Source organism: Oryctolagus cuniculus, chromosome 12 (genome assembly GCF_964237555.1).
Source record: "Oryctolagus cuniculus chromosome 12, mOryCun1.1, whole genome shotgun sequence".
In the NCBI taxonomy this organism is placed as follows: Eukaryota; Metazoa; Chordata; class Mammalia; order Lagomorpha; family Leporidae; genus Oryctolagus; species Oryctolagus cuniculus.
This window is the reverse complement of record NC_091443.1, coordinates 116,043,665-116,187,843: the sequence shown is the minus strand read 5'-3', so window position 1 is coordinate 116,187,843 and position 144,179 is coordinate 116,043,665. Positions and strand designations below refer to the sequence as shown.

The following is a 144,179-nucleotide window of genomic DNA, read 5'->3' as shown; positions in this document are numbered from 1 at the left end:
CTTTGTTCCAGCCCTGGCTGCTGTGGGCATTTGAAGTGTGAATCAGTGGATTAAAGGTCTCTCTCTCTCTCTCTCTCTCTCTCTCTGTCTCTCTGGCATAGTAGGGTAAGACTACACTCATGGTGCCAGCATCCCATATGGGCAACAGTATGTGTTCTTGAATGCTATTCTTCTTCTTTTTAAGATTTATTTATTTATTTGTTTGTTTATTTGAAAGTAGAGTTACAGAGATGGAGAGACAGAAAGAAAGAAAGGTCTTCTATCCACTGGTTCACTCCCCAAATGGTCACAAACAACTGGAGCTAGGCTAATACAAAGCCAGGGAGCCAGAAGCTTCTTCCAAATCTCCATGTGGACGCAGTGGCCTGAAGACTTTGGCCGTCCTCTACTGCTCTCCCAGGTCATAGAAAAGAGCTGGATCATTAGGGGAGCAGCTGGGACTCAAATCACTGCCCACATGGGATGCCAGCATTGCAGGCAGAGGCTTAACCTACTAAGCCACAGCACTGGCCCCAGTTGCTCTTTTTCTGATCCAGCTCTCTGTTTATGGCCTGGGAGACCCAGAGGAAGCTCCTAGCTTTGGATCAGCCCATCTCCAGCAGTTTGGGCCATTTGGAGAGTGAACCAGTGGATGGAAGACTTTTCTGGGAACGGTGCTGCGGCTCAATAGGCTAATCCTCCATCTGCAGCGCTGGCACCCCAAGTTCTAGTCCCGGTTGGGGCACCGGATTCTGTCCTGGTTGCTCCTCTTCCTGCCCAGCTCTCTGCTGTGGCCCGGGAGTGCAGTGGAGAATGGCCCAAGTGCTTGGGCCCTGCACCCACATAGGAGACCAGGAGAAGCACCTGGCTCCTGGCTTTGGATCAGTGTGGTGTGCTGGCCGCAGCCTGCTGGCCACAGCAGCCATTAGGGGGTGAACCAATGGAAAAAAGAAGACCTTCCTCTCTCTCTCCCTCTCACTGTCCACTCTGCCTGTCAAAAAAATTTTAAAAAGACTTTTCTGTCTCTCCTCTCCCTGTAACTCTGCCCCTCAAATAAATAAATAAATAAAAACTTTTTTCAAAAAGGTCTCAATATATTTCCATCTACTTCTTCTCTCTCAAGTATATAAATATTTTAAGATGACAAAATATTCAAGTAAAGCAAAGACTAGAGAATTGTCTCTGGCTCTGACTATAGTTTACGCCATTGACAAATGTTTCAAAAAATGGAATAATTTGGCTGGTGCCGTGGCTCACTAGGCTAATCCTCCACCTGCGGTGCTGGCACACCAGGTTCCAGTCTCGGTTGGGGCACTGGATTCTGTCCCAGTTACACCTCTTCCAGTCCAGCTCTCTGCTGTGGCCAGGGAGGGCAGTGGAGGATGGCCCAAGTGCTTGGGCTCTGCACCCACATGGGAGACCAGGAGAAGCACCTGGCTCCTGGCTTCGGATGGACACAGTGTGCTGGTCATAGCAGCCATTTGGGGGGTGAACCAATGGAAGGAAGACCTTTCTCTCTCTCTCTCTCTCACTGTCTAACGATGCCTGTCAAAAAAATGGAATAATTTGCCTGAAAAGATAACTTTGCGAGTCTGAAATATTCCTAAGTAGTCTCTTAACTATGGAGAGTTATTTAAGGATGTGCAATAGATTCTGTCCTCTACACAATTTCTGATCTGATCCATGAAACAAGCTCAGCCTCCAAAAAGCTTTTGAGGACACCATACATTAACAATTCCAAATATAAACATTTTAATTAATTGTTTCTGAGGTAGCAAATTCTTCTCTAAGTTTCAACTCAAACCATGTAAAAAGTCTTGTAGCTATGGCAATAAAAAAATTGAGACCAATGTACATTCAGCTCAGACGGCTTTAGATCTTGCAGCCATGCTTACTTTATCTTATATAAATCCTGATTCTGAATTATATTTCTTTATGCTTTTCCAATTTATTTAACAAAATCTCAGAAAGCTCTTAAAAATACAATGTGAAAGAAGCTAAGGAACAAATGAACAACTTACTGGCAATATATTTATTTTCATTGGACTTGGCCACATGTAGAGGTCTCTAGAATTTTATCTGCAAGAGGAATTATTTGGAGGGAGGGGTGAGACAGTTTAAATTCTTCCTAGATTCTACTGTGCTAGCAAGATCATGAAAGAAATGCATATAGAAAAATGGGCATATGAGCTGGGCAACAAAAATAAAGCACCCTCCCTATGGAGGAATATAGGCTTTACACATGGGAAGAGCAGAAAAGACCCTGAAAGAGCACACACAACTCGACCAATCACTCAGGTTAAACATAGACTATTGTTAGGTTAATTAAAATATGAATTTGTTACCAATTCTGTAAAAAAAAATCAATGCCAGGGCCATCACTGTGGAGCAGTGGGTGAAGCACCAATTCCAGTACACCTGTTCCACTTCTTATCTAGCTCTCTGCTATGGACTGGGAAAGCAGGGGATGAAGACCCAAGTCCTTGGGCCCCTTGCAGGTACATGGGAGACCTAGAAGAATCTCCAGGCTCTTGGCTTCAGATTGGCCCAGCCCCAGCCAATGAGGCCATTTGGGGAGTGATCAGCAGATGGAAGACCTCTCTCTTTGTGCCTCTGCCTCTCTGTAACTCAGCCTTTCAAATAAATAAATCATAAAAAAACAATGTCAATGCATAGACATAATTGTTCATATAAGTAGCAGTACACATTATGCTTTCACTAGTATCTATATTACACAGAAAATTACTCAGGCAATACTGTTTTCCTTACAGTATTTTATGTATTTAAAATTCCATACAAGTATGCAGCTTTAAAATCAGTTTTTGGCCACAATTATATGTATAGGAAAAATGGACATAATATACTAGTACAGCTTTCTGTAACTGTTTCATGTGACACTCCTCCCTGTATATAAACCTTGATATAATCCTTCACCACAGGGACCCCCTGACATTTTCCAGTTCACTTGTTCTAGCCCATGAGACAACAGTAAATATCATACCAACATAGTTCAAAAAGTATTTTGCCTTTGGAAGTTTGCCTTCTGGCATAGCAATCATGTGGAGAATCCTGAGACTTGCTTGTTGGACACATGGGGCCTAGGTCACAGGCTGCACAAACCAGACATTGGAAGTGTAGGCTTTATGATGCAGTAGGTTAAGCTACTTCTCTGGACATACCACATCACATACCAGAGTGATTGGTGTGTGTCCTGGCTATTTTGCAGCTCCAACCCAACTTCCTGCAAGTTTTTTTTTAAAGATCTATTTATTTATCTAAAATACAGAGTTACACAGAGAAAGGAGAGGCAGAGAGAAAGAGAGGGAGGTCTTCCATCCACTGGTTCACTCCCCAATTGGCTGCAATGGCTGGAACTGAGCCAATCCAAAGCCAGAAGACAGGAGCTTCTTCCAGGTTTCTCACATAGGCACAGGAGCCATAGGATGTGGGTGACCTTCTACTTTCTCAGGCCATAGCCGAGAGCTGGATTAGAAGTGGGCAGCCAAGACTCAAACTGATGCCCATATGGGATTCCAGCACTGCAGATGGTGACTTTACCCACCACACCACAACACAGCTCCCATGAGTGTTCTTTTGAGTCCACAGCCTCATGGCTCAAAAACTTGGTTTCCACCATCTGCATGGGATACCCACATGGCATTCCTACCTCCCTCACTGTTGTGGGCTTTTGTAGAGTTATCCAGCAGAAGAAGGGTCTTTTTCTCTACCTTTCACATGAATAAATTAATAAAACAGCATTCATATGTGATATGGAACCATGGGTTGCTACCACCACTGGTTAAAACCCTGGTTCCTCCAATTCTGATCCAGCTCCCTATTAATACACCTGGGAAAATATCTGAAGGCAGTCCAAGAACTTAGGCCCCTTCTACCCACTTGGGAAACCTGGATGGAGTTCCTGGCTTCCGACTTTGGCCTGGTGCAGTCCTAGCCATTGAAGCCATTTTTTTTTTTTTTTTGACAGGCAGAGTTAGACAGTAAGAGAGAGAGAGAGAGAAAGGTCTTCCTTCCATTGGTTCACCCCCCAAATGGACGCTATGGCCACTGTGCTGCACCGATCCAAAGCCAGGAACCAGTTACTTCCTCCTGGTCTCCCATACGGATGCAGGGCCCAAGCACTTGGGTCATCCTCCACTACCTTCCCAGGCCACAGCAGAGAGCTGGACTGGAAGAGGAGAAACAGGACAGAATCCGGCACCCCGACCAGGACTGGAACCCGGGGTGCCGGTGCCACAGGCGGAGGATTAGCCTAGTGAGCCATGGCACCGGCCATAATAAATATTTTTACAATAAATAAAAAGCAGTGTTTCTACAAATGTATTAGAGAATGAGCTCTGGGTAGCATTCTGCTTAACACGAAGTTCACCAGGGAACCCGTGTAACCATAATAAAGTCATGTTCCTTATCCATTTCAGATTTTTAGCTTAATGCAGACATTTTCTCTTCTGCTTTGTGAACATTTGAATTCAGAATTTTGGGAACACACTGAAAGTTGATTTAGAATGTCAGACTTGGAGCTGGCATTGTGGTGTACCAAGTAAAGCTGCTGCCTTCAGTGCCAGAATCCCATATGGGTGCCAGTTCAAGACCCAGCTGCTCTCCTTTTGATCCAGCTCTCTGCTATGGCCTGGGAAAGCAGTAGAAGATTGTCCAAGGTCTTGGGCCCCTGCACCCACAGGGGAGACCCAGAAGAAGCATCTTGCTCCTGGCTTTGGATGTATAGCCAACCTTGGTGTGCACCAAATGCATTTGCTTGCCAGATCTGGCAACACTTAGCTAAGGTGGATTTCACTTGCCTTTGCAAAAGTTTTGTTCCCTACACAAGGAATCCAGGATCAACCCAGCTAACAAGGAAACTCTTCAGCTGATGCACCTGACAAAATTCAAATTAAAAACCAATGCTTGACTGACACCTTGGGTTTTCCAATAAATCATCAGAACACAAAGCCTGAAAAATCTGCCAAATTATCAATTAACTAGACTCAAATTTTCTAATCTCACTGTAGCTACTCCTTTTCCATTTTTTTACTAGCTTATGGGCAGGAAGAGCACATTTTGGATCTTGAGATCTCTTCCCCCAAGACTATTTAGTCCTTGAAATAAACCTTTATCCTCTAGCCAACTCTAATCTCTGGGGAATTGGTCTAGTAATAAAAATTATTTGATTAATAAAGAAATTACTTAAATATCTTAATAACAAAACTATCTTTTCAACTATTAAATTTAAGTATGGAAACCTAACAAAAGTAGAGAATGAAGGGGCCACTGCCTGAAGTGCCAGCATACCATATGGGCACCGACTCAAGTCCCAGATGCTCTACTTCCAATCCAGCTCTCTGCAGTGGCCTGGGAAAGTAGTAGAAGATGGCTCAAGTCCTTGGACCCCTGCACCCACCTGGGAGACCTGGAGCTCCTGGCTCCTGGCTTTGGATTGGCACAGCTCCGGCCATTGCAGCCAATTGGTGAGTGAACCAGTGGATGGAAGACCTCTCTCTCTCTCTGCCTCTCCTTCTCTCTCTCTGTGTAACACTGACTTTCAAATAAATAAATAAATAAATCTAAAAAATAAAAAAAAGTAGAGAATGAGATTTTGACAAAACATAAAATGTCTTTTCCTCATTTAATAATCAGAAATGTAAAATATTCTCTTATAGTCTGTTTATTTTAACAAGCTGTTCAACCAGATAACTTGGAAATCAAACCTGATGATAAAGTACTAAAATTTAATTAGAAATTAGAATGGTGTTGTTTCTAAAGGCTTGGACTGTCCCAAGTGCCAATTAAAATAATGAAGACATGGTTTTGGGGAGAATAAAACAGAACAGTTAATCCACAAACAAGGACACAGAAGTCTATGAAATCTCAATGATAGTTACCAAATAATCAGGCCCTTGCTGCTTGCTGCTCAGATGGTCAACTCATCAGAGTGTTGGTAAAAGGAAAGGGTTAATTTAAAAAATCCAGTACTCTTGGGGGAAAGAGATCCCCGAATCCAAAATGAGCTCTTTCCCAACAAGCCAACAGGACAGTTGCAGAGTGAGGTTAGAAATAGAATAATGAGTCTATTTGATTAACAATTATGCAGAATTTCATGCTTTTTGGGTTTTTTTCCTTTTTTTTAACTTTTATTTAATGAATATAAATTTCCAAAGTACAGAACATGGATTAGAATGGCTTCCCCCCCATAACGTCCCTCCCACCCGCAACCCTCCCCTTTCCCACTCCCTCTCCCCTTCCATTCACATCAAGATTCATTTTCGATTCTCTTTATATACAGAAGATCAGTTTAGCATACATTAAGCAAAGATTTCAACAGTTTGCTCCCACACAGAAACATAAAGTGAAAAATACTGTTTGAGTGCTAGTTATAACATTAAATCTCAATGTACAGTACACTAAGGACAGAGATCCTACATGAGGAGTAAGTGCACAGTGACTACTGTTATTGACTTAACAAATTGACACTCTTGTTTATGGCATCAGTAATCACCCTAGGCTCTTGTCATGAGCTGCCAAGGCTATGGAAGCCCCCTGGGTTCACCAACTCTAATCATATTTAGACAAGGCTATGGTCAAAGTGGAAGTTCTCTCCTCCCTTCAGAGAAAGGTACCTCCTTCTTTGAGGACCCATTCTTTCCACTGGGATCTCACGTGTGGAGATCTTTCATTTAGGTTTTTTTTTTCCCCAGAGTGTCTTGGCTTTCCATGCCTGAAATACTCTCATGGACTTTTCAGCCAGATCTGCATGCCTTAAGGGCTGATTCTGAGTTCAGAGTGCTGTTTAGGACATCTGCCATTCTATGGGTCTGCTGTGTATCTCACTTCCCATGTTGGATCGTTCTCTACCTTTTTTATTCTATCAGCTAGTATTTCCAGACACTATTCTTGTTTATGTGATCCCTTTGGTTCTTAGTCCTATCATTATGATCAATTGTGAACAGAAATTGATCACTGGTACTAGTGAGATGGCATTGGTACATGCCACCTCGATGGGATTGAATTGGAATCCCCTGTTATGTTTCTAACTCTACCATTTCTGATGAAGGTCCTACCTTGGCAGGGGAGTGTAGCATGGATCCCTCAGCTGGCAGTTTCTTGTTACAGAGCTCAACATCAGTTGGGAGAGCTCAACATCAATTGGGAGGAGATTTCCTTTAGCTGGGTCAAAAGTCTGCCATTCCAAATCATCCCCTTTCAGTGGACTCCTAAAATTCTTATGAAAACAATATTCACAAGACTAGGGTTAGAGTAGATGCCTTCATGAAGGTAAAATGTGGGAAGGGAAGGTGCCTTTATTATGGCTAATAATTCCTCACTGTCAAGTTTTCTGATCCCTATGTATGGAATAGGGGAATTGACTCCATTCTGGCTACTTTCTGCTGAATGAAAGTAATGTAGGGGAATTTTTGGAATGGAAAATTGACATGGTTTTGACCCTTGCTTTCTCCCTTTGAAGAGAGATAAAGGCAAGAACATTTGTTTAGCTTCTGGCTCATATGTTCATTTGTAAAGTTTCTGTAACATAGTGACTTTAAACCCTAAGTAAATTCCCAATAATATTATTAGAATGTTAGTCCTAATTTAAAATTCCTCCTAAAATAGACCTGGTTCCAGATGGTATCCAGGAAATTAAGTAAAGCCATTGACGAGGGCTCAGTTTGTAGGTCAGACATAGTATTAAACTGGATGGACATGTTAGCTAGGAAAATGATCCCAGAGCTATTGGGATTTTATACACAATATCTTGTTTTGATAGAGGCACACATTTCTTCTTTGGATGGCCATGGAGGTGTCTCAAGCCATTTGGCTTTGGGGGATTGCCTTCCTCAGTAGGGAAATTTAAGCTCAATTATCTCTCCTTCACCATCCAATAGGCACCTGCATAATAAGAAAAAGCATAGTTTCCTATCTCTTTCTCTGCAACCCTGCTGTTTAAAGAATATCAATCTTTAAAAAAAAATGAATTCCAGATCCGAATTTCTAAAGGGGATGTCAATCACATACAGGCTTGCTGGACTATAGTGTTCCAAGCATCCATGCACATGTTCCTCAGAAGGCTTTAGAAGAAAGGTGGCTGACACTCATCATTTTTAGATTAATGAGCAGGTCATGTGACTGTGAGCTGGGAACCTCCCTGTTGTTTATGAGGTTGCAATAGTGAGATGGGCTGTCCAAGAGTGAACTGCTCTGCTTCTCCACAGTACATCATCAGTGGCTGTTATTCTTACATGCATTAGGCAGTCTTGGCTAGCAATGTCCAGATTTTTAAATTTTTAAATTTTTAAATTTGAGTCAGTATTCTGAGTCCTATTTCTTGCTTCTTGATTACCAAGAATTCCAAGACCTATCTCAGATCTAGAAACCCCAGTATGGGTGCTGTATATAGATTCTAGCATAATGTGAGTGTGGGGAGCAACTCGGACTAGACTGTTACTGGAATTAAGACTTATTCTATGCATCTGCTCTCCCACAATATGGTGCTGAGAAGGGAGTAACAACTTCTACGCAGCTGCCTCTCGCCAACTTGAGTGATGACCTGCAGGAGTTGATCCTGCTCCTGATTGGAGGAGAGCAGCGTACTCGGCGTGTGGGTGGCAGAGTTGGGATTGGTGGAAGAGGACTATAAAGGAGGAGAGAGACAACATGCACCAGGAACATCTATCTGAAGGAACACCTGTGCAGCCCCCGAGAGGGCCGGCCGGCGGTGTGCCGCTCCCCCGCGGAAGTGGGGAAAGTGGCAGGGGGAACCGCCCTTCCACGGAGGTGGAAGGGATGGTAGCCAACCCAGGAAGAACCAGCAGCAAACCCGGGGAGGGCCGAGCAGACAAAAGAACAGCTCAGGGTCCTGTGTTGTTCCTCCGCTAAGAGGGGGAGCGACATGTGAGAGTATAAGATGAGAGAACTCCAAACATTTTATTTAGTTAGTATACCTTAGAAATAGTGGCAGTCTGTAGAGGTTGCAAATCTACCTACCAGGGTGGTGAGACATTTAAGGGATTTTAATAATTCCCCAAAATTTATTAAAAGAAAAAACAGCAACATAAGAAAGGCTGGCTTCCCATGAGTCCTAACCCTATTCATCTTCCTGCACTATACACCCTCATCCATCCATGATCTGTACCCACCCTGCATAGCTTGTCTGGGCTGCAGCTGAGAGAAATTTGATGGGGAGCTGACAAATGCCCTAAACAGCACATTGACATAGGAATCAGCCCATAAGAACTTTGGATCTAGCTGAAAAGCCCATGACACCATTTCAGGCAAGAAAAGCTAAGACACTGTGGCAAAAAAAAAAAAAAATTATCTACATGAAGAATCTCTGTGAGTTAGACCTCAGTGGAAAGAAGGGGCCATCAAATGAGGTACCTTACTCTGAAGGGAGAAGAGAACTTCCACTTTGCTTATGGCCCTGTCTGAGTACCGACAGAGTTTGTGGATTCAAAATGCTTCCATAGCCTTGGCAGCACATGAGAAGGGCCTCAGGTGATCACTGACTTCATAATTAAGAGTGTCAATTGTTAAATCAACAACAGGAGTCACTGTGCACTTGCTTCCCATGTAGGACCTCTGTCCTTAATGAGTTGTACTATGAGAATTAATGGTAAAACTTCATCTTCAATCTTCATCTTCATCTTCAAAAGTACTTTATACATTGTGTGTCTGTGTACGAGCAAACTGTTGAAATCTTTACTTAGTGTAGAGTTGGTCTTTGGTATACAAAGATAATTAAAAATGAATCTTTATGAAGAATGGGATAGGAGAGGGAGTAGAAGGTGGGACAGGGAGGAGTGGGGGTGGGAGGGTGGGTATGGGGGGGAAGAACTGCTGTATTCCCAAAACTGTATCCATGGAATTTGTATTCATTAAGTAAATGCTTTATAAAAGGAAAGGAAAGGAAGGGAAGGGAAGGGAAGGGAAGGGAAGGGAAGGGAAGGGAAGGGAAGGGAAGGGAAGGGAAGGGAAGGGAAGGGAAGGGAAGGGAAGGGAAGGGAAGGGAAGGGAAGGGAAGGGAAGAGGAGGGGAGGGGAGGGGAGGGGAGGGGAGGGGAGGGGAAATGGAGAGGAGGGGAAAGAGAGGGAAGGGGAGGGAAGGAGAGGGGAGGGGAAGGGAAGGGAAGGGAAGGGAGGGAGGGGAAGAGAGGGGAGGGGAAGAGAGGGAAAGGGAAGGGGAGGGGAGGGAAGGGGAGGGGAAAGGGAGGGGAGGGAAGGGGAGGGGAAGGGAGGGGAGGAGAGGGAAGGGAAGGGGAAAGGGAGGGGAGGGAAGGGGAGGGGAAGGGAGGGGAGGGGAGGGGAGGGGAGGGGAGGGGAAATGGAGAGGAGGGGAAAGAGAGGGAAGGGGAGGGAAGGAGAGGGGAGGGGAAGGGAAGGGAAGGGAAGGGAGGGAGGGGAAGAGAGGGGAGGGGAAGAGAGGGAAAGGGAAGGGGAGGGGAGGGAAGGGGAGGGGAAGGGAGGGGAGGAGAGGGAAGGGAAGGGGAAAGGGAGGGGAGGGAAGGGGAGGGGAAGGGAGGGGAGGGGAGGGGAAGGGAGGGAAGGGGAGGGGAGGGGAGAGGAGGGGAAGGGGAGGGAAGAGAAGGGAAAAAAAAAGAGCCAAGAATGGGACAAATATCCCTGAAGCTCCTGCATTTTTTTTTTCAGGCAGAGTGGACAGTGAGAGAGAGAGACAGAGAGAAAGGTCCTCCTTTGCCGTTGGTTCACCCTCCAATGGCCACTGTGGCTGGCACATTGCGGCCGGCGCACTGCGCTGATCTGATGGCAGGAGCCAGGTATTTATCCTGGTCTCCCATGGGGTGCAGGGCCCAAGGACTTGGGCCATCCTCCACTGCACTCCCTGGCCACAGCAGAGAGCTGGCCTGGAAGAGGGGCAACCAGGACAGAATCCGGCACCCCGACCGGGACTAGAACCCGGTGTGCCGGTACCGCAAGGTGGAGGATTAGCCTAGTGAGCCGCGGCGCCGGCTGCTCCTGCATTTTCTAAATTAACAAGGACTCCTAACTGTCTCCTTGGGCATCAACAGCCACAGATACAGTTGCTGGATGGTTTAAGGGATTTAAATATTTACTCCATCCCATTTACCAGATCTCTCACAAAACCTCTACTATAGGAAATCCACTTAACAGGGGCTGATGCTGTGCATATTGGGTAAAGTAGCCACCTGCAGTGCCAGCATCACATTTGGGTGCCAGTTAGGGCCACCCCCTACTGCTTCAGTTGTGATCCAGCTCTCTGCTGTGGCCTGGGAGAACAGTGGAGGATGGCTCAGGTGCTTGGGCCTGCATCCAGGGTGGAGGGAGTCTGGGAGGAATCTCCTGACTCCTAGATTCAGATCAGCCCAGCTCTGGCCATTGCAGCTACCTAGGAAGTGAACCAGTGGACGGAGGACCTCTCTCTCTCTCTCTCTGCCTCTGCTTCTCTGTAACTCTGCCTTTCAAATAAAATAAACATTTAAAAAATCCACTTAACAGCCAACTTCTCTTAAATTTAACACACATACAGGACATGCAGTATTACAATAGAACACCACTTTCTTCTTAGTAATAGGAGTGTAACTATAAGCTGCTCAATCAGCCACAATGCAACTCAAGGTGCTTTTGGATGGAAATTAAATTGAACCACTCGTATTTCACCAAATGAGTACTCTTCCAAATTGGTGTGTGTGAACCTCTGGATCTCCTTACATCCGGAGCTGAAGAGGCAGCCTGCTACTCTGCATGGAGCAGGTAGCGGCACAAGCCAACCTTCAGAGCTGTCCCTGAGCTGTAACCCCACTGTCTGTGTGAGTGTGTGTGTGTGTGTGTGTGTGTGCATGGGCCCAGTGCATGCGAACCTCTGGATCTCCTCGCACGTGGAGCTGAAGTGCCAGCTCACTAGCCCCCTTGCTAAGTGACACAAGTTGACTACGAGATGCTCAAGCCGAGATGCTGCCTCACCACCTTGCCTGGAGTCCATATCAGCCTACTGCCAGAGTTGACCACAGAGGCAGACCAGGCCTCTGAGCAGGGGACCTCTCCAACTTCTCTTCACCTTCCACTGCAGTTTAGTTCACAGGTTCCAGAGCAAAGAAACAACCTGATATGTGTTAAATATCCTCCAGGAACAAATCTGAGCAAAACCCACATTTGTTCTCAGGAAAATAGACTTTGCTTCACCTTCTACTGCAGTTTAGTTCACAGGTTCCAGTGCAAATATGGAATAGGAAATAATCATCAAGAACATGAACATAAAACTCACTTGCTGGGACTGGCATTGTGGTACAGCACATTAAACTATCACTTATGATGCCTGCATCTCCTATCAGAGTGCCAACTTGAATCCTAGCTGTGTTCTTTCTGATCCAATCTCCTAACCTGTGCCTAGGAATTAGCAGATAATGGCTTGATTACTTGACTCCTTGCCACCCACATGCAATACTCAGATGGGGTTCCTGACTCCTGGCTTCAGTCTGGCCCAGGCCCAACTGTTGAAGCCATTTAGGGGAGGGAACCAGTGAATGGAAATCTCTCTCTCTCTTTATTCCTCTCCTATGTATGTGTATCTCCTTCCCTCTCACTCTGCCTTTCAGCAAAATAAATAAATCTCTAAAAAATCTCCCTTCAGGATCAAGCATCTGGGGGATACTGCACTTTAGGAGGAAATGGATTGATTTGTTCAGAGTGCTCAAAGCAGCTTCTTTATATCCCAGTTCTTTCTCTGTCCACACTTACATGTTTATAGCACTTATGACAGCATCAGTGTGAGTTTTCATTCATTTTCTCATATCTAGTGTGTGACCTATTAAAAAGCAACCTTCCTGATTGTATGTCTTTTGCTTCTCCATCCCAAATACTTAGAATAATGTCTAGTGCCTGACATGTGAAGATCATTTGTTGAATGAACAAACTGAACTATTTACTAAATGTTAATGAAGGAGCTTATGTTCAATCAGTCCATTTATAAAATAAAGCTCAGCTGACTATGAAATGTTTATATTGTACATAAAATATATATGAATTTGCAATCTGCCTTTGAACTCAGACATAAGCATCAGTATCCTTGTCTCCTTAATTGTTGTGGGCAGTAAGAAGACTTCTGTCTTCTCTGTTTAAAGATCCCCATGGTTCTCAGTGTTCAGAGAGCTTTTCTGCTGGTGACCTTCCATGTCCACCTGGTTCTCTTTGTACCAAGCCTGGACTTGAGGATTGTGATTGTGGCTATGGATCCCAGCTCAAAACTCAAAATGTACCCACTGAAATATTTTCTGATTTCCTCTTCAAACCAATGGCTGTTTGACACTGTGTGGATTGACATCCACATACATGTGACTTTTCCCATTTTTTTCGGGATTGATTTCTATTTTAATTCCATTGGAGTTATGAAAGCAATGATATGACTCCAATTTCCTAAAAATTGTTGACACATATTTTCTGAATTAACAGATGATCACACCTGGAGAATTTTTGACAGCTGTTGAGAAGAACACATGTTCTGCTGCTGTCAGGTAGAATGCTCTCTGTGTAACTGTTAGGAAAAGTTGATTTATAATATTGTTCAAATCTACCACTCTTGAAAGTGGAGTAGTAATACATTCTGTTTGTTCCCTTGCTGTTTATCCCTTCAGAGTTGTCAACATTTGCTTATATATTCTGGTGTTCTGAGGTTGGGTATGCATGTTGTTCAACCTAGAAAAGTACACAGAGGAACACTCAAGAATATCAATAATAATATAAGAACAAAATGAGGAATTCAAAAAACACATAGAACAATGAAGAAGAATCAATCAAATTTCAAGATGTAGAAAATGGTGAATAAAAAGAAATAGAAATAAATAGAAAACTTCTACTCCAAAGACACACAATAGAAAAAACATTTTGTTATGTAGAAATGGGATTGGACTTGCATGATCCTCAAACTCTGATGCTTTTCTCTGGCACAAGTCCATGTCTTCTACTGAGAGCATCATCCAGTGATTTCTTCAGAGTGATCCATCCCACCTGTCAGTGCAAGTGGTAAGTGAGGATAGAACTAGCTCTGCTGCAGGGGCAAGGGTCATGCTTGTTCTTCCTGCTGTGGCAATGTTGGTGCATGAGGAGTTGGGGCTCAGGTGTGCACATTTTATGAGGGAATGCACAGGCCCCAGGATTTAGCCCTGGCTGTGGACACAACATCTCTCTGTTCAGCACAAGGTACACCTGCTTCCACCTAAGTGTAAGATGCCCAGGGATGACCAAATTATGTCTCCCTCAAACACAGCCAGGAGGGAGGGAACCCAGGCCACACCCACCTTGAACATGGCTTCTGTACTCTGTCATCAGTGTCTTTAGTGAGAGAGGATGGCATCGGATTCCTATTTCAAAAAAAATTAATGACATAAAACTCAACAAAATGGAATCAGGAATATTATTGTGAAAATGGGCAAATATAAGAGATTGCACAAAATTAGTAAGTATTAACTGCACTTCTGAGAAAATATGTTAATTTTTATGAGATGTGTATTTGGCTACTTTTTTCATATCAACTTTTTTTTTTTTTAAAGATCTGTGTTATTTATTTGAAAGGCAGAGTTAGAGAAAGACAGGTAGAGACAGAGAGAAATTTTCATTGGCTTGGTCACTCCCCAAATGTCCACAATGGGCCAAGCTGGGCCAATCTGAATTCAGGAGCCAGGAGTTTCTTCCAGGTCCCCCATGTGGGTGCAGGGACCCAAGTATTTGGGCCATCTTCTACTGCTTTTCCAGGCACATTTGCAGAGAGTTGAATGGGAAGTGGAGCACCCAGGACTTGAACCGGCACCCTTGTTGGATGCTGACATTACAGGCCAGGGTTTTAACCTGCTGTGCCACAGGTCTAGCTCCTATTTGACCATTTTTAAAATGTACTATTATTGTGGTCCTGACAAAACAAAATATAGCTGATGAATTTTATCATCTTAAGCATTTCTAAGTGTATGGTTGAGTAGTGTTGAGGATATGCACATTGTTGTGGGACCAATATTCAGAACTGTTTCTCCTTATGAGACTGAAACTCTCTACCCATTGAAGGAAAGTTTTTACAATTCCACCACCACCAACTTCCAGTAACTGCCATTCTACTTGCCATTGCCCAGACTTTGGAGTCTTTAGGAGATACAGTGATATTTCAGGGTCACATAACTGAGAGGGTAGAGGGAACCCTCTTGGAACTCAGTTTGTCTGCAAAGCTGGGTCCTGATTGTACCCAGGCACTCCCTGGGGTTTTCAGTTGAGCTATGTGTCATAAATGTGTGTGATTATTGACATGGCATGAGGCAGATGGAGGATGAGTCTTTGGAGAGGTCTTTTCTGCTGAGGAATCCCATGAAAGAGAATCCCAAGAAATGAAATCAATTTCTTGATGAAAGTCTACAATAGAACCTGGAACTCAGGGTGTCTAAGCTTTCTTTGCTGAAGCCCCACTGGGGAAAGCCATCTGTTCTGTTCTGTCCTGACTTTCTAGGGGCCCAGACTCAAGAAATCTAGGATGTGAATACTTTATAACTTTGCAGATATTGACTCCGCTCTTGCTATTGATACCTCAGGCATTTGGGCAGGAAGGACTCCATGGTGACATGGGTTGTCCCAAAGAAGGAAACTCTAGTCAAGGTCACCACGCTGATCCCACTTGGGCATTGCAACACTACTTCTCCTTTTGTGGGTACTTTTTGGAGCCTCATGTAGGCTGTCCTGTCCCATCTAGGAACAATTTATTGGAAGAGTTAAAATCTGGGTCAGCCTGTTAGGTCTACACTCTAGGTCATGGCAGGCAGAATGGGTAGAGGAATGTTGTGCTGGCACTTACCTTTTATGTGAATCCCAAGCTAGAGAAATGTTCAGATGGAAATCTGTGCTTGACCTTGCTAACAGAAAGTTACCTGGAACAGAAACAGTATTGAAAGCCAGATGGGGTTATGATACCTCCAGACCTAGCTTTAGAACCACTGCAGGAAGTTGAAAATGTACTTAACAGTCATACACTTCTCCCTGGGTGATGGGCAATTTCACCACACTGACAATGAGACCCAATGCTGATTCACCTTGAGTGCAAGTACAGAGGGATCTTCATAACTGTGCAGAGGGATCTTCATAACCATGGCCAGTGATGGCCAATGTGACCTCCTGCTCCTGTTCTTTAAAAACAAACAAAAAACCCAGGTACATAATTTGATGAAGATATATATTTTCAGCTACATGTACAGTGTCAGTGGTAATGTAAAATGATGCAACCACCACAGAAAACAGTATGAATATTCTTCATTACATTGAAAATAACATTTTTATATTATCTGATAAACTCAGTTCTTATTAAATATCTAAAAGCATTGAAAGTTCAATATAAATAAAGTATTAGCACTGTTTGCCACAGCATAATTCACTGTAGCCAAGACTTTTAGTGTGGCCTGCACTCACAGTGGAAAGTTATGCAGGCACAGAGAAAAGATGAACAGTGAGGTTATTTTCCCAAGTGAAATTAACCACAAATATCAGTCCCCCAAGGGCAAATACTGTAAGATTCCAACATATGAAGTATTTAAAGTAGTCAGAGAGGCCAGTGCTGTAGTGCAGTGGTTTAAAGCCCCACCTGCAGTGTCGGCAATCCATATGGGTGCCTCTTCAATTCCTAGCTACTCCACTTCTGACCCAGCTTTCTGTTATGGCCTGGAAAAGCAGTAGAAGATGGCCCAAGTCTTAAGGCTCCTGCACCTCTGTGGGAGATCTGGAAGAAGCTCGTGGCTCCTGGCTTCAGATTGGCTCAGCTCTGGCCGCTGTGGTCATTTGGGGAGTGAACCGGTGGATGGAAGATCTTTCTCTGGCTCTACCTATCTCTGTAACTCTTTCAATTAAATAAATCTTTTTTGAAAAATAGAATACAAGGGGCCAGCAGGTTAATGCCCTGGCCTGAAGTGTTGGCATCCCATATGGGCATCAGTTCTAGTCCCAGCTGCTCCTCTTTCAATACAGCTCTCTGCTATGGCCTGGAAAAGCAGTAGAAGATGGCCCAAGCCCTTGTGCCACTGTACCCATGTGGGAGACTCAGAGTAAGCTCCTGGCTTTTGGCTTTGGGCTGGCGCAGTTCCGGCCATTGCAGCCAATTGGGGGGTGAACCATCAGATGGAAGACCTCTCTCTTCCTCTCCTCTCTCTGCATAACTCTGACTTTCAAATAAAATAAATAAATCTTTAAAAAAATAGAATATGAGAAGGGGACAGAGGCAAGATGGCGGAATAGGAAGGGAGCACACTGATAGTCCGGGGAGAGATAGTTTAATAAAAGTGGAGATACTGCAGGTTCAAGGAAGAGTAGGGGAGGAAACAGCAGAAAAAACTCTTCCAGAACACGTGATTCACAGCGGACCTGCGTGGAGAGCGTGGGAGCCCACAGTTCGGGACACCAGCGGCAGACTCAACACACCAGCGCTGGAACGCGAGGTGAGCTGAACCTCAATAGCCTGAGACACCGGCAGGCAAGCGGAGAGAGGAGACTAGAGGGAATGACCCCTGGGGGGGAAAAGTTCACCAGGCTAACTGGAAGAGAGAGAGAGAGAGGAAAAAAAAAGGTGACTGGTACGGACATGGGTTTCTCTCTCTCCGCTCACCTCTCAAGGGCGAGCAAGACAAAGAGCAGGCGCCATCTTGGACATACATCATAAGCAGAGCAACTTCAGGTCTGCACCAGTCCTGAGCCTAGCAGAAAAACCTGACTCTGGGCAGGGTGAATTAACAGGAGATTAGGACCTAGTAAATTTGTGGTGCTACTGAACTGAGACTGTGAAAAAAGAGACGGTGGGGGAGAGAACTCACGGAATTCACCTGAGTACTCTCCAGAGACGCTACAATTCCGTCACTTTGGCAACCCAGTGGGAGACTGAAGGAGAATTTGAGCCCACTCTGAGGGCAGAACAGATTCCCTGTGTGGTCCTTGGGAAAGAGCTTCCAATCTCTGGCTCCTGTGGGTATATCATTTGCCTGCTAACTAACTCCAACTTCGTTCAGCTGTGCAGAATTACTTCCCTTTTGAATCAAAAAAAGAAAGAGAGAGAGAGATTTACCAGGCCTAACCTGGGAGTGTCACCTTTGGCACACCAAACAGAGCTCTCAGGCCACACCCATCTCAAGCCCTAAGGCTCCATCAAAAACAGATAGTCCACTTAATCTAGAGTCATAGTATAACAAGAAAAAGCACCACAGTGAAGAAACCAAATATCTCCAATATGCCAAATAACAAACGCAAAAACCGAGGTAATAAAAACAAGGAAATCACCATGACGCCCTCAAATGAAAAAGACACCCCAATTCAAGATTATGAAGATGATGACATAGAAGAAATGCAAGAAGCAGATCTCAAAAAATTGATAAGAACATTAAGAAGTTCTCAAAAACAAATTCTTGAACTACACAAATCCTTAATGGACAAGATAGAAAATCTCTCTCAGGCCGGCGCCGTGGCTCAATAGGCTAATCCTCCACCTTGCGGCGCCGGCACACCGGGTTCTAGTACTGGTCGGGGCGCCGGATTCTATCCCGGTTGCCCCTCTTCCAGGCCAGCTCTCTGCTATGGCCAGGGAGTGCAGTGGAGGATGGCCCAGGTGCTTGGGCCCTGCACCCCATGGGAGACCAGGAAAAGCACCTGGCTCCTGGCTCCTGCCATCGGATCAGTGCGGTGCGCCGGCTGCAGCGGCGGCCATTGGAGGGTGAACCAACGGCAAAGGAAGACCTTTCTCTCTCTGTCTCTCTCTCTCACTGTCCACTCTGCCTGTCAAAAAATAAATAAATTAATTAATTAATTAAAAAAAGAAAATCTCTCTCGTGAAAATGAAATATTAAGGAGGAATCAAAATGAAACGAAACAATTAGTACAACAGGAAACTGTGATAGTGACAGAAGTGAAGAATTCAATATATCAAATGAAAAACACAATAGAGAGCCTTACAAACAGAATGGGTGAAGCAGAAGAGAGAATATCGGACTTAGAAGACAGAGAACAGGAAAGGATACAGTCAGATCAAAGAAAAGAAGAGGAAATTAGAAATCTAAAACATATTGTCAGGAATCTTCAGGATACTATTAAAAAACCCAACATTCGGGTTCTAGGAGTTTCTGAAGGCATGGAGAGGGAGAAAGGATTAGAAGGCCTTTTTAGTGAGATATTAGCAGAAAATTTCCCAGGTTTGGAGAAGGACAGAGAAATCCTAGTAGAGGAAGCTCACAGAACCCCTAATAAACACGACCAAAAGAGATCCTCACCACGACACGTTGTAATTAAACTCTCCACAGTGAAACAGAAAGAAAAGATCCTAAAATGTGCAAGAGAGAAACGTCAGATTACTCTCAGAGGATCTCCAATCAGACTCACAGCTGACTTCTCATCAGAAACCCTACAAGCTAGGAGGGAATGGCTAGATATAGCCCAGGTACTAACACAAAAAAAACTGCCAGCCCAGAATATTATATCCTGCAAAGCTATCATTTGTGAATGAAGGTGAAATAAAGACTTTTCATAGCAAACATAAATTGAAAGAATTTGTCGCCACTCGTCCAGCCCTGCAAAAGATGCTTAAAGATGTGTTACACACAGAAACACAGAAACACGGTCATCAGTATGAAAGAAGATAAAGGAAGGAAACCTCACAGCAAAAGATCACAGGGAATTCAAAGCATATATTAGAACTTATCTTTGGCAAATGGCAGGGCAAAGTTACCACTTTTCATTAGTCACATTGAACGTTAATGGCCTGAACTGTCCAGTTAAAAGACACCGATTGGGATTTGCTTCTTAACCTGATGCAATTTTAAATGATGCTTAATTTTGTTTTTAAATTTCAAATCCTAGCTCTTACCCATACATGGAACAACAATGAAATGTACATGTAATTTGCCACTTTGCTACACTAACATTGTTCCAGGGGTACTTATGATGTACTTTTGAATTTTCTATACATGCAATAATGACATTTGCTAGCAGTTTTATGTCTTCCTTCCCAATATGTATGCATTTTGTATCCTTTCTTTGTGTTACTGCACTGTCTAGTAATTCCACCATAATATTGAAAAGTAGTGGTGAGAAAAAGACACTTCCCCCTTTCTCCACCTTAAGGGAAAACTGTCCAATTTCACTATTAAAGCTGGTTTTGGTAGATATTCTTTATCTAGATGAGGAATTTCTCTTCTGTTCCTTGTTTGCTCAGTTTTTTTATGCCAAATATCTTCTACAAAAGTTGATGTAATCATTTAACATTTTTGCAGTTTGTGTAGTATGTCCAATTTATTGATTTTTTTAAATGCTGACAGCCTTGCTTACGTGGGATAAATACCACTTGCTTGTACTACATAAAATTGTTGGATTTTACCTATTATTATTTTGCTTTCTATTTTTATTTTGCATCTTTGTTCATGTGAAATGTTTTTCTATAGTTTTCCTTTCTTAGAAGTTTAACAAGTTTTTTATTAAGGTAATGCTGATTTCACCAATTGAGTTATAAATTATTATCTACACTTCAGATCTCAAGAGGAAATGGTAGAGACTTGTCCTTTTTTGTACTTGGAATGTATGGTAGAATTCAACTATGAGTTACCCTTGCCTGATATTTTCATTCCTTTTTTTTTAGTGGTGGTGGGAAGAAGTATGCATCTTGATTCAATTCTTTTAAAGGAAATGGGCCTTGACTGATTATATTTCTTTTTGTGTAAGTATTGGCAATTTGTGTTTCAAGCAATTGTTCTGTTCATTTAAGTTATCAAATTTTTGTGCATAGTGATTTTAGTAGCCCCTAATTATCCTTAAGTTTCCATGGGACATTAATGTTCATTTCCAATGATGGCCACTCTTTGATTTCTGATACTGGTAATTTCTGTCTTTCTCTTTTCTTAATGAGCATGGAGAGAGGTTTATGAATTTGTTATTTCACTGAAGTATCTTTTGGTTTTGCTGATTTTCATATATTATTTTCCTATTTTTCAATATTATTCATTTATACTTCAATTTTCATTCCTTTTCTTTTTCATGCTTCAATTGTTCTTCTTGCTACAGTTTCCTAAAATTTATTATCTGGGAACATTCTTCATGTGTTTTGTGAACATTTACAGTTTCAGGTGTATTTTGTTGTCCAGACTGTGGTCCATCCATGGAAGCTTGATCTTGTTGGACAAAGAATTCTGTAAATATTATTAGACCAAAGTAATTGATAAGGCTATTAAAGCCAAATTTATGCTTCTGGTTTTTTGCATTTTTGAACAGCCAATTAATGGAAGATTGATGTTCCCAAATATAATAGTGGAACTTTCTCTCTCTCCTTGAAATTTTGTCAATTTTTAAAAAATATTTATTTATTTGAAAGTTAGGGTGTCTGGGTAGAGCAGGAGTGGGGAGAGACAGAGAGAGCACATGCGCGTGTGTGTGTGAGAGAGAGAGAAACAGAGAGAGATCTTCCATTCACTGTTTCACACTTGAAATGGCTGCAATACCTGGAGCTGGGCAGGCTTAAGTCAGGAATTCCATCCTGGTCAACCATGCAGCAGAAAGACAGAGAGACGGATTGAGAGGGGAGCATCTAGAATTCCAAACAGCACTCCAAAATGGAATACAGGTGTCCCAAGCAGTGGCATACCCTGCTTTGCCAGAATGCCCACCCTCATTCTGTAGGTTTTTGAAGTGTATTTTGCAGTTCTGAATTTAGGTGTATACACAAATTTGCTAGGTTTTAAAGCAATGGCTGCCTAATCATTAAGTAATCTTCCTGTTTGTCTCTGATAATTTTCCTTGTTCTGAATTCCATTTATCTGAAATTAGTGTAGTACCTCCAGCTTTCTTTCAATTAGTTTTAACATATCTTTTGCTATCGCTTTATTTGAACTTGTCTGAATCAGTATATTTAGTGAATGTCCAAAAGACAAGATGTAGCCGAATATTGTTATTATACTCACTTTGTCAATCTTTATCTTTTAATGAATATATTTAAACGATTCACATTTAAGCCTTTAAATAAGAAGATGGTTTTCATCCTATTTCACAATGGTTACTGTTCCTCTTCCCTGTCATAGCTAATAAATGATGTTTCTAAGCCCTCTACTGTGAAAAGTTGGTGGGATTCCTCAAGATAAAGCAAAGTATTGGATCCCTAAGTCCATGTTGCCTGGGAGTTTCCTATTCATGGTAGGAATGGCCTCCAGCCACTGGGTAAAATTGCCTTCACACAAAGTTACCCTCTAAGTGCTTCAACCAGGGCTCTGTTCCAGATAAGCAGGTCCCAGCTGTGATTCCAGCTTTACGACCTCTGATGACTCCTGGGTGCTCATTGCATTGTAACTGCAACTCCTTAGTGTGCCCAGAGAAGCTGTTGATATTTGTTTTGTTTAGCTTATTATTGTTGTAATGAGGAGAGTAATGACTTTCAAGTCTTTTCATTTCGGAAATGATACTTGAAAGAACTTCCACTTTGACTATGACATTGTCTAAATAAGATCGGCGTTGGAGCCTCGGGTGATTACTGACGCCATAAACAAGAGTGTCAATTGTTAAATAAACAACAGGAGTCACTGTGCATCTACTCCCCCTGTAGGATCTCTGTCCTTAATGTGTTGTACTATGTGAATTAGCGGTATAACTAATACTCAAACAGTACTTTACACTTTGTGTTTCTGTGTGGGTGCAAACTGTTGAAAACCTTACTTAGTATATACTAAATTGATCTTATGTATATAAAGATAATTAAAAATGAATTTTGATGTGAATGGGATGGGAGAGGGAGCGGGAGATGGGATGGTTGCAGGTGGGAGGGAGGTTATGGGGAGAAAAAGCTGCTATAATCCAAAAGCTGTACTTTGGAAATTTATATTTATTAAATAAAAGTTTAAAAAATAATAAATAAATAAATAAATAAATAAATAAAAAATAGAATATGAGAAGCATAAATTAGAAGGGTAGTTATGGATGGTAGAAAAGGTATGCTATTCAGTAGAAATAGAATTTTTAGATGAAAACAATCTTAGAAATCTGGTGTGTGTGTGTGTAGACACATGTATACATCACTTACCTTACAGTGACGACTGCCCTTGTGAGATACAGTACTCAAGCCCTCTTCTACCTGACCTTGTATAAGAAAAGGGCTCCCTCTGTTAGTCTTTGGTCACTCTTTAGGTGTTTGTGAGTAGGGCTAGTGGCAGGCTATTCCCAAGTGAGTAGAGAGTCATGACTGGTGTCATCTAGGAATGTTGGGAAAGACTGCAATGCCATATCTCTTTTCTCTCCCCAGCTTGGTCTCCTTAGTTACCACACTGTATTTGGGTGACAATGCAGGAAGATACACCAGTCTCTGCTGAATTTATGACAATGCAATTGCAACTGAATCCTATGAATGGATCTTCCTTTATAAGAAAATGGGCAGCCTCTCATCTTGGCCTGAGACTTCTAAACGCATCCAACAATATTAGTTCCAGTTTTATTTGTTTTATTTTATTTTTTAAATATTTATTGAATTATTTGAAAGTCAGAGTTACACAGAGAAAGGAGAGGCAGAGAGAGAGAGAGAGAGAGAGAGAAAGAGAGAGGTCTTCCATCTGATGGTTCACATCCAATTGGCTGCAATGGCCAGAATTGTGCCGATCCAAAGCCAGGAGCCAAGAACTTTCTCTGGGTCTCCCACATGGGTACAGGGGCACAAGGACTTGGGCCATCTTCTACTGCTTTCCCAGGCCATAGCAGAGAGCTGAATCAGAAGTGGAGCAGCCAGGTCTTGAACTGGCACCCATATGGAATGCCGGTGCTTCAGGCCAGGGCATTAACCCCCTGTGCCACAGTGCCGGTCCCTCCAGTTTTATTTTGGTAGGACCCTTGTCCAGGTATATCAGGCCAGAGAATAATCAATAATGTCTTTCTTGCCGGCGCTGTGGCTCACTAGGTTAATCCTCCACCTGTGGTGCTGGTACTCTGGGTTCTAGTCCCAGTTCGGGCACGGGATTCTGTCCCAGTTGCTCCTCTTCCAGTCCAGCTCTCTGCTGTGGCCCGGGAAGGCAGTGGAGGATGGCCCAAGTGCTTGGGCTCTGAACATGCATGGGAGACCAGGAGGAAGCACCTGGCGCCTGGCTTCAGATCGCCGCAGTGCGCTGGCCGTAGCGTCCATTTGGGGGGGTGAACCAATGGAAGGAAGACCTTTCTATCTCTCTCTCTCTCTCTCTCTCTCTCTCACTGTCTATAACTCTCTCTAACTCTGGCAAAAAAAAATAATAAAATAAAAATAAAAACAAATAAATAAAATGATGTCTTTCCAACATTTACATTAACATTTCTTTCTCCATGAAAGATTTTCCTACAGAGAAGCAACATGAAAGACTTGATTTTTCTCTTCTATATCATGGAGTTGCTAAGGAAATAATTCCCTCATTAACCATTGGAGTGATCAAAGTGAATTTACGTGAGTGGTGAACACAGGAGATAGAGCTGAGTGAAGGCAGAAGTTCACAGTGCAGTGGGGAGACAGACACTCCTGCAGTGAGCTCAATCAGTACTAGAGGTACTGGGAGAGGTTGAGCAGCATTGAGTGAGAGATAAATGAGAGGATTGGATAGAAGAACAAGAGGGAGTTATTCATTTGTGGTCACCATTTTATACTTAAAAAATTTTCTGGGATACATTAGAATATTTGGATAAATTCTTTTTTCTCTTTCAATATTTTGTTTATATTTTCAGTTTCCATTCAATGATAATCAATTCCATAAAAAGTCGAGTTACTATGAATCAAAGCACAGCTACAAAACACATATATAATCCAAAATAGAAGAACAGTATTTAGATATAAAGCAAAGTCACGTTCATTCACATACACAGTGGACTCAGATCTGGTCAACCTGGTTGCTCATAGGAAGGTTTGTAAAGATAGTCAAATGTGACTGTGGAGAATAAGATTTCTGCCAAAGCAAAGACATTTTCTTCCTAGTACACAGCGTGTGGCTGCAGGGACTAAGTATAGTTTATGGTCCACTAACAAGAAGAGCACTGAGCCTTGTGGGAAGGTTGGCTTCCCAAAGACATGCAGCAGCTTCCCTAGACTTGTTTATCTAATATGCCTTGCTAAACATGTTCCAGAGAAACCTTGGAGTTAGATGAGCACATGCATGAGCTGTACAATACGCTGTTGTAATCATTATCAATAAAGAAAACACCCCGGGTTAGTTTGGCAGCACTTTGCAGAGGAACTGTTTCCATGTCCTGTCTCTCCTGTCTCTCCTTTCACTTGCACACTCATCTCTTCAAGATCCTGGTGAGTCATATAGATGGGGAATTCCATACCTGGTGTAATGGAAACATAAAGTTGGGCTGCTTTATCTCCTTTAGAAAGAGGGACACTTTTTTTTTTTAATTTCACAGGTAGAGTTATAGACAGTGAGAGAGAGAGAAATGTCTTCCTTCCATTGGTTCACTCCCCAGATGGCCACTACGGCTGGCACTGCACCAATCCATAGCCAAGAGCCAGGTGCTTCCGCCTAGTCTCCCATGTGGGTGCAGGGGCCCAAGCACTTGGGCCATCCTCCACTGCCTTCCCTGGCAACAGCAGAGAGCTGGACTGGAAGAGAGGCACCTGGGACTAGCTCCTGGTGCTCATATTGGATGCCACTGCTGCAGGCAGAGGAGTAGCCAAGTGAGCCACGGTGCTGGCCCGAAGAGGGACACTCTTTACCAAAAAGTAATTGGATGCTTGCTGTAAAAAATTAATAGTTGCTATCCTTGGAATCCTGATGAAGGCACTTTAAAAATAACTGATTGTTGGGTCAGCACTGTGGTCTAATGGGTAAAAGCCACCACCTGCAGTGGTGGGCACTGGTTGAAGTCCTGGTTGCTCCACTTCTGATCCAGCTCTCTGCTATGGCCTGCTATGGCAGTAAGAAGATGGCCCAAGTCCTTGGGCCCCTGCACCCATGTGGGAGACAAGGAAGAAGTTCCTAGCTCCTGGCTTCAAATTGGTACAGCACTGGCCATTGCAGCCATTTGAGGAGTCAACCAGTGGATGGAAGACCTTTTTCTCTTTCTCACCTCTCCTCTCTCTGTGTAACTCTAACTTTGAAATAAATAAATAAATCTAAAAAAAACAGTAACTGATTGAGAGAAAGTTGGTCAAAAATAACATCAGGAGCCTTGAGCTCCTATTCTGTTTTTGCATGTGTGATATCTCTGCTGGGATGCCATTAGTAAGGTTACAATTCCCTTGGCCACTGTCCCTGGCCAGGAAGGTTGGTCAATGGGCTTGTCCCCACTGCCTCACAGAGACCTCTGCACTCTCAGCATCTGCTGTTGTGGTGGTGATATCTGAGTCCCCTTCAGGTGTGTCAGTGGTACTAGGTACGCTTCCACAAGCCAGGGAACAAGGGGAATCACCAGTGTTAACTGTTTGTCCTGTAGCTTGACCCGAAAATGCAGCTCCCTGGCATGAACATATTCCTTATAATGTTTACAGAGGGCTAAAAAAGGGCTTAATGGAGTACAAGATACAGAGTTCTGGTACAGTGGGCATACTGGAGGGAATTGGAGAAGGATGTGAGATGGTGCCATGGAACTGGAAAACTTTAGTTAAAATCTTGGTTACTCCAGCCCAGTACACTGTTTGGGCTCAGGAATAGAGATTGGGCTTCTGTACAAGCCATAGATTAACTAAGTAACAATGTCCCTACCACTTTTGAGCAGTTGCTGAGAGAGGGAGTGTATTCAGATCTTGGTCGACAAGTTGCTTATCCTTGGACGAAGGCTTATGTAACAATTTCTAACATTCATTAAAAGTATGGAAAAAGATTCTTGATGTTAAAGACCTGTCCACTTCCTTTTCTTTAGTCCATCAGGGGCTGACTGAGGGCAATATGTCCTTTGTGGATAGGCTAGAAAAAGCTATTGGACATCAGGTAGATAATCAGGAAGTGGCAAAATATTACTAAAACAAATGGCTTATGAAAAGGCAAATCAGGATTAAAAAATGTTTTAAAAGCTGTTGTCTCCAAAACCTGAAACTACGATGGCAGAAATGAACAAATTTCTTCAAACAGTACAGACTGAGCTTTACAAAACTAATTTACTGGCTGCTGCCCTTAAACATCCTGATAACATAAAATACTTTAGCTGTGGGAAGCAAGGTCATTTTATTATTTCTTTTTCTTTCACTTTTTTAAAAAGATTTAGTTATTTACTTGAAAGGCAGAGTTAGAGAGGCAGCAGCAGAGAGAGAGAGGGGAGAGGGCTTCCATTGGCTGGTTCACTTCCTAGATGGCTGCAATGGCTGCAGCTGTGCTGATCCAAATCAAGGAGCCAGGAGCTTCTTCTGAGTCTCCCAAGTGGGTGCAGGGGCCCAAGGACTTGGGCCATCCTCTACTTCTTTCCCAGGCCATAGCAGAGAGCTGGATTGGAAGTGGGGCAGCTGACACTTGAACCAGCACCCTTATGGGATGCTGGCACTCCAGGCAGCAGCTTTAACTGTTATGCTACAGCACCAGCCCCATCAAAGTCATTGTAAAAGAAACTTTCTGTCATTGCCAAAATTACTCAACCTTCAAAAAAGTGTCCAGGGTCTGGACCTGTGGCGTAGAAATCAGCTCTTTACTATGGCCTACTATGGCAGTAAGAAGATGGCCCAAGTCCTTGGGCCCCTGCACCTGTGTGGGAGACCCAGAAGAAGCTCCTGGATCCTGGCTTCAGATTGGTACAGCGCTGGCCATTGCAGCCATTTGAGGAGTCAACCAGTGGATGGAAGAACTCTTTCTCTCTCATCTCTCCTCTCTCTGTGTAACTCTGACTTTCAAATAAATAAATAAATAAATCTTTAAAAAAAAGTGTCCAAAACCCAAAAAGCATATCACTGTACTAATCAGAGCTGCTCTGTTCTCTCAGTTTAAACTGAACAATGGTTCTGCTGAGGAACTAATATAATAATAATAAGGAAAGGGAGAGGATGTCCAGCTTTGCATTCTGTGAATATATACAAGGTAGGGTGAGTGCACTGGTTTGAATTGATGCAGGGACTAGCATGTGATTCAATAGGTCAAGCTGCTCTTCTGACATTGGCATCTCATACTGGAGTGCAGCTTTGAGTCCTGGCAACTCCTCTTCCATTCTAGATTTTTGCTAGTGTGGAGAAGGCAGTGAATAATGGCCCAACCATTTCTGTCAACCATATGGAAGACCTGGATGAAGCTCCTGGCTCCTGTCTTTCATCTAATTCAGTCCTGATGTGGTGGGCATTGTGTAGTAAGCCAACAGATGAGTGATTTCTGCTGCTTGTCTTTCTCAGTCTCCTTCAAATAAAAATAATTAATTTAAAAATGAAGGAGTGGCCATTTGACATAGTGGTGTGACCACTGCTTGGGATGCCTGCATCCCATGTCAGAGAGCCTGGGCAAAGTCCCAGCTCTGCTTCTGATTCCAGCTTCATGTTGGTGTGCATTCTGAGAGACAGTGGTGAGGGTTAAAGGAGTTGAGTCCGTGCCACCCTTGTAGAGACCCAGATTGTGTTTCAGGTTGCTGGTTTGGGCTTGGTCCTGCCCCAGTTGTGGCATAAAGTTGGGGAGTGAACCAACAGATTTGAGACATATCCACATATTTTCTTTTCAGTACAAAAATAAAATAATTATTTTTAAAGATCAAGAGAGTTCTCAAAAGCTTTAAAATAAAAAGATCAAGCTGTTTCAAAACTATCACAAATGTATTCAGAACAGGAAACACATTGTGAATATTATTGTATTATTTCTGCAGTCTCCATACAGGCATGTAGATGCTTAGAGGGGGTCCAGTTTTATAACGTTGGCCTAATGGGAATTGGGTAAGGTTTAGCCTTTATAGTATTTGATGCTGTCCCTGTTTTACTAACATGATGTGGATATTGTCATCTTACAATTTGGTCATTTTAAGAGTAGTTAATTTTGAAATTATTTCAAACGTACAGAAATACCATGAGTGAATCCCATTCATTGAGAATGCTCAGTTAGTATCCTTCTAGCACTTTTGCCCCTGACCCAAGATGTTTCTGCTAACTATAGGGTGGTCCCCTGATAAATAGCATATGAACCCCAATTTAAGAAACCAACATTAATCCAACACAACCCAATCCACAGAACTATCACATCTTTTTCCAACCATGTTAAAATATCTTTTTTTTTTTTTTTTGACAGGCAGAGTGGACAGTGAGAGAGAGAGACAGAGAGAAAAGTCTTCCTTTGCCATTGGTTCACCCTCCAGTGGCCGCCGTGGCTGGCACACTGCGGCCGGCGCACCGCACTGATCCGATGACAGGAGCCAGGAGCCAGGTGCTTTTCCTTGTCTCCCATGGGGTGCAGTGCCCAAGCACCTGGGCCATCCTCCACTGCATTCCTAGGCCACAGCAGAGAGCTGGCCTGAAAGAGGGGCAACCGGGACAGAATCCGGCACCCCAACCGGGACTAGACCCCGGTGTGCCGGCACCGCTAGGCGGAGGATTAGCCTAGTGAGCCGTGGCGCCAGCCAAAATATCATTTCTCCCACTGTGATTCCATGTTATATTTCTGGAATTCTAATATGAAATTCTAATATGAAAACCCTTAATAGATATCAAGAGCAGAGATGACTCAAGCTGGGTCCTTCCAGTGTTCCTTTCTGAGAAAATGTGGGCCCTGTATTCTCATCAGAAGCACCATGGTTCGATGCTGGGCTCTGCTCAGTCTCCCACCTGTGCTATGATGGATGCTATCAACTTGGTACTTAGTGAATTTCTGCCAGATTGATTCACATGCAACCTTTTAAGTATTTATTTATCCATTTTGAATGCAGAATTACAATGAGTGATCTATATCTATATCTATGTCTACATCTATATCTTTTAAAAGGATTTATTTATTTATTTGAGAGAAAGAGAGGCAGTGAGAGAGAGAGACAGGTCTCCCATCTACTGGTTAACTCCCCAATTGGCCGCAACAACCAGAGCTGCATCAATCCACAGCCAGGAGCCAAGAGCTTCTTCTGGGTCTCCCATGCAGGTGCAGAGGTCCAAGCACTTGGGCCATCTTCTACTGCTTTCCCAGGCCATAGCAGAGAGCTGGATCTCTCTCTCTCTCTCTCTCTCCCTCTCCCTCTCCCTCTCTCTGTCTCTGCTGGTTCATTTCCAAAGAGTTGCAATGTTTAGTTCTTTGTCAAGCTGAAGCTAGGATGAATGACTATTTCCTGGTCTTCCACATGGGTGGCAGGGCCCAAGGACTTGGGCCATGTTCTGAAGTCTTCCCAGGTGCATTCACATTGTGCTTGATCAAAAGCAGGGAAGCTGGAACTTGAGGCAGCACCACAGCACTCTGATGTGGAATGCTGGTGTGGCAGGCAGTGGTGAAACTTCCTGCACCACAGCATTCATATACATTTTTATTCCTTTTTGGAATGTGTGGACTTTTATTAAAAATTATTCCAATATTATACCAGTATCCTACTTCCTATCAAATTTTTATCCACTACCTTTAATAGTATTTTTAATCATCAATACTATATGAAATGCTGGTGTTTTAATTCCCAATATTGTTTCTTCATTTATATTTTGATCTAGCATCAAAGCTAAGGGCTCACTCTTCTGTCCTCGTTAGTGTGTCATTATGTACTATATCATTATGAGTTCATAGATTCTTATCTTGTTAAAGGTATTATAGTCTGAAATTATGTGTTCTGATGCTCAAGTTATTCCAGATCCTAGTGGAATCCTCTTCAACACACCAAATTAGGGCCCCAATATCTACAGTTGGTGTAAGTACCATCTTAGGAGAAAAGATTCACTAATTCTTATCTCCCTTCCCTGAATTACATTTCCCTTAAAGGTGCCATTTCTTTCATCAAGTCTTGTTACTATTAATGAAGATTTACCATTCAGCAGTACTCTTCTATGTTTTCTCTGGAGATGTTCTTTAATACTAAGGCCATTTTACAAACCAAAATCTCATCAAGTCACACTCCTCTTTCAACTGTGTGGATGGTTTCCCATGACCTTTGAACAGGGACCATAGGACTTACTGTGGTCTTCAGAAAGACAATGCTATGTATGGGTTGTACCCTGTTAGGTCTTGTCTACCAGCTGTCTGCTCGCTATTATCTTCTTACATGCTAGGACTCGGAAGGCTCTCAGTTGTATCATAGACTTTACAAATTTCCTCTCAACCCATCAAAATTACTAGAAGTTCCAAAGGTGAGGCTAAACTCTGTTTTTAATAAAAAAAATTATTGTTTTATTTGAGAGGTAGAGTTACAGACAAAGGGAGAGACAGAGAGAAAAATCTTCTGTCCACTGGTTTACTTCCCAGTAGACACAACAGACTGAGTTGGGTTGATCTGAAGCCAGGGGCCAGAAGCCTGGAGCTTCACTCTTCTCTCCCATATGGGTGCAGGAGCCCAAGCATTTGGGCCATCTTTGACTGCTTTTCCAGGCCAAAGCAGAGAGCTGGATTGGAAGAAGAACAGCTGGAACTCAAACTGGCACCACAGGCAGAGGCTAAGCCCACTACGCCACAGTGCTGGACCCTAAACTCTTTTAAAATAAGATTTACAGTATTTGTTTGAAAGGCAGAGATACAGAGAGAGAAGGTTGCAGTGGAGACAGAGATCTTCATCTGCTGGTTCATTCCCCAAATAGATGCAGTAACAGGGAGATGGATCATAATGGAGCAGCTGGGACTCAAACCAGTGCTCACATGAGATGCTGGCATTACAGGCAGTGGCTCCATGTGTCAGCTACTTCATTTCTTCTTTCAAAGGAGTTCTCATCTCTAAGTGATTCAGAAAGATGTACCAAAGGACCTCTGAGGTGGTTATGATAAATTATCTCTTAAATTTTACATTCCACAGGACACACAGTATAACTAAATTATTTACCAACACAACCTCATTCCTTGATACTTGCCTAACTCAGATGAGATATGTAATGAATGCTAATCTAATGAATGCTAATCTCTGGATAAAAAGTGATGATCATATCCATAAAGAAGATTGCAGTATAGCTCAGCTGAACAAAGGATAACATGATACTGTGAGTTAGTCAATAGCAACACAAAAATATGGTGATCATTTAAAATGCATATTAAAATAATTTCACCATGACAGCCTCCATTTTGGATACACCTTCAGCACTCTAAGTTTCTACAGCACAAGCACCAGTGTGGGCAATGAAAGAATCTTGCTGGGAGAGATAAGAGGAATCTTTTAGCATCACTGACTCACACATTAGCAAGACAGATTTTCTGCAAATAATTGAAATCCATAATCAGCAGCTTTGTTCAAAATTTCATTTTCTGTAACTGTGAAAGTGAAATTAAGGGACGAGATTTGGGACAGAATTCTTAAAGATACATGAAGAAGGTTATTGAGTGGTACATAACTTGGCAAACCCACAGCAGCAGGTTTTATATAAGAAACAGACCACCATAAACAGCTCACTCACACCATCAGAGTGCCCAATTTTGTCTTCTACCTCTTTAACTTCATCTCCATTATCAGCAATTTTATTTATGTTTTAGAATTTAGTTCAAATTGAAGGTATAACCAGAGGATATCACTACTCCTAATCTAGGTAATACCAGTGAGCAAAAATACAGTGTCTTCAATGGCAAACATCCAACTTTCAGTATTATGCCAAACTTATTGAAGAACATGATACTGGGATTTTTTACAATGATGGAATAATAAAAATCATTAAAGCAATTTATCAGGTTTATTATGCACATCAAGTGAAAGTGTTGGCAGTGTGTGCAAATGTAGAGCACAGTGTGTAAATTGTTGAGTATTGTCAGGCAGAAGTGATAAAATTAATCATGCTGGGTAAAAATATATGGGAATAAGAATTCAGCAGACAATGTTAAGCAGAGAAGCACCACATGGAAGTATGGAATCATTGTTTCATCAATGGATACCCTATTCTGGGTTCACAGCTGGGAGGTAGAAATACACTTGGAGATGCAGAAGTCCCTGATCCTCTTCATGATGACTTTTACCCAACCCAACCAAGACAGTATTCTTAGTCATTCTTACATGGAAGCAAGTGTCTTTAGGCCTTTATCTCAGCTGTGGGCTCTTTCAATTATCCTTCTTCCAGTGCTGGACTTAAGTATCCTGTAAGTGGAGCAGATTTTCTTCCCCAGAAGAGCAGCTGGAGACAACAGTGGAGAATCAGGTGTCAATGATTGTGAAAATGTAATTGACCCTACAGAGCCCTCTAGTGGTGAAGTCACATTCAAATGATTCATGACCCATTATTATATCCCAATGAGGACCCCAGCAACACTCAGGCCTCCCAGAGTTAATTCAACCAAAGATACTCTCCAGTTAGCACACCTTCTCTCGCTTGTTATTGAGAGAGGCGCTTGAGGACTTAATCTAGGAGAGCTTCCTTGTCAGATGCTTTGACCCCCAAGAGGAGAGTTCTTGCACACAGTAATCATAAGCCTCTCTCCCTGGTCTATGTCCTTGGATGCAATGTGCAAGCTTCATGACACAGAAAAATAAGGAAGGAAGGAAGGAAGGAAGGAAGGAAGGAAGGAAGGAAGGAAGGAAGGAAGGAAGGGAGGGAGGGAGGAAGGAAGGAAGAGAGAAAGAAAGGAAGGAAGGAAGAGAGAAAGAAAGAAAGGAAGAGAGAAAGAAAGGAAGGAAGGAAGAGAGAAAGAAAGAAAGGAAGGAAGAGAGAAAGAAAGAAAGGAAGGAAGAGAGAAAGAAAGAAAGGAAGGAAGAGAGAAAGAAAGAAAGGAAGGAAGAGAGAAAGAAAGGAAGGAAGGAAGGAAGGAAGGAAAAGAAAATAGCATTGTGGTGCAACTCATGGGTTTACCATAAATTTAGATAAAGCGGGGGCTGGTGCTGTGCCATAATCATTAAGCCTCTGCCTGTGGCACTGGTATCCCATACAGGTGCTGGTTCATGTCTCGGCTGTTCCACTTCCAATCCAGCTTTGTGCTAATGACCTGGGAAAGCAGTGGATGGTGGCCCAAGTGCTTGGACCCCCGTACCCATGTGTGAAGAAGCTCATGGTTCCTGGCTTTGAGTTGGTCCAGCTCTGGCCATTGTGTCCATTTGGGGAGTGAACTAGCAAATGGAAGACCTCTCTCTTGGTCTTTCCCCTTGTCTATCTATGACTGCTTGTCAAATAAATAAGTAAATATTTTTAAAAATAAGACAAAGTAACATTTATCTGTGTAATTTCTGTTCTATAAGTAAATCAGAAATTAGAGACTAAGCATAATTGGTTTTCAAATTTCCTATAAATCAAAAATTTACCTCTTGCAGTGGCATGCAGTAAAATTTACTTTTTCAAAGAGGAAGAAGTTTACTAAGAGTCTTCAAAGAACTTTCTATGATGAGCCAAATTCACTGTTGCCAGAAAAAAATTTGTAAATTTTAGGAAGGCTGATAAGAAAAAAATCAGATATGTCTTCTCCTAGCCACATGACTTTGTGAGATTAAGAAAGTGCTTTGGCTGACACCGTGGCTCAATAGGCTAATCCTCCACCTGTGGCGCCGGCACACCAGATTGTAGTCCTGGATGGAGTGCCAGATTCTGTCCCGATTGCAGGTGCAGTGGCCATTGGGGGTTGAACCAATGGAAAAGGAAGACCTTTCTCTCTCTGTCTCTCTCTCACTGTCTACTCTGCCTGTAGGAAAAAAAAAAAAAAAGAGAGTGCTTTGTTTCAACTTTTTCCTATTGATGAATACTGTCACTTGAAATTTTTTCTTTAAAACTAAATACTAATTACCAGTAATCAATCATCCAAATAAGTACAGGATAATATACATTAATTATTTTTTATTCAGCACATCATAGTGACAAGTGTAGAGTAGTAGCACATTTATAGTCTGTTCTGGACTCTATTAAAATATTTATTTATGAGAGAGAGAGAGATCTTCCACCTGCTGGTTCATTCCCCAAATGACTACCATTGCTGGGGCTGGGCCAGGCAAAAACCAGGAGCATGGAACTCCAACGGTTCTTCCATAAAAGTGGAAAGTGCCAAAGTATTTCAGTAATGTTCTGCTGCTTTCCTACACACATTAGTAGTGAACTGGGTCAGAACTGGGACTGGAACCTGAGTTCATCTGGGATGCCAGCATTGTGAGCAGCTGCTTAATCTGCACCAAATGCTGGCCCCTGTTCTTGATTCTTAAAGGAAGGACACAGTAATGTCTAGCTGAAGAGAGATATGTACCAGACTTGAGTTTTACTATGGACAGATGACAGACACTGTAGATTTAGCTGAGTTTATGCCCAAGGGGTAGGACTCATTTAAGTTTCTTTTTTTAAAGATGTATTTTATTTACTTGAAAGACAGAGTTACAGAGAGAGCCAGAGCCAGAGTGAGAGCAAGAGCGAGAGTGAGAGTGAGAGAGAGAGAGAGAGAGAGAGATGTCTTCCATTCCACTGGTTCTCTCCCCAGTGACTGCAATGCCCAGAGCTGAACTGATCCAAGCCAGGAGCCAGGAGCTTCTTCCAGGTGTCCCATGTAGGTTAGGGACCCAAGGACCTGGGACATCTTCCACTGCTTTCCCAGGCATAGCAGAGAGCTGGATCAGAAAAGGAGCAGGCAAGACTTGAACTGGTGCCCATAAAGGATGCTGGTGCTGCAGGCTAGGGCTTTAACCCACTGCACCATAGCACTGCCCCCATTTGGATCTTCTAACAAATCCTGGTGTTAGCTTGACTTGTAAATAGAGACAATTAATAAATTGCACAATAACCTTGGTAAATCATAGAGATATCTTTTGTTTATTTAGAAGGAGACTTTTAAAAGTAACTTTATAAAGAATATAAGGAGGGACTAGCATTTAAGCCACCATTTGTGAGAATGAAATCCTATATGGGTGCCAGTTCAAGTTCTGGCTGCTACACTTCTGCTACAGCTCCTTGATGATGGCCTGAGGAAACATTAGAGAATTGGGCAAGTGCTTGGGCTCTTTCACCATGTGGCAGGCATGGACGAAGTTCCTGGCTTTGGCCTAACCCAACCCCTGTCTTTGTAGCCATTTGGGGAATGAACCAGATGATGGAAGATCTGTCTTTCTCTCTTCTCCGTAACTTTGACTTTCAAATAAACAAATAAGTCTTTTATAAAATAGGTGATATTATCCAATGTTAAAATGAATTCTTCAATGTTTCTTCAAAGGTCCTTTATTCTTCTGTATTGTAGGAAATAGCTGAAAATATTTAAACCCATTTTGATAGAGATTTTTAAAATTTATTTGAAAGAATTATAGAGATAGCTATAGAGATATATAGAGAAATATAGAGAAAGAGAGGGAGAGAGAGATAGAGAGAGAAAGAGAGAGATGTTGGTTCCATTTGTTGGTTCACATCCCAAATGGCCACAATGGCCAGGACTGGGCTGATCCAAATCCAGAAGCCATGAGCTCCTTCTGGGCTGCCCACATAGGTGCAGGACCCCAAATACTTCGACCATCTGAGACTTGAATTGGTGGCCATATGGGATGCCAGCACCATAGTCACTGGCTTTACCCACTATTTTCACAGTGCTGGGCCTCAATTTTATTTTAAAAATAATAAAAAAGTAAGTTGCATATTTTACTTACAATCAAATAGATTAAAAATAGGTACATTTGTTTTGGGAATCTCTAACATTTTCAATCATTATACCAATTTAAAAGTCTTAGTACATCAGCTTGAACAGATACAGAGGTCCAGGTTGGGTAGATTTTTTTCTTCTGTGGAATTTACATACATTCTATCATCCTAATGATTTTTAGTTCTTTAGCAATGCTTTATATAAAAGCACTCAACATTTCATGTTTATAAAATTAAATGATAATGTGTATTGTCCATGAACCTTTTGAAATACCTTCTTATAAAATATAGGGGCTGGCACTGTGGCATAGCGAGTAAAGCCACCGCCTGCAGTGCCAGCACCCCATATGGGCACTGGTTTGAGACTGGGCTGCTCCACTTCTGATCCAGTTCTCTGCTATGGCCTGGGAAAGCAGTAGAAGATGGCCCAGGTCCTTGGGCCCCTGTACCCATGGGGAAACCCAGAGGAAAATCCTGGCTCCTGGCTTCAGATCAGCTCAGCTCTGGCCATTGCAGACATTTGAGGAGTGAAGCAGTAAATGGAAGACCTCTTTCTCTCTCTCTCTGCCTCTCTTTCTCTCTCTGTGTAACTCTTTCAAATTAAATCTTGAAAGGGACAAAGGAAGGAAGGAAGGAAGGAAGGAAGGAAGGAAGGAAGGAAGGAAGGAAGGAAGGAAGGAAGGAAACAGAAGAATCTGAAATGAATGAATGAATGAATGAAGGGAAGGAAGGAAGGAAGGGAGGGAGGGAGGGAGGGAGGGAGGGAGGGAGGAAGGAAGGAAGGAAGGAAGGAAGGAAGGAAGGAAGGAAGGAAGGAAGACAGAAAAGGAAAGAAAGAAAACAGAAGGGGTAACAAGAACCTGAAATGACTGAGGCTTATGTCCTTGTTCCATCAGTCCCAACTCTGAGTATAGATAAGGACATGGGGTGCCAGTTTCTTTCTGGCTACTTCTTGCTGATATGAACCATTGACATGGAGTGAGTATCTGTACTCTGGATTGGATTGATTGAAGAGCAGTCTTGGGTTTTTCCTGCATAATTGCTGGGGATTTAGTAGTCATATGCTTTTGAAATATGTTAATTATACATGGTAATAATGGAAGCATTATGACTATGAGGATAAAAGGAGAAATTAGAAACATTGCCCATGGTGGGAAAGATGGCCAAAATGAGGAGAACAAAGAGGGATATAGGAGAGCAAAAGAGTCCTGCCAGTTAATGTGAAGACAGATGTACGCCTGAGTGCTCCTGTTTTGTTTAGTGTGTACGTGCAGTCAAGGAGCTGTGGGGTAGTTAGTCTGGCCTGCTTCTGGTCCTGAGGCCCCTCATTTCCTAGCTGGCCTGGGAGGAGAGCTGGCCTGAATAGATTAGTTTTAATAGGTGACATCTCTAAAAGAAATTTAGAACTCTGCCTGCAATGTTACTGATGCTAGGTCATCCCTTCAACCATGCTGGTTACTTTGGAAGTTGGGAAGAGTGAAGGGCTTTTTCAGTTTAGGGAGGGCCAACAGGGTCTGCAGCTCTGACCCAGGAGTCCTTCAACCTCCAGGGCAGTTCCATTTCCAGTAGTGTCGCTCTTGGTAGAGTTGTCAGGCCCCTTCAGGAGCCATCTTCTAGCATGACTGCTGCTTGCCCAATGCCCAGATTGCTCATATTGCCAATCAGTGCCATTTGAGGTAGACAGGCTTTGTTGGGTCTCCTTGGTGGAAGACTCCTATGTAAGGCAACCATTAATTGGCCTGCCATCTATCCTTACATTGCTCTTGTACATTGGCTGCCTAAATAACTCCTCTTCCTCCTAGTCTCTGTTAAAGTGGACTACAGAGGCAGCCTTTGGGAAGGTCAGCCAAGGGGGTGCTCAATCCCATCCCTAATCCTTGGTGGCCAGAGCTACAAATCTATAGTCACAGGCATGTTATCACAGTGTTTTTCAGGGCTGGTACTGTGGCACAACAGGTTAAAGCCCCAGCATGCAGTGCTGGCTCACCATACGGATGCCAGTTCAAGTCCCAGATGCTTCACTTTTGATCCAGCTCCCTGCTAATGCACCTAGGAAAACAGCAGAGGATGGCACAATTCCTTGGGCCCCTGAATCCATGTGGGAGAACTAGGAAGAAGCTCCTGGTTCCTGACTTTGGAATAGTTCTGCTCATGTGGCCATTTGCAGAGTGAACCAGAAGATGGGAGACTTCTCTTTCTCTTTGTAATTCTTTCAGATAAATAAAATAAAAATAAACCTTTAGAATAAATAAAAATAAAAAAAAAAGAAAGATAAGATTATGCCCATAAGGAAAAGTATGTCCCTCTAGGTAAGATCAAACATTAAGACCATCTTATCTAAATTGTCATGCATTTTGAAGTAATTATTAAGACCCTCTCTCCCTTAGTTTGGTTTGAAAAGGAAGGCTTCAAATGTTTACTGTACAAAAAGTCTTTCAGAACCTTGAAGAGGACACATTTTAAACATAGAGCCCACAATGTTTCAATTTCCATGAGCAGTAAATTTGATTTTTAGTACAAAATGTGAATGATGAAAGACTTTAAATAGGTAAAATTGTAAATGGTTAAATTTATAAACTCATTAAATAAAAAGAAGAGGTGATTGCCTACTCCAGACAGTATTTTCAAAAGCATCTGCAAGATTTTATAAAACATTTATCTCTTTTAGGCCTCTAGGACCTTTTTATGAAGATAACCATCATGACTGATAGCAACACAACAAGATGATAGGACTTTTGTAGCATTTGGACATTTGTATTGATAGCATTTTACATCATCATAACATTTAGTACCATTTCACATCTTGATACTACCTTTAATATAACCCAATTAGCCTAATTAGTTGATGTCTCTACAAGATGAAAGAAATATCCTTTAACATTTCCAGGGTCCCAACTGGAAATATCAAAGTCCAAAGAATTTGGAACTTTATTTTTTGAATGCCTGCAAAGATGCCAAGAAGGCTTAAAATGTCTGGTAGAAATAGGATCCCTTAACATCTTAATGTAATATAGGCCAGACTTGATCATTGTTCAAAAGTGATCCCTCAAATGCTTTAAAATGAGCATATAATCAAACCACAACTCTTATTAATAAAGACTCAGGTGTTTTTAAACAATTGATCTCTTTGGTCTTTCTCTAAAATGGATAAGTAAAACCTTAAATGAGTTAGCACACAGAATCATCTCATAATTTGAAGCAATTTTAACAGAGAAATAGAGAAGAAAAGAGAGCTTACTGGAGTTGGTAGAAAACTGACAGAGTCACCAATTAAACAAAAAACTATTAAAAGGAGATGCTTTTAATCTATTTCAGAATTAGCAATTAAGACTATCACCAAATAGTTTTGCTGATTTCCTTGAGTTACATTTTGAATCGATCCTTTAAAAAATCTCCAAATTAAGAGATTTTCTAAATAAAAGAATATAGCAAATTTCAATCTTAATCTCAAGTGGTCTTGAATAATTTTTCATATATGAACATTTGTAAAAATATATTTGTTAACAAATTTAAATTATTTTATAGACTGTAAATCAGAGATTACAAAATAGGGGCCAGCACTGTGGTGCAGTGGGTTAAAGTCCCAGCCTGTGGCACCAGCATCCCATATGGGCGATGGTTCAAGTCCCAGCTGCTCCACTTCTGATCTAGCTCTCTGTTATGGCCTGGGAAAGCAGTAGAAGATGGCCCATGTCCTTGGGCCCCTGCACCCATGGAGACCTGTAAAAAGCTCCTGGTTCCTGGCTTGGGATCAGATCAGATCAGCTCTGGCCATTGTGGTCATTTGGGGAGTAAACCAGTGGAATGGGCAATCTCTCTCTCTGGCTGTACCTCTCTCTGTAACTCTTCCAACTAAATAAAATAATTCTTTAAATAATCTTCCTAGATTCAAGACAGAAATTCCTTCAAACCCAATATCCAGTTGAATTTTACAACTGAACCAAAATTTCATGCACGAGATCATTATTTACCAAAGACATCTTTTTGGATTTTAAACTGAATTTGAGCCTAGTTTTTTATCCAGAAAACACCTTGGGCTAATAATGTCTGGTCAACCATCAGCTACTTGGAACTGTCTGAAGCAACTACATCTTCAGGCAGCTCCACGACCCCAAGGTTGACTGTGCCCAGTGTGGCCAGGGTGCTACAGATGAGTTACTCACTAGTGATTGTTCAACATCACATTCAATTTCATGAAGGAGGACATTCATCAGAGCAGATGGGCACCTTCTTGTTGAAGAGATTCCCAATGAGGACAATGTAATAGGTGACAAAATGAAGTGCTACTGTGGAGAGAGAGTTATGCCTGGAAATAGTAATGAACCCAGTGAGCCAGTTGGTTCGAGCATTATTCCACATAGGTTAGGAGAGCTATCTCCCAAGGTAATGTTTCCATGGGAGGGGCCCTTTATTTCCTTTCCACCCCTTGTGTGGAATATTGCTGGATAGAGGGCTTCATGGGTGTGGAATTCCTGAAATCCTACCAGGACTTTACAAAGGACTTGGTGGCCCACTTGGTGGAGGTCATGAGAAATTCCAATGTGGCCAGGTTAAAATAACAGGCAAGACTTTGTCTCCATGAAATATTAGCGAAGAGATTTTGGCTGCCGCTAGACAAGGCAAGGGAAAAGATAGAAGGCGGCTAGGCATGGGGCATTCTTTCAAGTGAAGTTGCTCAGGACTTGCCACAGTTCTTGAGATTTCTTTGCCAGCACTGCCAAATATATTACTGGAGATGGCTGGAACAGAGATTTTTGTCTTCATGTGAGAGAGAATCTAGATGTGATATAGAGTAGCAGTGCAAGATGTGGCTGCATTATGTTAGTTTTAGGATTTTAGGACTCATAGAAGGATAGGAAGTAGCTAGTTAAAGAAGTCTTTATGGGCCACTGCTGTGGCATAGGGAATAAAGCCTCCACCTGCAGTGCCAGCATCCCATGTGGGTACTGGTTCGTGTCCTGGCTGCTTCACTTCCAATCCAGCTGTCTGCTACGGCCTGGGAAAGGAGCAGAAGATGGCCCAAGTCCTTGGATCCCTGAATCCATGTGGGAGACCAGGAAGAGGTTCCTGGCTTCTGGCTTCTGATCAGCAGAGCTCTGGCCATTGCAGCCATTTGGGGAGTGAACCAATGGAAGGAAGACCTTTCTCTGTCTCTCCCTCTCTCTGTCTGTAATTATAACTCTCATGTTGGGGTCTCAAGCCCGATGCTAGCCCCTGACCAGCAGGGGCAGCACAAGCCCTCCCCAAAAAGGTGAACGGGAAAGGTAAGGTTGACAGGTGAACATACCACAAGCACCCATGAGTTCTGTCGAAGCAGGAACCACTTTATTGAGGAAGTGTGCAGGCTTATAAAGCTTACAAAAGACATGCAAAGTAGGGGAGCCAATCAGTGAAAATGTCATGTAGGCATGGGTGGACCACACACAGGGGCACCTTAAGCAAAGTATAGAGATCATGCACTGTCCACGTGTCTGGAACTAAAGCAGACCTATCCCTGCCGGTGGTCTGATGATGTAGCTTAATGGCAGCAGCCACAGACACACCCCTCAAACATCCACCAGGCACCATATTGTGATGGGCATTTTAGGCAATGCCCAATACTCTCAAATAAAATAAGTAAAATCTTTTTTTTCTTTTTTGAGAGGCAGAGTTAGACAGTGAAAGAGAAAGACACAGAGAAAGGTCTTCCTTCCGTTGGTTCACCCCCCTAAATGGCCACTACAGCTGGTGCGCTGTGCTGATCTGAAGCCATGAGCCAGGTGCTTCCTCCTGGACTCCCATGCAGTTGCAGGGCCCAAGCACTTGGGCCATCCTCCACTGCCTTCCTGGGCCACAGCAGAGAGCTGGACTGGAAGAGGAGCAACTGGGACAGAACGGATGCCCCATCAGGGACTAGAAACCCGGGGTGCCAGCGCTGTAGGCAGAGGATTAGCCAAGTGAGCCATGGCACTGGCCAATAAATAAAATCTTGAAAAAAAAAAAAAGAACTCATGAATTAAGCAAAATATGGCCTGAGGGAAGAAGGTCCTTTCACAGGAAAGAGTCATCCCAACTGAGAACCTAAGTTCTGAGTTCTCTAAGAGGAGACCACGAGAATCCCCAAGCTCAGACCAGTGTCCCAGTTTTAAGCTGTTACAGATAAGCATTTCCCCCAAGAGCAGGAAACTGACTAAACATGCCAGGCCCTAAGAGGGGCATGAACTGGCCCAATCAAATACCCAGGCCCTAAAGGGAGGAAGAAACCTCATGAGCATTGCCCCAATATGCTTGAGGTGGCAGAGACCTCTCTTACCAATCCAGTGGGTTGAGAATTAGGTTCACTGTGGCCTGCAGTGATGAGATCTGGCAAAAGCTCTGTGAATGCATTGAGAAATGAGAAAGTGCAAGCAGATGAGAAAGTGATCTGGAGAGCATCTCTCAGGGCCATCTGAGTCAGAAGGGAAAAGGACATGGTGGGAAAGAGAAGGTAGGTAGAGACAGTAAAAAGGGAAAAGAGTTCAGAAAGGAGAAGAAAGTCTGGAGAAAATTAACATGCACAGCTCTTACCAAAAGGATACGGGAGTGGCTGATTGAGGCCAGTTGCCATTCCCTCACTCCCCCCTCACATGGCACACCACACGTAAGGTGATGATATGAACACACAGTCAGACTGAATTTATTCAAAGAAAATGAACTTGCAGAAGTTGACCAGCTGCCAGTGTGCACAAAGACCAAACATGTGGCTGAAGTCCCAGACACCAGCAACCAGGGCCTTATTATATCTTAGGTGGGTTAGGGTAAAGGTGGGGAATAGTAGGTGGAGATGAGCTTCTCCATATAGGTTTTCCAAGTTTTTCAAGGGCTTCCAAACCTGGAGAAGAATGTATGGGGTGAGGTGGGAACAATATAGGATGTGAGACTGAACTGGTCTCTTGAAAGAAGGCAGGGGTAACAAGAACCTAAAATGACTGACGCTTATGTTCTTGTCCCATCATAAGCCAAAGCCAAGAGCCTGGAACTCCATCTGAGTTCCCACATGGATGGCAGAGACACAAGCACTTGGGCTGCTTTCCCAGGTGCATTAGTGCTGTGGGCTAGCTTAGCCTCAAACTTCAATTTCATGCTCTTGCCTTTTACTTAAAGAAGAATTCTAAGTTCAGGCACAAATACAACATGCAGCATGATGAGGCTTATTTATAGTGAGAATACATAGGAATAGTCTTTATTAAAGCAGAGTGTGGCAGGAAGGGGAAAGACAGACTCCCATACCAGGCTCTTCTGTGTCCATGAGGGGAGAGAGAGCAAGCATGCATTCCCCTTCACCAAGCTTCTTATGAGCTTCCAAAAGGGCAGTATTTACATAGTCTGCTTGACATGTGGGTGATAGGATTACCTGGGGGTGGAGGAGGTATGGCTTTCAGCTCATGAACTATCTATCTGTCGCTCCCCCTCTTCGTGGAGGAATGACACAGGACCCTGCGCTGTTCTTCTGTCTGCTCGGCCCTCCCCGGGTTTGCTGCTGGTTCTTCCCGGGTTGGCTACCGACCCTTCCACCTCCGTGGAAGGGCAGTTCCCCCTGCCACCTTCCCCACTTCCGCGGGGGAGCAGCACACCGCCGGCTGGCTCTCTCGGGGGCTGCACAGGTGTTCCCTTAGGTGTTCCCTTAGATGTTCCCCTTAGATGTTCCCTGGTGCATGTTGTCTCTCTCCTCCTTTATAGTCCTCTTCCACCAATCCCAACTCTGCTACCCACACGCCGAGTACGCTGCTCTCCTCCAATCAGGAGCAAGATCAGCTCCTGCAGCTCAGTCAATCAAATTGGCGAGAGGCAGCTGCATAGAAGTTGTTACTCCCTTCTCAGCACCATATTGTGGGAGAGCAGATGCATAGAATAAGTCTTAATTCCAGTAACTTAGTCTAGTCCGAGTTGCTCCCAGTTGCTCTCCACACTATCTACCTTAGTTTTTCCACATCATGAGCAGGGAGCTGGATTGGAAGTGGAGCAGCTGAGACTGCAACCAACATGCAGGTGGGATTGCTTGCATGTAGAGGTGGCTTAACCCATAGTGCCACAACACTGGCCCTGATATTGACATATCATTAACTAAAGTCTTTTTCATTTTCAATTCCTCAGTTATTACATAATATACTTTTTCTGTCTTCGTAACCACAAATTATCATTTTAAAATCAAAATCTAGGCATTTTAATTATAAAAATAATACATGGGGTGGCATTGTGATTCTGCAGGTTGAGCTGTTGCTTAGAATACCAGTATCCCATAACAGAAAGCCTGATATGAGTCCTGCCTGCTCTTCTGTTCCAGCTCCCTGATAATCCAGTTTCCTGGTAATGCACCTGGAAGGACAGACAGTGACCCAAGTGCCTAGATCCCTGTTGCTGTGGATTCGTTTCTGAGAGGAAGAGGGTGGTGGGGGAAAGAGGTGCAGAGTCACCACACAGACCCCAGGAGTCGGGTGAAAGCAGGCCTGAGGCAAGCAGTTGCTACAGCTGCTTATATAGTAAGGCAGCCAATCCAGTCAAGGGGCGGTCTATGCCCTAACCAATCACAGCCTGTTGCCAGGCAGTTTCCAAAGCCATCCTTTCACAGACTGTTGCCAGCCAGGCTCTGTTGCCAGGCAGTTTCTGAAACCATCCAATCACAGCCTGTTGTCAGTCAGGCTCTGTTCTCATGTGGTTTCCGAAGCCATCCAATCACGGCTTGTTGCCAGGCAGTTTCTGTTGCCAGTGGCCATCTTGGCATGACCTTCTTGTTCCACCACATTGATCCCTATCACCTATGTGGGAGACCCAGATGGGGTTCCTGGTCTCTGGCTTTATCCTAGCCCACCCTAGATATTGAAGCCATTTCTGGAAGAAAACAGTAGATGGAAGCTCTCTCTCTCCCTCACTCCCTCAACTTCTCCCTCTCTCTCTCTCTACTTTTAAAAGTACTTCTTCATAACAACACACATATTAGCTATTAAAGACTGCAGAAGAGTATAAAATGAAAGCATGACTCCCTGCATTCTATACTAGTCATATTTCCCAGAACAAACTACTCTTAACTATTTCCTACATTATCTTCTGAGATTTCTATATGCATATATACAAGAGTACTTTAAAGTATCATGAAAATGTAATCAAATGATTAAGTCTAATTTGCTGTAATTAATTTCTTTTTAAATTTTTATTTTTATTTATTTGAAAAGCAGAGTTACAGAGAGGCAGAGACAGAGAGAGTGAGAGTGAAAGCAAGGTCTTCCATTTGTTGGTTCACTCCCCAGATGGCCACAATGGCTGGAGCTGAGCAGATCCAAAGCCAGGAGCTTCTTCAGGTCTCCCATATGGGCACAGGGGTCCAAGGACTTGGGCCATCTTCCACTGCTTTCCCGGGTCATAGCAGAGAGCTGGATCAGAAGTGGAGCAGCTGGGACTTAAGTGCCCAATGGGCACAGCAGGTGACAGCTTTACCTGCTGCACCACAATGTCGGCCCTTGTAACTAATTCCAAAGTCCATGCATATAAGAAGGTTTCAAAACCATTTGTGTAGTGTGTATTATGAAAAGAGGTAAATGAATTACAAGTTTTGCACCAAAATAATGTCATCTTTAATTCTATTTCTCATGAACTTTTTGAAATGCCTTCATAAAGATATTTGTGCAGAGGGCTGGCATTGTGGCATAAATGGGTTAAACCACCACCTTTAATGCTGACATCACTTATGGGCACTAGTTTGTGTCCCAGCTGCTCCACTTCTGATCCAAATCCCTGTTTATGTGCCTGGGAAAGCAGTGAAAGATGACCTGGTGGAAACTCTTGGCTCCTGGCCCCTGGCCCCTGGCTCCTGGCTCTTGGATTTGGCCTGGCCCAGCCCCAGCCATTGCAGCCACTTGGGAAGCAAATCAGCAGATTCACAGGAAGATATGGAACAGCTCTCCTTGCCTGTCTCTCTGCCTTCTAAATGAAATGACAATAGTAAATAGCACTTTATAAAGAGATACATATGCATGTGTCCTTTTTTTTACAAAGGGGCATTTTTTCTGTACCTTGTTTTACATAAGTACTCTGTCCCTACACCATTTTTCAGACCTATTACATATTTAGTATTTGACTGTACAGATATAGCATAATGCATTTTACCACTTCTCTGTCAATATACATTTAGGTTGCTTCTGATTTATTCCCATCTTCAACAATACTACAAAGACCTGACTTGGTCTTTATGTATTTGACCAAATATATGTTAGATAAATTTGCAGTTGAATCCTAGCAAAGGACATTTACATTTAAAGAACTTTGATCTGCTAAATTATCCTTCAAAGAGAGTACTGTGTTATTCTCCTGCCAATATGAGTGCAAGGGCCTGTTTCCCCACACCTTCCAAAAGTGTGTGTGATCAGAGTCAAAATTCCTTCCGATGCTTCCAATTTCCCATTTCTTCTGCTCTCTGTCTTTAACTTTCCTTTCCCTCTTTTTAGGTCTCTGTTCACACTTGGCTTTTGCCAAACTAATCTGTGAATATGTTCTGCAATTATTTCCTCTCTACTTACCTTCTACACTGCCTTCTCTCACCCTCCAACCTCACTTTTCCTGCTCACAAACTTCCCTGATAGTTTCCCTGCTGCTCAGCCCAACTGAACAGAAAACAGGTGCTCGCTCTTTCCCTGGTCTCCCAACCTGCCATCCTCTTCAACCAACAGAGAATGTTAATCAGGAAACATGGGAATAATTTCATAGGAAATAACACTGCCTGTGTTGCTGGCATCTAATACAAATTTCTTATATAGGAGTATGGTTTTGCATTTAATTACGCCCATTCTCTACTGCTTATAAACATTATCATATGAAAAAACTGAAATGAGAGTTAACTATATCAGAAATTATGTCAGAAATTAACTTTGAATTTTAAAAAGCTATAATATACATGGTTAATTTTGGCAATCTGCACTAATGACCTGTGTCCTATTACTTTTTGCTTTTGAGTACTTCCCAACCTCTCTACTGACCTCCACCTCCTCCCTCCTCCTTCACTCCTACTCCCTTTCTACATCACTGCCCCCTTTGCCCCTGAAGCTCTCTTCCTGTGGAAGCAGTCTTGTAGACTGACATTCAATCATGTGAGAAATGTTACTTATTTCAAAATGGTTCTGTAGGACAGGGCTGAATGGCATCTGATGGCAATCAACTGGCCTTCTAATAACCCTTAAATATGTTTCCAGCATACATGGGGCCAATATTGAGGCATAATATGTAAAGCCACTGCCTGTGACACTGACATCCCACATGGGCTGTGGTTCATGTCCCAGCTACCCTACTTCTAATCCAGCTCCCTGGTAATGTGCCTGAGAAAGTATCAGAGGATAGCCCAAGTGCTTGTATCCCTGCTTCTTCATGGGAGACATGGTTGAATCTCCTGGCTCCTGCTTTGATCCAGTCCAGCGCTGGCTGTTGTAGCCACTGAGGATGTGAACCAGTGGATGGAAGATTGATATCTGTGTGTGTGTGTGTGTGTGTGTTTATCTTTTCCTCTAACTCTGCCTATCAAATAAATTTCTTTTTTTATTTTTTTTTGGACAGAGTGGACAGTGAGAGAGAGAGACAGACAGAGAGAAGGGTCTTCCTTTTGCCATTGGTTCACCCTCCAATGGCTGCTGTGGCCGGCGTGCTGAGGTCGGTGCACCACACTGATCTGAAGGCAGAAGCCAGGTGCTTCTCCTGGTCTCCCATGGGGTGCAGGGCCCAAGCACCTGGACCATCCTCCACTGCACTCCCTGGCCACAGCAGAGAGCTGGCCTGGAAGAGGGGCAACCAGGACAGAATCTGGCACCCCGACCAGGACTAGAACCCAGTGTGCTGGTGCTGCTAGGTGGAGGATTAGCCTGTTGAGCCATGGCGCCAGCCACAAATAAATAAATTTCTTTTAAAAAGTTTTAGAAAGGGGTCCACACTATGGTGCAGCTAGTTGAAAACATCCCTTGTAACACTGGCATCCCATATAGGTACCAGTCCTGGTGGCTCCATTTCACATCCAGCTCCCTGCCAATGGTCTGGGATCAAGTACTTGGGCCCCTACACCCAAGTAGGAGATCTGACTCCTGGCTCCTGGCCTCAGTCTAGCACAGCAGAGGCTGTTGTGGCTATTTGGGGAGTGAACCAGAAGATGATGATCTCTCTCTTAGAATAAAAAAAAGAGGGGTCAGCACTGTGGCGCAGTAGGTTAATCCTCCACCTTCTGCACTGGCATCACATATGGGCACCAGTTCTAGTCCCGGTTGCTCCTCTTCCAATCCAGCTCTCTGCTGTGGCCTGGGAAAGTAGTAGAAGATAGCCCAAGTCCTTGGGCCCATGCACCCATGTGGGAGATCCAGGAGAAGCTCCTGGCCCCTGGCTTCAGATCAGCAAAGCTCCGGCCATTGCAGCCAACTGGGGAGTGAACCAGCAGATGGAAGACCTTTCTCTCTATCTCTCTCTCTGCTGATAACTCTACCTCTCAAATAAATAAAAAAATCTTTTAAAAAAATATAAAAAAGATTAAAATTAAGGAGAACAAATAAAAAAAGCCCCTCTCTCATTCTGCCTTTCTATTTAAAGAAAACTGACCACAAATATTCTGACTCAATTTGACATACGATGGAGCCAAGAAAGCTACTGCTGACTTTGTCTAGTGCCTCCTCAATCCCTTTCTGCAGAAAAAAACAATTTCTCTTGCTTTCTAAGCACCCAAAGAAAAAATGACCAGTGCTACCCAGTTTAACTCTGTTAAGGCTGCTCCAGCATTGAAGGAAAGAAGGAGGAAGGGACACAAATGCATGGTGCTTTAGATGATAGTTTCAGACCAGAATCTCATGGTTGGGGGTGGGTGCTTTCTCAAGATGGAGTCCCTACTGTCCAGGTGTTACTTCGTTACCAGCTTATGTATCTCATACAAAATATTTCTCTCTTACACATTTTATAAAACTTGCCAGAAACCTATAGCCATGAGGGGAAGGATGTGCCAAGGACAGCCAGTTAGCCTGATGAGTCTAAGCATCCTGTTCTCAGCTTTTTCCAAGTTGTATTAACAGGTAAACAACATAGTTGCTCAGAAAGTGGTCTTACAGTTGTTACAAGAGCTGCTTCCCACCAGAAGCACAAAAATGCTGGTCCATTCACAAGCACTGTGATAGGGAGGGCACTGGAGAAAAGGTCAAAAACAACACACTGGGGCTGAGAAGAGAAATGCTGTCACTCTAACACCCTCTATCCAGAAATCACTTTCTGTATTCACTTCCTAGATGGCCTCATTATGCTAAGTGAGTTTCATAAACTGGTAATCTGGTGGCAATGACATTCTATCAGGACACTGGAATCACTCAGTTATTCATGTGAAAACTGCATTACACTGAAACTCACTCAGCAATAGTTTTCAAGGTCACATCTACTCTACATCTCTGTGGGGGGAGAGGTGAACTTTTTTTCTTTCCCCTCTTCTTTTTGACCCCTCCTCCCATTAACAACTTGTATAGGTGCTTCCACAGACCACAGTCTTTGTGAAAATGTAGAATTAATATCGTCCTATGCCAAAAAATGTCATGAGTTAAACACAGAACCCAAAATAAGACAAGTATCTGGACTTCTTAGTTAATTCAGTGTGGGGTCCAGGGCTGTGGCAGAATGAGTAAAGCTGCCCCCTTCAGTGCCCACATCCCATATGGGCCATGCCAGGTGGATTGTTTTCAAAGGGAGGGGTGAATTTTTTCTAAGTCCCAGCTACCCCACTTCAATCTAGCTCTCTGCTATGGCCTGGGAAAGCAGTAGATGATGGCCTAGGTCCTTGGGCCCTGTACCCAGTGGGAGACCCAGAAGAAGCTCCTGGCTCCTGGCTCCTGGCTCCTGGCTTCAGGTCAGCCCAGCTCTGACCATTGCAGGCATTTGGGGAATGAACCAGCAGATGGAAGACCTCTCCCTCTCTCTCTGCCTCTGCCCCTCTGTATCTCTGACTTTCAGATAAATAAATAAATCTTTTTTAAAAAAAGTATGGACTGTAAGATAATCAGCCTGGTGGAGCACTGGGTGACTGAAGAACTGGGCAGAGAAAGTGCTACCTTTCTGTATTTGTGTTTATAGTTCTCCACTTCATGCAAATCCAGACTAAAATAGCTGCAGTTGTTGACCGCACAGTTCGCTCTCACTTTGTAAAGGGGTCAGCGGCAGGCAATAGCAGTTGACATCCTTCCTAACAGGAGAAGGAAGAAGGGCTGACCACAGAAATTGAAAAGCAGCAATTAAGTCATCAGCTAAGATTCTGTGGCCTCAAACTCCAGATTGAAAAGTCTGTTAACTAAACTCGGAAGAAGGATCAACCCGCAAAGTTACTGCTCACCCTTCATGCTGGTCCCTCTGGCGAAAAGCTCAGCAGCTGCTGAGTGCCACCGCTGCCAGGTGTGTCCATGGGGAATCCAACGCCCGATGAGGTGCAGAATAGGGGCCACGGAGCAGCTCCTATTCTGACCCTCCTTCCCACCCCTGCAGCCTCCCGCACTCCTCTGAAGGCCACTGAGCCCCACCCCACAGAAGCAGCAGCCAGAAGGCATTCTGTGACCTACCCTAAGTGGGAGCCCAGCTTATTTAAATAGAGCGAACTGGCAGCCTCATGGCCTTCCTTCCCTGCCCTCTCATCCACCCTGCTTGTGCAGTTGTCCTGACCGGTGCTCTCTGTTTCGTAACCACCACATTAAAGCACATTGAGGAAAATTTGAGCAAGGTAACACGCGGGCCAGCCAGGCACTGGGAAGCTGGGCAGTGGTGGTGGGAGACAGGAGAGCCAAGGTCCCAGACCTGACCACGCCCCGGGAAGCCACCAGGATCACTGAGAAGCAAGTGAGCCACGTGGTGGAGCCGCCACCCGCCCTCTCGCCCATCCCTCTCCCACACACACATCTGTGCCCCCTTCTGTTCTCCATACTTGCCTGAAAGTCCCGGAAGCCCGTCCCCCTGCTTCAGGACACTCAGGGAGCAAAGCGGAGAGTGTGGGGCAGAAAAAGTCCCCGGCATGTGGGACCCACAGGCGGCAGCTGAAGAGGCACAGAAGCAGCGGGTGGCGGCTCAGGGTGTCTCCACAGACTTCCTGGGATTGTATATGCAGAGCAAGAGCCACAGTCAATGTGGGAGAAGGAGCAGCGTGGCCTCTCAGGCTGACTCCCCATGAATGAACTTCCTCCGTTCTCAACTCTGCACCAGAGAGCAGGAACCGACATGCACGTACGCAGGTGCAGGTACTACCACGTCCACACGCACAGGCAATCGGAACACAGAATACGTCAGAGCACCTGGAGACTCTGGGAAATGGAGTCCAGGCCACGCATTTCTAGAGACCAGTGGGCGATCCCCAGGGGCTTCAGTGTGGAGTGGATGGAGAAATACTGGCCAGAAGGGGGCATCCGCTCTGTTCACATCCCCTCTTCTTTTCCTTCCCACCCCAAAATCTCAAGGATCAGTTGGTATTTTTCCTGAATCAAATCTTAAAGCATGGCACTCTCTTTTGTAACTGATCCCAAATCCTGGCTCCTTCATAACTTCTGTCTTCTTCCAGAAACATCTTATGGGTTGCATTGTTCCTGGAAACTTCTCTCACATAATAAATGATTATGAAAGCAATATACCTTTTAGCAGAGGTGTAGAGGGTAGAGTTTAACATGCAGATTTGATAATACAATTTTATTTGTGTCTTATTGATGTTTATAGTTCTTCTCAAATCATTTTACACCATCTTTTAATTCCTCAAGCATAGAAACAAAGAAGGGAACTGGATAATGAACTAACATTGCTAAGTATCTTCTAGGAGCAAGATTAAGGGACTAAATGCCTTACCTCATAGCATTTATACCTTGGATTAATTCTGGAGACAGTATAATCAGGAGTTCACTAAGGGGAAACTGAGGTGAAAAAAGTTTAGAACTTGCCCATGGCAATATCATTAAAATGTCTAGGTTAAAGGCTAACTAAAATATAATACTGGTTTAAGAAATTCTTTTGTCTTGGGGCTCAGTTTCTAAAACCCCAGATTTGTCATCTGGGAAAAAAAGTGAGAGAGAGGGAGGCTGGTACCGTGGTGAAGCAAGTAAAGCTGCCTCCTGCAGTGCTGGCATCCCATGTGGGTGCTGGTTTGAGTCCCAGCTGCTCCACTTTGGACCCAGCTCTCTGCTATGATCTGAGAAAACAGTAGAAGATGGCCCAAGTCCTTGGCTCCCTGCACCCATGTGGGAGACCTGGAAGAAACTCCTGGCTCCTGACTTCAGATGGGCACAGCTCCAGTCATTACAGCCAGTTGGGGAGTGAACCAGCAGATAAAAGATCTCTCTCTCTCTCCTTCTTTCTGTGTAGCTCTGACTTTCAAATAAATAAATAAATCTTTTTTAAAAAAAAGTGAGGGAGCAAGAGTACCTACAACAATAATCTACACTGTAGAGAACATAGGATTCTAACTTGTCTAAAAAGGAAGACAATTCAAAATTGCTATTATTCCATTGTAATTTTCATTTTTTCTTATGTTTAATATCAAGATAGCATATATATTATGCAATCTTAGGTATACATATGATTTTTAAAATGTTTAAGTAGAAATGCAAATGGATAACTGGATGACATGGAGGTCTATGTTTATGATTGCTTCTGTCAATTCTAGTTCATGGGATTAGAGTTGTTGCTGGATTAGGAATGCTTAAATATTTATCCATTGGTTTCACACTATTTACTGTCAGGCAATATTCTTTGGGTAGACTGCTCTTTCTTGCCAAACTGAAAATGTCATGGGGACAAGAAACATGTTTGCCTTGAAATTAACTCAGCATCTGGACAGAGTAAGACTCTTAGTTCAATGAATAAATGAGGATATAGAAACAAGCAAATAAGAGTTGTGACCCCCAAGAACTGCCTAGTAGAGGAGACAAGGAAATAGAAATCTATTTGGAGACTGTCACAATTAGGGTTGAAGTGTACAAACAGGAACCATCCAGGCCAACAGGTCAAATGTTCACCCTTTCTATGGAAGGCATTCCATTCATTTATTTAATAAGTGTTTATTGAGCAATCTTCTGTATTGTGTGTGGAAAGAACTACCAGCCACTTAGTTTCCCTAGGAATTGAAGTAAGAGACACTGAACAACCAGATAGAAGCAGGGAGACTGGACTGAATCACAAAAGGCTTTGCACACAAAGGTAAGGAAAATAAAAGACAGGGGGTAAAGTAGTCTATTAAAGATAATTTAGTAGGATCCACACAGAGGTACTGTGGCAGTGAGAATGAAGAAAAGGCAAATATTACATTGAGATCTACATGTAGAATCAATGGGAGTTCAATGCTTTAATATGGTGGATGAAGGCAGATGGAAACTCATGTGTAAATCTTAATTTGGATTTTATTTTTAAAGGACAAGATGTTCTTACTACATTAATGTTCATCAGTAACAAAAGGCTACCTCCAATCAACTTACAAAGTTTGCATAAATCTAGAACACAATCTCATGGGTAAATGTTATGAATAAGCCCTATGTAAATCATCAAGCCTATTATGTAAACTGCTACCATATACAATGGTCCTCACTATGATGCAGTTATTTAGAAATTAGAAGACATGGGGTCAGTGCTGTGCTGTAGTGGGTTGTGGGGAGCAACTGGGAGCAACTCGGACTAGACTAAGTTACTGGAATTAAGACTTATTCTATGCATCTGCTCTCCCACAATATGGTGCTGGGAGAGGAGGAACCAGCTTCTACACAGCTGCCTCCAGTTCAACCAATAAACAGCAGGACCTGCTCCTGATTGGAGGAGAGCAGCGTACTCAGCGTGTGGGTAGCAGAGTTGGGATTGGTGGAAGAGGACTATAAAGGAGGAGAGAGACAACATGCACCAGGAACATCTATCTGAAGGAACATCTGTGCAGCCCCCGAGAGAGCCGGCCGGCGGTGTGCCGCTCCCCTGCGGAAGTGGGGAAAGTGGCAGGGGGAACCGCCCTTCCATGGAGGTGGAAGGGTCGGTAGCCAACCCGGGAAGAACCAGCAGCAAACCCGGGAAGGGCCAAGCAGATAAAAGAACAGTGCAGGGTCCTGTGTCGTCCTCCATGAAGAGGGGGAGCGACAGTGGGTAAAGTTTCTGCCTGCAGTGCCAGCATCCCATATGGGAACCAATTTAAGTCCCAGCTTCTCCACTTCTGATCCAGCTCTCTGCTGTGACCTGGGAAAGCAGAAGATGGCCCAAGTCCTTGAGCCCCTGCACCCATATTGGAGATCCAGAAGAAGCTCCTGACTCCTGGCTTCTTAGCTTAGCTCTAGCCATTGCAGCCATCTGGGGAGTGAACCAACACATCAAAGATTTTCTCTCTCTCTCTCTCTCTCTCTCTCTCTCTCTCTCTCTCCCTCTGCCTCTCTGAAGTTCTGCTTTTCAAATAAATAAATAAAATCTAAAAAAATGCTGATGAGAAACTATTTTTAAAGAAAAGAAACTAGAAGACATAATCAGTGGCTATACGAACAACCTAAATAAAAATGAAATTCAAAATTATATAATTCATAGCTGAATTTGGAACACCTCACTAAGTCACAGTTCATGTGTCCAGCAATCTCAGGTACTCAAAGTACAATGAGCAGGACATAAGTAAAAACATTCCCAGAATAGTCAAAATATGCATTATAAAGTCCAAGTGAGGTGTCCTGTCACTGGCTCTGCATCATGGCTCTTAAACTGGTTCATAAACTGGCTCCTCTGGCAGGCATGAGTGGGCACAAAGAGAAGAAGAAAGCAGTCGGTGTGAACTGTGACTAAGTGGAAAGGGCTCCAAGAACAGTGATGCAGAGCTCTGTGGCCCCTAGCTGGATGTAATATGAAGGCAGGCATTTTGATTTCTGGGAGACTACCATGCTCTGAGTTGTCATGGGGCCATCAGAACTGAGCAGAATCAACACATTCAAGGCCAACATCCACAATTCATCTAGTGATAATGGAGCACAGGAGCTTGGCTTTATGGGTACAACTAAGCCTCACTCCCTTGCTGTATCTTTGTTTGGAGCCACTGGAACTGGAGAGCACATGGGGTCAGAGGGGGTAGAGGAGCATGGTGTGTGGGGGTCTGAATGTGGTAGCAGTGTGCAGAGGGAGGTGTGGAGGAGGAGGAGAGAACCAAGAGCATCTAACACTAGGGGCATAAGGAGCAGAGGAGGAAGGGAGACAGGATGACTTGTCTGCATTATGCCTGGTACCCTCCTGGGTATAACTGATACAACATGAATGATGTGAATATAGTGCTTACTCTAAAGACACTTCAGTCCTGGGGGACAGGTGACAAGGACATAGACAATTACAAAACAGTGTGATAAAAGGTGTAAGTGCACAACAGAATCACCTACATCATTTGTGGATTTCATGTCCATGTCAGGTAAGAACAACTGGGCTAAGGTCAAATCTCAGAGGGATGAGAGCCCAGAAATGACACAGTTGTCTGAAAAGAAAATAGGCAGGTGATAGGCAGATGCTTGGTAACTGAAGCTGGGGCCAGAGCATGGATCCTGACTGACTGGAAGCTGTCAAACTGTCATTAACCTGTACCAGGCTGAGATGTCCTAGCTTCTATCCTGGTGCTCATGTCTGTAGAGAGGCATAACAAGAAAGAGAAACTCACCTCTGGCTGTGGTTGACCAGAGGGACTGTGGGAGGTCCTCCATTTGAGGCCAGAATCGTTTTACCCTGAGGTTTCCTCATTCATGGGAAGGCTCTTTTTCTTTCCTTTTCTTTCCTTTTCTTTTCTTTTCTTTTCTTTTCTTTTCTTTTCTTTTCTTTTCTTTTCTTTTTTTTATTTGACAGGCAGAGTTAGAGAGTGAGAGAGAGAGAGAGAAAGGTCTTCCTTCCATTGGTTCACCCCCTAAATGGCCACTACGGCTGGTGCGCTGTGCCGGTCCGAAGCCAGGAGCCAGGTGCTTCCTCCTGGTCTCCCATGTGGGTGTAGGGCCCAAGCACTTGGGCCATCCTCCACTGCACTCCTGGGCCACAGCAGAGAGCTAGAGTGGAAGAGGAGCAACCAAGACAGAATCCAGTGCCCCAACTGGGACTAGAACTTGGAGTACCGGAGCCGCAGGTGGATATTTTCTTTTTTGCATTAAACTCTCCTGCCACCAGATCTCCCACATACCCACAGAGGGCAGATGATAATGACTTATTGAATGAACAGAATCTTGAGGTGTCAACTAAATAGAAGACTCATGAGTCAATACTCACCTTGTGGGTGTACTGCAATATGAGAAAATTGAGGCAGGGGATTTTGGTCACACTCAACCTAAGAGTCCTTCTTAAAAATCAAAATAAATAGGAGCTGGTGCTGTGGTACAGCAGGTTAAAGCTCTGGGCTGAAGCACCAGCATCTTATATGGGCACTGGTTTGAGTCCCAGCTGCTCCTCTTCTGATCCAGCTCTCTGCTATGGCCTGGGAAAGCAATAGAAGATAGCCCAAGTCCTTGGGCTCCTGCACCCAAGGGGGAGACCTGGAAGAAGCTCTTGGCTCCTGGCTTCAGATCAATGCAGCACCAGCTGGTACAACTCCAGCAATTGAGGCCACCTGGGGAGTGAACCATTGGATGGAAGACCTCTCTCTGTTTCTACCTCTCTCTGTAACTCTGTCTTTCAAATAAATTAAATATTTTTTAAAAAAAAGCAAAATAAATAAATAATCCCTTTCACAACTCAGAAGTGCCCAGCTGCCAACCTCTTGAGTATATGCTCCCAGAAAATGAGAAATCCCCTGAGACTAGAGGTGGGCAAGCACTATCTTGACACTTTCAAAACCATGTGAGGAGAAAAAGCCCCACCCCACTAGAACCCATTCATCCAAGGATACAGCAGAAGCCTCAGAGGATGGCTTCATTGCACATTTGCCAACAGGGTAGGCAGGGCACAGAAGGCGTGAAGATATTTGTGGCCTCATGGTGCTGGCTCCAGCTGTTGACACACAAAGAATGGGTGATAGGCAGGAGTTCAAGCTAGTCCTGCCTCTGCCTGGCCACCACTTCAGTATGCATGGACCAAATCTGCATCTGGAGTGCCTGCTGAGGCCAGGGGATACATGGGGACCTGCAGTCAGAGGAATTTTGAAGCACTAGCTTCAAGGTTGGAGAGTTGCCATAGCAACAACACTTTTAGGGGTTGGTGTGATAGGGACAGCCCCGGGAATATGAACTGGTCTCCTGACCCCATGTCTTTCCCTTTATGCTCCTCTGACTTACAACATGAATGAGGCTCTGACAGAGGGAGAGTGGGGCATGGGATTTGCAAGGCAGACAGGTGAGCAAGTGAAGCAATCTGACTTCTTACCTGGGACAACTAGAGAAGAGGAGAGATTTGCAGGCTAGAAACAGAGCAAAGAGACAGCAAAATAATACATCCCTGTTGCCCCTTCCCCAAGATGCACAATTGACCTCTTCTTAAATCAGAATTGATGGTAGTAGTGATGTTGGAAATTGTGAGTGAAGGGCCCAATGTGGCTAATTTTCTGTTTGTCTTTCCTGTAAAAGGTATAGCAAATGATATCTACTTAAAACATACACATAGCTTGAGGCCTGACTGAGAGTTCTTGCAAAATATAAGTACACCTTGTGAACTTGAAAGATGCTAACTGTGTGGCCTCTCACTGGGGATTTGGAGTTCTGTAATTAGAGCTGGATTTTGTCACCGGTGGTGCACACTGTTGTCTCTACTAGAGTCCATGGCCACTTTTATGGCATTTACCCTGGTTGGACATTTCCTCAGATTCCCAGCTGAAAGGCACCAAACATGAATGCCTTTAGCTAAAGAGTGAAATCTATCTGAACTGCAGCAGATTGTGATTGGATAGATTTTTATTGTAGAATTTCTACCAGAAATCAACTTCATCAAAGCATGCTTTGTTCTGACTTTATCATACACAGTGATGGAGCAAGGACAAAAGCCTTGGATCCATGATGACCTCTTACATAGCAACAAGCAGGCCCCTGTTTTTCAGCCTTGCCAATACAGTGCCACCCTACTTTAACCAGGCCTGTCCTGCCTTGACTTTTGGACACATTACTATCAGAAGACTCCTGCTGTCAGCCCGAGATCTCTCTCACTCCTCCTCTCAAGCTATCTCCCCATATCTCAGCTGCTCAGCCTCAGAGTCCAGTCTCAGCCTGAACCTCTCCCAGCTCACACTGTTATCTCAAAGGACCCTGAAATCTAGCCCAAATTCTCCCTCTTTCTCATCAGCCCAGCATTAGCTCACATCTCCAAACCCATTGCCTACAGTGCTAGCATCCCATTCAGGCACTGGTTCAAGTCTCAGCAGCTCTACTTTTGATCCAGCTCTCTGCTATGGCCTGGGAAAGCAGTGGAAGATGGTCCCTGTGCTTGGGTCCCTGCACCCACAGGGGAGAACTGAAAGGAGCTCCAAGGCTCCTGGCTTTGGACTGGCCCATTTCTAGCTGTTACGATTATTTGGGGAATGAACTAGTGGATGGAAGACTTTCTCTCTGCCTTTGCCTCTATGTAACTTTGCTTTTCAAATAAATAAATAAACCCATTTTAAAAAATGTTTTATGGGGCTTATTAATGTATGATTAATCAACATTTCTAGTTTCCTTATATAATGTCAATTATAGTATAATATTCTGCTATTAACTTTTAACTCTGTTCATTGTTTAGGATGACAACACAATTTGGCTTTGTTACATGTTTTTCTTTTTTTAAAATATTTATTTATTGGTATGTCTGAGTTACATAGAAAGAGAAGGAGAGGCAGAGAGAGTGAGCAAGGTCTTCCATCCACTGGTTCACTCCCCAGTTGGCTGTAATGGCTGGAGCTGTGCCAATCCAAAGCCAGGAACCAGAAGATTCTTCCAGGTCTCCCATGTGGGTGCAGGGTCCCAAGGACGTGGGCCATCTTCTGCATCTTCCCAGGCCATAGCAAAGAACTGGATCAGAAGTGAAGCAGCCAGGACATGAACCAGTGCCTATATGAGATGCCAGCATTGCAGGCAGCACCTTTACCCACTACTCCACAGGGCCAGCATTGTTATATATTTTTCTTTTGAGTTTTATGCCTCTTGCCTGGCAGAATTTTTCAGAAGTATAATTCCCAGCATAATACTCCTGGCCTGGCACTTTGAGATAGTGAATTCTGGCTACATAACAAATATAGCTAAGTTTATTAATGGACTGCAAGTAAAACTAGCCTGAAGACCGCTCCTTCTAAACCCTCATTGTTGCTCAAAGTTGGCTAAAAATGTGCTCACACTGACCCCTTCTCATCAAATGTTTCTTGACATGGGTCTGGATGAAAAACCAAGTCAAATAAAACCTGGAAAAATTGGAACATGATCAGCTGCATTTTCAGAAATGGATTTTGGTCACAAAGAGGAAACAAAAATCAAGATGCAATGAGTCATTAGTGTCAATCCTAAATCAGGTTCGATGAAGCAGGATGGTTATAAAGGAAGGGATTTTTAATGAATTATTATTTGATAGTAACTATAACAGAACATTCTGTCAGAACTATATCCTCTGGAGAGGGCTTCCATTTTGAAGAGGAGATGCTACCTTGATGTGATACTTAGTGTTCTCATACCTAATGCTAGAAATTTTGTACAGCACTCACAGTGAACTTCTGAGGAAGTTCTTTGACATTGTTGTTCCTGAGAAGCTGGGATTAGGATGCAGAGCACTAATTCAAACTTTGGAAAAATAAAATTACCGATGCTGTAAGATTGATCTGGGCATTACCACGTGAGGCTGGCTGATATGTCTCAGAATAACAGTCACTTGTGTACTGCAGGATGCAGAGTAGCTCACTTTTGGCCAACCCAGCACAATACACACAACTCACTGTGTGTGCGTCCACTCCTGGATTAAAGGTTACTGCCTCATTTTGGGCTCTCTGGGAGATATTAAGCCATAGTATTTGATAGCCAAAATGTTACTTTGAAGCTATAATGTTTAATCCAGTCACCTTGCAACGAGACCACTCTGGGACACATATATGTGAATAATTATATGATATTGAACAGCTAGATCTGACCAATGTCCCTTTAGCAGAGGGGGGAACACCCATTCCATGTCATAGAAAGCCCATGGGTCTGACCTTGCTAAGGCAACTGTAAATGGGACTTGAAATTCAATAAACCTGTAGCAGGCTAAATCTTTTTTAAAAAAGATTTATTTATTTACTTATTTATTTGAAAAGGAGAGAGAGGGAGAGAGGGAGAGAGAGAGAGAGAGATCTTCCATCCATTGTTTCACTCCCCTAATGGCCACAATGGCTGGAGCTGGGCCAATCCAAATCAGGAGCCAAGAACTTCTTCTGGGTATCCTGAGCAGGTACAGGGCCCCAGGACTTGGGCCATCTTCTACTGCTTTCCCAGGCCATAGTAGAGAGCTGAATTGGAAGTGGAGCAGTTGGAACCTGAACCAGTGCCCATATGGGATGCTGGCACTGTAGACAATGGCTTTACCTGCTATGCCACAGTGCCAGCATCCCAAATGGGCACTGGTTCAAGTCCTAGCTGCTCCACTTCTAATCCACTCTCTGCTATGGCCTGGGAGAAGAGTGGAAGATGGCCCAAGTACATGGGCTCCTACACCTGTGTGAGAGACCTGGAAAAAGCTCCAAGGCTCCTGGCTTTGAACCAGCTCAGCTTCTGCCATTGAAGCCATCTGGGCAGATAACCAGCAGATGGAAGACTTCTCTCTGCCTCTGCCTCTCTGTAACTCTGCCTTTCAAATAAATAAATAAATCTTAAAAAAAAAAAAAGCTGCACAGAAACTGCCTGTGCAATCCTTCTCATAATGCAGAGGATCTCTACAGCTAAACCCAAGACTAGAAACTTTATCTGAAGCAATGCCTACAGGGGCTGGCGTTGTAGTGTATCAGGTAAAACTGCCAACTTCTACTCAGTATCCCATATGGATGCTGGTTAGAGTCACAGCTGCTCCACTTCTGATCCAGCTCCCTGCTAATGGCCTTGCAAAAGCAGCACAAGGTGACTCAAGTACTTGTTCCCCTACCACTCATGTGGAACACCCTGAAGAAGCTCCTAGCTTCGTCATGATCAATCCCTGGATTATGCAACCATCTGAGAAGTGAACCAGCAATGAAAAAACTCTGTCTCTCTTTCTTTCTCTGTTAACTTCACTATTATGTAAATAAATAACTAATAAAAGAAATACCTAAAACTTTGTCTCCTTTCATTCTTACAATACCCCAGTCAGACAGCCATTGTTCCTTTTCCCTGAGGTTTGAGGAATAACAAGAAATAGGGGCAATTGAAACAAAACTTCCATAATACAAAATCAGGGCTCAGCCTCTTGTCTGTGTCTCTTAGCCCAAAGCTTTCTTGCCTGTATGGTATCGAAAAAATTTGGGACCAATGCTGTGGCATGGTACGCTAAGCCTCTACCTGCAGTGCCAGCATCGCATATGGATGGTTCTAGTCCCAGCTGCTCCACTTTTGATCCAGCTCCCTGCTAATGGCTTTGGAAAGCAGCAGAAGATGGCCCATGTCTTTAGGCCTCTACATCCATGTGGAAAGAATTTCCTGGCACCTGGCTTCAGATCAGCTCAGCTCTGTCCATTGTGGCCATTTGGGGAGTGAATCAACTGGTGGAAGACTCTCTCTCTCTCTCTTTTTCTCTATCTCTATCTCTCTCCCTCCCTGTCTGTAAACTCTGCCTCTGAAGTAAATAAATAAATAAATCTTTTTTTAAAAAAAGGGAGTGATACAGCTGGCCTGACAAGCTAGTAATCACTTGACAAAAGAAGTCATTTGTTTCTGCAATAGACAAAACCCTGTTAGCCAAAATTGTCTGGAAAGGTTTATTTAGGGGAGTTTCAGATCAGGTAAGAAAAATCCAAGTCTGGGAAGTAAATAACTACCATTTACACATAAACCCCAGACAAATTAAGTTCACCTGTACATCATAAAATTCACTAAAGAACATGTCATCGCCACCAATAAAAGGAAGATCACAAGCACCACTGAACAATCGGGAACTTGGACAAAGCTCAACATGCACCTGTCAGCCCCAATTTTAATCTATAAAAACATTTACCTCTAACTTCTTGGGGAGCCCTGAAATTAAGCGAAAAGTTCTCATCTCCTTACTTTGGACTTTGCCATAAACACCTCAAGCTACCATCACTCAGTGTCAGTGATTGGCTTACTGTGTGTTGTGCAAGCACATATAGGTTAGGAAGTTCTTTTTGTTTTATTTTTTGTTTCTGTTTTAAAGATTTATTTATTTATTTGAGACTCAGGATTACACAGAGAGAGAAGGAGAGGCAGAGAGGGAGAGGGAGAGAGTAAGAGAGAGAGAGAGAGAGAGGTCTTCCATCTGCTGGTTCACTCTCTAATTGGCTGCAATGGCTGAAGCTGCACTGATCTGAAACCAGGAGCTTCTTCTGGGTCTCCCATGTGGGTGCAGGGGCCCAATGACCTAGGGCATTTTCCACTGCTTTCCCAGGCCAAAGCAGAGAGCTGGATCAGAAGTGGAGCAGCTGGGACTCAAAGTGGTGCCCATATAGTATGCCAGCACTGCAGGCAGTGATTTTTATCCGCTATGCCATGGGGCAGGTCCTGGTTAGGGGGTTCTATAACAACATTGCCAATGAGTTTGAGGGGATTATTCTGCATAGGAGCAGAGATGGTACTTGAAACCCAGGCATGCTGACATAGAATGTAGGCATCTCAAGCAGTGTTCCAATCACTATGCTAAATCCCATTTCCTTAGTTTGTTAAATTAACTTTCTACTTGAATGCCAGAGAGACTGAGAAGACAGCAGAGATGATCCATCTGATGGCTCACTCCCCAAATGCCCAGAATGGCTGGGGCTGAGTGAGGCCAAAGCCAGGATCCAAGAACTCATTCCAGGTCTCCCTCATGGCTGGCATGGATCTGAGTGGCTTAGCCTCCAAGGGTACCCATTAGCAAGATGATGGGATTAGAAGAGCCAGGACTCTGTCCTAGGCATTCTCATAGCTAAATGTGGGTGTCCCAAGTGACAGCTTAATTGTTGTGCCAAATTCCGGCCCAGCTAACTTTGTTGAGATATTTTCCCTCACAAGTCTCTTTCTCTACTTAGAAGAGGGAAAACTGATTTTCTTTGAAAAAATTGTCAAATAAACAGGGAGATTCTCACAAACATAAATGAGATACACTCAGTATTATTTTAAATATATTATTTGAAAGTTTGCTTTTAATAAATTCAGGAAAGTTAGAAAATAATAGATTATGGTTTGGGTACAAATAATATATCTAAACCGAACATAACATGAGTTTTAACACCTCTGCTTTAGAAGACATTTACAACTACATTGAAGTTGTGTAGAAGAGAATGATATAGAATTAATGAAAGCATGAATGCAGGAGGTCAGATTCTTCTTTTCCCCTCAGGCTTCAATGCAGGACCACCAAGTCCGTATTGCAATGTTTGGATACACTATGTATATTTTCACACTGTTTTTGTCTGCCATTCTCTGAATCTATGTTGGGATTTTTTCCCCAAGCCTTCTTGAATCTGTAGAAATATCACAGCATGATATAGCTTCATCCCATTAAAACACTCAATAATGGATACATGACTCTTCCTTAAACTTTATATGAAGAAACACAGAATAACTCACCTGGAAGCATTTCAGAAAATGAGATAAACATTCAGGGAAAAAGCATTTGGCATGGTAGTGAAAAGACCCACATTCCATGTTATGGTACCTGGATTCAAGTCCCAGTACTGATTCTGATCCAGCTTCCTGTTCATACACAAGCAGGTGAGCAGCAAGCTCAATCGTTATCTCTCTGTTGCCAGCATGGTGGATTCAGAATAAGATTCTGGCTTCTGACTGCCCTGGCCGGTCCCAGCAGGTGCAAAGACAATCTCTCTCTCTCTCTCTCTCTCTCTCTCTCTCTCTGAGTGTGTGTATCCCTCTGTCTCTTAATCAGTGTCTCTGTTTTCAAATGAAATTTTTTTTAAAGATTTGTTTATTTGAAAGGGAGAGTTACAGAGAGGAGGCAGAGAGAGTTTGAGAGAGAGGTCTTCCATCCACTGGTTCGCTTCCCAGATGACTGCAACAGCTGGAGCCACACCAATCTGAAGCCAGAAGCCAGAACCTATTCCAGGTCTCCCACACAGTCGCAGGGACCTAAGGACTTGGGCCATGTTCTACTGCCTTCCCAGGCCATAGCAGAAAGCTGAATTGAAACTTGAGCAGCCAGAACACAAACCGATGCCTATACTGGATGCCGGCACTGCAAGTGGTGGCTTTACCGGTAACACTATGCCACAGTGTTGCCCCATGAAATGTTTTCTAAAAATGAAAAACATCATGGACAAGAAAAATATTTTTTCTTAAGCCATCAGGGTCATGTTCAGCATCTTTACCTACATGTGGGAACTGCCCAAGTCTTCCAGAAGCTGCAATCATATCTTAGCTCAGTCTTGAGGGAAAAATGCTCTTGCTTTCCTGTAGGTGCTGTGCGTACATCACTGGTAGTAGCAAGCCTGTGCTTGACTCCTCCAGGGTGAGTTTTGGTGCAAAGCTTACTGTTTAGCGGTGGCTTGCTGCCCCCTGCTGGCCCTCTGGTGGAACTAATAAAGTGTTTGGCAGATACTGACAAATTGTTTACAAACTTTCAAGACCCTACATAATGATGAATAGCAAAGTTAAAGTGGTCACAACTTCCCATTTTATAAAGCTATAGGAATGGAGACTGAGTCTCCTCTAATCTCAGCTTCAACTGTATCCCATTACCTTTTTTATATGCATTTCATTTCCAATCATTTCACAATGTTTGCTATTGTCCTTTGTGATTTGTTTCTGTAGCTCCTAGGAGTGTGTTCTTATTTTCCACATATTGTGCACTTCTCAAATGTTCTTGTTACTGATATTCCAGGTGAATCTATTGTGGTCATAGGATGTCCTTTCTTATTTTTATTCTTTTAATTTTGTTGAAGTTCTTTTGTGATCTAGCAAAAGGTCTTCTGCAGACCATGTTCTGTGAGTACTTGAACAGAATGTGTATTCTTTTGTTCAAGTACATGGTCAAGTTGCTTTATCATTTCCAATATATTGCAAACCTGTTCTGTCCATTATTAAGTGACATATTTCTGTCTCCTAATATTAATTTTTTAAGAATTATTATATCTAATGCTGGACTAGAGAGAGAGAGAGAGAGGCATTCCTCTGCTGATTTTCTTTCAAAATTGCTACAAAGCTGGCCAGTGTTGTGGCACAGTAGGCAAAACCACTGCCTACAGTGCCAGCATCCCATATGGGTCCTTGTTTGAGTCCTGGCTGTTTCAATTCTGATCCAGCTCTCTGCTATGGCTTGGGAAAACAGTGGAAGATGGCCCAAGTCCTTGGGCCCCTGCACCCAACTCCAGCCATTTTGGCAATCTGGGGAGTGAACCAGTGGATGGATGACCTCTCTCTCTCTGTTTGACTCTCTGTAACTCTTTCACATAAATAAATCTTTTGAAAAGGTGAGCTAGCCAGGAGCTGGATCACTAGAACTGCCAGAACTAGAACGAGTGCCACAATTGGTGGCTTTACTCCCTATGCCACAGTGCCCCTTCCTAATACTAGTCTTGACCAGTCTTTTCTCTATGATTTTTGTCATTTTCTTTCATTTAATGTTGGGCTTATTTGTTAGATACATGCATATCTAGAATTAATCTTATCCAGGTTGATTGACCCTTTTATTACTCTAAAATGTCATTTATCTGTAGTACCTTTATTTTAGAGTTTATTCTCTTATTGGAATGGTCAGCAAGTATATACATCTCTTTTATAATTACCTTACATGGCATATCCAGATTTCATGCTTTAACCGCTAATACTTTTGTATTAGAAGCACCACTGTTCTGGTGCTTAAGGTTCATTTGCTCCATGATTCTGGCTTTTTCAATTTATCTTAAAGATTTATTTTATTTTATTTCATTTTGAAAGACAGATACAGCAATCATGAAGGGAGCACAGTCCAGAGTAGGCAAAGCAGCCCCTGGTACAAATCACCCCTGTGAGCTGTCTTGCTGCTTCCTGAATATTTCTTTGAATCAGAAATAACCTGAGCAACTAGTTGTTGACCTGGTGTCATTGGCCTAAGGAGTTTCAGACTGGCAGAAACCAGATTAAAATTCCAACTGAAATCTAGGGAAACGTATTTGGTAAGTATCAAACTTGTACATGGTGCTACCAGGTAATATCTCTTTTAATATTTTGTTCAGCTGTTAGTGGACATTGGTTTTTTTGTTTTGTTTTCAAAAGATGTAATTGATTTGAATGACAGAGGTACAGAGAGAGAGGGAGACAGAGAAAGAATTTCCATCCATGGGTTATTCCCCAGTTGGCCATAATGACCAGGATTGGGTTGGTCTAAAACCAGGTATCAGGAGCTTCTTTTTCCAAGTCTCCCACATGAGTTCAGGGGCCCAAATTACTGGATCATTTTCTGCTGCTTTCCCAAGCACAATAGCATGGAGCTGGATTGGAAGTGGAGTAGCTGACAACATAGGAGGTGACTTTACCCATTATGCTACAATGCTGACCCCTGAACATTGCATTTAAGAGAGCTCTCCCTGGGGCCAGTGCTGTGGTGTGGTGCCAGTTTGAGTCCTGGCTGCTCCACTTCCAATCCATGTCTCTGCTCTGGCCTGGGAAAGCCAGTAGAAGATTAGCCAAGTCCTTGGGCCCCTGCACCTGTGTGGAAGACCCAGAAGAAGCTCCTGGATCCTGGCTTCAGATCACCACAGCTCTGGCTGTTATGGCCAATTGGGGAGTGAACCAGCAGATGGAAGACCTGTCTCTCTCCCTCTGCCTCTCCTTCTCTCTGTGTGTAACTCTGATTTGCAAAAAATTAAATAAAATAGAAAGAGAGCTCTCCCTTTTGTAGTCAGATATCTCTTCCCTGAGAAATAGCTTTCTTATTTTTTTTAAAGATTTATTTTATTTATTTGAAAGATAGAGTTACACAGAGAGCTAGAGACAGAGAGAGAAGTCTTCCATCTGCTGGTTCACTCTCCAGATGGCCGCAACAACCAGAGCTGCTCCAATCCAAAGTCAGGAGCCACAAGATTCTTCTGGGTCTCCCACATGGGTTCAGGGGCCCATAGACTTGGGTAATTTTCTATTGTTATCCCAGGCCATAGCAGAGAGCTGGATTGGAAGAGGAGCAGCCAGGACTAGAACCAGCACCCATATGGGATGCCGGCACTTCAGGAAAGGGCGTTAACCCACTGCACCACAGTGCCAGCCCAAGAAATTGTTTTCTAACTTGGTTCTTTTACAGGTCTGGACTAAACAGCAATTGTGATCAAAGCTCTATTCTTATTGCCCCTTAGCACTTATTTTCTAAAATAAATAAATTGTATTTGGAAACTACAAAAGAAAAAGCTGTTTTACTATAATGCTGCTTGACCTCCTTAAGACTGAATAAGAAATGGCCACTTAAAAGATCTCTGAATGGGGCTGGGGCTGTGATGTAGTGGGCTAAGCTGCCACCGCAGGTGCCTGCATCCCATCTGGGCATGATTTCTAGTCCTGGCTGCTCCTCTTCTCATCCAGCTCTATGCTGCGACCTGGAAAAGCAGTAGAGATTTGCCAAGTGCTTGGGCCTCTGCACCCATGTGGGATACCCAGAAGGAACTCTTGTTCCTGATTAGGATTGGCCCAGCAATGGCCATTGTGGCCATTTGAGGAGTGAACCAGATGGAAGACCTTTCTCTCTGTCTCTCCTTTCCTCTGTAACTCTACAGATGGTCTGGGAGGAGGCTTCTTGGAAATAGAATTCAGTTGTTCACAGTCGATGGTTACATGTTTTCTCATGAGCTGTCAGTGAGGTCTGCCTTCTGTCATTTCCTTTCAGTGGGCTCCTGAAACTCCCATGCAAACACCATTATTCATAGGTCATTCAAAACACCAGCAGCCAGTGAGTGTCAGCCAAAATATGAAAATTTTAACTAAGGTTAAAATTATGCTCTGTGTATTAAGTACAATGAATCAGAATCAGCCTTTTGAGTTTTCTTTCATAGGAAAAATTTTCAAAATCATAGCTTTAAGGAGCTGGCACTGAGTCATAGCTGGTAAAACCACTGCCTGCTGTGCCATTATCTCATATGGGCACTGGTTTGAGTCTCGACTGCTCCACTTCTAACCCAGCTCTCTGCTGTGGCCTGGGAAGTCAATAGAAGGGGGCCCAAGTCCTTGGGACCCTGCACCCATGAGGAGACCCCGAAGAAGCTCCTGTCTCCTGGCTTTGGATTGGCCCTGTTCCAGCAGTTGCGACCATTTCAGGGAGGTGAACCAGCCAATTGAAGACCTCTCTCTCTCTTTGCCTCTGCCTCTTTATAACTCTTCCTTTCAAAAAAATAAATAAATATTTAAAAAAAAATGTTGCTGCTGAAAACTCCCAAAACTGCCAGGAGGAATTGCTACAGCAACTTCAAATGGGTTCATTTGCCTGAGACATAGCAAGTCATTCACTGGCTCTGGGGTAGTGAAAAGAAATTATAACTTTAGTTATATACTATCTCAGTTTCTTAAGACATCTAGGTATTGTTATATACTGTCTCAGTTTCTTAAGACATCTAGGTATTGCTGTTAAGCATAAACTGGGTAAAGCAAATGACATAAATGTTTCTAAATATAAACTTAAGTAGTCTTTTTTTGTTTGCTGATAGATCAGGATTTCTCTCATTTGTCAGTTGAAAATGCCTAATCAGAATAAAAAATGAAAGGGACTCTGTGAAGAGGCTGGAGTCTCCCCTATTTAGAGATTAGAACCCAGGTATCTCCTCTACCCAGCACCATTCTAAGGTGGGCTGAGGGGTAACCCCCAGGGGACATCTGGAGGGGCCTAGGCCTGCCACTCCTTTCCTCTGTCCTGTTTTTGGCATGTGATGAAAAATATTGCATTTTGGATTTTTCTCTTCTGTCCTTGCACTTTAAAATCACCTTAACTGTAGCCTAGGGGAAGCTCTGAGGGGCTCACTTAAGAAAGCCACCCAACCCCTCTCTCCCAAGAAAGGGGGGATTTTCTAATAGTGTTTTGAATTAGGCCAGATGCTTTTCCTGATCCCCCTCCTACCACCACCACCAATGTCATGGAGCTCTGACCCCTTTCCTGGGAAGCTAAATGCCAATAAGCCTAGAAAACTAACTTTCCACAAGTCCTTTCCTCTTCTAACCAAGAGCTCAGACTCCTCTCTCCCCAGGTTTCTTTCCTGATCACTTAGCAGCAACAGGGGGTTCTACTACTTCCTTAGTTGGTAACAGACAAGAGAGGGACCATGGGGGGAAAGGAAGACTCTGGTGTCTCCCCTCTTTTCCTGCTGGTCTGAGGACCAGGAAAAGTAAGACCCTCTTTCTTTTACATATCCCTCCCTCATTTTCCCATCCCAAGATAGATATATAATTTCTTTGATATTTATACACACACCTGGTAACACAGAAGATTAAAAAATAGGATCTGTAACAATAATAAAAAAATTATTTCTGGTTTAAAAATGATCTGGTTCTCTCCAGGGCAAGCAATTGCACAAATGTCCACTGAGTCTGGTCCAGGGATTAGGGAAGGAAGGTCTTAAAAGGTAAAAGGGGGGAGCTACTACCCCAGCCTCACAGCCCCAACTCTCCAACTCCCCAACTCGGTTGCATTTTATAAAACACTCATCCTCTGGGAATCAGGGTTTTGAAAAATGTCCATGCAGGGGAAGGGAGCCCCTTGAGGGAAGGAAGGTGGCCACCTGGGGCCCTTTGGTGTAGACACAGTGGTGTGGGGAAGGGGAGGCACTGACAGCTCACACCATATCTCAGGTGGTACCACCCACTCATGACAGTTTCTTGACTCCTCCCCTTGTGGGGCCAGGGGAGGCTGAGCTGATGCTCTTGGGTTGCTGTTGGATTTGCTGTGGGCAGTATTGAGCTGTACTTCATCTTCAGGCATCAGCAGTGGCTGCAAGGCCACTTCCTCTATCTCAGGGACACCAGGTGGGGATTTTTGGCTGCTGTAAGATGTTTAACAGCCAGATATGGGGTGGTTGGACCTGGTTCAGGGGACCCTATTCCCTGGCCCCTTAGCCTTTCTGCCTTCCCCAAATGGGGGACAGCTGGGCGTCCAAGTGGAGTCTTGCTCGGTGGTAATCTCTTCAGATCAGCTAAGGAGGAAGCCCTCTGAGGGCATGCCTGAGCCAGGTGTTGACTGAATGCCTGAGTCTCCCAAGCCTGGCTCTTCCTCATGGACTGGGAGTTGGGTGACTGGTGCAGCAGCTTCTCTCATCCCTGGAGAGAGGCCACAGATTGTCATAACGGACTGGTGAGGGCTCTCATGTTGGACCTGTTGGCACCAAATGTGGATGCCTCTCGGCTTCCTGTTGCTGGGCCAGGAATACTGACAGGAAGGGAGAGGTGTAGCTGAAAGCTGGGTCTGGCTCAGGCTTCCGTTGCATGTCTGATTGGCCAGGCTCTTACAGGAGGTGGAAGTGGTGCCTTCTGAACGCATGGACTGCAACTCGTCCAGTACAAAACCTGTTCTCTGTGCCGACTTGAGGCTGGAGGAACGAGAGCCACTGGAAAGTGGATCGAAGTGAAAGCTTTTGCCAAAGGTGGGAGAACAGAAGCTCTCGGGTTCCAAGCTGGGCTCTGAGTGGTAACTGGGATGATGGCTGCTCTCTGCAGTTGAGGTTGGCTTCCTCAAACTGTCCCCATGACTAACTTGGTGCTGGAGGAATGAGGTAGGGCAGCTGATGTACTGCTGCTACTATAACCCGGCCGACACTTGTACATGGTTGGTGTGGGGGACTGTCCTTGCCCCAAAAGCTGCTATCTCCATTAGTAGCCAGGCAAAGGTGTGTTCGCAGTCCCATGCAGCTGCTCAGGTCTGGCATAGGAGGAGGCCGGGGTTTGGCATTTGTGGACTGGCTCTCTGTTGTTTCCAAGCTTCCCTTAGACTTAGTTCCCCTAAGCTCTCCCTGGATGCCATTATCCATGATCTTCACAGTAATCTGACACTTCTGGCTGAAGGAAGGGAGGTCTGATTACAATTGTCTTCTCTTTCTTTGGTCTTCCCAAATATCTGGGTGCTGGGGAATTGCAAAGTGCATTGTTACAGCAGCCATTGGTGAAGGGGCTCATGCCTCCCCAGAATTTACCCATAACCTGTTCATTGGCTGTGCGTCCCCAGGCCACCAGCACCACATGAAACCCTGTGAGGCCAGCTACAGGGATGAAGAATAAGCCAGCAACACACATCACTGCCATTGTGACAGTGTGCAGACCCCTGAGAGCTCCTCTATGTGGCAGAGGACATAAAGGAGGCCAAAGCCAAATATACCCATAGAGTGGGCTGTCAAGGAAAGGAGGAAGAGGAAGAAATAATACTAGTTCTGGCGGCCAATACAGTTGTTCACCCAGGGGCAGGGATGATCAAATTCCTCCACACAATTATCACAGACACTGTGTGGGAACGCTGAGGAGGACAGTAGCAGCGGCAGGTGGCACATCCTTTCATGCACACCTGGATGCCATTGATCTCCACTGTTTTGTCAAGGGAGCTTGAAAATCTTCCTTGTCCTCATCTTCCTCAGCTTGAGGGAAAATGCCTGGGTCCATGAAGGTGGCCCTAATGAAATTGGCCAGAACAAAGAGAAACAAAGGCATTGTAGATGGGCACTGCAGGTGACATATTCAGGCTTAGTTCTGGACACGTACAAGCAAAGAAGAGTGTTGTAGCTCCCACTAAGAAGATAGCGGCTGCTGAGGTCAGGATGTGTTTCTGGGTCTGAATCTCTGTCCAGACTCTGCGGGCATGTTGGAGCTCTGAAGGGACATCTAACCTGCTGCATAGCCCAGGCCCACACAGAGGCAGAACGGATAAGACAATGGGATAAGGGAACCAACAGAGAAGAGTACAGAAAAACAAACAAACAAACAAAAAAATCAGGGAAACCAAAAATTTAGAATTATCATCCTTCCACATCGCCAAACAAAACTGAAGGTCAAAATATCTCAAACGAAGGAAAGCATATGGGAGGGGGAAAGGTGATTGCAAGTGATAAATAACCACTTCCCCAGAACAAAGCAGAAGAGGAGGTTAAGAAACACAACTTGGGGGCTGGCGCTGTGGTGTAGCAAGTAAAGCCGCTGCTTGCAGTGCCGGCCTCCTATATGGACACCAGTTCGAGTCCTGGTGGCTCCACTTTTGATCCAGCTCTCTGCTATGGCCTGGGAAAGCAGTAGAAGATGGCCCAAGTCCTTGGGCCCCTGCACCCACGTGGGAGACCCATAAGAAGCTCCTGGCTCCTGGCTTCGGGTTGGCACAGCTCCAGCCATTGCAGCCAATTGGGGAGTGAACCAGCAGATGGAAGACTTCTCTCTCTCTGCCTCTCCTCTGTGTAACTTTCAAATAAATATTAAAAAAAAAAACCCACAAGTTTAACAGCTTAGAAATGGGAGACAAACAGTAGGTTGTACACATACAAATGGCTGCAGGTAGAGAACATGGACAGTCAGACAGATCAAGGTACTGCTCATGGACAGAGGCAGGTCTTCAAAAAAAAGAAAGGGAAATATCAAGGCAGGGCAGGAAATTCTGAGCAAGGAAAATTCCTGAGGAGATACTCTAGTACCTCCACAACTACCACACTCCCACAAAATGTAAGCAGCACCTAGAAGAGGTGTGTACTGTGCATTTTTATCCACGAAGGAACCTGCAGCCCCTTCCAGCATGGAAGAAGAGCTGTTTTTACTGCAGCCCTTGTCAGTTCTAGGCAGCCTTCTCAATGCCACCACTCCCACACCTTGACTTCACCAGGGTTTGTAGTCTGCAATGGCTCTCTAATATTATTTATTTCTCTCTTGGTGGCTAATGCTGGACTACAGCTGTTACAAGTTGAGTTGTAAATACTTTCCTTTAAGAAGAGAGAAAACAGAGAGAGAGCAAGCTGCTCTGTCTTCAATCTCTTCTTGCTATTCCCAAGCCCTTCAAGGGCCCCATTTCCTATAGAGTTCATCCAAAACTGAAGGAAAACTTAAAATCCTTGAAGCCTTTTCTTCCAATAAGCAGAATAAGACGAAGACATTGATACCATGTGATACTTTAAAAAATAACTCGGGATGAAGGCACAGTTCCAAAGATGTCCCAGTTTCCAGGTTAGTCACTGTGTCTGGTCTTTCTTCTTCAATCTTGGGCTTTCCAGACACAGAGTTCAACTGGGTTATGGTGCCTCCCTTGGAGCAGTGCCCATCACCGCCACCGTCGTTGTCACCACAGCCTCCCGGCAGTGCTGTCCAGCCTCTGACAGGCAGCACAGAGCCCCCGCACGCTGCACGCCTGCACCACTCCTCCACGAGCCAGCGCACAGCCATGGCTCTCAGGGCAGGGTATCGAGCCCTCCCAGTGTTCCCATTGGCTCCCTGCCCCGGGCACGTGAGACGTTTCTCTCATTCATGAGGGTCACGCAGTTGCACCTGCCCCTACTCACTCTGCCATCCACCCATAGCCCCCACCCCTTCTCCGCTCTCAAAGTTAAGTACTCTTAACATCTTAACATTCTTTAAAAGTAATTCAAGATGGTTTAAAAGTAAGTATGAAATTTTTATCTTGTTTCATTTTGAAAATTATGTTAATTTATAAGTTTTTAAAGAATTATTTTGAGATGGTGATGGGGCTGATGCTGTGGCATAGTAGCTTAATCCTTTGCCTGCAGTGCCGGCATCCCACATGGGTGCCAGTTCTAGTCCCAGCTGCTCCTCTTCCAATCCAGAGAACTTCTGCTATGGCCTGGGAAAGCAGTAGAAGATGGCCCAAGTCCTTGGGCCCCTGTACCCATGTGGGAGACTGGGAGGAAGCTCCTGGCTCCAGGCTTCGGGTTGGCACCCCTCCAGCCATTGCGGCCATTTGGGGGCTGAAGCAAGACGGAAGACCTTTATCACTTTCGCTCCCTCCTTTTCATTGTCTGTAACTGTACCTTTCAACTAAATAAATAGAATCTTTAAAAATAAAAAAAAATTATTTTGGGGCCAAAATAATGGCATAGCAGCTAAAGCAGCCTCCTGTAATTCCATTATTTCATATGGACACCAGTTCAAGTCCTGGCTCCACACTTCTTACCCAGCTCCCTGCTAGTGGGTGGTGAAAAGCAGCAGGTGGCCCAGGTGCTTAGGTCCCTGCACCCATTTGGAAGACTCAGATGAAGCACTCTGACCCAGTGCTGGCTGCTGTGGGCATATGGAGAGTGATCCAGCAGATGGAAATGCACGCTCTCTCTCTGTGTAACTCTGACTTTCAAACATATAAATAAATCTTTAAAAAATGAATTATTTCAAAATGTAAATTTTTGTCATAAGGTGGAAAGGCTGCAATACTCTAGAATGTAAGGACAAAAATAGGACAAAAACTGAAGGTTTAAGTAAGTTGCAGAAAGCATGAGCACATAACAGAAGGTTTGAAGTAGCCAGCACTATGGCGCAGTGAGTTAATGCCTTGGCCTGAAGCACTGGCATCCCATATGGGTGCCAGTTCTAGTCCTGGCTGCTCCTCTTCTGATCCAGCTCTCTGCTATGGCCTGGGATATCAATGGAAGATGGCCCAAGCCCTTAGGTCCCTACACCTGTGTGGGAGACCTGGAGGAGGCTTCTGGCTCTGAATTGACACAGCAATGGTCAATGCAGCCATCTGGGAAGTGAACAAGCAAATGGAAGACCTCTCTGTCTCTACTCCTCTCTAACTCTGACTTTCAAATAAATAAAATAAATCTTTTAAAAAAAGGTTTGAAAAGGAAAAATCTTGTAAGAAAAATTGTGTGTGTGTGTGTGTGTGTGTGAAAGCCAAAAGCTTCATCCAAATCTCCCACATGGGTGAAGGAGCCTAGCACTTGGGCCATCCTCCACTGCTTTCCCAGGCACATTAACAGTGAGCTTCATCAGAAATGGAGCAGGGTCTAGCACTGTGGCAGAGTGCTGAGATGGTGGCAGCCATTTGAGCAGCAGTTCATGTCCCAGCTATTCCATTTCCAATCCAGCTCCCTGCTAATGCACCTGGAAAAGCAACAAAAGATGACCCAAGTGCTTGAGTCCCTACAAGCACATTAGGAGACCTAGAAGAAGCTTCTGACTTTGGCCTGGCCTAGCCACAGATTCTGTGGCCATTTGGGGAGTGAACTACTAGATGAAAATATGTCTGTCTTTTGGAATCTCTCTCTCTCTATAACTCTGCCTTTCAAATAAATAAATAAATAAATAAACTCTTTTTTACACATGTGGAACAGTCATTATTCAAACCAGCACTCTGGGATGAGGCATCCCAGACAGCTGCTTAATCTACTATACCACAATGCCTGCCCAATTATAATTTTAAAAATTTTCATTGTTGTCTAAAATTTTGGAATGAATATCAAAGGTACACTGAAATAAAATTAAAATTTGATGCTTTTTTTAAACAAGCTGTTTAAAATATGTGCATACTGATATGTTAGTAAATATCTGGAAATAGCCTTGGACTTTAATTTTGGAATCTGTTTTTTTTTAAAGATTTATTGATTTATTTCAGAGTTCCAGAGAGGCAGAGGAGAGAGAGAGAGAGAGATCTTCCATCCTCTTGTTCACTCCCCAGATGTCCTCAATTGCCAGAGCTGAGCCAGGAGCCAAGAGGTAGGAGCTTCCTCCAGGTCTCCAACATGCAGGGGCTCAAGGACATGGGCCATCTTCTACTGTTTTCCCAGCCATAGCAAACAGCTGAATCAGAAGTGGAGCAGCTGTGACTCAAATTAGTGACCAAATGAGATGCTGGCACTGCAGTTGGCAGCTTCACGTGCTATGCCATAGTGCTGATCATGATATCTTTTGTTTAAAAAAAAAAACTGCAGCATCTCCTTTTAAGAATTCTTGCTTAGTTTTTAACCATCTGTGAATTTTCTAGTCAGCTTCTTTAATCTTTCTTCTCCTTCCTGGTTGTGACTCTTAAATTTTTCTAAGTAATGGGTTATTTTATATGCTATTTTTCTATTCAAGGTTTTTACTTCCACTTTGGTGACTGACCAAAAACCACAAATGTTGTGCCTCAGCAAACAATCAGAATTGTTTGGAAAAAGCTGAGTCTTAAGAGTTACAAGTTGTATATATACTTGTTTTATAAAATCATCAGATTTATGAGTAAATCTGGTTTAGAACTGGTTGAATCACACTAAGCAGATGGATGCTATTTCAAAATTATAAGTGAGCCTATTTTGACCAAATATTTTAAGCCCTTTTGACATCCTGAGACTTTCTCAGAATCAAGGTTCTAAATTTTTTCACTTTGAGATTTTCAGCAGGAACCCTTGATGGGTCAAAGGATATATGTCTTATCTTTTAGAGGTAATAGTTTATCATGCAACTTGCATTTTAGGAAAGTACTGTCATGAAATTATGCTCAATGTTAAATTATATTTATATAGATATGCCATTGATATAAATGTCCTAGAAGTTATATAAGTTTTAAAATGTGATAGTTCTGTTGTGTTGTTACTAGTCACGATGGTTATCTTCATAAAAAGACCCAGAGTCCTAAAAGGGACAATAGGTGTGTAAAATCCTTCAGTTTCTTTCTTTCCTTTTTAAAGATCTTTCTATTTATTTGAAGGCAGAATTCCAGAAAGGAGGGGAGAGAGAGAGAGAAAGAGATTGGATTTCTTCTGTTGGTTCACACTCCAAAGGGCCACAATGACCAAAGCTAAGCCAGGCTGAAGCCAGGCAATATGGTCATAATTCAAGTTCTCCCAAATGGGTACAGGAGCACACACACTTGGCCATCCTCTGCTGCTTTCCCAAGTGCATTAGCAGGGAGCTGGATCAGAGTGGAGCAACCAGGACTCGAAGTGTAACCCATACAGGATGCCAGCATCATAGGCAGTAGCTTAACCTGCAATGCCACAATGCTGGTCCCTCTTTAGTTGTTTTGTAACATCCTGTACGGAATGAACATAAATGGCTCATGTCAATTAATCAATTTCATAATTTTAACTATGTTTATTTAAAGACTTCTGTCATCCATAGTTTTGTATTCTTCTCTAAAAACACTTGTAATCAATTTCACAGAAAATGTTCTTGAATACAGATTTTTGGCTACTTTAGACAAGAATTTCAAGAACTTTGAGGGAAAGGAAAAAACTAAAAACCCCATCAACTGGTAATGGAGGGGCCAGTGCTATGGCACAGTGGGTTAAAGCCCCAACTTGCAGCTCCAACAAAAACCAAGAAACGGGGGCCAGCCCCATGGCACAGTAGGTTAATCCTCTGCCTGTGGCACTGACATCCCATATGGGTGCCAGTTCTAGTCCCAGCTGCTCCTCTTCCAATCTGCCTCTCTGCTATGGACTGGGAAAGCAGTAGAAGATGACCCAAGTCCTTAGGCCCCTGAACCCATGTGGGAGACTGGGAAGAAGCTTCCGATTGGCACAGCTCCAGCTGTTGCAGCCATTTGGGGAGTGAACCAAAGGAAGGAAGACCTTTCTCCCTGTCTTTTCCTCTCACTGTCTGTAACTCTACCTCTCAAATAAAATAAAATCCTAAAAAACATAAAGGGGCTGATACTGTAAGATGTGGACTTGGTCACCCAAGGCTAGCTGACATGTCTAAGAATTACAGCCACTTGTTCACTGAATTAGACACAACAGTTCACATTTGGGCAGTTTTTTTACCACTGTGCATACTGCTCACTGTGCATACTGGGCTCACTTCTGGAAAAAGGAAGGCTACTGGCTCATTTCTGGCTATTTGGGAGAGTCTAAGCCATACTATTTGATAACTGAAATATTACCAAAAGAAAAAAAGCCTTTTTTTAAATCAAGCCACATTGTCCACGGGCCCCTCTGGAGACAATAAATGTGAATGACTACAAGTATTGAACAAATGTGTCCCAGCAGGCTATTCTAATGGCCCTTTAGCAGGGGTGGAGGACTTCCATACCCTAGCCACATAAAGCCCATAAAATCATTTGGTCTGACCCTGCCAAGGCAACTACAAATGGGATTCGATATTCAATCTATGCAGACTAAATCTTAAGTTGCCAAGGCAACTATAAATGGGACTTGATATTCAATCTATACAAAATAAACCTTAAGCTGATAATTTTGTATGTCATGTGAATGATGTTATAGACACCAAAATGTCCCTTGGAATAAAGGCCCTTTGCTTTAAAGACTACAGGCCTTGAACAATAAAGGCTGGAAACAGCTTCAAAGACAAGAAGATTCAACCATTGAACACACAGCAGTAACTCCTCCAGAATCTATGGAAGCAACAGCACTGTTACCAGGTATCTTAGAACAGAAGGTTAAACTCAAAGTCCTCACCCAGGCCTTATGTCTCAGATGAGGTAAGGGTGAACACTCACACTGACTTGAGTTAGGAAAGAGGGATGTTGATGGTCTGAGTTTTTATTGGGATAAAGATTAAAGACATACTTTGGGACTTCCCTAGGTTCAAGAAACATGGAAGAGATATACAGAAATCTGTGAGTTTCCCAAACTTTCATTGAAGCTAGTCCATATCTCTGTTCTATTTGTATGAACACTGGTTATTCATCTTCGTTCTATACATAGAACTGGAGAATGTGATTTTGCATATAAGGCACTGGCAAATTATATTCAAAGTGTCTTTTTTTTGTCTTAAGGATTCATTCTTTATTTAGTCATTTTTATTAGCTTAAGGGAAGACCGGGGAGCAATGGGACAAGCCTATCATTTTTTTTTTTAGAAACATTTTATTTAGTGAGTATAAATATCATGAGTACATCTTTAAGAATAGAGTGATTTGTCCCACCATATCCACTCTCCCACCCCTACTCCCTCCCTTTTTCCTCCTCCCTTTCCCATTCCCAGTCCCATTCTCCATTAGGATTCCTTTTTTTTTTTTTTTGGACAGGCAGTGGACAGTGAGAGACAGAGACAAAGGTCTTCCTTTGCCATTGGTTCACCCTCCAATGGCCGCCACGGGCAGCACGCTGCAGCCAGCTCACCACGCTGATCTGAAGGCAGGAGCCAGGTGCTTCTCCTGGTCTCCCATGGGGTGCAGGGCCCAAGCACTTGGGCCATCCTCCACTGCACTCCCTGGTCACAGCAGAGAGCTGGCCTGGAAGAGTGGCAACCAGGACAGAATCCGGCACCCCGACCGGGACTAGAACCTGGTGTGCTGGAGCCACTAGGCGGAGGATTAGCCTATTGAGCCACGGCACCGGCTTGAAGGATTCATTTTCAATAAACCTTATACACAGAAGACCAGCTCTGTACTAAGATTTCAACTATTTGCACACAGACACATACATTAAATATTAAAAAAAAAAGGCTTTCTGAGAACAACCTTTATAGGTATATCACATACTACGACTCATTTATGACCGAGGTCTTGCATGCGGAGTAAGTGTACAATGACTCCTGCTGTAATTTAACAATTAAATCTCTTATGTATGATGTCAGTGATCACCCAAGACTCTTGCCATGAGTTGCCCAGGCTAAGGAAGCCTTTTGAGACCACAGTCTTTGTCAGCATTTAGGCAAAGCCAAAGGCAAAATGGAAGTTCTGTCCTCCCTTCAAAGAAAACTACATTCTTTTTGGATGGCTCCTTCTTTCCACTGGGGTATCATTCATGGCAATCCTTCATGTAGGACTTTTTTTATTTTTGCCACAGTGTCTTAGAATTCAATGCCTGAAATGTTTTCATGGGCTTTTCAACCACACAAGAATGCTTTAAGGGCTCATTCTGAGGTCACTATGGTATATAAAATGATTGTCATTCCATGAGTCTGCTGTATGAACTGCTTTCCAACTCAACATGTCTTAAAATGCAATGTCTGGTCTTACTCTAAGTCTCTTTTTTATTGTTTTTTAAATATTCATTTATTTGAAAGACAGAGTTACAAAGAGAGAAAGAGACAGAGAGATCTTCCAGCGGCTGGTTCAGTCCTCAAATGGCTGCAACAGCCAGAGCTGGACCCATCCAATGTCAAAAGCCAGGAGCTTCTTCCAGGTCTCCCAAATGGTTCCAGAGTCCCAGTACTTGGGCCATCCTCTGCTCATTTCCTGGGTGCATTAGCAGCAAGATGGATCAGAAGTAGAGCAGCTGGGACTCAAACCCATGCCCATATAGGATACTGGCAAGGCAAGCAGTGGCTTTACCCTCTACACCAAAGTGCCTGCCACATGCACACAAATCTTAATCAGTGACTATCCCTGGTTTTAAACTGGAAGTTTTCTGGCAGAAAAATCACTAATTTCTCTGGTTTCTCTTGAGATACAGAAATACTACCATGTTCTTGCTTTTATTAATGCTGTAGAATGGTTATATACCTGCAAGGTAAAGCTATGCAGAAACTGGCTGTGTAACCCTTCTATTTATATATCAGATTGCTACAGCAAAACCCAGAACTAGCAAGTTTTTTTTCTTAAAGAAATGCCTATGGTGGCTGCTGTTGTGGTGTAGCAACAATTGCCAACTATGACCCCAGCATCCCATATGAGTACTGCTTTCAGTCTTGGCTGCTCCACTTCCAGTCCAACACCTTGCTAATGGCCTTGTAAAGGCAGAAGATGGCTCAGTACTTGTGCCCCTGGCTGATGCAGCCACCTGGGGAAGTGAACCAGCAGATGGAAGATATCTCTCTCTGTGTTAACTATTAAGTAAGCAAATGAGTAAGTAAAAGAAATGCCTCCAACCTCCTCTCCTTTCATCCTAAAAATACCCCCACATTACCCCACAAATTTCACGAAGCAGTCTAACCAATCACTGTCCCTTTTTCCTAAGGATGGAGAAGTAACAAAAAATAAAAACATCTAAAATGAAACCCCTATAAAACAAAAGCAGGACCAAGCATCTCCTCTGTCTCCCTTAGACCAAGGCGTCCTTATCCATATTGTACCAAAAATAATTCACTGAATTGAGGGAGTGATACAGCTGGCCTGAACACAAGAAGTCACTTTTCTGCAACAGATAGAACCCTGCTGGTCAATATTGTCTGGATGGGTTTATTTAGGGGAGTTCCACATCTAGGTAAGGAAACATCCCAGTCTGGAGCAGCAAATAACTACCAATTGTATGTAAACTCCCAGATTCACTGACGCCCACTTGAACACCATTACACTTCCCTAAAGAATATAGCATCTTCAACTAGGAAAATGAAGGTCAAAAGCATCACGAACCGATCAGGAACCTGGACACAAGCTGAACATGCATCTGTCACCTCTAATTTCAATCTATAAGAATCTTTGCCTCTAACTTCCTGGGGAGCCCTGGAGTTAAGTTCCTTGCTCTGGTCTTTAAAATAAATGCTTCTTTACTCCACCATACCAAAGCCAGTGATTGGCTTACTGTGTCTTGGGCAAGTATATACAGGTTAGGGGTTCTACAGCAACACCACCAACCAGATTGGAGGTATGTCCTGCAATAAGGGCAGAGATGGGACTTGAACCCAGGCATGCTGACATAAAAGATATGCTTCTCAAGGAGTGTTCCAATCATTATGTCAAATCCCATTCCCTTACATTTTTAAACTAATTTTTTCTTTGAATTCCAGATAGACTGAAGGACACAGCAGAGATCACCCATCTGCTGGTTCAGTCCCTAAATGCCCACAATAGTTTGGGCTTAGAGGCCAAAGTGAGGTGCCAAGAACTCATTCTAGGCCTCTCTCATGGATGGCAGTTGGGCCATCTTCTGTTGCTTTTCCAGGTGCATTAACAGGGAGCAGAATTGAAAGTGGAACAGCTGGGATAGGAACCAGCTCCTATATGGGATGCCAGTGCTCCAGGTGGTGGCTTACCCACTATACCACAGCATCAGCCATGATATTTCACACCTCTGCTTTTGAAAATATTTAGAAATATTTTGAAGCTGCAAATTACTGATTTGGGCTTGTGCTGTGGTGCACCAGCCTGTAGCATCTGCATCCCATTTGGGAGCCTGGCTGCTCCACTTCCAATCCAGCTCCCTGGCAATGCACCTTGGAAAGTAGCGGGGGATGGCCAAGTCCTTGTGCCTCTGCACTGATGTAGGAGATCCAGGACAAACTCCTGACTTTGGATTAGCTCAACTCTGGCAATTGTCATTTTGTGAGTGAGCCAGTGCATAAAAGACACAGCTATCTTTCTAGCTATCACTCTCCCTACCTCTTTCTGTACCTATTTCCAATAAAATAAATAGAAAAAAAAATACAGTGTGGCTTTGGGGGGCCACTACTCAACACTCCCTCCCCAGATTTAAAAAGTCGGTGATAGAGAATTAATGAAGGCATTAGTATAGGAGCTCACATCTTTTCCTCTTGCCTCAGACTAAACCAGCAGTGAGTGCTCCCCAAGTCTGTACTGCAAAATCCTGATAAATTTGTTATCACACTTTCATTATCTGCCAATCTCTGAATCTGTGGTGGGATTCCTTCTCCCAAACATTCTGGGATACATATAAAAACAACATAGCCCAATGCAGCTACATCTGATTAAAACACTCAATGATGGATAATTGACTTTACATGAAAAAAATAAATAAGCCACCCAGGAACATCTTAGAAAATGATTGCTTCTCTGTTGCTAGTTAAGAGAAACTCCCAGGGAATAAGCACTTGGCCTGGTAGTTGAAGACCCACATTCCATACTGTGCTGTCTGTCTCAAGTCCCAGTACTGATTCTGTTCCAGCTCCCTGCACATGCACAACCACGGAAGCAGCAAGCTCAATAGTTGTCTCTCTGCCACCAACATGGGAGATCAGATGAGTGACCAGCTTCTGACTTTGGCCTGGCCAGTTCCAGCCCATGCAAAATCACTATCTCTCCCTCTTTCTCTCTTTGTTTATGTGTATGTGTCTGTCTCTCTTTGCCTTTCAAATAAAAATTTTTTAAAAATGAGAAACATCCTGGACTGCAACAAGGCTCATGTGCAGGATCATTTCCTCCATGTGGAAACAGCCCCAAGTCTTCCAGAAGCTGCAATCGTGCTTCCTTAGCACAGTCTTGAAGGAAAAATGTTCTTGTATTTACTGTAGGCACAGCACCTACACCACCTGGTGGATTAAGAATGCACACCATATGAGCCCTCTTGGGTGAGTTCAGGATCAAACTCATTGTTCAGTGGCTTCTTGCTGCCCTCTGCTGGACTTCTGATGCAACTAACGCATTTTTTGTTAGACACTGACAAACTGCTTACAGACCACCCTACACAATGAAGAATAGCAGAGCTGAAGTGATCCCAATTTTCCAGTTTAGCACTTAAAAAGCTATAGAAATTGAGAGAGATCATATTCGTAACCTGTTTTAACTGCATCCTATTTTTATGTTTCATTTTCATTTCCTATCATCTCGTATTTTTTACTTCCACTTGTTATCTATTTTCTATAGCTCTCTATTTAGGAATATGTTGCTATTTTCCATATACATGTGCACTTCTCAAACGTCCTTCTGTTATTGACACTCAAGATAAATCCCTGTGGTCATAGAACATTCATTGTTTTATTTGTATCTTTTCAGTTTATTTAGGCTCTTTTGTGACCTAGCAAAAGTTCTTCTGCAGAGTATTACATGTGCACTTGAACAGCAAGTGTATTCTCTTGTCCAACTATACCGTCAAGTTCTTTCATGATGTTCATATTTCCTATATCCTTTCCAATATATTGCAAGCTACTTTGCAAACTTCTTTCCATTACTGAAAATGGCAAATATATGTGCCCTAATACTAGTTGACAACTCTACTTCTCCCTTTTTGTCTCTCTGTGACTCTGCTTTCAAATAAATCTTAAAAACATCCCTAAAGAATAACATTGAAATTTTCATTGCAAGTGCATTGGTTTGATTTTATCTTCTGTAATTTTTCTGAGTTCTAACATTTTTAATGGACTCATTAGGGTTTTTTGACATTTGAAATTCCAAAAGAGGGGAGGGATGGATGGACAGAGAGCAGCCACATGTTGGTTCATGCCCCGAATGATCACAGTAGCTGGGGATGAGTTAAGTCAAAGCTAGGATCTGAGAGTTCAATCTAAGTTTCTCATGTGAGGGAAAGGGATGACTTGAAGCATCAACCCCCTGCTGTCTCTGTTAATGATACAATGCCATGTAACAGACAACTAATTCCACTACGTTCTTATTTTTATCAGTTTGCTCTCTTTCTTGCCTAATAGCTCTAGTTTCAAGTTCCACTGCTACAAGCAAAAGAAATAATGAGGGCAGGGATCCTTATCTCCTTGATATTAGAGGAGACTACTGAATACCAGGAGCAGTGATCTAGCTATGGCCTGGATCATGCTGATGTGTATTTTTCTATACCCAGTCTGTTTATTATGCCACATCTATTTCTTTGTGTGATGCAAGGCAATGTCTTGTGCTAAGCTCTGTCACATCTCAATTTTCCCCTTGTGGGGAAAATACAGGCATTGACCAATTGACCATGAAGGTTGTGGTGAGGGAAACGTTCCCCAGCTGGAGGCAAGATAGACTAAAATTGCAGTGATGCTTCAGTGATCCCAGCATCCCATATGGTAAGGTCCTGGCTACTCCACTTCTGGTGCTACTCCCTGCTACTGCTCCTAAAAAAGCAGTGGAAGATGGCCCAAGTTCTTGGATCTCTGCCACCCAAGTAGAGAACTGGATGGAGTCCCAGTCTCCTGGCTTTGGTCTGGCCCTACACAGCTGTTTCAGACATTTGGGGAGTTAATTGCTGAAGCTGACATGAGGTGATATTTTGAATGAAATTAGGTCATTGTTAGTCCCTCCTCAGCTTCCAAATAGCCTGCTAAATTATGTTTCACCATTAAGAGACTCATTGTACCATATGCAATTGTGTATTAAAACAGACAGCTTGGCAAATAGCATAAACTTAAACAGAAATACCATTAGTTTTAACAATCCTCTACTAAGGTATATAAATGAAAGACATAGAACCAGTATAATGAAGAGCTGCCTATATTCTCATGTGTATTACACATTACTCAGAATGTTAGATGTAAAAACAGTGGACATATCTACCTACACATGAATAGACTTGAAATGTGCCACATAAACACAATGGGGTTCCACTGAGCCTTCCATAGTGAAATTCTGTCACTTTTGACAATTTATGTGAATATAGAGATTATCATGTGAAGTGACAAACCCAGAAGGACACAAAAGGACAAATATTATCTCACTAAAAATCTGGAATGCATGTTAGAGAGAAGAATGGTGGAGTAAGGATAAAGGGGACACATTGGTAAATATGCACAAAGTTTCCCCTAAACACCATGAATGAAATTATAATGTTGCATTTCATATTTCAAATTTCTTGTAGAGGTTTTTAAATGTTCTCACCATAATATATGAGGTGAAGAATGTGAATAATTCTGGGCCAGTGCCGTGGCTCAATAGGCCAATCCTCCACCTTTTTGGCACTGGCACACCGGGTTCTAGTCCCAGTCGGGGCGCCGGATTCTGTCCCAGTTGCCCCTCTTCCAGGCCAGCTCTCTGCTGTGGCCAGGGAGTGCAGTGGAGGATGGTCCAGGTGCTTGGGCCCTGCACCCCATGGGAGACCAGGAGAAGCACCTGGCTCCTGCCATCGGATCAGTGTGGTGCACCAGCCGCAGCGCGCTGCCTGCGGTGACCATTGGAGGGTGAACCAATGGCAAAAGAAGACCTTTCTGTCTGTCTCTCTCTCTCACTGTCCACTCTGCCTGTCAAAAAAAAAAAAAAAAAAAGAGAGAGAATGTGAATAATTCTCATTTGAAAATCCCAGAATTAACATTCATCAAATGATCACATCATACCCTAAAGTATCTACAACTATTTTTCAGTTGAATATTTATAAAGGCAAATATTATCAGGTTACACTAAAAAAATAAAGAACAATATAATCTGTATAGGATTAAAACTTTTAAAAAAAATTTTTTTGTATTAATACAGAGAAATGTTCCATGCATTCCATAGCAGGATAAAACTTGAGGGGCCAGCACTGTGGCATAGCTATAATTCTAACATTTGAAACTAAAAAAATTTTTCAGAGAAAACTCAAGCCAAAACAAGAAAGCAGAAGAAATAAACAGTAAAATGGAGAAGGTGGAGACAGGAAGGGGTAATTCTCCCCATCTTCATGTAGGAAAGAAGCAGTGCTGTGATGCTAGCATGTGGCAAGGATGCCTCCCCACCAAGACCCTACAATCTCTGAACCTTGCTATCAACCACCATACTCACATATGAATCCTCTTTGGACTCTGCTGATGCCTCTGGGACAGTCATACAACCCCTGCTGTGCATGTAAGCCAAGCCCAGGAAGAGCCAGTTCAGATTTACCACCCACATGCTCTTGTCTGTTGGCTGGCAGGGTGAAAACCCTGCAGGGTTTACTACATATCAATTGTAAGAAGGCGGCATGTTTGAATATCCTGGGGATTTTGTATTTTCACCTGGGTCAGAGACAAAGAATTGTGCTGCTTAATGCTGAACACAGTTGCTCCATCAGCAAAATGATTTCCTTCTTTTGCCTGGAAATGCAGGGGCTACACAAGTGGTACAGATAATATTAAACCTTTTAAAGTGTCCAGGTCCTGCTGCTCCTTCAGGGTGAAGTCCACAGTCCACACCTGTAACAGTGCATTTCTCTAAAAGGTATCAGCTCTGGATCACAAAGAAGGGTGACAGGGAGTTCATTCTTCTCTTTATGTCTATCTTGCCTCTTATATAAGATGAAGCTAATTTTTGTATGCTATAGGCCAACAGAAAGGAAAATGATAATCAAAACATATCAATTTCATATTAACTTTGCAATTATGAAATTTACTATAATAGAGTTTCCCTTATTCAGTAAAAGATCACAGTGTAATCTGTAGACATAAGTGTAATGTGTAACTGAAGGGTGTTAGATCAAGTGAGACGTCCATTCAAAGTAGATCAGGCTAACAATGTTTTAAAAACTTTGGAAGGATGGCCTTGTGGCATAGTGCGTAAAACCACAGGGAACCTGTTTAAGACCCAGTTGCTAACTTCCTTTCCAGCACTCTGCTAATGCACCTGGGAAAGCATAAGATGGCCCATGTCCTTGGGCCCTGCAGCCACCTGGGAGACCTGAGAGAAGTTCCTGGCTCCCATCTGTTCCAGTTCCAGCTGTTGCCACCATCTGGGGAGTGAACTAATGATGGAAGGTCTCTCTCCCTTTCTAAATAAATCTATTAAACAATAAATTTTAGGGGATGGTATAGTGCCACAGCAGATAAAGCTACCATCTGAACCCACAGCATCCCACATGAGTACCAATATGAGCCACACCTACTCCATTTCTTATCCACTCCCTGTGAATAAATGTGGAAAACCAGTGGAAGATGGCCGAAGTACTTAGACTTCTGCCATCCACCTGGGAAACTTGGAAGAAGTTCTGGGCAGGTACTGACCCAACCCCAGCCATTGTAGCAATTTGGGGACAACCAGCAGATGGGACATCTATCTCTTTCTCTCTCTCTGTAACTCTCTTTCAAATAAATAAATAAGTAGTAAATAAAACTTTTTTGGATCATCAGGTTACACTTCACAGAAAAGACATATCTCTTCATCAATGTGTCCTCATGAATATAAAATTGCAAAACACACTGGCAAAAAGGCAAAGAAAAAACTAGACCAAGTGATGGGAACTACAAATGCACCATATCTAGGTGAGTGGTCCTTGACTGTGAGGAGAAAAAAACAGTAAACATGTTCAAAGAAGTGTTAACTGAATGAATCACTGTTTTTGAATATTATTTATAAACAAAGGTATACTTATAAGCTTTTTCATATTTCTTCCAAAAATCAATGTAATTGCTATTGTTTACATAAAAGATATTGCGTATGTCCTCAAACAGGGCACATAAACTTGGAAAGTTATCTTAGAAGATTTGCATTTTTTTAAAGATTTTATTGGAGCTGGCACTGTGGTACAGTGTGTCGCTCCCCCTCTTCGTGGAGGAATGACACTAAACCCTGCCTAGGCTTCATATCCGAGTCACGGCACCATTATGTCACTCCCCCTCTTCGTGGAGGAACGACACTAAACCCTGCCTAGGCTTCATATCCGAGTCACGGCACCATTATGTCGCTCCCCCTCTTCGTGGAGGAACGACACAGGACCCTGCGCTGTTCTTTTGTCTGCTCGGCCCTCCCCGGGTTTGCTGCTGGTTCTTCCCGGGTTGGCTACTGTCCCTTCCACCTCCATGGAAGGGCGGTTCCCCCTGCCACATTCCCCACTTCCGCAGGGGAGCGGCACACCGCCGGCCGGCTCTCTCAGGGGCTGCACAGGTGTTCCCCTTAGATGTTCCCCTTAGATGTTCCTGGTGCATGCCGTCTCTCTCCTCCTTTATAGTCCTCCTCCGCCAATCCTAACTCGGCTGCCCACACGCCGAGTACACTGCTCTCCTCCAATCAGGAGCAAGTCCTACAGTTTATTGGCTGAACTGGAGGCAGCTGTGTAAAAGCTGTTTTCTTCTCTCCCAACGCCATATTGTGGGAGAGCAGATGCATAGAATAAGTCTTAATTCCAGTAACTTAGTCTAGTCCGAGTTGCTCCCCACACAGTGGGTTAAAGCCCCAGCCTGCAGTGCCAGCATCCCATACAGGGAACAGTTTGAGTCCCAGCTGCTCTACTGCCAACCCAGCTTCTGCTGTGGCCTAGGAAAACAGTGGGAGATGGCGCAAGTGCTTGGGCCCCTGCATCCATGTGGGAGACCCAAAAGAAACTCTTGGCTCCTGGCTTTGGTTCAGCTCAACTCTGGCTGTTGCAGACATTTCAGGAGTGAACCAGTGGAAGGAAGACCTCTCTCTCTCTGGCTCTACCTCTATCTGTAACTCTATCTTTCAAATAAATAAAAATAAATATTTAAAAATAACAGATCAAAGGGACAAGATTTTAAACAAGATTTTATTGATTTATTTGAGAGGTACAACTACAGACACAGAGAGGGAGGGATAGAAAATATTTCTTCCATCTGCTGGTTCACTCCCCAAATGGCCTCAATGGCCAGAGTTGAGTCACTCAGAAGCCAGGAGCCAGGAGCTCCTTCAAAGTCTCCCACATGGGTGCCAGAGCCCAAGCACTTGGGCCATCTTACACTATGTTCCCATGTCACAAGCAGAGAGCTGGATCAGAAGGTGAGCAGTCAGGACACAAACGGGTACCCATATTGGATGCTGGTGCAGCATCACCAGCCCCCAGAAGATTTGAATTTGAGAGTCAACGTCTGGAAGGAGAATGAAGAAATAGAGAGGAAGAATTGGAGAAGACATGGTATGATGACCAACCATTAGACATAGAGTAGTCAGAATAGTGAAGAAAAAGACAGGAAGCGTGAACACAATTTGGTACTAATTGGTTACACAGAGGGTTGAAAGTGGAGTTCAATTCCATGATGTGTACATGAAAGACTGTATGGACACTTGCACAGGAAGTAGAAATTGGAAAAAAAATCAACAAGAATATGATGCAAAGAGTGAGACTGGTACCCATATGGGATGCTGGCACTACAGGCCATAGCTTAACTTTTAAGTCTTGAAAAAAAGATTATTTGCACACAATTTATACCTGCAAGACTCAAAGAATCTCCTGAAAACACCTATTTGGTTGGTTCAATAAAAAAAGAATACTGGAGCCAACATTGTGGTGTAGCAGGTTAATCCACTGCTGGCAACACTGGAATCCCATATAGGTGCCAGTACAAAACCTCTCTGTACTACTTCTCATCCAGCTCCCTGCTAAGGTATCAGAAAGCAGAAGATAACCCAAGGGTGTGGTCTCTTCCACCCATGTAGGAGATATGGAAGAAGCTCCAGGATCCTGGCTTCAGACTGTCATAGCAGCAGTCAATGCAGCCATTTGTGTAACAAATCAGCAGACAGAACCTCTCTCTCTCTCCTCTTTCTATGACTCTTCCTTTCAATTTAATAAATAAACCATTAAAAAAAGATGAAACATGACCACTGCTGGACAATAGTGGGGGTCAGAGAGTATTCTTATTTTATATATTATTGTTTAACATTGCCTCCTCCAGTTCTTCTAAAAAGTACAAGCAATCCTTTGGGAAATGATAGCAATCTGTCATCTCCAAAGTAACTGATACCTGAAGGTTATGGCCATGACAACACTGTTAAATATGTGAACAGTTAAATAGACCTCAAATGCTTTCAAATGCTCAAAATTGGCCAAAGGAAAGGAGAATGAAGCATATATAAAACATGTTTAAAAAATCATAAAATGAAAGATTAAAAAATCATCTCAAAAAGTTGACTCCAAGCTGGCACCATGGCTCACTAGGCTAATCCTCCACCTGTGGCGCCGGCACACCGGGTTCTAGTCCCGGTCAGAGTGCTGGATTCTGTCCCGGTTGCTCCTCTTCCAGTCCAGCTCTCTGCTGTGGTCTGGGAGTGCAGTGGAGGATGGCCCAAGTCCTTGGGCCCTGCACCCGCATGGGAGACCAGGAGAAGCACCTGGCTCCTGGCTCCTGCTTCAGATCAGTGTGGTGCACCAGCCGCAGCACACTGGCCACAGTGGCTATTGGATGGTGAACCAACGGAAAAAGGGAGACTTTTCTCCCTGTCTCTCCCTCTCACTGTCCACTCTGTCAAAAAAAAAAAAAAAAAAAAAAAAAGGTTGACTCCATCTAAAACTACAAAAACATATATCTAAGTCCACTTTTTATTGTCAGAAGCAATCCAACTGACAAAAAAGTACTGAGGGTTTAAGCCATAGAGGCCAAGGGTGATAGATAGGAAATACAACACCTAAGCAATCTAACCCCGAGAGTCTTTGCCAAAGGCTGCAATGTGGATTGCAGAGGAAGGATACTGCAGAGGGCAGAGACTTGTGCAGTGAGGATGCATAATCAAGGCCTCAGTAGAGTGTGTGCCATGTGAACTTAGGTCATTCCCTATTTCTGCCTCCATGATAGACAAATTGCTATGATGATCCCCCCCACCCTTCGTGACTCCCTACTTTTTTCAGATCATAAAGGAATCTGAAAACCTGAAGAGTTACTCTGGTTTATCTTACTCATGCTTTCACCCTCTACAATGGGTACACAGAAGGCACATAACTTGTTTCCTCTGTTAACAGGTCTATGTATCAAGGGAGGCTACATCTGGAGATAACACGGGTGCCTGGCATCATTCTAGATTCTGGATTTGAGTGTAAAATGGGACATTGTGGTCTCTGGTTGAGAAAAGTTAAGATACCTGTGGGATGGCCTGCACTGCGGCTCACTTGATTAATCCTCTGCCTGCAGTGCTAGCATCCCATATGGGCACTGGGTTCTACTCCTGGTTGCTCCTCTTCCAGTCCAGCTCTCTGCTGTGGCCTGGGAAGGCAGTGGAGGATGGCGCAAGTGCTTGGGCACCTGCACCTGCATGGGAGACCAGGAAGAAGCACCTGGCCCCTGGCTTCAGATCAGCGTAGTGCCGGCTGTGCCAGCATTTTGGGGGGTGAACCAACTGAAGGAAGACCTTTCTCTGTGACTCTCCCTCTCACTGTATATAACTCTGTCAAATAATTTTTTTTAAAAAAAAGATACCTGTGGGAGAAGAGACATTCCAACATGTGATGACCAGGGACCACTCATCTTCAGTGTTGTTTCTTGTGAGAGGATCTTACACCCCCATTTCTATACTTAAAAATGCAAACAAGGCCACATGACTCTTTCCAGATACAGTGGAAGAAAATTTTGTCACATTTCAGAAAATCACAGAAAATCACTGTTCTTTATCATCCAGCCACAATGACCATCAGTAAACACCATTCTATCAGCCTGAGGTCAAAATGACAGCTGATGCACAGCTTAAATGTGGAAGACTTGAAGAAACTGGGTCATTGGTTACCTGAGAAAGCCATTAAAAGACCATTAGCTGTAGTAGATGGCACTCATAAATAGATGGCACTGCAAGTCCATGGGTTATAGCTATGGAATTTTTAATAAATAGTGCTTAACAAAAATACAGAGAAAAGGGACTGGCGTGTGGCACAGCAGATTAATGCCTTGGCCTGAAGTGCCAGCATCCCATATGGGTGCAGTTTCTAGTCCTGACTTCTCCTCTTCTGATCCAGCTCTCTGCTATGGCCTGGGAAAGCAGTAGAGGATGGCCGAGTCCTTGGGCCCCTGCAGCCACGTGGGATACCCAGAAGAAGCTCCTGGCTCCCAGCTTCAGAATGGTACAGCTCTGGCCATTGCAGCCATCTGGGGAGTGAACCATCGGATGGAAGACCTCTCTCTCTGCCTCTCTTCACTCTGTAACTCTGTCTTTCAAATAAGTAAAATAAATCTTTTTAAAAAAAGAAATTAAAAAAATAAAGTTTTGGATCAAGACACAGAAATAAATAAATCTTAAAAAATACAGAAAAAAGCTAAAATGGAATCCAAAGATCACATCAAATGTACAAAAACTTGACAAGTACATGAGGTATATGATTTATAATTTTGAGTGAGAAAATTCCATAACATTGTACTAAACACTAGATGAATAAAATAACAGAAATTTAGTTTCTCATAGTTTCACACTATGCTGCCTGAAGTTTTGATTTCTTCTGAGGACATTCTCTTGTTTCAAGATCATCAAATTTCCAACATAACCTTTGGGATCTAGTCTGTTTTTCCTCCCATCTCTAGGGACTCTCTTTCAAAATCAGATTGGAGGGGCCAGCACCGTGGCACAGTAGGTTAATCCTCCATGCCTGCGGTGCTGGCATCCCATATGGATGCCGGTTCGAGTCCCAGGTGCTCCTCTTCCAATCCAGCTCTCTGCTATGGCCTGGGAAAGCAGTAGAAGATGGCTGAAATGCTTGGGCTCCTGCACCCACATGGGAGACTGGGAAAAAGCTCCTGGTTCCTGGCTTCAGATTGGCACAGCTTCAGCCATTGTGGCCATTTGGGGAGCGAACCAATGGGAGGAAGACCTTTCTCCGTCTCTCCCTCTCACTGTCTATAACTCTACCTCTCAAGTAAATAAATAAATAATCTTTTATATATCAGATTGGATTAGGTCAGGATATAAGATAACACTCAGACATCAATAGCCTCTGTATACACAGACAATACCACAGCTGACATAGAACTTCTAAAATCAATCCCATTCACAATAGATACAAGAACAATCAACTACCTTGGAGTAAATTTAAGCAATGTCAAAGATCTCTGTGATGAGAAATACAAAATATTAAAGAAAGAAATGAGACAAAAAATGAAAAATTGTTCATGTTCATGGAGTTAGAATCAATATCAAGCTCCAAACTACTGAAAACAATTTAAAGATTCAATACACCAAGATTCAATATACTGATTCAATATACCAAGGACATTCTTCTCAGATATAGAAAAGGATGCTGAAATTCATATGGAAACACAAGAGTCCCTGAATAGCTAAAGCAATCTTAAACAACAAAAACAAAGCTGGAGGCTTATTTGAGATGTAGAGTTGCAGACAGTGAGAGGGAGGGAGAGAGGTCTTCCATCCACTGCTTCACTACCCAATTGTTCACAATGGCCTGAGCTGGGCCAATCCGAAGTCAGGAGCCTGGAGGTTCTTCTAAGTCTCCAATGCAAACACAGGAAGGAGCTCAAGCACTTGGGCCCTCCTCTACTGCACTCCCAGGCTATAGCAGAGAGCTGCATTGGAAGAGGAGCAGCCAGGACTTTAACTGGTGCCTACATGGGATTCCAGCACTGCAGGTGGAGAATCACCCACTGTATCACAGCACCACTCCCAGGTTTCAAGATATACTATAGTGCAGTAATCAAAAGAGCCTAGCACTTGTTCAAAAACAGATGGATAGACCAATGGAACAGAATATAAATGCAGAAATCAATCCTGGAGAAGGATAGTCTCTTAAACACATAGTGCTGGGAAAACTGGATCTCCTCATGCAGAAGTATGAAGCAATACTCCTACTTTACACCTTACAAAAATACACTCAAAATGGATTAAAATGGATAAAAAATTTAAATAACAACCTGATACCAAATTATTAGAGAAAGTTGGGGTGACCCTGCAAGACATTGGCATAGAAAAAGACTACTTGGAAAAGACCGCAGAGGCACAAGCAATCGAAGCCAAAATTGACAAATGGGATCACATCAAATTGAGAAGCTTCTGTACTGCAAAAAGAAAAAAAAAAAGTTATCAAAGTGAAGGGCCAACTGACAAACTGGGAGAAATGATTTGCAAACTATGCAACTGATAAAGAATTAATAACCAGAATTTATAAAGGCTCAAGAAATTCCACAACAGCAAAATGAAAAACCCAGTGCAGAAATGGACAAAGGAGTTAAATAGGTATTTTTAAAAAGAAATCCAAATAGCCAGCAGATACATGAGAAAATGCTCAGGATCACCATTCAACAGAGGAATGTAAATCAAAACCACAAGGAAGTTTTACCTCACCCCGGTTAGAATGGCATTCACATAGAAATCAAACAAACACTGGCAAAGATGTGTGGAAAAGTTAACCCTGATCCACTGTTTGTGGGAATGTAAACTGGTAAAGACACCATGGAAGACAGTATGGAGAAACCTCAAAACATCGTACTTAGTGAATAAGCCAGTCTAAAAAGGAAAAAAAAAAAAAAAACATATATTCTCCCTGATCTGTGATAACTAATAGCGCACCTAAAGGTAAGCTATAGAAATGAAATTGACACTTTGAGAAGCAATGACTTTGAACAGCCCTTGTCTTGACTATTGAGGAACAATTTTTTCACATTATCTGTTGAACTCTTTACTTAGTATAGAGTTACTCATATGTGTATAAAGTTAATTGAAAATAGATCTTAGTAAAAAACAGGAATGAGAATAGGAGAGGAAGAAGAGTGTAGGTGGGAGGGTGGCTATGGTGGGTAGAGTCACTATGTTCTTAAAGTTGTAATTATGAAATGGATGAAGTTTGTCTTCCTTAAATAAAAGGTTTCTAAGGAAAAAAGATATGAAAGGAACATTCCAGAAAAATTTTCATTTTGATGATTTGAGTCAAGGCTACTTGGTAGCAATATTTAAAAGCAAAGAATGAATGATGCATTTTTCATCTTATTTATTTTTAATTGTTTACTTTTTTGTTTTAAAAGACATAGTTTTGGAGAGAGGAGAAGACAGAGAAAGATCTTCCATCTGTTGCTCTACTCCCCAAGTGTCTGTAACAGCCAGAGCTGGGCCAGACTGAAACCAGGAGTGAGAAGCTTCATGTGGGTCTCACACATGGGTGACAGGTGCCCAAGCACTTGGACCATCTTCTGCTGCTTTCACAGGTGCCCTAAGCAGGGAGCTGGATTGGAAGTGGAGCAACCAAGAAACAAACTAGAACCCATAGGGATACTCGAATCCCAGGCAGCTGTTTAACCCAATATACTGCAATGTCACAATTTTTGTAAATTTAGACACTAGAAGTGAGTGTTGACAACTCAAGAAATTAAGCTTCTGCAACTTAAGTGAGAGGCTAGGACTATATTCCTGGCTCTCTGTTATGACCCTGTCTCAGTCCTGGTTGTTGTGGGTGTGAATCAATGGATTGAAGGTGTCTGTCTCTGTCTCTCTCTCTCTCTTTCTGTCTCTCTCCCTTTCTCTCTCATTCCATAACACAGAGTAGGCTAAGCCTCCACCCATGGTGCCAGCATCCCATATGGGCACCAATTTGTGTTCCAGATGCTCTTCTTCTTTTTTAAATATTTATTTGAAAGTAGAGTTGCAGAGAGAGAGCCAGAGACAGAGAAAGGTCTTCCATCTGTTGGTTCACTCCCAAAATGGCTGCAATAGCTGGAGCCTGGAGGATACAAAGCCAGAAGCCAGGAGCATCCTCCAGGTCTCCCACTTGGGTGCAGGGGCCCAAGGAGTTGGGCCATCCTCAACTATGTTCCCAAGCCATAGAAAAGGGCTGGATTGGAAGTGGACCAACTGGGACTCAAATCAGTGCCTATATGGGATGCCGACACCACAGGCAGAGGCTTAACCAACTATGCCACAGCAAGGGCCCCAGATGCTCTTCTTTGGATCCAGCTCTCTGATTTTGTCCTGGGAAAGCAGTGGAAGATAGTCCAAGTCCTTGGGCCCCTAAACCCACCTGAGAAACCCAGAGGAAGCTCCTGGCTCTTAGCTTTGGATCAGCCCATCTCCAACTATTTTGCCATTTGAAGACTGAACCAGTGGAGTGCAGTGGAGGATGGCCCAAGTCCTTCGGCCCTACACCCACATGGGAGACCAGGAGAAGCACCTGGCTCCTGGCTTCAGATCAGCATGGTGTGCCAGCTGTAGCACGCCAGCCGCAGCGGCCATTGGAGGGTGAACCAATCAATGATAAAGGAAGACCTTTCTCTCTGTCTCTCTCTCACTGTCCATTCTGCCTGTCAAAGAAAAAAAAAGATGGCAAAAGACTCAAGTCAAAAACTAGAGAATTGTCTTGGGCTCTGACTATAGTTTATGCCATTGATAAATGGAATAATTTGCCCGAAACATAACTTTGTGGAGTGTAGTAATCCTGCATTTGTACACTCACTGTGATAAAACTATGGAGAGTTATTTAAGGACCTGCAATAGATTCTATCCTCTACACATTTTCTGATCTAATCCATGAAGCAAGTTCAGCCTCCAAAAAGCTTAAGACACTCTATTTTAATAATTAAAAATATTATCTTTTTAATTTTTTCTGATGTAGCAAATTCTTGCCAAAGTTTGAATTCAAACCATATAAAAAGTCTTGTAGCTATGGCAATAAAAAAATTAAGGCCAATGTGAATTCAGCTCAGATGGCTTTAAATCTTGAAACCATTATTACTTTATCTTATATGAATCCTGATTCTGAATTATATTTCTTTATGCTTTTCCAATTTATTTAAAAAATCTCATAAGACTCTTATCATACAATGTGAAAGAAGCTGAGGAATAAATAACCTACCAGCAATATATTTATTTTTGTCGGTCTTGGCCACATGTAGATGTCTCTAGAATCTTATCTGCAAGAGAAATTGCTTAGAAGGAGGGGTCAGACAAAAAGTCTAGATTCTTCCTAGATTCTACTGTGCTAATCAAGAGCATGAAGGAAATGTATATAGAAAAATGGGCATATTGGCTCAGTGACAAAAATGAAGTAGCCTCCCTGTGGGGGAATATGGGGAGCAACCCGGACTGGACTAAGTTACTGGAATTAAGACTTATTCTATGCATCTGCTCTCCCACAATATGGCGTTGGGAGAGAAGAAAACAGCTTCTACGCAGCTGCCTCTTGCCAACTTGAGTGCTGACCTCCCGGAGCTGATCCTGCTCCTGATTGGAGGAGAGCAGCGTACTCGGCGTGTGGGCAGCCGAGTTAGGATTGGCGGAGGAGGACTATAAAGGAGGAGAGAGACGGCATGCACCAGGAACATCTAAGAGGAACATCTAAGGGGAACACCTGTGCAGCCCCCGAGAGAGCCAGCCGGCGGTGTGCCGCTCCCCTGCGGAAGTGGGGAAAGTGGCCAGGGGGAACCGCCCTTCCACGGAGGTGGAAGGGACAGTAGCCAACCCGGGAAGAACCAGCAGCAAACCCGGGGAGGGCTGAGCAGACGAAAGAACAGCGCAGGGTCCTGTGTTGTTCCTCCACGAAGAGGGGGAGCGACAGGGGAATATAATCTTTACACATGGGAAAAACAGAAAAGATGCCAAATGAGCACACACAAGTCTACCAATCACTTTGATTAAACATAAACTATTGTTAGACTAACTAAAATATTAATTTCTTACCAATTCTGTAAAAAAAAATCTTTGTCAGGGGCTATCACTGTGGAGTGGTGGGTAAAGCCACCTCCTACAGTGTGGGCATCCATATGGGCACCAATTTGAGTCCCAGCTACTCTACTTCTGGTCTAGCTCTCTGCTATGGACTGGGAAAGCAGTGGATGAACACCTAAGTCCTTGGGCCCCGTGCACTCACATGTCAGACCTGTAAGAAGCTCCAGGCTACTGGCTTCAGATCAGCCCAGCCCCAGCCATTGAGGACATGTGGGAGTGAACCAGCAGCTGGAAGGACTCTCTCTCTCTTCCTCTGTCTCTGTAACTCAGCCTTTCAAATAAATAAATCGTATAGAAATAATTTATAATGTTCATCACAATTGTTCAAATAAGTAGCAGTACACCAAAAAAAATTATGATTTCACTATAATCTATATTATATAGAAAATTACTCAGGCAGGACTGTTTTCCTTAAAACATCTCTTGCTTTTTTTCTGTATCTCAAATTCCTTAAAAGTATCCAACTACATACATGATAGAATGCATGTGGTGAGGTTTATTTCACTTCTACACACATATTTATCACCACTAATGTGCTAAATTATTCCATTTTTTTCAAGTGAAAATATATAAGTACATTAAGAGTAGGATAAACACAAAGATAGCTTCAGTTCTGATTAGGATTTAGGTCAGAAAAATTTTAAGTGTTACACAATGAAACTGAAGGCAGTTTTCCAAAAGGATAGTACACTGTTTCCTTAGCATCAATCTGTGCAAAGTAAAATCCATACAGCTGAATGGGCATTACAGATACATCAGTGGTAATCAGTACAAATAAATATAAAAGTGGAAATACCAAGTCACTGGAAACTGGTATTTAGTAATGAATAATCAGAGATGCCAGTTACTACTAGATGGAATAAGGAAATAAGGTCATCCCAGTGTTGACAAATCACAAAATACACATCAATGCAAATTTAGATAATCCCTCCACTCTATGAATACTTCATATTAAATTTGAATTTATCCACAACCTGCTGCCTAACAATATTTTTCTCAGATATTTAAAATATTTGCCATGCATTAGCATTGGTGGGGAATTAAAAAAAGTAACAGTCACAGACATCAAATAATAATCTAGAAGAAAGCAACGTTCCATAACCACTGGAACCACTGACGTGAACTGCCTGAACGACAACCTAGAATAGAAACATCTGGGGAGGCCGGCACTATGGCTCAATAGGCTAATCCTCCACCTTGTGGCACCGGCACACCGGGTTCTAGTCCCGGTCGGGGTGCCGGATTCTGTCCCAGTTGCCCCTCTTCCAGGCCAGCTCTCTGCTGTGGCCCAGGAAGGTAGTGGAGGATGGCCCAAGTGCTTGGGCCCTGCACCCACATGGGAGACCAGGAGGAAGCACCTGGCTCCTGCCTTCAGATCAGTGTGGTGCGCCGGCTGCAGCGCACTGGCCACGGCGGCCATTAGAGGGTGAACCAATGGCAAAGGAAGACTTTTCTCTCTGTCTCTCTCTCTCACTATCCACTCTGCCTGTCAAAAATAAAAAAAAAAAAAAAAGAAATATCTGGGGAAAAAACACTCAAGGCAAAAAAGGAAGACATCTTTTTAGTGTAAAATATCAATAGTTAGTATCAGCATCCTGAAAAGTTGAAAAGCCAAGAAACAAACACAAGCAAAATTCTTCTTTGGAAGAAGCAGATCATAAACTACAAAAAGAAACACAAAGAATTAGACCTGGTCACTTCTGAGGGCAGTGGGGGAAGAAATCAGGAAGACACCTGAACTGACAAATGCCCATTCATTCACTTGGGTAAGCATTCTGTGGGTGTTTATACTTTTTATGTAAAGTCAGCACAAAATAAGGCTACTGAACAGTAATCAGGCCCTTGCTTCTCGACAACTGGATTCACCAGAGAGGAAAGCATTTATTTTAAGAAGCTGGCATCTTGGGGAGAAAGAGATCTCTTCATCTAAAATGTGCTCTTTCCACCCAACAAGCCAGCAAGAGCTGTTTCTAAGAACATGGGTCGAGGGGCAGACACTGGTATATGGGGTAAAGGCACAGCCAGCAGTACCACTGTCACATATGGGCACCAGCTGCTCTGCTTCTGATCCAACTCACTGTGAATGCAGCTGGGAAATCAGTGGAAGGTCACCCATGTGCTTGGGCCCTTGCCACCCCCTTGGGAGACCTGGGAGATGCTTCTGACTCCTGGATTTGGTCTGGCCCAGCTCAGGTGATTGCAGCCATGTGGGGAATGAACTAGCTGATGGAAAATCTCTCTCCATCTCTTCCTCTCTCTCTCTGTACCTCTTCCTTTCGAATAAAATAAATAAATCTTTTTTTTAAAAAATGGGTAGCTTCAGATGGAGGTTAGAAATCAAAGTGATTCTATTTAGTTGACAATTTGGCAGCTATTCAGGCTTTGCGCTAATAAGTGCTCATCTGGGGATATCCAAGGCATCAACCAGGTGAAGATGTTTTGATGGGGCTGAAGCTCCTTTGTTCGCTGGGTCAAAGCCTGCTATTCTGGGCTGGTACTGTAGCACAGCAGGATAAAGACCCGGCCTGTGGCACCAGCATCCCATATGAGATGCTCCTTTTCTCATCCAGCTCTCTTCTGTGGCCTCGGAAAGCAGTAGAAGATGGCCCAAGTCCTTGGGCCCCTGAACCCACATGGGAAACCCAGAAGAGGCCCCTGGCTCCTGATCAGCTCAGATCTGGCCATTGCAGTCATTTGGGGAGTGAACCAGTGGATGGAAGACCACATAGGATCCCTAATCATTATAATAATCACTTACATAATATTAAGTCAAATTATGTATAAATATATTAAGTATATTGAATATTTAATTAGTAGACATAGACATTTAAAATATATTAAAAATCTCAACTCTTAAAACTCAGTTTTCTAAACCCAAAGTCAGAGAATACATGAGATAATCTTGACAAAACACAAAATTTCTTTCCCTTCTGTAGTAACCAAAAGGTAAAGAAAATTCTTTTGTGCTGTGTTTCTTCTAATGGGAAGCTCCTCCAGATTACTTAGAAGCTAAACCCAAAGGAAAGGTACCCAAACTTAGACACTGGAGGCTGTGAGCATTCGACATTATAAAAGAATGAAAAAACTTAGAAAAGATTACACCTGTTGCCGGTACTGTGGCTTAGCAAGTAGAGCCACCGCCTGCAATGCTGCGATCCCATATGGGTGTCAGTTCACATCCTGGCTGCTCCACTTCTGATCCAGCTCTCTGCTATGGCCTGGGAAAGCAGCAGAAGATGGCCCAAGTCCTTAGGCCCCTGCATCCCTGTGGGAGACCCAAAAGAAGCTCCTGGCTGCAGCTCAGTGCAGCTTTGGCCATTGTGGTCATCTGGGGAGTGAACTATCAGATGGAAGACCTCTCTCTCTCTCTCTGCCTCTCTGTAATTCTGCATTTCAAATAAATAAATACAACAAAATTAAAGAAAATAATACACCTTAGAAACAAAAGCAGAAAAAAAAATCCCATAGAACAATTTAAATACATCTAGAAAAGTCAGGTGTAGGGGCCAGTGTTGTGGCGTGGAGTGTAAAAGCCACCACCTGTGACACAGGCATTCCACATGCACACTGATTCTAGTCCTGACTATTCCATTTCTGATACAGTTCCCTGATAATGTGCCTAGAAAATCAATGAAAAATGAAAAAGTCCTTGGGCCCCTGACAGCAAGGTGGGAGAACAAGAAGAAGCTCCTGATTCCTGGCTGTTGTGGCTCAAGTTCAGCCATTGTGACCATTTGGGGTGTGAAGCAGTAGACCAAAGATCTCTGTCTCTCCCTCTCTCTGTAAACTCTGCCTTTAAAATAAAAAGAAAGCTTAAAAAATATTAGGTGTAGGGGTTGGTGCTGTGGCGTAGTGGGTCAAGCCACTGCCTGCAGTGCCAGCGTCTCATAAGGGCACTGGTTTGAGTCCTGGCTGCTCCACTTCCTATCCAGCTCTCTGCTATGGCCTGGGAAAGCATCAGAAGATGGCCCAAGTCCTTGGGTTCCTGCACTCATTTGGGAGACCTGGAAGAAGCTCCTGGCTCCTGGCTTCACATCAGCACAGCTCTGGCTGTTTTGGCCATCTGGGGAGTGAACCAGCAGATGGAAGACCTGTCTCTCTCTCTCTCTGCCTCTTCTCTCTCCATGTAACTCTGACTTTCAAATAAATAAATAAAGCTTTTTAAAAAATTAGGTGTAAAGATCAAGTACTCTTATTATCCCTAGTCTCCTAAGATAAATATTTCTTTCAAGATTAATTTATTTCCAAGGTAGAGTTACAGAGAGAGAGAGATCGATCTTCCATTGGCTAGTTCATTAGCCAAATGGCCACTACAACTGAGCCAGGCAGAAGTCACTGCCAGGAGACTCATCCAGGTCTCCCACATGGGTGCAGGGTCCCAAGGACTTGGGCCATCCTCTCCTGCTTTCCCAGGTGCATTAGCTAGGAGATGAATCAGAAGTGGGCCATGAGGAATCAAACCAGTGCCCATATGGGTTGCTGCCATCACAGGCAGCATCTTAACCCGCTGTGCCACAATATCAGCTATAAAGACAAGCATTTCTCATGACAGGCCATAACTAAACAATAAAGGAGGAGAAAACAGCTTATAAGAGATGACTAGCTGTTGGAAAGGAGTCAACCAAATGGAAACTGTAAGAAGCTGCAGTTGAGAAGATGGTTGAAAATGTTATTAGAGGGGCCAGGCACTGGAGCGTAGTAGGCTAATCCTAGGAAAGCAGAGCAAGATGTTCTTGAGAATGGGGGACCCACAAGAAGCTCCTGGCTCCTCTTGGATTGGCTCAGCTCCAGCCATTGCGGTCATTTGGGGAGTGAACCCATGGATGGAAGACATTTCACTCTGCCTCTCCCTTTCCCTCTCTCTCTCAAAATTTTAGGCACTGTGGTATAGAAGGTTAAGCCTCCTCCTCAGTGCCAGCATCTCATGTGGACTCTGGCTCAGTTGAGTCCCAGCTGCTCTACTTCTGATCCAGCTCTCTGCTAATGCACCTGGGAAAAGCAGAGGAAGGTGGCCCAAGTACTTGAGTCCCTGCACCTGTGTGGGAGACTCAGCAGGCACTCCTAGCTCCTGCTTACTGGCTCCTGCCTGACCCAACCCCCACCCATTGAGGCCATTTGGGTAGTAAGTCATTGGATGGAGAGCTCTTTCTTTTCCTCTTTCTCACTTTGTATCTCTGCCTTTCAGATAAATAAATCTTTTTTAGAAAGTTATCATACTTTAAAATCAAATATTAAAAATCTCTAGCAAATATTTATTGTTAATATTTATATTTTCTAAAAAAACTTTACTGATTTAACATAGGGGACTAAATCCTAGTTTTATTTATTTGAAAGACAGAGTTACAGAAAAATAAAGCCAATGAGAAAGAGATTGTCTATCTGGTTCACTCCCCAATCATCTACAACAGCCAGAGCTGGGACAGATTGAAGCCAGAAGCCAGGAAAGTCCATGTGGTTCTCCCACATGTGTGGCAGGGGTCACAGCACTTGGGCCACCTTCTGCTATCCCAGACACATTCGCAGGGTGCTGGATTAGAAGTGGAGCAGTCTGGACTCAAAGAAGTACTCTTATGGGATGCAGGTATGATAGACTGCACTTAACCTATGATGCTGCCCGCACTTTGAAAATTTTTAATGTCATGGCCAGTGTTGTGATGTATGGGTAAGGCCACCACCTGTGATGCTGGCATCCCATATGGGCACTGGTTCATATCACAGCTGCTCTACCTCAGATCAAGCTCCCTGCTAATGGCCTGGGAAAAGCAAAGGAAAATGGCACAAGTGTTTAGGCCCCTGCTACTGATGTAGGAGACCTGAATGGAGCTCCAGGCTCCTGCCTTCAGTCTGGCCCAGTGCTTGATTATTACAGACATCTGGGGATGAACCAGTAGATGGAAGATGTCTATCTCTCTCTCACTCAGCCTTTCAAATACGTAAATAAATATTTCAAAAATTCTAGACTTGGGGATGTTGACTTAGAATTATTTCTTATTGGGGCTGGTGCTGTGGCATAGTAGGTTAAGCCTCCATCCACAGTGCTGGAGTGCTGGCATCCCATAAGGACACTGGTTCAAGTCCTGGTTACTCCACTCTAATCCAGCTCCCTGCTAATGACCTAAGAAAGCAGAGAAGGTGGCCCAGAGTCCTTTAGCCCCTGCACCCATGTGAGAGAGTGGGAGGAGGCTCCAGGCTTCTGGCTTGAGATCTGCAAGGTCCAGCCATTGCAGCCCTCTGGGGAGTGAACCATTGGATGGGGGACCTCTCTCTCTCTCTCTCTCTCTCTCTCCTTCTCCCTCTCCCTCTCTCTGTTATTCTGCTTTGCAAATATTAAATATTTAAATAAATAAATCTTTAAAAATTATTTCTTATCCTTGGTAACTTACTGTTTAGTGAAAACTTAGCAAGTAATTTTGAACAGTTATATGTTAACAACTTATGAAAACATTTACCGGGCCGGTGCCACAGCTCACTAGGCTAATTCTCCACCTTGCGGTGCCAGCACACCGGGTTCTAGTCCCGGTCGGGGCACCGGATTCTGTCCCGGTTGCCCCTCTTCCAGGCCAGCTCTCTGCTGTGGCCCGGGAGTGCAGTGGAGGATGGCCCAAGTCCTTGGGCCCTGCACCCCATGGGAGACCAGGAGCAGCACCTGGCTCCTGCCATTGGATCAGCGTGGTGCACCGGCTGCAGCGCTCCAGCCATGGCGGCCATTGGAGGGTGAGCCAACGGCAAAAGGAAGACCTCTCTCTCTCTCTCTCTCTCTCTCACTGTCCACTCTGCCTGTCAAAAAAAAAAAAATTTACCAAAAGGCCCAATGCCTTCTATATATTTTAAGCCAAGAGTACATGTATTTAGAAAAATCTATCTTTTACATTTAGCAATTCAAAAAGTCATCCTACTGCAGAGTAGCTGTTACACTGCTTTATCTCTCTTCAGCCACTGTAAGTCAGAGATGCTCTTATCCCTGGGCAGGAAAACCTGGTCTATTACCTCATGTCAAATTGCATAGGGTCCCCAACTCAGTAATCCATCCCATGATCACCTTGAGGAGAGGATCTGGGTTGTGCATGGCACAAGCATCATGAGCCATCAGGGGTGGAATTCCCTTTGTACCCAGTCATCCTCCTCACCTTGCACAGCTCGTACTGGGCATTCTCTTCAGTGTGTGTTCAGTTTGTATACCACTTCCAGCTCATGTCTGCCACCACGTGGCTTCTTCTGTGATGTAGTGAACAGCAAGATGGCCCTGTGGTGTCAAAGATTAGGCAGAAATGCTCACCTGTCGGCTTGATGCTGATGTTTGCTCCATCTCACACATATCCATGAATCCAGCAAGGCTTGCAGCATCAGCTTGAACCTTGCTGTGGATTCTGACCCAGCACTGCTACATTATCTTCTCTACCTCCTCTCCAGTCAGTGCATACTTGAGTCTATTTCTCAGTAAGGTGAGGAGAGGGAGACATCCCTTAGGTTACAGGGACCTGATGATGCACAAGGTGCCACAGCAAAGACCACCAATTCATTTTTTAGCAACTATACTTACATTGCCTGAGAAACTAACATATTAGATAAGTATGGTTATTCTCTTAAGTCATGATCTTGCCAAAGAACAACTTTAAATTTGACTTCATAGAAAGCAATGAACACTGCATCATCTTTTCATCTAATGTCTGTGCTTAGGTGAAAATTACGTTGTGATTTTAAATAACACAAATAAGCACAACCAACTTTTACACATACAACAGTACACACATATAATGCATAGCATACATTATGACACAGAAAAATATAGAAATCTCTGCAATTCTTTTTAAATCTTTTAATCAGGCCCTATGGCTCACCATGTGGGTAGCCAATTGCACAGGGATGAATGTTGGTAAGAAAGAGCTTATTTCTAGAAGCTGGCATCTTGGGGAAAGAAATTTCTCTTTTTTTTTAAGATTTTATTTATTCATTTGAGAGACAGAGCCACAGAGAGTGGGAGAGCCAGAGAGAAAGGTTCTCCACCAGCTGGACCACCCCCAAAATGGCCACAATGGCTGAGGCTGGGCTAATCCAAAGCCAGGAGCCAGGGCCTTCCCCATATCTCCCACATGGGTACTGGGTCCCAAGCCCCCCTGGGCATCTCCCACCACATTCCCAGGCCACAAAACAGAGAGTCAGATCAGAAGAGGACCAACAGGGACATGAAACAGTGACCACATGGGATGTCAGTACTACAGGTGGAGGTCCAGCTCTATATGCCACAGTACAGCCCCAAGAGAGAGCTCTTGATATAAAATGTTCTATCTCTGTTAAAGGGTTAATTTTTAAAAATTTATTTATTTATTTGAAAGTCAGAGTTACACAGAGAGAGAAGAAGAGGTAGAGAGAGAGAGAGAGAGAGAGAGGTCTTCCATCCAAAGATTCACTCCCCAATTGGCTGTGATGGCCAGAGCTGTGTCAATCCGAGGCCAAGAGCCTGAGATCATTCTGGGTCTCCCACTTGGGTGCAGCAGCCCAAGGACTTGGGCCATCTTCTACTGCTATCCCAGACCATAACTGCTAAAGGGTTTCTTAAAGGACAAGGGTAGCTTCAGGGGGAGGTAAATAAAACAATGAGTCACCTTAATTGACAATATGTAAATGCCCAAGCTTTTTTCTGATGAGGCCTCTTAACCAGGGGACTCAGCATCAGTTGGGTGAAGGCTTCTTTGTTAGCTGGGGCAAAAGTCCACCATTATACAAATGCTACTATTCACCAGAGTAATTCAGGCAATATACAATATCAGTAATTGGTTTTTGCTATATAAAATGTGAAAAGGAAAAGGGAAGGAGGATGGCTTTAATATGGTTAAAATTCCTTTTTAAAAGCTCCAATCAACTGAATATAATTACTTCCTGCTGTTAGTAACCTCAATTAACCCTATTGTTCCACAGTTGAAACCTGAAAAATTTACTTAGCATTTAACTTGGAAAGCAACGCTAGTCCCAGTGATGGTACTGGACACTAACATACATGAAGATAATTATATCCTCATTTCAGATTCAGTAAGCACTCTGTTGGAAAAACATCTTTTATTGCTTTATTAACTCTTGTTCCTCACAGTCAATTTTATCAGAGGCCTTTGTGGAAATTTACAATAGATTTTTTTTTTAATTTTTTAAATTTATTTGACAGATAGTCAGTGAGAGAGACAGAAAGGTCTTCTTTCCATTGGTTCACCCCCCAAATGGCCACTACAACGGGCGCTGTGCCAATCTGAATGAAGCCAGGAGCCAGGTACTTCTTGTTTCCCATGTGGGTGCAGGGCCCAAGCACTTGGGCCATCCTCCACTGCCTTCCCGGGCCACAGCAGAGAGTTGGACTGAAAGAGGAGCAACCGGGACTAGAACTTGGCACCCATATGGGATGCCAGTGCTGCAGGTGGAGGATTAACCAAGTGAGCCATGGTGCTGGCCCCTATGATAGATTTTTAAGAGATCAGGGAGCCCCAGGGTCTCTGCTCTACCATTGGGCTAAGGCAGAGCTGAAGCTCCTGCTTTTTCTAAATTGACAAGGACTCCTAACCTGTCTCCTTGGGCATCAACAGCCACAGACACAGTTGCTGGAAGGTTTAAGGGATTTAAATGCTTACTCCGTCCCATTTACCAGAACTCTCACAAAACCTCTACTGTTAGAAATCCACTGATGCTGTGGTATATTGGATAAAGCAGCCACCTGCAGTGAGTGCCAGCATCCCATGTGGGTGCCCATTGGGGCTGGTCCTGGGTGCTCCAATTGTGATCCAGGTCTCTGATGTGGCCCTGGGGGAGCAGTGGAGGATGGCTCAGGCCCTTGGGCCCTTGGGCCCTTACATTGGGTGTTGTGTGGGGGGAACCCAGAGAAAGCTCCTGGCTCCTGGATTCAAATCAGCCCAGCTCTGGCCATTGCAGCCATCTGAGAAGTAAACCAGTAGATGAAGGACCTGATGGAACAAGGAACAAGGACATAAGCCTCAGCCATTCTCCTGCATTGAACAAAAGAGATAAACATTGGAATGTACTCTTTGCCCTAGAAACACAATTGGAGGGCCTGCACTGTGGCATAGCAGGTAAAGCCGCTGTCTGCAGTGCAGGAATCTCTTATGGGTGCCGGTTTGAGTCCTGGCTGCCCCATTTCTAATCCAGCTCTCTGCTATGCCTGGGAAAGCAGTGGAAGACAGCCCAAGTCCTTGGGGCCCTGCACCCATGGGAGAGACCCAGAAGAAGCTCCTGGCTCCTGGCTTCAGATCGATGGCCATTGTGGCCATCTGGGGAGTGAACCAGAGGATGGAAGCCTTCTCTCTCCCTCTCTGCCTCTCCTTCTCTCTCTGCTTAACTCTGACTTTCAAGTAAATAAATAAATCTTTAAAAAAAAAAAAACACCTCAATTGGGTCTCACACTCTGCTGTCTTCATACTCCACCCCTTACAGCCACCTGAAAGACCAGTTCCAGGAATTCCCCTCTGCTTGCTGCCCCCTACCTCACCCCCATCCCCAGCCTTCCCTGGGGGTCAGGGCCTTCTGTCAGGTGTTCCATCATGGGCACATTGACAGTGGCAGTTGGTTACCCATCTCTACAGATTTATTTTCCCTGAATAAATTCGGTCCAGCTATAAATTCATACACTACCTCTCTATTCTGTGCCTCTTTTCCTAACAGGACACCCCTCCCCACCTCTGCCTCTCTAACTCTGCTTTTCAAATAAAATAAACATTTAAAAATCCCACTTAACAACCACATTCTCTTAAATTTAACACATATGCAGGCCATGCAATATTACAATAGAACACCATTTTTTTCTTAGTCATAAGATCGTAACTATATCCTGCCCAATCAGCCACGATGCAACTCAAGGTGATTTTGGATGAAAATTAAATTGAACCACTCATATTTCACCCAAGAGGAAGAAATCCTCATACAAACAACCAAATGAGTACTCTTCCAAAAAATATCCAAATTTCCTCACAGGGAGGCTGAAGTAAAAATCTTAGAATCCATCTCCTACACACCAGTATCACAAAAAATGACCTAAACCAGGTCCAAATGCCATGAGCCCAAAGAGCAGAGACAGAAATTGCAGGTATGCCCCTGGTTCAACTTACCCAGTCTCAGAGCTGTTGACTCCGGACACAAAGGGGAGCCATTGACTCCCCGCAAGATAGCTAATGTCCAGCAGGAACAGAAAGGAAAGTCCTGGAGAGAAAGTGCTCTCAGAAGCTGCGGGGATGTCCCCAGAGTCCCAGCCAAAATGTTAGCTCAAAAGCAGCTCTGGGGTGGAGGTACAAGTGACCATTGCTGTCCTTACTAATGTGAAAGGGTTAAGCCACTTGAAAAATACATTCCAGGGGCCAGCACTGTGGCTCAGTGGGTTAATGCCCTGGCCTGAAGTGCCAGCATCCCATATGGCCACTGGTTCTAGTCCCGGCTGCTCCTCTTCCCATCCAGCTCTGTTATGGCTTGGGAAAGCAGTAGAAGATGGCCCAAGTCCTTGGGCCCATAACCTGTGTGGGAGAACCCGGAAGAAGCTCCTGGCTCCTGGCTTCAGATTGGTGCAGCTCCAGCTATTATGGCCAATTGAGGAGTGAATCATCGGATAGAAGGCCTCTCCCTCTCTCTCTCTGCCTCTCCTCTCTGTGTAACTCTGACTTTCCAATAAATAAATAAAATCTTTAAACAACAACAACAACAAAAATACATCGCAGACTTCTGGGCTAGCTCACCAGTGTTGTTTCCAGACACATAATCCGGCTCTGGATGCTCACCGCTTCAATTCGCCATAGCTGAGTGCTGGCCAGAGGAAAGGGTGTATTTCCAGAAGGCAGCTGCAGTCTTGGGAAAGAAAGTCCTCCCAATCCAAAGAAGCCTTTTTCTACCAAACCCCGCAGCACAAAGGGTGTTTAAAGGGACAGGGGTAATTGGAGCACCAGGCTTGAAATAAAACAATGAGTCTATTCAATTGACAATTATGCAGATTTTCAGGCTTTGTTCTGAGGAAGGTCCCACCAGCCAGTCAGGGGAGTCCAGGGTGTCAGGAGGGAGGTGCTTTCTACCTCAGTTGGGGGAGGGTTCTCTGTCAGCTGGGTCAAAAGCCTGCCCTTCCAAATCATCTCCTTTTTTCAGTAGGCTTCCAAAACTCTTCTGCAAATATTACTCACAAGATTAGGGGAAGGTAGGATGCCTTCATTAGGACTACCATGCTGTTGGAGGAGGGTGATCAGGGATTATAAAGAGGTTGTAATGCAGGGGGTGCTGGTGTAAGGACTAGATGACCTAATGGGGAATTCTTGTAAGAGTGGACAAGATGCTTGCTTCTCCCCAGAACCTGTCTATTAGCAAGACAGAAGTGGTGATCCCACTCCCCCAGTTTCTAGTTTCATCATGAGAATAGCAAGGAAGCAATGATCCGCCCTTCTGAGCTTCTAGTTTTATCAGGAGAATAGAAAGAATTTGCCTATCCTACTATTCAGCTGGATTTTTGTTTTAACAAGAGCAAGCTAGACAGGATTATTTATGGGTTTTGTCCCCAGCCTCTGACTAATTGTTAGCTGTTACTATTCTGCTCACCCAAATTATGGTTAAAAAACTCCACTCCATTTTTCAGGTCTCCCTCTCTTGGAGACCCCCTAGTGGCTGCTGTGGCAAGAGGTTTCTCATGTAAATAAATCTTGCTTTGCTCACTGCGTGTCCACATTAAATTCCTTGTGAGACACGCACCCCAGGCACCTTCCTTCATCACCATTTTCCCCCATTACTTTGGTGTGGTGAAGCCATGGAAGAGTTGACAGTCTCTGGTTTCAGATGTCATGGCTTGTTGCTAGATCAATGACAAGGCTTAAGTTCTCTGATTCCTCCTGGTGGTCAGCACCTGAGTCCTTCAGCTCTGCCTCAGCCTAATGGTAGAATAGAGACCTGGGGCTTCCCTGCTCTCTTAAAAACCTACTGTAAATTTCCACAGATGTCCCTATGAAGTTGATTGTGAGGAGCAGAAGTTAACAACAGGATTTCTTTCTTTCTTTCTTTCTTTCTTTCTTTCTTTCTTTCTTTCTTTCTTTCTTTCTTTCTTTCTTTCTTTCTTTTTGACAGGCAGAGTTAGTGAGAGAGACTGAGAGAAAAGTCTTCCCTTTTCCATTGGTTCACCCTCCAAGTGGCCACTCCAGCTAGCACGTGGTGGCCAGTGCGCTGTGCCAATCCTAAGCCAGGAGCCAGATGCTTCCTCCTGGTCTCCCATGTGGGTGCAGGACCCAAACACTTGGGCCATTCTCCACTGCCTTCCCAGGCCACAGCAGAGAGCTGGACTGGAAGAGGAGCAACTGGGACAGAATCTGGTGTCCCGACTGGGACTAGAACCTGGGGTGCTGGTGCCGCAGGTGGAGGATTAGCCTAGTGAGCTGAGGCACTGGTCAATAATGGGATTTCTAAGAGCTGGGTGTCTACTTCTCACTGTTTCTACACACACACACACACACACACACTCCTCTCCTAGACAAAATCTTTCCCAGGTACAAAATTAGGTAATGTTATCAGACTCAGTAGCCTTCTTTGCACCAAGTGAACAGTGTTTTCTGGGTGTGTGTTTATTGGAGGGGAAGACTAGAACCACCTATGAAGTTATTGGGATAAGGCAGGACTTTGTAGTATAAAATATTGGGCTGTTTCCCAAGGCCTGCTTCTGTAGGCAGCCCATAAAGAAGTTATCAACAAGTCAAGGTCCGTCTTGGCTTGTGGAATTCCTGGGATAAAAAAGTCACGTACTCCCATGTTGAAGGAGAATGATCAAACAAGAACATTCTGCTAAAATTAACTATGTTATGACTGTGATGCAGAAAGCCCGATAAGTTGCTTGTGTATGGTGTTATCCTCTGTGTTGCCTTGACCTATAGCTGGTTATGTATAAATGTCGCTGAGACACTGCCTTGTCTTGGCTCCATTCTCTGCACCCTTGTCCCTCTTTTCATTCCCACTGCCCCCTTCAGGTTCTGTTTGACTGGTGCTGCTGGCCTGCACATGCTTCTAAGACTACTGCATAACTTCTGCAGAGCACGTGTTTTGTTTTCCATGGCTGCTTTCACACACATAGGCTGACTTCTATCTTCCTATCTAAAAATATTATTGAAGAACACGAAAGCCTTGGATAGAATACCCTTAGAAACAAAAGCTGAAGGAATTGTCTGATTACATGGGAAAAATTAAACACATTATGGAAATGCCACTGGAGAAGAAGCTAAGGGTCCTTGTATTTGTGCAAGAAAGAACTCAGGTGTGAGACAGAGAGCAGTGGAAAGCAAAGTAGCAAAGTTTATCAGGGTTGGGACGTACGTAAGAACAGATGGGCACCTCTCCAGACAAACCAGAGTGCCTAGTTCACATTTAGGCTGGGGCTTTTAAGGGGCTGGGTCTTGCCTTTCTACCTTTTTGCTGTTTCCTTCTTCTCCAGAACAAAGGACTTCTTGGGTGTAAATACAAAAAATTCCTTTATGAGTTTCCCACTGAAGTCAGACAGGGGAAGCCTGGCTAGCTTTGCCAAGGGGTTTCTCTCTAGGGTGCCTGCCTTAGAGGAAGGATGCTTATCAGGCCAGGTAGAAGGGGCAGGGCCTCCTGGAAGGTTATCAGAGTCTGAGGGCAGGACTTTGAAATGCAGATACTGGACAGCACCTGCAATGTTATTGGGTGACTTTGAAATGCGAATGCTGGACTGCTGTAGATGTCCCTTTCCTTAGGTCTTGTCACACACACAGGTTAATTTCTGACTTCTTACCTAACAAAAAGACAGAAGAATCAAGTTATCCTAGTGAAGTAGGCATAACCTTAGGTTTCTAAATAAAACAGTTTTAATGTCAGGTCACAACAGTCAGAACCAAGGAGGAAGAAATAACTTACAGGAGATGCCTAGAAATTTGACAAAGAAAATCATCAATTAAGTAGAAACTACTAAAAGGGAAATTGCATTAAAAATAGATTTCAAAATGAAACATTAAGACTTATATGTGTATATATATACATATGTATGTATATATAAAGTATATATGACTTATTACAGATATATATACATACATATACACATATATGTATCTTATTACAGATATATACATATATATACCTGTAACTAAATAACTTTATTGCTTTAGCATGTTGCCCAAATCCATAGTTCTGTCTTTGTACTTATATAACATGAGAAACTTATAGAAATAATTTCCTTCTAATCTCAGCCAAAGCAACCTCACACAAAGTTATCTGCTACAAATCTGTAACATTCTTATATTCCCTTATATTCCTTAAGTTATTTGTTCTGCTTTGTTCCTCTCTCTCCTTGCCAAACACCAGTTTTATGTCATGTTAGGACAAAGATCACTTGCATTCTTTGTGCAAGGTGTCCAGTGTGTAAGAAATGTTCCTAGCCAAATGAATCAGTTTACAGGTATTTATTGGGATTCACCTCCTGGGCAAAGTTCACCAGTTCCAACAGAGTGGGGGCCAGGGAAGTCACGCTTCAGAGGTTGGGAGGGCTCCTTTTATAGATACAGGGCATGGGGGTTAAAGGTTTAGGTGCCTCTGATCCTCATTGGTTGACCTTTAGGTGCATGCGGGACCTTGGCAAGGACTTTTTGTTCCTGGAAGTGTGGGCCTTCTCTCTTGTGGATCCCAAAGCTACCACTTTGTTATTTGGAACACATCTTGGGTGCCAAGACACATTATCATTCTCATTTTTTCTCTTCCCTATCTATTGGTTCCTTAATTTGCATTTTGAAATAATCCTAAAAAGCCTCTAAACTAAGAGCAAAGTATTTTAATAAAAGAACATGTAGAATTTCAAATTATTCTAAAGTAGTCTAAAATGGTTTGTCTTATATCAATGATTTATGTAAACAAAAAAGTCCATTGTCTTTTACAATTTTTAAAAAGCAAACAGTACAGGGGCCGGTGCTGTGGCACAGCAGGTTAATGCCCTGGCCTGAAGCACTGGCATCCCATATGAGCACCGGTTTGAGACCTGGCTGCTCCACTTCTAATCTAGCTCTCTGCCCCAGGGTCAGCTCATACCCAGCAACCACAATATGAGAGCCTCACTCCCTTAGGAAGAGCTGTGGCAAGAGGACTGGGTTGTGGATTTAGTGACCTGTTTCCTAACTGAGGGGAATTACATTATCCAGGAGGAAAAACAAGGGACAGGGGATCCCACAAATCATGGGTTCTCCCCCAAATTTCATGCATGAAATCTGGATTCTCCCTGAGAACCTGTGCATCCTAACCACACAATTTGGAAAAATACAGAGCTCTAAGGCTGAGCCAAAGTCACCACATTCAGGAATGAGAAGACATCCAGTGTCCCATGCCAGATACCATCTTGCAAGCAGGAAGCAACTAACCCCACAAACTCACCATATTCCAGATTCCAGGCATCCTTCTGATGGTTTTTGTAGTGAGAGAACTTCACAGATGACAAAGAATGAGCCTCATGGAACCACTATAAGCAGCAGACTGGAGAAGCTGTATTTAGCAGCATGAAGAAAAAGACCCCATGTTGCTTTTCATTGTTGATCCAGTGTGTCTGATTGGACAGTTTGCTAAGCCAATGAGAAGGCATCATGTCAGAGAAGATGCAGCCAATCAGAGTCACACCTACTAGATTTCTGTGACAGTTGGGGAGAAGGGGTGCCATTCATCCAGGCTGTGGCTGGTGCGGGTAGTGAGGGTTGAGTATTGGGCTCAGGTCTGGAGGTGCTCACCCTCCTTGGGCCTCGCTCTCCTAAGAGCAGGAGCTGCTGTCACCTTCATGATGACTCAACCGCATGAGAGTGGGGATCTCTCCCACCCTCCAATGTCTGTGATTCTGCTGGGATCTTATGACCTGGAGCTTTCAATAAACTCCTTTACAAGAGATGAAATTTACTCAAAATTTAATGAATTCTGAGCTTTTCATTTTCTTCATTTTTTTGACTTAATTTTGTTTTAGGTCATTTTGCTTTTTTAATGATTTGAAAAATATTTAAATATACTCTATAGATGTTTTCTAGTCTGTATTTTGTCCTTTAAAATGGCTATTTTTTCCTGCTGCTACATGGAAAGCCACTTGATATATATTGATCTTATACTCACTAATATCACTTAATTCTCTTGTCAGTTTATAGTTTGTTTTGGATTACCTCTGTAGATTGTAGAGTCAACCACATATATTGAAAATTTTGTTTAATTGGGTGTAGAAGGGACATTCCTCAATACAATCAAGGCAATTTATGAAAAACCCACAGGCAGTATCATAGCGAATGGGGAAAGGTTGGAAGCATTTCCACTTGTGAGAGGCCAGAGCCATGCCATGACAGGCTTCTCACAAGACAAAAAAACTGACTAGGCCCAGGATGCCCCTGGTGTGAGAAGATGAAACCTGACACCAGGCAGTCCTTAGTCCTGTCTGCAGGCAGGTGGAGGCAACCAATAAGGTGGGCCGTCCTTGCTCCTGCAAGCCCAGGGGAAGGAAGGAATGCAGATGTAATACTTGTTTGCCTGGAAACTATAAAAGCCGTGAGAACAAAGAGAAGGGGGTCTTGGTCTCCCAGCACTGCATTGCATGGGAGGCTGGGGCCCCAGCATGCTGGACCTACAAATAAAGTCCCTTCATTCTTTGCATTACGGTGAGTCTGACTGGTTCTTTCTATCTGGGCAATCTGGAACACAACACACTGAGATCTGATACCAGACAGCAATGCCCACTCTCACTGCTATTCAATATAGTACTGGAAGAGCCATTTTTGTCAGAGCCATTTGGCAAGAAAAAGAAATTACAGGGATACCAATTGGGAAGGAAGAACTCAAACTATCCCTCTAGCAGACAATATGATTCTTTATTTAGGGGATCCAAAGAACTCTACTAAGAGACTATTGGAACTCATAGAAGAGTTCGGCAAAGTAGCAGGATATAAAATCAGTGCACAAAAATCAACAGCCTTTGTATACACAGGCAATGCCACAGCTGTGAAAGAACTTCTAAGATCAATCCCATTCACAATAGCTACAAAAACAATCAAATACCTTGGAATAAACTTAACCATGGATGTCAAAGATCTCTATGATGAGAATTACAAAACTTTAAAGAAATAAATAGAAGAGGATACCAAAAAATGAAAAAAATATTCCATGTTCATGAATTAGAAGAATCAATATCTTCAAAATGTCCATTCTCCCAAAAGTGATTTATACATTCAATATGATGCCAATCAAAATACCAAAGACATTGTTCTCAGATCTGGAAAAAAATGATGCTGAAATTCATATGGAGGCACAGGAGACCTCAAATAGCTAAAGCAATCTTGTACACAAAAACAAAGCTGGAGGCATCACAATACCAGATTTCATGACATACTACAGGGCAGTTGTAATCAAAACAGCATGGTACTGGTATAGGAACACATGGATAGACCAGTGGAACAGAATAGAAACACCAGAAATCAATCCAAACATGTACAGCCAACTTATATTTGATCAAGGAGCTAAAACCAATTCCTGGAGCAAGGACAGTTTGTTCAACAAATTGTGCTAGGAAAACTGGATTTCCACATGCAGAAGTATGAAGCAAAACCACACCTTACACCTTATACAAAAATCCACTCAACTTAGATTAAAGATCTAACCTTACTACCCGACACCATCAAATTATTAGAGAACATGGGAGAAACCCTGCAAGATATAGGCCCAGGCAGACTTCTTGGGAAAAACCCTAGAGACACAGGCAGTCAATGCTAAAATTAACAATTGGGATTACAGCAAATTGAGAAGTTTCTGTACTGCAAAAGAAACAGTCAGAAAATTAAAGAGGCAACAAACAGAATGGGAAAAAATGTTTGCAAATTATGCAACTGATAAAGGTTTAATAACCAGAATCTATAAAGAGATCAAAAAAACTCCACAAAAACAAAACAAACAACCCACTTAAGAGATGGGCTAAGGACCTAAGCAGACATTTTTCAAAAGAGGAAATCCAATGGCCAACAAACACATGAAAAAATGTTCAGGATCACTAGCCATCAGGGAAATGCAAATCAAAACCACAATGAGGTTTCACCTTGCCCCAGTTAGAAAGGTTTTCATACAGACATCAACGAATAACAGATGCTGGAGAGGATGTGGGGAAAAAGGCACACTAATCTATGGTTGGTGGGAAGGTGAACTGGTTAAGCCATTATGTAAGACAGTTTGGAGATTCCTCAGAAATCTGAATATAGCCCTACCACATGACCCAGCCATCCCACTCCTTGGAATTTACCTAAGGGAAATTAAATTGGTAAATAAAAGAGCTATTTGTACCTCAGTGTTTATTGCAGCTCAATTCACAATAGCTAAGACATGGAATCAACCTAAATGCCCATCAGCAGAAGACTGGATAAATAAATTATGGGATATGCACTCTATAGAATACTGCACAGCAATTTTTTAAAAATCTGATCATTTGCAACAAAATGGAGGAATCTGGAAAACATCATGCTGAGTAAAATAAACCAGTCCCAAAGGGACAAATATCATATGTTCTCCCTGATCTGTGACAACTAACTGAGCACCTAAAAGGAAGCCTGTAGAAGTGAAACTGACATGATGAGAAACAATGACTTGATCAGCCCTTGTCCTGACTGTTGAGGAGTAGCTTACTATTTTATTCTTTTTAGTATTTCCTTTTTCTACTTAATACCATTGGTTGAACTCTTTAATTAACATACAATTATTCTTAGGTGTTTAAATTCAACTGAAAATTGATCCTTGTCAAAAATAAGAGTGGGAATAAGAGAGAGAGGAGAGGTACATTTTGGCACATGCTCACTCGGACTTACCCCTAATGGTAGAGCTAGAAACATGCCATGGGGCTCCAAATCCCATTAAGTTGGCAGGTACCAATGCCATCTTACTAGTTAAAGTGATCAGTTTAAGTTCATAATTGATCATAAAGATAGGATTAATTGTCAAAGGGATCACATAAATAAGATCAGTGCCTGCTAAAAATAATTGAAAAAATTAAAAAAGAGAGAATGATCCAACATGGGAAGCAGGATACACAGCAGACTCATAGAATCACCAATGCCCTAAACAGCACTCTGGCCTCAGAATCAGCCCTTAAGGCATTCAGATCTGGCTAAAAAGCCCATGAGAGTTTCTCAGGCATGGAAAGCCAAGACACTGTGGCAAAAAATGACCTAAATGAATGATCTCTGTGAGTGAGATGCCTGTGGAAAGAGGGGACCATCAAAAAAGGAGGTACCATTCTCTGAAGGGAGGAGGAAAATTCCACTTTGATTATGGCCTTGTCTAAATAAGGTCAGAGTTTGTGAACTTAAGAGATTCCCATAGCCTTGGCAGCTCATGACAAGAGGCTCAGGTGATAACTGACATCATAAATAAGAGTGCCAATTGTTAAATCAACAACAGGAGTCACCCTGCACTTACTTCCCATGTAAGATCTGTGTCCTTGATGTTTTGTACTATGTGAATTAATGGTAAAACTAGTATTCAAACAATACTTTACACTTTGTGTGTCTGTGTGGGTGCAATCTGTTGAAATCTTTCCTTAGTATATACTAAGTTGACCTTCTGTATATAAAGATAATTAAAAATGAATCTTAATGAAGAATGGGATGGGAGAAGGAGTAGGAGATGGGATGTTTTGCAGGTGGGTGGGTGGTGATGGGGAGAAAAACTGCTATAATCCAAAGGTTGTATTTTCAAAATTTGTATTTATTAAATAAAAGTTTTCTAAAAACAAAATAAAATTTTGTTGTTTAAAATTTGATCCATTTATCTAATGCTTCCATTTTGTTGTTTCCTTTTCCTGACTACACTTCTAGTACAATGTTGCAGAAATAGAATGGAAGGAGGTAGCTTTGTCAGGGTAAACTCCCAGGAAAAGAGCTTTCATTGTCTTATCTTAATGATACTGGTTGTTATGGGCTCCTCAGAGACAATTTTGATTATAATAAAAAATTCTGATATTTTACTTCTCTGCTAACAGTTTCTTTAAAGCTTAGATGCTGAATTTAATCAAATGCTTTCTAGCATTAAGCTTAAATATTTATGCATTTTATTCTTTTATTTTTAATGATTTATTTGAAAGGCATATTGATAGAGAACTTTCGTCCATTGGTTCACATCTCACATGATGACAACAACCAAGATGGACTTAGCTGAAGCCATCAGACAGGAATACTAACTGGATCTCACACATTAGTGTCAGAGACTCAAGTATTTGGGCCATTTTCTGCTGCTTTCCCAGCTGGAACAGCAGAGAACTGGGCAAAATGTCAATCATTCAGAATTTAATCTAGCACTCTGATATGGGACTCCAGCATCACAGCTGGTGGGTTAACCCACTGTGCCACAAGGGTAGCCATTGATTTTGAGTGTTTTTCTTTTCTTTTTTTTTTTTTAGGCAGTAGCTTGATGTACTATATATATATATTTACATACATACATATATATATTTGAAAGGCAGAATTACAAACACACACAAACACACACACACAGAATCTATCAGTGATGGCTAGGTCTGGGACAGATTGAAGCAGGAGGCTTGAACTCCATCTGGTCTTCCACAAGGGTGCAGAGGCCCAAAGTTTTGTGTCATCTTTCACTGCATTCTTAGGCCTATTAGCAGGGAACTAGATCAGAAGTGCAGAAGGGGCTGGCGCTGTGGTGTAGCAGGTAAAGCCACCACCTACAGTACCAGCATCCCATATGGATGCCAGTTTGAGTCCTGGCTGCTCTACTTCTGATCCTGCTCTCTGACTGGGAAAACAGTAGAAGATGGCCCAAGTCATCAGGCAGCTACCCTTGAGTGGGAGATCCAGAGAGAGTTCCTAGCTCCTGGCTTCGGGTCAGCTCAGCTCCATCCATTACAGCCATCTGGAGAGTGAATCACTGGATGGAAGACCTCTTTTTCTCTGTTTCTGCTTCTCTGTATTTCTGCCTTTCAAATAAGTAAATAAATCTTAAAAAAAAAAAAAAAGAAAGAAGTGTAGCAGTTAGTACATGAAGCAGTGCCTATATAGGGTGTCATCATTTCAGACAGGACCCAAGATATATTTTTAATAACTGTAATGCTTGATATCTTGGGGATATTTGAATAGGTAAACACACAGGTAAATGACATACATCCCAGGGTTCATCCTTACCTTTTGGGTAGAGCTAAACATCAATGGCTCCTCAGCACTCCAATTCAGAACCACTCTTAGAGGGCTTATACACTGCACTGATGAGTCAACTAGCTTCAAATGTCCCACAGAGAGAAATTACTGAAATGTGTCAACTGGACTCTCTAGGGAGCAATAGTGACATGCAGTAAAACTCCAAATTCAGTGATTGGTTGGCACCTGTCTGTTGGGTCTTGTGCCTACTCATGTGGGTTAAGGGAGCCACAGGAAGACTGCAAAGACTGCAGCTGGCAAACCTGTCATTTGGAGGTTCAGAAAAGGGAGCAGCAGCATCTTTCTGTAACTTGGGGTCCCAGCAGGGAAATCTTGTGATGTTTCCTCCCAGTAGCACAGAGGCTGCTTCTCTCCTCCAGGGTCAGGCCCCAGATTTCAGGTCTCTACAAAATTGAAATGTTCTTTTTCACCCCCAGTCAGTGCTGAAGTGTTCTATGACCCCTTGCTACCTGACAGCTGCTGTCATCTCAGCATCCCTTGTGACCTGGAGGATGGATGGGCTCTTGTGGCACAGTGTCCTGTTCAGAAACTCAGTCTCAGAGGAAACAGGTTTGGAGGAGTGATGACTCGGTTTCTGAATATGAGGGACATTCATAACATGTTGAGGTACTGTAGAGTCTGACACAAACCCCTTGACAAATACTTGCCATCCCAGGAGCACTCTCAAAACATTGGGGGGGGGGGACACTGTTGTGGCATAGTGGCTTAAGCCACTTCCAGTGATTCTAGCATCCCATGTGGGTACCAGTTTGAGACTTGACTGCTCCATTTCTGATCCAGTTCAATACTAGTGTGCCTTGGAAAGCATCAGAAGATAGCCCAGGGGCCAGTGCTGTGGCATAGCAGGTGAAGCCACAGCCTGCAGTGCTGGCATCCCATATAGGCACCAGTTCGAGTCCTGGAAGCTCCACTTCTGATCCAGCTCTCTGCTATGGCCTGGAAAAGCAGTGGAAAATGACCTAAGTCCTTGGGCTCCTGCACCCACATGGGAAGACCTGCAGGAAGCTCCTGGCTCCTGGCTTCAGATGGGTGCAGCTCCGGCCACTGTGGCCAACTGGGGAGTGAACCAGTGGATGGAAGACCTTTCTCTCTCTCTCTCTCTGCCTCTCCTTTTCTCTCTGTGTAACCCTGACTTCCAAATAAGCAAAATAAATCTTAAAAAAAGAAGCTGGCCCAAGGACTTGGGCCCCTGCCTGCCATGTGGGAGGCCTGGATGAAGCTCCTGGCTTCTGGCTTCAGCTCGGCCCATCTCTGGATATTGCAGGCATTTGTGGAATGAACCAGTAGAAGGAAGGTCTCTCTCTCTCTCTCTCTCTGTCTGTCTCTTCTCTCTGTAGCTCTATTTCAAATAAATAGATTTTTAAAAAGACTTAGAAAACAACCTACCAAACATTCTACATGCTGGGCACAGGATCAGTTCCCAGTGTCTGGGTCCCCGTTCATTGTAGTGATGTTATCACACCATTGCATTCATTGGCTAGATGATTTCAGACACAACCAGGGAGATACTCAAAGATTTATTTTTTAAAAATAGATTTATTTATTTATTTGAAAGGCAGAAGGGCTGGCTTTGAGGGGTAATGGGTAAAGTAAGCACCTGTGATGCTGGCATCTTATATGTTTATGTTCTGGCTGCTCCATTTCCAGTCCAGCTCCCTGCTAATGGCCTGGGAAAAGCAACAGAGGATGGCACAAGTGTTTGAGCTCCAGCCACTCGCATGGAGACTGGAAGAATCTCCTGACTCATGGCTTTAGCCTGAACCAACACCAGCCATTGTAGCCATCTGGAGGGAGTGAACAAGCAGATGGAAGATTTCTCCCTCTGTCTCTGTCTCTTCCTCTCTATGTGCAACTCTGACTTTCAAAAGAAACAAATAAATCTTTAAAATATAGAAGGCTGAGTGACAGAGAAGGAGAAAGATAGATAGTTGAAAGAGAGAGAGAGAGATCTTCCATCTATTAGTCTACTCTCCAAATGGCCACAATAGCTGAGGCTGAACCAGAACAAATCCAGGAGCCTGGAACTCCATTCAGGTCTCCCATGTGGGTGTAGGGGCCCAAGTACTTGGGTGATGACTCCACTATTTTACAACATGTATTTATAGGGTGTTGGATTGGAAGAGGAGCAGTAAGGACTCAAATGAATGCTCATACAAGATGCTGGCATTGCAGGTTGAGGCCTAATATTTGCACCATAGTGCTGGCCCTGATTTTCACAGATTTCTATTGGTCACGATAGATGTCACATAGAATGCTTATTTTCTTGGAAACAAGCAGTTAGACAGTCACTCCAAAGACACCATGCTAATCTGTCATACAGATCTGGATGTACTAGAAATCTCACATCAAGTATGCCCACTGTCACAGAATTTCAGACAATAGTAACATTTACTATGACACTACAATGGATGTTAAGCAATTTAGAGTGTAAACCAAGCTTTGAAAAGTTGATGAATGTTGGTGAAGGATAAAGATCTGGATAGTAGAAATTCCTGTAATTTTAGTATTTGTCTAAGAAAGATACATGCTTTCAACAGCTTGAATTAAAGCACCTCCCTTAGTCTTATCTTTCTGTTGAAAGGATTCTGGGATGCAACAGTGACATAACTGCTAAGGGTTTGCAATATACTTAGATTCTTGATCCACAAATCCGCACATCTCAGCTGACTGGTGTGTGACTTGTCTGTGGGCTTTTTTGTTGGGTCAGTCCATGTTGGGCTGTTTTGTGGCACTGGAGCTTACCCATGTCATGCAAAAGCTGGAAGTGATAAGTGATATCACATGGAGGCTGCTAAGGTGGCATGTGTGGCACTTTTCCTGCACCAAGCCAAAAGCCTATGCCCTCATTTACACAGTGAGGAGAGTTAGAGACAGTGGGAGGATGTTAATAGGTGAGGAAACAAGAGCCCTTGGAACAGACAATCCAGAGGGGAGCACAAGGAGACCAATATGTGAAAGACCCTGAGACACTGGAACATCTAGAAGATGTGTTAAATATCCTCCAGGAACAAGTCTGAGTGAAACCTACATTTGTTCTCAGGAAAATAAACTTTTCTCTGCCTTCTACTGCAGTTTAGTTCACAGGTTCCAATGCAAAAATGGAATAAGAAATAATCATCAAGAACATAAACATAAAACTCACTTGCTGGGACTGGCATTGTGGTACAGCACATTAAACTATCACTTATGATGCCTGCATCCCCTATCAGAGTGCCAACTTGAATCCTAGCTGTGTTCTTTCTGATCCAATCCTCTAAACCTGTGCCTAGGAATTAGCAGATAATGGCTCGATTACTTGACTCCTTGCCACCCACATGAAATACTCAGATGGGGTTCCTGACTGCTAGCTTCAGTCTGGCCCAGGCCCAACTGTTGCAGCCATTTAGGGGAGGGAACCAGTGAATGGAAGTCTCTCTCTCTCTCTCTCTCTCTGCACTCCTCCTTCATGTATGTGAATCTCCTTCCCTGTTACTCTGCCTTTCAACAAAATAAAATCACCCATCATGATCAAGCATTTGGGGATACTACACTTTAGGAGGAAATGGATTGATTTGTTCAGAGTGCTCAAAGCAGCTTCTTTATTTCACACACTTATGTTTTTATAGCACTTATTATGGCATCAGTGTGAATTTTCATTCATTTTCTCGTATCTAGTCTGTGTCCTATTAAAAAGCAGCCTTCCTGATTGTGTCTTTTTGCTGCTCCATCCCATATACTTAGAATAGTGTCTAGTGCCTGATGTGTAAAGAACATATGCTGAATGAGCAAACTGAGCTATTTACTAAGTGTTATGGGGGAGCTCATGTATAATCAATCCATTTATAAAATAAAGCTCAGCAGACTATGGAATGTTTATATTTTATATAAAATATATATGACTTTGCAGTCTGCCTTTGAACTTGGTCATAAGCATCAGCATCCTGGTCTCCTAAATTTGTTGTGGGCCGTAAGAAGACTGTCTGCTCTGTTTAAAGATCCCCATGGTTCTCAGTGTTCAAAGAGCTTTTCTACTGGTGACCTTCCATGTCCACCTGGTTTCTCTTTGTACCCAAGCCTGGACTTGAGGATTGTGATTGTTAATATGGATCCCAGCTCAAAACTCAAAATAGGGGCTGGTGCTGTGGTGTAGTGGGTAAAGCCACCACCTACACTGCTAGCTTTCCATATGGGTACCGGTTCAAGTCCCGGCTGCTCCACTTCTGATCTAGCTCTCTACTGTAGCCTGAGAAAGCAGCAGAAATTGGCACAAGTTCTTGGACCCCTGCACCCATGTGGGAAATCTGGAAGAAGCTCCTGGCTCCTGACTCAGGATTGGCTCAGCTCCGGCCACTGTGGCCATCTGGGGAATGACCAGCAGATGGAAGACCTGACTCTCTGCCTCTCCTTCTTTCTCTGTGTAACTCTGCCTTTCAAATAAATAAATAAATAAATCTTTAAAAAAAAAACTCAAAATGTACTCACTGAAATATTTTTTATTTCCTTTTTCATTTCTTCTTCAAGCCAATGGCTCTTTGACAGTGTGGATTGAGATCCACGTATGTGTGACTTTTCCAGTTTTTCTCAAATAGATTCCTATTTTTATTCTATTGGGGTTATGAATGACAGTGGTATGACTTCAATTTTCTAAAAATTGTTGACATATTTTTTTCTGAATTAGATGATCCCACCTGGAGAATTTTTGACAGCTGTGGAGAAGAACACATGTTCTGCAGCTGTCGGGTAGAATGCTCTCTGTGTAACTGTTAGGAAAAGTTGATTTACAGTGTTCAAACCCACCACTCTCTATTGATTTCCCACCTAGATATTCTCTTTTATTTTGAAAGTGGAGTATTGGCCTCTTCTGTTTGTTCCATTGCTGTTTATCCCTTCAGAGCTGTCAACATTTGCTTTACATATTGTAGTGCTCTGTGGTTGAGTATACATGTTGTTCAACCTAGGAAAGTACACAGGTGAACAACTCAATATCAAGAATAATATGGGAACAAAATGAGGAATTCAAAATATACACAGAACCCTGAAGGAGAATCAATAAATTTTCAAGATGTAGAAAATGATGAATAAAAAGAAAAAAATAAAAACTTCTACTCCAAGGAAACACAACAGAAAAAATATTTTGTTATGCAGAAATGGGGTTGGGCTTGTATGATCCTCAAGCTCTGATGCTTTTCCCTGGCACAAATCCATGTCTTCTACTGAGAGCATCATCCCAAGACTTTATCCCACCTGTCAGTGCAAGTGGTAAGTGAGGATAGAACTAGCTCCTGCTACAGGGGCAAGGGTCATGCTTGTTCTTCCTGCTGTGGCATTGTTGGTGCATGAGGAGTTGGGTCTCAAGTGTGCACATCTTATGAGGGAATGCACAGACCCCAGGATTTAGCCCTGGCTGTGAACAAATGGTCTCTATGTTCATAACAAGGCACACCTGCTTCCACCTAGTGTAAGATGCCAGGGGTGACCAAATTATGTTTCCCTCAAACACAGCCAGGAGGGAGGGGATCCAGGCCTCATTCACATTGAACATGGCTTCTGCACTCTGTCATCAGTGACCTTAGTGAGAGAAGATGGCATCTGCTGATTCCTATTTAAAAAAAAAATCAACAGAATCAGAATCAGAAATGTTATTGTGGAAATGGGCAAATATAAGAGATTTTACAAAATTGGTAAGTATTAACAGCACTTCTGAGAAAGCATAACATGTTAACTTTTATGAGATGTGTATTTGCCTTTTTTACATCAAGAGTTCTTTTTTGTTTTAAAGATTTGTTTTGTTTATTTCAAACACAAAGTTAGAGAGGTAGAGACAGAGAGATCTTCCATCCACTGGTTCACTCCCAAAATGGCCACAATGGCCTGAGTTGGGCCAATCTGAAGCCAAGAGGCAGGGGATTCTTCCAGGTACCCCATGTGTGTGCCAGGGCCAAGTACTTGAGACATTTCCCACTGCTTTCCCAGGCACATTAGTGAAGAGTTGGATGGAAAGTGGAGCACCCAAGACTCAAACTGGCATCTATATAGGATGTAGGCATCACAGGCTGGAGCTGTGCCATAGCTCCAGCCCCTATTTGATCACTTTTTAAATGTACTGTTAGTGTGGTACTGACAAAACAAAATATAGCTGATGAATTTTATCATTTAAGCATTTCTCAGTGTATGTTGAGTAGTGTTGAGTATAAGCACATTGCTGTGTTTGTTGAGCAATGTTGAGGATAAGCACATTGCGGTGTGACCAATATTTAGAACTGTTTTTCCTTATGAGACTGAAACTCTACCCAATGAATGAAAATTTCCTATAATTCCACTATCCCTAACTCCCAGTAACTGCCATTCTACTTGCCATTGCCCAGGCTACAGAGTCTTTAGGAGGTACAGTGATTTTTCAGGGTCACATAACTGAGCATTTAGAGGGAACCATGTTGGAACTCAGTTCTGTCTGTGCAAAGCTGGGTCCTGATTGTACCCAGCACTCCCTGGGGTTTTTGGATTCAGCTATGTGATTATGGACATGGCATGAGCCAGAAGGAGGATGAGACTTTGGAGAGGTCTTTTCTGCTGAGGAATCCTATGAAAGTGGATCCCAAGAAATGAAATCAATTTCTTGATGAAAGTCAACAACAGAACCTGGAACTCATTGTGTCAAGCTTTCTTTGCTGAAGACCCACTGGAGAAAGCCATCTGTTCTGCTCTGTCCTGACTTTCCAGGTGCCCAAACTCAAGAAATCCTGCAGATATTGGCTCAGCTCTCACTATTGATACCTCAGACCTTTGGGCAGGAAGGACCCCATGGTGACATGGGTTGTCCCAAAGAAGGAAACTCTAGGCAAGGTCACCACTCTGATCCCACTTGGGCATTGCAACACTACTTCCCCTTTTGTGTGTGTTTTTTGGGAGCCTCATGTAGAGTGTTCTGTCCCATATAGGAACAATTTATTGGAAGAGCTAAAATATGGGTCAGCCTGTTAGGTCTACACTCTAGGTCATGGCAGACAGAATGGGAAAAATGATGTGATGGTGCTCATCTTTTATGTGAATCCTAAGCTAGAGAAATGTTCAGACAGAAATCTGTGTTTGGCCTTACTAACAGAAAGTTACCTGGAACAGAAACAGTATTGATAGCCAGATGGGGTTATGATACCACCAGACCTACCATTAGAACCATTGCACAGGGGCCAGTGCTGTGGCACAGTGGGTTAACACCCTGGCCTGAAGTGCTGGCATCCCATATGGATTCTGGCTCAAGTCCTGGCTGCTCCACTTCCCATCCAGCTCTCTGCTTGGCCTGGGAAAGCAGTAGAAGATGGCCAAAGTCCTTGGGCCCCTGCACCTACATGGGAGACCTGGAAGAAGGTCCTGGTTCATGGCTTTGGATTGGTGCAGCTCCAGCCATTGGGGCCAATTGGGGAGTGAACCATCAGATGGAAGACCTCTCTCTCCCTCTCTGCTTCTCCTTTCTCTGTGTAACTCTGACTTTCAAATAAATAAATAAATCTTTCTTTTTTTAAAGAATCATTGCACGAAGTTGAAAATGTACTTAAGAGTCGTATACTTCTCCCTGGGTGAGGAGCAGTTGCACCACATTGACAATGAAGCCCAATGCTGAATCACTTTGAGTGCACATGCAAAGAGATCTTCATAACCATGGCCTGGAAATGGCCAATAAGATCTCCTGCTCCTGTTCTTTAAAAAAAAATGAAATACCCAATTGTGTTGGTAAAGATACAAAGATTTTCAGCCACATGTGTCTTGTTTGTGGTAATGCAAAATGGCACAACCACCACAGAAAACAGTGTCTCTTAATTAAATTAAAAATAGAATTTTTATGTGATCTAATACTCTCACTTCTGAGTATACATCTAAAAGTATTGAAAGTTCAATATAAGCAACATACAAATATTATTCACCACAGCATAATTCACTGTAGCCAAGATTTCTAGTGTGCCCTGTACTCAGAGTGAAAAGTTATGCACGCACAGAAGAAAAGGAAATCCTGTGACATGGATGAACCTTGAATATATTTTACTAAATGAAATTAGCCACAAGTATCAGTCCCCAAAGGAAAAATACTGCAATATTCTAATCATATGAAATAAATAAGGTAGTCAGAGGGACTGGCACTGTGGGGCAGTGGGTTTAAGCCCCTGCCTACAGTGCCAGCATCCCATATGGGTGCTGCTTCTAGTCCTGGCTGCTCCACTTCTGATCCAGAACTCTGATATGGCCTGGGAAAGCAGGAGAAGATGGCCCAAGACCTTGGGCCCCTGCATCCAAGTGGGAAGCCTGGAAGAAACTCCTGGCTCCTGGCTTCAGATTGGCTCAGCTCTGGTTATCTCGGTGTTTTGGGGAGTGAACCAGTGGATGGAAGACCTCTGTCTCTGGCTCTACCACTCTCTGGAACTCTGTCTTTCAAATAAATAATATAAACCTTTAAATTAAGTAAAATAGAATACTAGAAACAGAAAGTAGAAGAGTGGTTATAAATGGTAGGAAGGGTATGCTATTCAGTGGAAATGGAATTTTTAGATTAAAAAAATCCTAGAGATCTGGCGTGTGTGTGTAGACACATGTATATGTCACTTACCTTAGAATGACACCTGCCCTTGTGAGATACAGTACTCAAGCCCTCTTCTACATGACCCTGGATAAGAAAAGGGCTCCCTGTGTTGGTCATATGTCACTCTTCAGGTGCTTGTGAGTAGGGCTGATGGCAGGCTATTCCCAAAAGAGTGGAGATTCATGACTGGTGCTATCTAGGAATGTTGGGAAGACTGCAATGATGTCTCCTTTCTCTCTCCAGTTTGGTCTCCTTAGTTATCACACTCTCTTTGGGTGAGAATACAGGAAGATACACCAGTCTCTGCTGAGTTTATGATGATGCAAATGCAGTTCAGTCTGTGATTGGATCCTCCTTTGTAAGAAAATGGGCAGCCTCTCATCTTGGCCTGAGACTTTGAAATGCATCCAATAAATAAAGTTCTAGTTTTATTTTTGTAGGACGTTTGTCCAAGTTTATCAGGCAAGAGGATGATCAATAATATCTTTCCAACATTTACATTAGCATTTCTTTCTCCATGAAGAATTTTCCTACAGAGAAAAAACATGAAAGACTGTGATTTTTCTCTTCTATGTCATGGAATTGCTAAGGAAATAATTCCCTCATTAACCATTGGAGTGATCGAAGTGAATTTAAGTGAGTGGTGCACACAGGAGATAGAGCTGAGTGAAGGCAGAAGCTCATAGTGCAGTGGGGAGACAGACACTCCTGCAGGGAGCACAATCAGTGTTAGAGGGACTGGGAGAGGTTGAACAACATTGAGTGAGGGAGAAATGAGAGGGTTAGATAGAAGAGCAAGATGGATTTATTCATTTGTGTTCACAAATTTAAACTTAAAAAATTTATTGGATGTATAGGAACATTTGGATAAATTCCTTTTTTCTCTTTCAACATTTCATTTATTTTATTTGCAGTTTGTATTCAGTGCAAATCAATTCCATAACATGGGGAATTACTATGAATCAAAGCATAAGCCCGCAAACATATATGCAATCCAAAATAGAGGAACAGCATTAGATATGAAGCAAAAAGTCACGTTCAGTCACACACACAGTGGATTCAGATCTGGTCAACCTGGTTGTTTCCAGGCAGGTTTGTAAAGATGATAAAGTGTGACTGTGGAGAATAAGATTTCTGCCAGAGCACTCTTAGTGAAGACATTTTCTTCCTAGTACACAGAGTGTGACCTCAGGTACTGATTAAGGATAGCTTATGACCTACTAACAAGAAGAGCATTGAGCCCTTGTGAGAACGTATGCTTCACAAGAACATGCAACTGCTTTTTCAGACATGCTTGTTAGGGTTTGCAACCATGACTGGGAACTACAACCAAGACCATGCTGAGCAAAGAAAAAGTTTTAGGGCAAAGAACTGCCAGGAGTATCCTCAGAGGGAGAGGTGCTCTGGGCTCAGGTGTAGGGCTGGGGTTTCATAGGGAACTTGTACCAAGGGAGGTGGGAGATAGGTGGGAGATGGATTGGAGCAGCCAAACAAATGGATGTGGCATGTGGGCTGGAGCAGCTGGAGAAGATACCTGATACCAGGAGGCACAGGATGTCTGCCTGATTTATAACTAGGGGCAGTTGTGGGAACAGTGAGGCACAGAAAGTCTCTCAGGCCTGATTTGTGGGAAAGATGAGGCTCTCCATAAGCACAGCACCTCTGTGCTTTTGCTTTCTGATGCCAAGAAAGAGTGGGGGAGATGCCTCAGGCCAGTGTGGATTCAGGACTCTCACAATGTTTATCTACTATATCTTGCTAAACGTGTTTCAGAGAATCCTTAGTTCTATGAACACATGCATGTGCTCTACAATAGGCTGTTGTAATCCTTATCAGTAAAGAAACCACACCTGGTTAGTCTGTGCACACTTTCTGGAGGAAGGGACCCCATGTCCTGTTTTTCCTTTCATTTGCACACCCCAACATGTAACCTTGGTTATCCAGACTACTGTGACCAAATTAGATATTTGAACATCTAAGCATCAGCGTGTGAGCATGCAAACTAAAGATTTCAGGGATGGTCTGGTTTTGAAAAGATTTCTGTGTGTCAAAGTAGTTGTAAAAGATTGGCTGCAGAATAAAATCGACTATTAGGCTTAAACTCCCTGTCACTGGTTCACTCCCCAAATATCTACATTGGTCAAGATTGTGCCAATACTTAAGGTGGTGTCAAGAACTCTATATAGGTTTCCCAAATGGGTGACAGGAACCCAGTTAGTTGAACCATCACCATTGCTTTCCAGGGTCTGCAGTAACAGGAAACTGGAGTATGGTTCTGGATGAAGATATCAAACTTTGCACTGTAATGTAGGATTCAGGCATCTAACTACTAGACCTGCCTGCTTCTCTTATGCATATTTTTAAAATACATATAATATATGAAGAGTAATTTTATTTACTTTTAGCTGTGCATTTAAGATTTTTAAAAATAATTATTTATTTATTTGAAAGAGTTACACAGAGAAAAAAAGAGAGAGAAAGAGAGAGAGAGAAAGAGCAAGAGATCTTCTTTCCACTGTTTCATGCCTCAAATGGCCACAATGCTCTGGCTGGAACCAGGAGTCAGGAGTTTCTTTCAGATCCCTCACATGGGTACAGGGGCCCAAGCATGTGGACCATCCTCCACTGTATTTCTGGGCATATTAGCAGGGAGATGAATTGCAATTGGGGCAGCTATGTCTTGAACCAGCACCCATAAGGGATGATGGTGTCACAGGCAGTTTCTTTACCCACTATGCTACAATGCTGGCCCCCTAGCTGTAGATTTAAAATGCATGTAACAATAAAAAATAATGTTAAATGACAATTTTTCGAATGACTGTTGAGATGACATTAAATTGGAAATATTCTGTTTCCCATTTAGCAGATAGACTGGATTAAGAGACAAGGAGATGGGACAGGCACTATGGTATAGGAAGCTAATCCTCCTCCTGTGGTACTCATATGGGCACTGGTTGGTCTCCTGGTTGCTCCACTTCTAATCCAGCTCCATGATAATGGCCTGTAAAAGCAGTGGAAGATGGCTCAGGTGCATGGGCCCCTGCACTCACATGGGAAACCCAGAAGAGATCCTGGCTCCTGGCTTGGGATTGGCCCAGCTCTGGCCATTGTGGCCATTTGGGTAATGGACCAGATTATGGAAGAGGCCCCTCTCTCTTCTCGCTGTCTAAAACTCTGCCTCTCAAATAAGTAAATAATAATAGTAACAGATAGAAGGAAAATGATAACTGATGATTGGAAACCCCAGAGAAGAGAGAAGTGAGTCCTCACCACAAAAGAAATCAGGCTAAGACCATCATATTGCAGCAATTCAGGAATCTGAGCCTGTCCGGAACTGCTTCTTATTTGTGACAGTGAACACGACGGAGATAGAGGTGAAAGAGCTGCACCTGCTGAACCCCAGGTTTTGTATTTCGACTGTTCAATCTGAATAGTGCTGGTCACTGTTTCATCATCCTCTCCACCTTAACACAAACAGATATAAATCCCATTTATTATTTGCTACATAAGCAACACCATATACTTTAGCTCTTCCAATGTTCAGTCATTTTGTGGAGTAACCTAAGGTTCATATAAGAGAATAGTTCACTCATGGTCATAGTTGATACGTCAGAATTAATTCATGTTTTGCTGCCACATAATGAGTTAGGAGATGCATTTGAAACTGATAAGGAAATAGTTTTGTATTCTTAAGTTCAAAAATTTATAATCATGTATAATTTCCCACTTTACTCAGACATCTACAGGTTATTTCATAGCATAGCTGTGACACTCCCATATATTGAAATTACTGACTGTTCAGATTGTGTACCTATCCCAGTAATTGTGTGGGAAAGACATGTGGAAGGCCAGCACAGGGAAATACTTGAGGGTAATCCCAACCATGGTTTAAATTTTCTATCCATAGAGCCACTCCCTTGGTACAGTTATGACCTTCTCTCCTAGACGTTGGTACAGATGGCCTTGGCTGAGCAAAGATGTCCATATTTTAGGAGTCACATTCAAGGATATGATTATGGATGTCACCAATGAAGTTCAGGCCCTGCTTGAGACATCTGAGGGAAAGCTGTAGAGGATGTGATTCTGAAGAACATCTGCTTCATGAGTACTAAGACATATGGATTCTAATTCAACAAAGACTTTTTAGGAAAAAATGTAGCATTCACTTACCTAACATTTTAACCCTCAGGTATTCACCTGTGGTAGTGAAAATACATAATATAAAACATTTTCCCAAATCTGCCAGTAGGCAAGGAGACAAGACCAGAGAGTCCTGGATTATATAAAGCAAAAGGTCATAAATGAGATTAAAATAAAATCAGAGAGATGTTTTTCAGATACAGAATAGGATTGCAAATTGGGAGACAGATTCAGTTTAAAGTGAACCACGGTTCTTCTGAGGTGGAGCAGGACTGAGGCTTTTATAATAAGAAAAGGGAGGGGATGTCCAGCTTTGCATTCTTTGAATATATACAGGGTAGGGTGAGTGCACTGGTTTGAATTGATGCAGGGACTAGCATGTGATTCAATAAGTTAAGCTGCTCTTCTGACATTGGCATCTTATACTGGAGTGCAGCTTTGAGTCCTGGCAACTCCTCTTCCAATCTAGATTCTTGCTAGTTTGTCTGAGATAGCAGTGGATAATGGCCCAAGCATTTCTGTCAACCATATGGAAGACCTGGATGAAGCTCCTGACTCCTGTCTTTCATCTAACTCAGTCCTGATTGTGGTGGGCATTGTGTAGTAAGCCAACAGATGAGTGATTTCTGCTGCTTGTCTTTCTCAGTCTCCTTCAAATAAAAATAATTAATTTAAAAATGAAGGAGTGGCCATTTGACATAGTGGTGTGACCACTGCTTGGGATGCCTGCATCCCATGTCAGAGAGCCTGGGCAAAGTCCCAGCTCTGCTTCTGATTCCAGCTTCATGTTGGTGTGCATTCTGAGAGACAGTGGTGAGGGTTAAAGGAGTTGAGTCTATGCCACCCTTGTAGAGACCCAGATTGTGTTTAGGTTGCTGGTTTGGGCTTGGTCCTGCCCCAGTTGTGGCATAAAGTTGGGGAGTGAACCAACAGATTTGAGATACACCCCATCTCTACTTTTCAAGTACAAAAATAAAATAATTACTTTTAAAGAGCAACAGGGTTTTCAAACCTTTAAATTAGAAAGATCAATCTGTTTACAAATTATCACAAATATATTCACAAAAAATGTATTGTGAATATTATTCTATTTTTTGTGCAGTCTCCACACATGTAGATGCTTAGAAGGGGACAAGTTTTACAACTTCGGCCTAATAGGAATTGGGTAAGGTTTAGCCTTTATAGTATTTGATGCTGTCCCTGCTTTACTAACATGATATGGATATTGACATCTTATAATTTGGTCATTTTAAGAGTAGTTAATTTTGAAATTATTTCAAACTTACAGAAATACCATGAGTGAGTCCCATTCATTGAGAATGCCCAGTTATACTTTTAGCACTTTTGCCTCTGACCCACCTCAAGCTGGGCCCCTCCAGTGTTCCTTTCTGAGAAAATGTGGGCCCTGTATTCTCATCAGAAGCACTATGGTTCAACGCTGGGCTCTGCTCAGTCTCCCATCCACTCTATGATGGGTGCTATCAACTTGGTACTTAGTGAATTTCTGCCAGATTGATTCACACTCAACCTTTTAAGGATTTATTTAGGTGTGTTCTCATGTGAAGGGAAGGAGTGTTGGGGATCCAGAGTCTCGAGGTTGAGACATTTTTGGTCCCAAAGAGGAAGAATCCCCTTTTGCCACTGCACCGGCCCATGCCAGCCCTTCCTCCCTACATCCAGCCTGGCCTCGCAGCGCCACCTCTTCCTAGTCTCCCTCCTCGGCTCTCCCTGCATGTTGCGGGGTCACCAGGCACCTGGGCTGTGGCAAGGAGCCCACCGGAGGCCGGTCGGGCAGGGCAGGTGGCGCGGGCAGCATCCTGAAGTTTACATTAAACTTCTCTGAGTGGAACCCATGACTTCTGATGAGAACGCTAAAGTTGTGGCTGAACTGCAGGCACAGCGAGGCCAAGAGGGCAAGGACAGCTCTCATCTGATGAATGGTCCTGTATCTCAAACCACTTCTCAAATTCCATCCCAGCTTTGAGTCAGGTACCAACAACTAAGGTTTCAGAGCTAAACCCTAATGCGAAAGTGTGGGGGACTCAGGCCAGGGTGTTAACCCACTGCCTGATATTAAAATAGTGCACTCAGAGAATTTCATCATGACAGCCTCCATTTTGGACTACACCTTCAGCACTGTAAGTTTCTACAGTACCACCAGCAGTGTGGGCCATTAAGGATTCTTGCTGGGAGAGATAAGAGGGAACTTTCAGCATCAGTGATCCATGCATTAGAAAGAAAGAATTTCTGCAAATGATTTAAATCCATAACCATCAGCTTTGTTCAAAACTTTGTTTTCCATAACTGTGAAAGTGAAATTAAGGGAGAGATTTGAGACAGAATTCTTAAAGATACGTGAAAGAAGGTTACTGAGTGGTACATAAAAATTGGCAAACCCACAGCAGCAGGTTTTATATAAGGAACAGATCACCCATAAACAGCTCACTCACACCATCAGAGTACCCAATCTTGTCTTCCTTCTCATCAGCTTCACCTCCACTGTCAGCAATTTTATTCCTGCTTTAGAATTTAGTCTCTCTTTAGTTCAATTTGAAGGTATAATCAGAGGATATCACTACTCCCAATCTAGGTAATACTAGCAAGCAAAAACACAGTGTCTTCAGTGTCAAACACCATCCAGTATTATGCCAAACTTATTAAAGAACATGATACAGGAATTTTTACAATGATGAAATAATAAAAATCATTAGAGCAATTTATCAGATTTATAGTACACACAAAAATTAAGTGTTGTCAGTCTGTTAAATGTAGAGCACAGTGTGCAAATTGTTGAATATTGTCAGGGAGAAGTGAGAAAATTAAGACAAATCATGCTGGGTAAAAGTATATGGGAACAAGATTTCAGCAGGCGGTGTTAAGCAGGGAATCACCACATAGAAGTATGGAATCATTGTATATTCAATGGATGCCCTAGTCTGGGTTCGCAGCTGGGAGGTAGAAATACACTTGGAGATGCAGAGGTCCCTGATCCTCTTCATGATGACTTTTACCCAATCAAGACAGTATTCTTAGTCATTCTCACATGGAAGCAAATGTCTTTTTGCCTTTATCTCAGCTGTGGGCTCTTTCAATTATGCTTCCGCCAGTGCTGGACTTAAGTATCCTGCAAGTGAAGCAGATTTTCTTCCCCAGCAGAGCAGCTGGAGACAACAGTGGGGAATCAGATGTCAATGATCGTGAAAATGTAATTGACCCTACAGAGCCCTCTTGTGGTGAATAGTCACATTCACATGATTCGTGACCCATTATTATATCCCAATGAGGACCCCAGCAACACTCAGACCTCCCAGAGTCAATTAAACCAAAGATTATCTCCAGTTAGCACACTTTCTCTCACTTGTTATTGAGAGAGGCACTTGAGGACTTAATCTAGGAGAGCTTCCTTGTCAGATGCTTTGACCCTCAAGAGGAGAGTTCTTGAACACAGGAATCATAAGCCTCTCTCCCTGGTCCATGTCCTTGGATGCAATGTGCAAGAATCATGACACAGAAAAATTAACAGGAAGAAAAAGAAAAAAAGAAAGAAAAAGAATGAAGAAAACAAAAAGAAATAAATTGGAAGAAGAAAAAAGAAAGAAGAAAAAGAGAGAAAAAAGAGAAAGGAAGGAAGAATGAAAGAAAGAAGACAGAAAAAGGGAGAAAAGGACAGGCAGGAAGGCAGGCAGGCAGACAGGAAGGCAGACAGGAAGGAAGGAAGGCAGGGTGGCAGGCAGGAAGGCAGGCAGGCAGGCAGGCAGGAAGGAAGGCAGGTAGGCAGGCAGGAAGGAAGGCAGGGTGGCAGGCAGGCAGGTAGGCAGGCAGGAAGGAAGGCAGGTAGGCAGGCAGGAAGGAAGGCAGGAAGGAAGGCAGGCAGGAAGGCAGGCAGGTGCTGGGTCTTAGTCCACCCAAAGGAGGATGGACTGGGTCCAAAGAAAGGTAAGTGCGCCGCTCGCCCGTTCCCCAGCCTCCCGATCCTGGAGACAGTCAGACGCAGTGGTGAGTCAAGTCAAGCAAGCAAGAACTCCATTTATTGGCACATGGCAAAGCCTTTTAAAGCACAAGACCACATGATTACTGGGGCAGGGCATAAGGGCCAACCAATTACTTAAAAGGTCATTTTACAGGGCAACTTTTTACAGGACCAGCCATATGTCTGTATACATCATCAGTTGTCACCTCCCCTGATGCTGCGCAGCCAATCAGCTTTGGTGGTAAATGACTTTGGGCACCATCTTTGAGTTGCCACGTGTGCCTAATTTCCCTTCAGCCACCATCTTTGAATTGCCTCCTGTGCCTAATTTCCCCACAGGCAGGAAGGAAGGAAGGCAGGTAGGCAGGCAGGCAGGAAGGAAGGCAGGAAGGCAGGAAGGCAGGGAAGGCAGGCAGGGAAGGCAGGCAGGAAGGCAGGCAGGCAGGTGGGCAGAAGGGCAGGAGGGAAGGAGGGAAGGAAGAAAAAATTGTGTTGTGATGCGACTCATGGGTTTACCATAAATTTAGATAAAGTGGGGGCCGGTGTGTGCCACTGTAATTAAGCCTCTGCCTGTGGCTCTGCTATCCCATACAGGTGCCAGTTCATGTCTTGGCTGCTCCATTTCCAATCCAGCTCTGTGCTAATGACCTGGAAAAGCAGTGGATGGTGGCCCAAGTGCTTGGACCCCTGCACCCATGTGGGAGACCCAGAAAAATCTCCTGGCTCCTGGCTTTGGATTGGCCCAGCTCTGACCATTGTGGCCATTGGGGAGTGAACCAGCAAAGGGAAGACCTCTCTGTCTCTCTCCTGACTTTCTGTCAAATAAGTAAGTAAATATTTAAAAAAAATAGATAAAGTGAAATTTTTTCTATATAAGTTCTGTTCTATAAAGTAAATCAGAAATTAGAGACTAAGCATCATCGGTTTTCCAATGTTCTATAAAACAAAAATTTACCTCTTGTAGATTCATGCAGTAAAATTTACTTTTTCAAAGAGGGACAATTTTAACAAGAGCCTTCAAAGAATTTTCTATGATGAGCCAAATTCACTATTGTCAGAAAATAATTAGTAAATTTTAGGAAGGCCTATTAGAATAAATCAGATATGCCTTCTATTCACATGACTTTGTGAGATTGAGAGTGTTTTGTTTCAACCTTTTTTTTTTTTTTTTTTTTTTTTTGACAGGCAGAGTTAGAGAGAGAGAGACAGAGAGAAACATCTTCCTTCCATTGGTTAACCCCCAAATGGCTGCTATAGCCGGCGTTGCACTGATCCAAACCTGGAGCCAAGTGCTTCTCCTGGTCTCCCATGCAGGTGTAGGGTCCAAGCACTTGGGCCATCCTCCACTGCCTTCCCGGGCCACAGCAGAAAGCTGGACTGGAAGAGGAGCAACTGGGACAGAACCAGTGCCCTAACCAGGACTAGAACCCAGAGTGCCAGCTCCACAGGTGGAGGATTAGCTTAGTGAGCTGTGGCGCTGACCTGTTTCAACCTTTTTCTACTAGGCTGATGAATATTGTCACTTGAAATGTTTTCATTTAAAACTAAATTCTAATTACCAATAATCAATCATTCAAATTAGTACATGATAATACACATTATTTTTCTTTTAGTACATCATAGTGACAAAACTGCAGTAGTACCACATTTATAGCCTGTTCTGGAGTCCTTATTAAAATATTTATTTTTTTTCTTGAATCTGTTCTGCTTTCTTAGTTTTTTTTTTTTTAATTATTGATTTACTTATCTGAAAGACTTTTCAGAAGAGAGAGAGGGAGAAGGAGAGAGAGGGAGTCAGGGAGAGTATAAAGTACTGTTTGAAGATTACTTTTACAGTTAATTCTCATAGTACAACACTTTAAGGACAGAGGTCCTACATGGGGAGCAAGTGCACAATGACTCCTGTTGTTGATTTAACAATTGACATTCTTATTTATGATGTCAGTAATCACCTGAGCCTCTTGTTATGAGCTGCCAAGGCTATGGAAGTCTCTTGAGTTCACAAACTCTGACCTTATTTAGACAAGGCCATAATCAAAGTGGAAGTTCTCTTTTCCCTTCAGAGAAAGGTACCTCCTTCTTTGATGGCCTGTTCTTTCTACCGGGATCTTACTCACAGAGATTTTTCATTTAGGTCATTTTTTTTTCCACAGTGTCTTGGCTTTTCATGCCTGAGAAACTCTCATGGGCTTTTTAGCCAGATCTGAATGTCTTAAGGGCTGATTCTGAGGCCAGAGTGCTGTTTAGGGCATTGGTGATTCTATGAGTCTGCTGTGTATCCTACTTCCCATGTTGGATCATTCTCTGCTTTTTAATTCTATCAATTATTATTAGCAAGGCACGGATCTTTTTTATATAAGCCCTTTGACACTTAATCCTATATTTATGATCAATTATGAACTTAAACTGATCACTTTAACTAGCAAAATGGCATTGGTAAATGTCAACTTAATAGGATTTGGAGTCCCATGACCTATGGCAAGAGAACAAGTTTTTCAAATGCTGTTTAATTAAAAGCATATCCATGGGGTCTTGTATATTTTTTCTTATTTAATCTTTGAAGTACACCTCTACTTATGGATTGAATTCTTAATTCCATGTGAGGAGAAATGTAAGTCAAAGTTTTAGTAACACAACAAAATTGCCTTGCAAAATATAAATGGCAAGAATTTGCATTCATGTGTACTTCTTTTCAAAGCTCAGAATCCTAAACATGTACATCTTTAGGGGTACATATCAGATGCAAATTTTTTTTTACAGGCAGAGTGGACAGTGAGAGAGACAGAGAGAAAGGTCTTCCTTTTCCATTGGTTCACCCCCTAATGGCCACTGCAACTGGCGTGCTATGGCTGGCGCACCACACTGATCCGAAGCCAGGAGCTTGGTGCTTCTCCTCGTCTCCCATGTGGGTGCAGGGCCCAAGCACTTGGGCCATCCTCCATTGCACTCCTGGGCCACAGCGGAGAGCTGGACAGGAAGAGGAGCAACCGGGACAGAATCCGTTGCCCCAACCGGGACTAGAACCCGATGTGCCGGTGCCTCAGGTGGAGGATTAGCCTATTGAGCTATGGTGGCACCCAGATGCAAATTTTATCTGGAATATCACCTTCTAGCTTATTCACACTATTGTTCTATATGACTCATTTGTAGTACTGCAAGGGGATTCCCCCTCTATTGGACCCACTTCCAATAACACCAACCTCTTATTCATATTTTCCAGTTCACTGTAGATATTCATTTAATCATACATTGAAAAAGACTCTAAATTCTCATTCACCATGTCTTCTGGTTAAGGATGTAAACTTGGTAACTCCAAACATTTGCAGATCCTGTGGCTGCATCTGACAGAGCATATGACTAGTGTATTTATATTGGTCTAATTAAACTCATCTTTACAAAATCACTTAATATGTGTATCTGTCTATATCTAAAAGTTACACAATTTTTTGTCCATGAATACTTCATATCATCATGCATAGATTGAATATTTTCACATATTCACATCACCATTCCCTGTTCATGTGGAATGGATAATATGACATAATGTCTCTACTGATGCCATAAGATTTATACATAGGGGCTGGCACTGTGGCATAGTGGGTAAACCCACTGCCTGCAGTGCCAGCATCCCATATGGGAACAAGTTCAAGTCCTGGCTACTCCACTTCCAATTCATTTCAATAATAATTTTATTTTGCACATTGGAATTGAAGGGTGAACCCAACCACCACTCTCTCCATTCATCTTCTCTTCCAGTTATGATCATAAGGGCATCTATATATTTCCAAGATCAAAGAAAATTAATTTTTCTCCAGTAAGGTGATTAGTTAATTATTCTTCAGCTTATTTTCAGTTTTCTCTTATTTTTAATTCAACTTTCTGCAAACTTTTTGAAGTATGCTTCTTATGTTGGTTGCTAAATAATATGAGCCTGGCACTGTGGCATAGTGGGTAAAGCCACTGCCTGCAGTGCTGGAATCCCATATAGATGCTGGTTCAAGTCCTGCCTGCTTCACTTCCCACTCAGCTTTCTGCTATGGCCTTGGAAAGCAGTGGAAGATGGCCCTAGTCCTTGAGACCCTGCAATCACGTGGGAGGCCCAGGAGAAGCTCTGGATCCTGGTTTCAGATTGTCTCAGCTCTGGCTGTTTGTAGCCATTTGGGCAGTGAACAAGTGGATGGAAGACTTCTCTCTCCCTCCCTCTCCTTCTGCTTCTCTGTAAATCTGCCTTTCAAATAAAAAAATAAATATTAAAAAAAATCCTTCCCTATTCTTATTAGAGAACAGACATGAACTAAATTAAAAAAAAAAAATGGAGCCGGTACTGTGGCACAACCGGTAAGCCTGTTGCTGGCAGTGCTGGCATCCATATGGGCACTGGTTCAAGTCCCAGCTTGAACTTCCAATTCAGCTCTCTCTATGGCCTAGGAAAGCAATAGAAGATGGCCCAAGACCTTGAGCTCCTGCACCTGCTTGGGAAACCTGGAAGAAGCTCCTGGCTCCTGGCTTCAAATCAGTGCAGCTCCAGCTGTTGCAGCCAGATGGGGAGTGAACTAGCCTGTAGAAGACCCCTCTCTCTCTGCCACTCCTTCTTTCTCTGTGTAACTCTGACTTTCATATAAATAAATAAATCTTTAAAAATTTTTAAAAATAAAAACTCAATAGTCTCACGGCTTTCTAAAGTTCTGTGCATTTTCCTTCTCTTTTTTTAAATTAACATGATATCCTCCAGAAGCTAGTGTTCTGTTTTGTTTTAAAGATTTATTTATTTAATAGGCAGTATTACAGAGAGAGGGGAAGAGACAAGGAGGGGGGGAATAGAGAGAGAGGGAGAGAGAGAGAGAGAGAGAGAGAGAGAATATTCCATCCATTGGTTCGCTCACCAGTGGCTGCTATGTCCAGGGCTGGGTCAAGCTGAAGCCAGAAGTCAGGATCTTCATCCAATTCTCCACATGAGTACACACTCTCAAGTACTTAGGGCATCTTTTGTTGCTTTTCCAGGCATATTAATAAGGAGTTATCAGAAGTAAAAAGCCAAGCCGGCGCCGCGGCTCACTAGGCTAATCCTCTGCCTAGCTGCGCCGGCACACCGGGTTCTAGTCCCGGTCGGGGCGCTGGATTCTGTCCCGGTTGCCCCTCTTCCAAGCCAGCTCTCTGCTGTGGCCAGGGAGTGCAGTGGAGGATGGCCCAGGTGCTTGGGCCCTGCACCCCATGGGAGACCAGGAAAAGCACCTAGCTCCTGGCTCCTGCCATCGGATCAGCGCGGTGCACCGGCCGCAGCGCGCCGGCCGCGGCAGCCATTGGAGGGTGAACCAACGGCAAAGGAAGACCTTTCTCTCTGTCTCTCTCTCTCACTGTCCACTGTGCCTGTCAAAAAAAAAAAATAAATAAAGCAAGCCAGGACTAGAATCAGTGCCCAAATAGGATGCCAGCACTCCAGGCAGCAGTTTAACCTGCTAAGCCACATGCTGGCTCTCCATTTTCCTTCTCTCTTTCCTAAAGATGAGAAAATATGTATTGATCTATTTTCAGTCTTAGTCTATTTTGTGTTGTTACAAAACCAGTGTAGAATGTGTAATTTATAAAGAAAAAGTGTATCTTACAGTCATATGAGAAGTCCATGATCAAGAGGCCCCATCAGGAGAGGGCCATATTCCTGTAACTTAACATGGCAGAAGTCATTACATGGTGAGAGAGAGTGTAAGAGATAAAACTTATCACCTCAAGGTCCTTTCAAAATTGGTGTCAATCTATTCCTGAGGGTTGAAACTATTGTCTTGGGGACTTTTTTTTAAGATTTTGTTTATTTGAGAGGTAGAGCTACAGACAGAGAGAGGGAAAGACAGAGAGAAAGGTCTTCCATCTGATGGTTCACTCCTCAAATGGCGACAATGGCTGGAGCTTGGCCAGTCTGAACCTAGGAGCTAGGAGCTTCCTCCAGGTCTCCTATATCAAGGTAGGGGTCAAAGCACTTGGGTCATTCTCCACTGCTTTCTCAGGTGGCAGAGAGCTAGATTGGAAGAGGATCAGCCAGGACATGAACTGGTAACATATGGGATGCCAGCACCACAGGCAGAGGCTCAGCCCTCAGTGCCACAGCACCAGTCCCAGGTATTATTAGGTTTTCAATACATCATCTGGGATGATACATGTTAAAGTCAGACCATTTTAAAAATTATATTACATTTTTATTACTATTCCAATTTATTTGGCCTACAAGTAGAATTTTTTATTGTAGTTATTCTATTTCACAGCTATTGAAATGTCAGTTTTTAATTTTTTTAATTTAAGGTAAACAGATTTCATGTATTTCATATATACAGATTTAGGAACATAGTGATACTTCCCACCTTATCCTCTCTCCCACCCACACATCCCCTCTCATCCTTTCTCTCTAATTCCCTGTCTTATTTTTCCTTAAAGATCTATTCATTTTTTATTTGAAAGGCAAAGTTACAAAGACAAAGGAAGGAAGAGACAGAGATCTTCCATCCACTGGTTTACTCCCCACATGGCTGTGATGGCTGGAGATGGGCTGGTCCAAAGCCAGGAGCCAGGAGCTTCTTCCCAGTTTCCCACATGGTTGCAGGGGCCCAAGCCCCTGAGTGATCTGATCTTTTCCAGGCACATTAGCAGGGAGCTGGATTGGAAGTGGAGCCTCTGGGACTGAAACTGGGCACAGTTCTCCCCACTACACCACAGTGTCAGCCCTGCTTCTCTTACTTTCTACACTGATCTACTTTCAGTGGACTTTTTACTCTTAAGATTCACCCTATACTAAGTAAAGAGTACAGCACTGTTGTTCAGAAGTAGAGACAAGGGCTGTAAACAATCATAAACTCTCAAAATATCAATTTCACTCCTATACATTCCATTTTTTGCTGCTCTATTAGTTACCACAGATCAAGGAGAACATAGGAATTTGTCTTTTTGGGATTGGCTTATTTCAATAAATTTAATGGTTTTTGATTGTATTCATTGTGTTGCAAAACAAAGGATTTCATTATATTTTATAGCTGAGTAGTTGTTTATTATATATACATATATATGTATGTACATATATATATATATATATGTATCACATTTTT

At 43.2% G+C, this 144,179-nt stretch overlaps 1 long non-coding RNA gene and 1 pseudogene across 1 annotated transcript; both read right to left on the bottom strand.

Annotated features, from left to right (window-relative positions):
- Positions 1–32,653: 32,653 nt before the first annotated feature.
- On the bottom strand, positions 32,654–110,111 carry LOC138844837 (uncharacterized). Its single transcript, XR_011381204.1, has 3 exons — positions 109,976–110,111; positions 105,383–105,498; positions 32,654–33,102 (listed from the first exon to the last, which is right to left on the bottom strand). It is a non-coding gene; the product is annotated as an uncharacterized lncRNA (long non-coding RNA).
- On the bottom strand, positions 70,316–72,323 carry LOC138844581 (palmitoyltransferase ZDHHC5 pseudogene; annotated as a pseudogene).
- Positions 110,112–144,179: the final 34,068 nt, after the last annotated feature.